Raw genomic sequence first — 137,644 nt, 5'->3', positions numbered from 1 at the left:
TTTATAATTTTATTTTATTTTTAATTAAAATAAAACAAATATAATTATAAACAATTTTAATAATAAAAATAAATTTTATATTATTTTTAAATATATTAAAAATAAAATAAATTAAAAATAAAAATAAATATAATTATTTTATTTTTTTGTTAAATAAATACAGTTAAAATTATTATTATGAATCGTAATAAAATTTATTATTCCTTTTATTTTTTCAAAACAATTTTTTTTTGAAAAATAAAATTTAATAGAATATAAGCTAATAAGTAAAAAAGGTGAAGGAACGTTTTCTGAAGTTTTAAAAGCAGAATCTTTAAAAACAGGTAGAAACGTTGCTATAAAATGTATGAAAAACAACTATTAAAATATAGAATAAGTAATAATTAATTTTTTTTAAACTATCAAATTAATAATTAATTATTTAAAACGAATATATAAAAGGTTAACAAGTTAAGAGAAATAAAAGCTTTAAAAAAGCTTTAAGGTCATGAAAATATCATTAAATTATTAGAAATTTTATAGTAATATAAAAAAACTAAAATAAAATTATTAATTATATATTTTCATTTATTTTAAAAATAAAAGTGATTAATCTACAGGAAGATTAGCTTTAGTTTTTGAATTAATGGATTGTAATTTATATGAACATATAAAAGGTTTTTTTAAAATAAAGCAATAAATAATTTTTTTATTTTGTAACAACTTTAATTTTTTTTTTATAAAATGAAAGGAAGATAAAATTATTTAAACCAATAAAAAATTAAATAATATATGTATTAATTGCTTAAGGCTATTGATTTTATGCATTAAAATGGTATTTTTCATAGAGACATAAAACCGTATATTAAAATAAAATAAAAATAAGCTTAATTAAAAAAAGTGAAAACATACTACTTTTAGGTGATCATATTAAATTGGCTGATTTTGGAAGTTGTAAAGGTATGTATGCTGAGCATCCTTATACTGAGTATATATCTACTCGTTGGTATAGAGCTCCTGAATGTTTATTAACAGATGGATATTATGATTATAAGGTAGATTTTTAATTTCTAAATTTATTATATATACATTATTTTAGACTGATGTTTGGGGCGTTGGATGTGTTATGTTTGAAATAATAGGACTTTTTCCTTTATTCCCAGGAAAAAATGAATTAGACCAAGTTCATAGAATACATAATGTATTTAAAAATAAATAATTAATATAAAATTAATATATAGATTTTAGGATCTCCTAATTAAAAAGTTCTTGATAGATTTTAAAAAAAAGCTACTCATATGGATTTTAATTTTCCTTATTAATAAGGAACTGGTATTGATAAATTATTACCTAATATATAAAAAGAATGTATTGATTTAATTAAATAAATGCTTATTTATGACCCTGAAGAGAGAATTACTGCTAGTTAGGTTTTATTTATATATTTTTAAAATATTTCTATTTATTCATATTTTTTTATTTAAAGGCCTTAAAACATGAATATTTTAAAGATTTTTTTTTGATTGATTAATAATAACCTTAACCTATATATAGTACTATTATGAATTAGAAAATTTTAAATTTAAAAAATAATAATAATACCGAAAACAAAGATAAGTAATACAAATTTTTAATTTATACAGATTTAATTGTAATCTTTTAAATAAAAAGATTATTAAAAGATAATAATGATTAAATTGCTAAAAGTACAATTGAGAATATAAAATAAATTGTTAGTGTTAATAAATAATTAAGCGTTCTTTAAAATTATTAATTATTAAAAAAATAAACTATTTCTAACTATAATAAAAAAAACAGTATTTTTATTAAACATATTTTTTTTTATTATAATTTTTATAATAAAAAAAAGCTGATAGCTTTTATAAAAACACAAATTAACTTTAAGATTATCCATATTAAGATGAAAATTCAAAAGTTAATTTTATTTTTAAATAATATTAAATTAATATACATATAAAGTTTATGTTTCCTCCTATAAAAAATCCTATTTCTTTAACTGAAAATATAAATTTTTAAACACAAAAAAATAATTATAATTTTAAAAAATTGTATGGATAAGGATTAAAAACAAATATTTCAAATTAATATTTAAGTAAAAAATTTTATTTGATAAAAATAATTAAATATTTAATTTAGAAAAAAACAAGAAAACATATATAGCTTATTAAGGAGATTATGTTTTATATAATAAAAAAAATTAAATTTAAAACTAAAATTAATATAAGATTAAAAATTAATTTAATATGTAAATAAATATATAAAAATTTATTTATTTTAAATTTTTTTTTTAAAAAAAAAGTTGAAATAAAAAAGATATTTGTTTAAAAATGTAAAATAATTAAGATATTAAAAAATAATAAATTTCTAATTCAATATTTATTATTGTAAGTATGTGTATTATTTTTACGTTTTTTAAATATAAAAAAAATATTAAAATTAAAGTATAATTCTTTTTTAAAAAAAATACAATTTTTTTTAAAAAATAATAATTAAAAATATAGATATATAAATATTCATAAATAATAAATTTCTTCATTTACAAATAAATTTTATTTCATTAAAAACATAAAAAACATGATATAAACATAATTTTAAATTCACCAATAAATATTGAATTCAGTCCAACAAATAGAGGATTAGATTTAAATATTACACAGAACACAATTCCAAAACGAAAAAGAAAACGAAGAAAGATAAAACAATTTACAATAAATGCGCAAAAGACTAGAATAAAAAAAATTACAAAACGAGGATTTAGTTTAATTATTAAGTGAATTTAAATAAAATAATTCCATATTAAAAGAATAAATAGACAAAACAGAAAAAGAAAAATAGGCTAATATATAGAAAATCTAAATATTGAATATGAAAATATAAAAAATGTAATAAATAAAGGAAACGCTAGAAGCTAAAAGTGCAAATCACTCAAATTCAGTATAAAAAACAATGATTGTGGAAGAAAACAACGAAAGTTTTACTTTTTAAATGGAATAAAATTAATAAAAAATTAATTAATTGGAATCAGAGATTGAATTTTAGTAAGAAAAGTTGAATAATTTGTTAAAGAAATATTAGTAATTATAAAATAACGAAAAAAATAATAAAGAAATATAAATTTGTTTGCAGAAAGAAGAAAAAGAATTTGAATAGACGTTTGAATTGGTAGAAAATTTAAATAAATAATTAAAAAAAGAAAATGAAGAATTAGAATATACAAATAATATGTTAAAAGAAGAAAAAAAAAGAAAAAAATAATTTCACTTTAACTCAAATTATTCAAATTTTGTCACCTTAATCTGAAAAAAAAGAAAGAAATAAAAAATAAACAAAAACTTACCATGAATTTAAATTTAATGGAATAACATAACATGAAGATAATTTTTTATCTAATGATAACAATATTTATTAAAAAAATGAAATTTTAGATTACTAATAAAATATTAATAATAATATTATAGATAAATAAGAAAAATAAAAAGATAATATAAGTAAGCAATAAAAAGTAAATGATATTAAATGTTAAATAAAAAACTAAGAAAAATCAGGAGAAAACAAATAAATAATAAAATTAAATTAAAATGCATAAAAAATTTTAAACTAAGAATAATAATAATAATAATAATAATAATAATAGTAAAATAATAATAATTATAATAATAACAATAACAATAATAACATTTTTAACATTAATAACATTCATAATAATTTTTTATAAAATAGTTAAAAATATTATAAGAATAAAAATTTAATTATTTTTCAAAAACTGTTCTTATTGGAGGATTGGTGGCAGTTGGAGTTTTTTTATATGCTAAGACTAAAAGAATATGATTTAATTTATTAATTATATGTTATTTATAATGTGTTATTTTTTTTTTGTAACTAAAAATTAACAATTATATAATTATTTTGTTTAATATATATATATATATATATATATATATAAATATATATATATTTAAATTTGAGAATTTGTATTCTAGTTTATTGTGTTAAATATATTTTACTCAATTGTATCTTTGTCTTAATCTGTGCAATTTTTGTGAAAATATTCTTACTATAAATAAATTTTCAACGTTTTCAAAATAAATGTAATAATACATTTAAATAACATTATCTATAATTAAAAAATATATTAAATCTTAATTAAATTTATGTTTTTATTGAATAAAAAAAATTAATTAATATTTAATTCAAAATATAACTTAACTAAAAAAAAAATTAACTTTAAAAAACTTTTAAAAAAAATCAATTAAAAAAAAAACACAAATGAGCCAAATACATAATAAAGAATAATATTCCAGTCCTTCCTAATAATATTCTCCTTCTAATTAAGAAATTCCTCCTTCTAATTACTAAAACCCTCTTTCTAATTACTAAAGCACTCCTTCTAATTACTAAAACCTTCCTTCTAATTTCTAAAATCAACCTTTGCTTGTAATAAATAATTAATCTTCCGATTCTCACCCTGTTTAATAATCAGCCTTTTTCCCTTAAGCTTAATATATTAATTAAAGCTATTCTTAAGCCAAAATATAGCATGCAATACCTAGAAAGTATTTCATAGTTCTTAACCTACAATAGTAACAGTTTAATAATAATTAAGATAATAATATTAATAAATGCCTGTTTAAAAAAATTTGAAGAGATAAACAATTAAAGGCGAATCAAGGGTAGAGTATGTTCCTTATGAAAAATCTGTTTTAGAATATTAAGCTATTTAAAGAACTAAACTTGTTCCAAAATAAAAAAGGGTAACTGATTATTATGCAATCGAGTATTAGACTGATTATATTCCGAATGTTTATTAAGATAAGTTTATTGAATATATTCCTTAAGAAAGATTTTAAGAAAGAGTACAATATTAAGCTGTTGAAAAAAAAATTATGCACCAACCTGTCTAATAAGAATAAAAAATACAAATAGGTTAATAACCAGCCTAAGTAATATAATAACCAGTTTAATTAGCATAATAATAAGCCTAAATTATATAAAAGCCAGTCTAAGATGTAATAAAAGCTGTTTAATATTATGTATAACCTGCTTAGTAGGTTGTTTAAAAACGTTCTTAAGTTATTAATTAATATTAAGTTAAAGGTGTACAATAAAGAGTTGTTAGTAATTCTTTTTAAAGAACAGTCCCTATAACTTATAGAGGTGCTTAATTGAATAATTATAATAACTTTAAAGGAATTAGAAATGTAAGTGCAATTAAAGATATAAAAAATGGGAAAAAAGTTAAAAAAGGATTTTTTGAAAAAATGTTTGGATGAAATATGAGATTAAGCATTTTAAAAATTTATAAATATAATATTTTTTATGTGAATGTTAAAAGAATTTTTTTTTTATAAATAAAATATATAATTTTCTAATTAAATTTTAACTGTTTTTATATATATAAAAATGAAAATAAAAAAACGTTAATTATAATAAGAATCAAATAAAATAATTAAATTAAAAATTTAAATAGCATATTCTTTTAAAGTTCATTATTATTATAAAAATTAATTATTTTAAATAATAAATAATATATTTGTATTTTTTTGTTTCCTTATTCAATTCTTAATACATTTATTTATTTTAATTTTTTTCTTTAAATTAATTATTATTGTAAAATTAAAAATATTTAAATAAAATATTTGATTTGTTTTGTAAAAAAAAATATTTAAAATTTAGATGTTAAATAGTTTTTATAAAATAAATAGAAATTATTATTTAAAAAAAAAATGAATCAAAATATTTATGATGATTCTTTTATTATTGAATATTTAGAAAGAATATAAGACTAATTAGTTCTTCCTTTTATAGAAAGAAGAGTGAATTAAGGTGAAACATGTGAAAATATGCATGAAGAAATATTATAATTAATACATTTTATAAATGAAAACGAAGAATAAATGAAAATTTTAGTTAGATTAACCTGTAATCTATATACATAAATAAAATAAAAAAATAAAAATAAAAATAGATTTTTAAATTCAGAAAATCGAAGAAATATATTAAAAACATGAAATTGATATAAATAATTTGAATTAAATTATTTTAAATTTAGAATAAGAAATATAATATTAGAAATAAGTAATTTAAGATATGCAGGTTTACAATATATATAAAGCATTTTAACTATTAAAAAAATATTAATATTAATAGAAATAAAACTAAGATAATAATCAAAAATTAATTAATATGCAATAAATTATTGTAAATCTTGAAAACGATTATTAATTACTTTAGGAATAAAATGATAAAAAAATATTTGAATTAGAATAATATTAAAATAATGTATTTTATATATATTTTATTTTAAATTTTATTTTATTTTTTATTCATTTTTTTTAATTTTGAAAAAAATAAGTAATAAACAGATATAGATAAAATATCTTAAATAAAAGAAAATTATTAAACATAAATTGAAGAAATAACAAATAAGTAAAATATATATAAATAAGAGTTACTTTAGATTAAAAACGAATTAATAAATCATTAATAGATAATTTAAAATAACGAATAAACTATAAAAAAATTATAATATGAAAATTAAAGTAAAATTTTAATATATGTATTTTATTTTATTTATTTTTTGTTAAAAAAAGATTAAGTTAATTTGTACAATAATAGCTAAAATAAAATTAAAAACTTAAATTTATAAATTTGTTAACTTTAAGATCATATTTAAACTCTTTAGTATGAAAACGATGAATTAAAAACTTATTTGAACTAAAATTAAAATAAAAAGTCATATAATTTTATTAAAAATTCTTCTTAAAAAAATATTATTGAAATAGCTAACACTCCAGAAAATTTAACTCCTAAATCAAAAGAGATTCTTTTTAAAGAATAAGAATAATAACAGTAAGAAGAATATGAATAATAATATAAATCAAGTAAAAAATTTAAATTTATAATATATTATTAAGTTAATCTTTATTTTATTTTATTTTATTTTATTTTATTTTAGATAATTTAAAGAATTAAATATAAAATGAAGTTATGGAAATATATTTAGATTCTCGTATAAATAATTTGTATACGGAATTAAAAGATCATGTTAAAAAAGAAGATATGCATGAAAATGTGTCTAATTTTCTTACTTTTTCTTCTGAATAAAAACAATAATCTATTACAATAAATACAAAGAAAACTAATTCGAATAAAAAAACATTAAAAGCTAATATTTAAAGAGATCCTTATTAAGTAGAGATTCATATATTTGTTTTTTAATAATTTTTTTTTTATATTTTAAAGGATTTTTTTAATTTAACCTCTTAATCTGTAAAGCTTAACTCACCATATATTGATGATATCATAACATACGAAACTAATTGTTATTTTAAATAAGTTTTATAAGAGCATATACCATTTAACCAAGTAATTTATAATTAAAATAATAAATTATTTTTATTAAAATAAAATAGTGGTATAATTGGTTATATGAAAAATTGCATAATTTAAGAGAAACATAAATACAATCATAAAAAGTATGAAGTATAAATATTTCAAGATATATTAAAATAAATATAATAAATTATATATTTAAATACATTATAAATAAAATTTTAATTAATAAAACATTTAAATATTCTTAATTTTCATTTGTAAAATATACTATAAAAAAAAATATTTATAAAAGATAACTTATTTATTAATATTGGTTAAGTTAAAATAATTTTATATTAATAGAATCTATGAATATTTTATTGTAGTTAAAATTAAAATAATATAATTAATATCTATTTATATCAAAATATATTTATAATTATAAAAAAATAAATGAAAAAAGATTTATATTAATAACAATAAATAAATAAAAATCTTAAAAGTTTTTGATAAATAAAATTAATGTATTTTTGTATTAATAATTTCAATAATTTCATGAATATGAATATGTAAATTTATGCTTAGTTTATTTTATTATTTAAAAAGAAATCAAGAAATTTAATCTAAAAAAATGAAACAATAAAATAGTATAAATAAAAGTTAAAGTTATATATAATTATTTTTAAAATTAATAACTTTTAATTAAATAATTTATATCAATAAACATTATTAAATTGTTAATTTTAAAATAAATTTATATATTTTATTTCTTAATAATATTTATAAATGAAAGAAAATTAATTTATTTAAATAGTAGTTAAAGTTAAAATACATAAAAAAAATATATTAAAAATAAAAATTCTTAAATTAATTTAGCAAATATTTAAAAATTAATTTTAATAAGTTTCTAATTATTTAATATTTAAAATTATAATATAAATACATGAATTTTATAAAAAAAATATTATATTAATATATATACACTTAATTTAAATATAATTAAAAATAATATTTTTTTTTTAATAAAAATTTAATATATATTATTTATATATGTAATTTTTATTAAATATATTTCATTAAAAAAAATAAAATTAATTATAAAATAAATATAGTTCAAGTAATAATTTGAAAACATAATTATATTTAAATTTAATAATAATTAAATTTAAAATAATATATATTTAATTAATTTATTTTTTAAAATTAATATTAAAAGTTTAAAATTTAAAATACAATTTTAATAATGAAAAAAATAAAAAAAATAAAAAATATAATAATAATAATGTTTATTATTTAAGATTTTCAAGATAGATTTATTTATAATAATATCATAATTATTAATAAAAAATAATAATCAATATAAGTTTTAAATTTTAAGATAATTAATTTATATATAAATTATTTATTTACTTTTATTTTAATTTAAATTTATGTCAATTTGTATTATTGATTTTAAAAATTTATTAATTTATTTAATTATTGCTTAATATAATATCTTAATTTAAAAATATATTTATATTTATTATAAAATACTTAATTTTTTTAATAAATAAAAAAAAAAAAATATTAATTTTTTTAAAAAATAACTTTTATAAATAAATATTTAAATTATTTTTATTTAAATCAATATATTAGAATAACTTTTTAAAAATATATATAAAATTAAATCCTTTTTACTATAGTTTCATATAATATATATAATTTTTTCTACTGATAGTCTAAAAAATCATATCATATAATAATTATTAAATTAAATATAATATTGTATTTTTTAAAAAAATTGATTATAATTATTTATAAATAAATACATAAAATCTATTAATGAAAATAATAAAATTTAAAAAAACATATTTTGTAGTAAAAATTTAAAAAAAAAAAAAAAATTAATTATTATAAAAAAAGGAAATTTATTGCAAAATATTATAGTATTTTATTATAAAAGTTTTAAACTAAAAAAAATATTTAAAATGAATGATAAATTAATATTTTTTTTAAAATAAAAAAAAAATTCAAAATAAATTTTTTTAGTATTAAAAAAAAAAAATTTTAATAAAATTACCTAAAAAGAGATAAAAGGAAATAATCTTTTTCTATCAATAAATTTTTAAAAGTGAGTTTATTAATATAATTATTTCAAATAAATATAAATATAAATATAAATATAAATATAAATATAATATAATATAATATAAAATATATTTTACTTTTTTTTAATTATATATATTTAATTATTTATTTTTATAATTAAATTTTATATTATATTAATAAAACAATAATGTATTTAGAATTGTATTTAATAAAATATTTTATTAACTCATAAAAACTATAATAATTATTTTATATTTATTTTTATATAATTTTTTTTATTTTCAATTATAATTATTATTTAAAAATTTTTAAAAAAAATTATATTATATAATTTTATATAATATTTAATATATTTATATAAAAATATTAATTTTTTAATTATATTAATTTATTTTTATTTAATATTTTTTTTTTTTTTATATAAAAATATATATATATATAATTAGTTTATAATTATATTATTAAATATTTATATTAATAAATTTTAATTACTATAATAAATATTTTTATAATAAATTTATATTATTATAATCTATTTATTATAATTATTATATATTAAATTGTTTAATTTTAGTTTTATTTTTATATATTTGAAATTCTTTATATTATTCTTATAAAATTATTTAGTTTTATTAATATATATATTACCTTTAATAAATTTTCCTATATATTTTTTTAATGTTTTTTTTTTTTATTTCAAAAGTTTTCATTCTGAATTATCACTATAATCCTAAAAATAATTATAATATAAACATTTTTTTTTATTAGTGTTTCTTAAATTAAAATATTTATCAAATAAATTTTAATAATAGACTGCTTATTTAAATTTTTAAAAATAAATATAATAAATTTAATTATATTTATTTTAATTTTAAATTAAATATATAAATTATAATTAATTGATACATAATTATTATTATTAAAGCATTGAAAGTGATCATTTTACTGTAAATAAATAGATTTATTATAAACTTTATGTAATATAATAAATTGACTTAATATTCATTCTTAATTAATAAAGTAATGATTAAAAAAAAATATATATATTATTAATTTTATTATTATACATAAAATAAATATGTGAATAAAATTATATTTAAAAGAAAATATAATATAATTTTATATTTAATAAATAAAAAATAAATAAATGAATTACATGGCTTTAGACGAGAACGCTGTATTAGAAGGAGTGAAAAAGTTAAAAAATAAAATAAAACAAAAATAAAATAAAAAATAAAAAATAAAAAATAAAGTTTCGGCGTCGCTCCAGGTGCCCGAAAAATGATAGATTAAGAAATGATGCATGCAATGGAAGCAATAGAATCATTATAATACGTAAAAAAAAAAAAAAACTAAAATAAATAAAAAATAGATAACATATTGGAATGAATAAAAAAAAAGTGAATGTGGTCGAATAGGCTCAACTTCAAAATGTTTTTGTGGCCATTTTTTAAATTAACACAATAATTAATATTTTGGTAAAAAATTTAACAGTTCCTGTAAAGATTGCCCTTGTAAATAATATAAATTTATACCCACAAGACCAGAAGAATGTGGGATGTATTGGCTACCTCGTAGAAAAGATTTTAATGTACATAAATGGAGAGCTCCTTGCAAGTGTTTTTTTATATCTAAAAAAATAAAAAATACTAATTATTTATATATTTAAATATACATATTTTAATCTTTAAAAGATGTAATCATAACCACGAAGAGCATATGCCTAATTATCCTTTGAGATGTACAAAATGTACTAATTGCTAAAGCTTTAGAGCCTATTTTGCGTTTTTTTTTTTAATATATATATATATATTTTTTTAAAATTAGATGTATTTCATGTGATGGAGCATGGGAAGATCATGAAGTTTTGTATGAAACTGAAATGGAAAGATAGAAGGCAGGTAAAAAGATTAGAGAGTAATATAAACCATTATCTACTCATTAAGAAATATAACATGAAGTATTTATTAATAAAAATAAATCTGTTGATCCTGCTCTTGTTAGACCGAGGCCGAAACCCGGATAAGTTGACAGAGTACCTTTCTTACCTTATATTAGAATTAAACCTGCTCAAAGAGAAGTTTAATAAGATGGAACTGTTAAGTTTACTGCTCCTTAATCTGTTATTAGTTTTAAACCTTAGGAAGACAATATGAATAATTATAAATAAAATGTTATTAAAAGTCATGATAAGTTAGATTATATGGACTCTAATGTTTAAAGTAACCTATAAAAAGGATAAGTTTAGAAAATAGGAACAGGTTATAAAAACATTAATTAAAAATAAGTAGCTTTATAAAAAAATATAACTAAGAAATGAGTTTATTATTGCTATAATTTTAAATACATATTAATTTTTTTTTCATAATAAATATTTTATGTAGTTTTTTTATATATATATAAAATAAAAAATTATATTAAGTAATAAAAAAATATAATTAAACTTTAAATTTAGTATATATTATATATAAAAAAATTAAAATTTAAAACTATATATTTTTATTTGATATATATAAAGATATTAATTTAATAAATAAACATATCATACATATTTTATTTATTCAATAAAATAATACATTAAGTTCTTTTAATAACAAACAATTAAAAAAAAGGAAAAAATTAAATTTATTATTTTGTTGTTTTTTTATTCAGATAAAAATAAAAACATATTTTTTTTAAAAATAGAAATATTCTAAAAAAGAGGAAAAATATCATAAATTATATAAGGTGAATATTCCAAAAAATATAAATACAATTCCTCCAAAAATAGTAAGTAATTTTTCTGATACAAAAGAAGAAATATACCTACCTCCAGTTACTGCTGTTGCTGAACATAAAGCATGTGCAATTACTGAACCTACGAAGACTCTAATAGGATCATAAGAAGCACTCATAGCAATTGTAGTAATTTAGGATTTATCTCCCCATTCCCCTAAAAAAATTTAAAGAAAAGTTTAAGAAGCGACTATATATCCTTCAACTACGAAAACTTAATTTTTTACTTTTTAGTTAGAAGTTTAAATTTCTTCTATATCTTTTGTTTTTTACGTCAATTTTTAGTTTAGTTCTTCCATTTCTTTCTCTATTTCTTCATTATCATCTTCTTCTTGTTTTTTAATTAAAACATCATATAATGATTTTCCTCCGAAAATGAAAAAAAGTATTGCAGCCCCGAATTTCATATATTATTCAGGCAATATATATAATATAAATTAACCCAAAAAACAAGAAACAAAAGTCATGAAAAACATAGCACCATAACTTCCTAAAAATACCCAATATCGGCTATATTTCATTGCTAAAATTGCCGCAATTATAAATGTTTTGTCTCCAAATTCAGAAAATATTGTGGCTAAAAATGAACCTAAAAATGGGCCATATGTTATTAATAAAGATAGTTCTTCTTAAAGAGTTTCTTCTTAATGAGTTTCGCTTTAGGTATATATTATATTAATTATTAAGAATATCAAAAAAAAGACATTTTATAATTTATTTATTTTTAATATCAAATAATTTTATAAAAAATAAAATTTTACATGCGTTTAAATCGTCTTTTTTTAATTTTTTTACGAATTATTTAAATATGAAATGTAAACAAATTTTATTGAATTAAAATAAAAAAGAGATTATAAAAAAAATGAAAGAAAAAAAACTGAATTTTAGAAAAAAAAAGAAAATTATATATTATTTATCAGAATTTTTTTAAAAATTTTAAAAAGGTATATTTTTTTGTTTTTTTTTATTATTTTTTATTTATTTAATTTTTTTTAAAAAATGTATTTATATACAAAATTATAAAATATTTTTATAATTTTAAAAATAAATAATTTAATTTTAAATAAAGATTTATTTTATAAATATTCTATAATAATTTTTTAAAAAATTAATAAATAATATTAATAATAAAAAATAAGAAGTATTTTTCATATTTATAATAATTTTTAAATCGTAACATATATTTATATTTAATTTTTGTCAATAAATTTTAAAATATTTAAGGAAGAATATATTTGTTTTATTTTTTAATAATCATAAATTTATTATAAGTTTATTAATTTTTATAAAAAATAAAAATTTGTGCTTTAATTCATATAAATAATTTAATAGGTAATATCAATAATTAATAATATTTTTTTTAATATTTTTTATTTGTAAATAAAATTGTGGTTTGATATAATATTAATATTGTGTTAATAAAAAATTATTGAATAATTTTTTATATAAGAAATATATATAATAAAAATAACAAAGAAATTTAATTTCGGCCCATAACTTTTTATCGTACAAAAAAAGCGGAAAAAATATCTCTCTAAATATATAATAAAATAATTATAATATTTTTAATATATTATTAATTAAATTAAAAAAAAAAAAAAAAAAAATAATATTTTTTTAGAAAAAAAAAAAAAAAAAAAAAAAAAAAAAATTAATAAATGTCTTCCTCAGGTTACGTAGAAAATTACAATAATTTCAACCAAAAAAACAACTAAAATTAAAACAAATTCAATAATAAAAATATGAAACCTTATGTAAATTTGAAAAAAACAAGACTTTGTCAAAATTTTTTGGTAAGAAAGTTATAAACAAAAATAAAACTATCAATATTTTTTTATAAAAAAAAAAGAATGGAACATGTACTAAAGGTGATAAATGCCATTTTGCACATAGCGAAAGTGAATTAAAGTAAAAACCTGATTTGAATAAAACAAAATTATGTTAACCATATTAAACAAACGGCTTTTGCCCAAATTAAGATTCCTGCTAATATGCTCATGGAGTTGGGGAATTAAGACATACTGATGATTTTTATAAAACATCTTTATGCTTTAATTTCAGTAAAGGTTATCTTTTTTTTATATATATATATACAAAGTTATATTATTTATATAAATTTAGGCAAATGTTTAAATGGCGACAAATGCAGATATGCACATAATGAAGAAGAATTAAAATCTAGGTATTTTTAATTATATTTTTTTTTCTTTTTTTTTTCAAAAACTTTATTTATTAATATATTTAACTCTCTTTTTTTTAGATTTAATAATAATAATAACAATAACAAAAAAAGATATAACAATCACAATAACAATGTTTAGAATAACAACAATAATAATAAGTAAATTTTTATTTTTTAATTAAATAATTTTTTTATTTTTATTCATTAGCAGAAATAACAAATATAATGATCTTATGATGGCTATGCCTGTATAGAATATTTCTTAATAGGTAAATATAAATTGATATTTTTAATTAATATTTTTTTAAAAAAATATTCAAGTAAATGGCAATGCTTATGTAATATTATATGCCTTAGAATATGCAATATGGATAATGATGAATATTTAAAATAAATAGAAAAGAAGATATATATATATATATATACATTTATATATTTATATATATATTAATATAACAATAAAAAATTGAAAAAAAATTTATAATTAATAAAATAGTTTTTTTATGTAAAAAAATTTTTATAAATTTAAATAAAAACATAAAAAAATAAGAGAACAAAATTAAAAATATAAAAAATGAAAAAACTATATACAAAATTTATCGAAAGCATTCCAAAAAAAACATTTGTAAGCTAACTTTAAATTTAAAAGCAATAAAAATTAGGAAAATTGTTAACTTGGATAGAATAAAACTACGAAAAATTTAATTAAGCAAGTGATAAAAATATCAAATACTTTAATGTATATTAATTTTTAGAAAATGAAAATATTCTTAACTTTGAATAAAAAAATTAGTAAAAAAAATAGTCTAAAATTGTATATAGGAATTAAAAATGAATAAAATTTTAAACTAAAATGAAATTTTATTTATTTCTTATATTTTACATCATTATCCTTAATAAGATGTTGATTTTTATATGAGTTTTTTGCATAATTTTTAGAATAATTATTTGTTTTATAAGCCTTTAAATATATCTAAAATAATGTTAAATTTAATCCAAATTATGAGGAGGGAAAAGTCAATAAAAAAAGAGGAAAATCGTCAAATAATACTAACTCGCATTAATGAAATTTTCAATTAAAAAGATTTCTTATAATTCTTATTTAAGAGTTTAATTAAGAATAAAAATGATTTATTATATTTAAATGTAGCCATATCTTTATCTTACTACCAAACTTCTGAAGTTTAAAAGAAAAACTCTGAAACTTTAATATAATTATGGGGCTTAATAATTACTTATATATAAGAAAATTACCAATAAATGAACGATTTTACTCTAAAAGGATTCATTGGAGCCCTTTCATCTTGCTAAATGGGTGATTATAATTTTTATTTGAAACTTTTTGATGATTTTTTAATCCGAGTAAGTGAAAGAAGGGCTCATTAGGACTATTTTTGTACCTGTATAAAGGCTTTTTATAATAATAGGGGTGGATTTTACATAAATGATAAATCTTAAATAAGGAGTTTTATAAAAGAAAACATAAACAAATTTAGTGTATCGAATAAATTGACTTTAATAGTAACTTTCGCAGTGCATTCTTAAAAAGATTATATATTTGAATTTTTAGTTTAAAATTTAAATGAGAAAGAATTTTTGGCGTTGAATTTAAAGGGTAAATTACTTATTTCTTGGAGTTATAGTCTATATGGGATTTTTTCAGAAGTTTTTACGCATTAAGTGCTTTAGGAATGCTTTAAGGAAGGAATTTAATTTTTTTTTAGAACGAAAGAATGCTAAATTAAGTAACATATATTATGTTTTTTATGAAGGTGAAATAAAATGAGTTGTGGAAAAAATACTAAGATTTATACGAAGAGTAGTTTAGGATATTTTAGAGAGCTAATTTAGAAAAAATAGTCACTATTAATGCTTAAACTAATAATTATAATTAAAATTTTAGGAATCTTTAGACTGATAAATACTTTGATGTAGTCAAGTGGTTCCTTGCTATGGGATTTAATGTTAAGTTTGAATGTCTACTTGAAGGATTTATACTTGTGGATTTTGTAGTGAAAGATTTCGAGGAGAAAATATAAAAATTAGAAGGTTAAAAAGATTTTATTGTGTAAAAAATTTAAAAAGGAGATATATAAAATGAAGCTTAGCAGTTTGATTTTAAGAAAGATTATGTTTGTAAAAAATAAGATGTTATTTTAGAAATTGATGGGTATTCACATTTTGTGTATGCGTTTAGAAGAAGGAAACAAAATATTAATAAAACTGAAATTTTAAAAGATTTGGGATATAAATTAATTACTTTTGATGTTTATTCTATTAGAGAAATCTCTCATAAAGGGTTTGGTGAGTAATTTGATTTTGTTTTAGAAAATTTAAAAAAAAATTTATGATTTTTATTTATTTTTATGTATTTATTTTTTTCTATATCTTTTTTTATTTTTAAATTAAACTAATTTCCTTTATATTAAATTAAGAAAAAAATATTAATTTTATATATATTATTTATTATATTTAGAGAAATAAAATAATAATACAAAAAAAATATATACATATTATTAATTAGCGAAGAAAATAAAATAAAAATATGGGTTACGAAAAAAAAATACCACCACCACCAACAAGAGAATAAGAACTTGAAATAATAAGAAAAACAGAAGAAAATTTTTTAAAATAACCTTTTTATAAATATTATATGAACGAAGCACATAGAACAATTAAAATGGAATTTGCAGAAAAACTCAACGAAAACAGATTACATTTTTGGAGGAATTTCTTCGTTGGATTACTTGTTACAGGTCCAATTTTTGTTATTCCTTATGGTTTGATATTTAAGAGAATGTCAACAGGCGTTCCATTTTATTTTGTGTATATTTTGAATATAATTATAATTATATATAGGATTTTTTATTTTTTAAAATAATTAATTAATATTTTTAAAATATATAATAGACCTAAATATGTTTTTGCTCCTAAATAAGCTTATGATGGAGGCAGAAGTTGGCATGTATTAAAAACTTAAGTTCCTTTATGGATTTTCTTAGGAACTGCTTATGCTTATTGGTTTACAGAAAATACTGTTTTAGCTGATGAATGGTTAGAAGGAGGAAAGATTAAATATCCTTTTTGAATATAAATTAAAAGAAAAAGGAGAAAAAAAATGAAGCATTTTATTTTTTTTATTTTTTTTGTTAAGAAATAAAAATAATAAATATAAATTATAGTTAGATCTTTTTTTTTAAAGAATACTTTAGTTTAAAATAAAAAAATAATATTTATATAAAATTATTTAATTATTATTTTATTATATAATTATAATAAAAACAAAAATAATATTTATATATTTAGTAAACAAAAATGTAAACTTTAGCTTTATTTTAGTTCTAAAATTTTTTATGTTTATAATACAGTAGAAAAAACATATAAGAAAACTAATAAAATATAAACCTTAATAATAAATTTAAGAAAAATTAATATAATAAAAAGAATAAGTAGAATAAAAACTGGGAGAATTTAAATTAAAAAAATCTAAAAAAAATAAGAAATAAAAATTGAAAAAAAAAAGAAATTAAAATAATTTTCTTAATTTATTCGAGATAAAGAATGAGATAATAATTAAAAAAATAAGTCGAAACTTAAAAAAGAAACATGAATAAAATATATATTTAAATAAAAATTCCTTTAGATTATATTAATAATTTTATAACAACAGGATGTAAAAGGAAATTATTATATAGAAGATGTAATAAAATATATTTAAATTTAATTTTAAAAATATAAATAAATAATGTTAAATTTATACATTAAAATTTTATGTTTGGAAATTATAATTAATTAAATAAATATTCAAAATTAAAATAAAGTTCTAAAAAGTTTAAATTTTAATCAGAAAGAATCATAATTAAATATACATATTAATGTTTTTTTTTTATTTCGTTCAAATAAATAAAATAAGATTTTTATGTATAAATATAATAATTTTGAAACAGTAAATTATAGGAATAATATTAAATTTTAATAAAAGTATTGAAATTCACCTAAAATAAACTTCGGTTGATGTGAAAGTAACATATATCATTAGTTTTAGAAATACTTTCTTTGATTGTTTAAAATGGTAAATAATTATTTAATTTATTAATTTTTTAAAAATAAAATTTACATTAAATATATTTCATTTTAATAAAAAGTAAAATAAAATATATATATTACAATATGATAAAACAAAAGTAATAAGAAAATCAAATAAAAATTTTAATATATTTAAAAACATATAAATATGTTCATAATTTTAATAATTTTAATTTTTCCTTCGCTTTCTTATGCAAAAAATAATAATGAATTTTTATAAACTTAAGGAGCATTTTTAAGTTCTTTTTTTGGTATATTATTTTCCGAAATTGGTGATAAAACATTTATTTTAGCTGCTATTTTGGCAACTAAAAATTCTCAAAAATACGTTTTTCTTGGAAATTTAGCAGCGATGATTATTATGAATTTTATTTCTTGCTTTTTAGGCGGTTTTTTTGTATTTTTAATTCCTTAATATATTACTAGAATTTGCTCTGGAATACTTTTTTTGTTTTTCGGAATAAAATGCTTTCTTAAAAAAAATGCAGATAAAGACTCATCTGATGATTCTGAAGAAATAGAAATAGAAACAAAAAAATTCGATAAAAAAATTAAAAATAAAAACTAAAAAGTTACAAATTATTAAATTTTTATTTAAACTTTTATTTAAGTTATTTGTGGAGAATGGGGAGATAAATCTTAACTTGCTACAATTGCTATGAGTAGCTCTTATTCTCCTATTATTGTTTTTGGAGGGTCTTTATTAGGATAGGCTTTTTGTGCGCTTCTAGCTGTTATTGGAGGTAGATATTTAGGATAAATTATTCCTGGATGGGTTTTGAAGTTGATATAAGGTAGTCTTTTTGTGATTTTTGGTATTGCTTGCTTTGTTTGAAGTTTTAAATTATAATTTTATTCAAAAAAAAAAAAAAAAACGAATGCATAAAAATTAAATATTTTTTTTTTAAAAAAAAAAATTAATAAAGAAATATTAAAAATAAACAATATGTAAAATTTATGTATATAAAAAATTATTATTACAATTTTAATATATAAATATAATCTATACAAAAAATAATATAAAAATTATTAATTATTTAATATATTCATATTTATTTTGCAATTTTTAAGCTTAATTTAATAAAAATAACAAATTATCTAATTTAATATTATTATTAGATAATAATTCTTCTTTTTAAAAGAAGATTTATTTGTAATTAAAGCATATATATAATTATTATTTATCAGATTCAGATTTTTATAATTTTTTAAAAAAATATATTTCAGGCATTCTTTTTGTATATTTTTTTAAAGTTTATTTCAAATTAAAAGTGTTTGAGTGATTTAATAAAAAATTTGAGATTTTAGAATGTTTTAATTTATAAAAAGAAAGGATTTAAGCATGTAATGCATTTATTTTACATACTATTTAATAAAGTGAAAATTAGGAATATTTTTAGGTCAAAAAAATTAGAGATTATAATCAAAAATTTAAGTAGTAACAAAATTTTTATTTAATTAAATGCATTAGACTTAATTTTTTATTAAATAGTATTTTAAATTATTTAAGCAAATAAATATTATTTTAAGTGATTTTTTTTTTAAAAAAAAAATACAAATGCAGTTTATATTATATTATATTTTATTAGATAAGTTATTCTTATTTCTACTTCTTTTCTAAATATTACTAAATCTGAAATTAAAGCAATCACTTAATATTTAAAAAAATTCTAATATTTTTATATTAATTAATTATTTTTACAATTAAATGTTTATAAATCAAACTTAAAATTTAAAACCATTTAGCATTTTCAAAAAAAATATGTTTGCTGTCAATTTGTTTGAGCATATTATTAAAGACTTACAATTAAAAATAAGACGTCTAAGTTAAATGATTTATGAATATTTTTTATTTTTTTGTACTTTATTTAATATTATGTGTGTTTATATTTATAATTCGAGTCTTTTGGGATTTTTATGCTGAAAAAAAGCAAAAGCAAAAGAATATGTGGAAAAGTCATTTATTTTCAATTTAAGAAATTAAACGAAAATTTGATTTAATTTTGTTTCATTTTTATTTTAAAACTTTTCCTTAAATTAATTAAATAAATTTTTCAGAAATTTAAATTAATAAAGGTTTTAATCATATTTTTTATACTTTATTTTTGAAAAAAAAAATATTTAATATATTATATAATTAAATGTTTTAGCGCTTATTATACATAATTTATAAGTTATAGGGGAGGGGAGGGGAGGGGAGGGGAGGGGAGGGGAAGGGTATTGTGTATTCTAATATTAATATATTTTTTAATTTAAATTTCTAAAGTATAAATTCATTTATTTATGAAGATATTTTTTTTGCTCATGATAAGGTTTGTAAATTGAAATATGTTAAAATTTCTTTTTAAATTTTATCAAAAAGATGAAATCAAAAATATTTGAAATAAATTTTTACATTGAATTAGATTGACATACAAACAATATTATATATTTCACGCTTTTTTCAAATGTATAGACTTTAGAAAACTATAAACATAAATAGACAGATGTATATGTTAAGTTGGAACTCAATAAGATATTAAGTATTTTACTTTAAGAGAAAAAATAAGAACAAATATTGAATAGAAGCTTTTGAAGTTAAAATTTGGTAAAAACGGATATAAAAATTAATTTATAAGTATGTATATGCATAATTTGCACGATAATATTATTAGAGAAGAATTTAACGAATTATTAATATATATATAAGGTAAATAAGGAGTTTGTGTAGTAGTTATTGTTAAAAAATAAATATTAAGTGTAAAATTAAATAAAAAATGTAATTTGTGTTAGTAGACATAAAAAAATTTTTAGTAAAAAAGTTATGTTTACAAATTGTATTGTAAAAATTAAATTAAATAAAAAAATTAGTTTATTCAGAATTTTTAAATAAAGAAAGCCTAAAAAAACAAAGAACAATAAAACCAAATTATGAAAACTTTTAGCATCTCAGATAATATATTAATATAGAAAAAAATAGATAATCATTTTTAAATTAATCAAAAAATAAAATAAATTATAAAAAAAAAGTTAATATAAAAATAATAAATATTAAATTATACTATTAAAGAAATATATAATAAAAAATTATATGAAAAAAAATATATATCAAATTAAAAATACTATATAAAATATTTAAAACATCGTTAAAAAAAATAATTATATAAATTAAAAAAATATTTTATGATAGTATATATTAAATAATGAAAAAATAAAAAAAAAATTAAAGTAATTTAAAAAAATAAATATAAATTTAAAGAAAAAAAACATTTAGTATATTAAATAATATTATTTTTTTTAATAAGAAAAGATTAAAAATATTAAAATATAATAAAAAATAAAAATAAAATTATATGATAAAAAAAAAAGTTTATATTAATAAATAAATTAAAAAAATAATTTTATATTTAATATATATATTTATATAAATATTTATATAAATAAAAAAATAAATATTAAATATATATATATATATATTATATATATAATTATATTTATAATATTTATTTTTTTATTATTTATTATTTGTATAAATCTTTTTTTAATTTTATTTTTACAATTAGCTTAAAATTTTAAATATTTTTATATCATTATTAATATTATTATATTATTTTTTTATTTTTCTTTTTAAAATACTTTTACAAAAGATATTTTATTTTTTTCTTTGAAAATAATTTTTTTATTTTTTTACGTTTTTTAGAATAATTATAATTATATTTTTTTTTTTTTTGAATCACTACATTTTATATATTGTTTAGTTTATTTATATTTTTTTTTTTTCTCGAATGATTTTTAATTATTTATTTATTTTTTCTTAAAGATATTAATTAAATCTATTATTTTTAAATAATTTATATAATAATGTAATATGATTAAATTTTGAATAATTATAAAATATATTTATTTGTAAATTAATATATTTTTAATTTTTATAAAATTTAATAATTAATATATATATTTTATAATATTATTTAACCTGAATACTTTATTAATATTTTTAGTTAAACTTTTTAAATTTATTTTTTGTTGTGTTTTTTTAAATTTTAATTTGATTAAAACTTTTAGAATTCATAAATTTGATTAATTAAAATTATTTAATGTTTTTTATATTTTAGCATAATTTTTTTTCTTTTTATTTATAATTAATATTTAAAAAAAAAATTTAAACAAATAATTTTTTTTATCATATTTTAGTTGCCAAAAAAAATAAATAAAAAATCAAAACAATATTAATTAAATAAAAATTAAAATAAAAAAAAAAATATAAAAAAAAATGCAAGAGAACTAATGCAAACAAGAACTAAGTAAAAAATAAATACATATAACTTGTAAATTATATATTTTTAATACTTAATATATAAAAATAATATAAAATATATTTGATTTATATAAAAAATAACTTAACTATTTTATAATTTGTAATTTTTTTAATAAAAAATAAAAAATAAAATTTAATCATAGTTGACAATTAAAAGAGAAAAAGTGGCAGAAGAAAAGCTCCTAATCAATTTTACAAATAGGAAATGTTTGATATGAGAGAAGTAATTATATATAAAATAAGAAATTTATTTAAATAAACATTATTATTAATTAAGGGATTAATAAATACTAAAGCTAAGAAAAAAAAGCAAAGGCTAAATCTGAGAATGAAATTTCTTTGTAATAATAATAAACTATGGAAACAGAAGAAAATATTATATAGATTCCAAATTTTTAACCGATTAGAAAAGGCAGTGTTTTAACATAATAAAGTAATATATATATTATTAAAAATATAATTATTATTAATTATTTTATTAATTTTTTTTTTAATATTTATTAAAATATATATTATTTATTTATATATATATTTTTTTATATATTAAACTTATTTGTTTTTTTTTTTTTTTAAGATAAAAAAAATAAACGCAAAAAAATAAAGTAAAATTGAATAAAAATTTAAAAAAGAAATTTTATTATTATTATTAATAAAGAATATAAAAGTTAATAGTGTTTATAAAAAAATTAAATTAAATGATGACAATGGAAATCAATTTAAAATTATTACAAAAAAATAAAGTAATTATATATTTATTTGTATTAATATTTTTAAAAATATATAATCTTCTTAAATATTAATATTTTTAAAAAAAGAATATAAATAAAAATTCCTAAATAAAAAAATGAAGATCCTTATGTATGATTCTATATATATATATATATATATATAAATAAATTATATTATATTTAAAGTAAGGATTGGGTATTTTAGATTTGTTTCTTTAATAAGCAATGGAAATTTAATAAAAAGTATAAATAATTTTTTTTCCAAATAACATATATTAAAATATACATATACATAGAATTAATAAAATGCTTAAAATGAAGAAGATGTATTACAAATTTAAGAAAACGACTAATCTATGAAAAAGAAATATAAATAATATAAAAGCAATTATTAAAAAAAAATTAAATTAAATGATAAAATTCAAAACGAAGAGAAAACATAAGAAACTTTAATTTTGAGTAATAATTCTAATGTCGAAATAAATTAAAAGCAAGAAATTTCAACCTAAAACACTTTGTATTAAAACCCTCATATTGATGAAAAAAAGATTATATTTTAAAAGTTGAAAAATTATAAGATTAATGTATAATTCGTCATTCTACTTTTGATTAAGGTAAATAAATATATTTTAAAAAATGGATTAAAAAGTATATTTTTTAAAAAAGTACCTTTTTAACTTTATATAAATGAAAAAAGAAAAAATATGAACAAAAATATGTTTTTAGTAGAAAAATTCAAGAATATTATAATCAATAAAATTGATTATATAGATCAATTAAAAAAAAATTTGCAAAAAATATAATAAGAATTAAATAATTAATAAATTATTTGAACAAATTAATACTGAGATAAAAATTTTTATTTATTTATTTTTATTTTTTTAATAAATATAGGATTTATTTTATATAATATATATAATAATAATTTTTTAATTATTTTCACTTTGCCTTTTGATTTTATAAAAATATAATTATATTTATTTTTGGATACTAACAATATATAAATTATACTGTTTATATTTTTATTTTAAATATTTTTTAATTTATTTTTTATTAATTTTTTTTTTTCAAGAAAATAAACAATATATTTGTAAGTTATTTTAATTATTTATTATTAATTTTAAATAAAATACATTTATTCTATTTAAATATAATAACGTTTAATGCATAAATTTTTATAAATAAATAATATTTTAAAATTAATTTTTAGAAATTTCAATAACATTTTATAATAAATATTATTTAATTTTTTATATTTATAAACTATATGAAATAAAATAAATTTAAATTAAATAGGAAAAAAATCTAAAAAATATATAAAAAAGTAAAAGGAGAAAAATAAAAATATTTAAACTTAAATAAAAATGAATTCAAAATTATTCATATTAACAATTTTTATAATAATATTTTTAAAAACAACAAACTAAAAATACGTAAGTCTTTAAATCCCAATCAACAAAGTTAGAAATAGCTAGTATTTTTTTTACATCACCAAATTCGCAGTTGATATAGGTACAGCAACCTATAAAATTCGCGCTAAATTTAACAAACCTCTATTAAAAACAGGAGAAGAAAATTTTTTAATAAACTTAGCGATGATAATTGATAAAGAATGGTAACTTATAAAAAAAGATGACACTTGTGAAAGTAAATAGCTAAAGTCATTTAATAGTGTATTAAATTTACCAACATAAGGAAATGTTTGGAGTGAATATATCTCTGAGACTTTAACTTCTACAGTAAAGAGAAGATTTTGGTATTTTAATTTATAAGACTGTTAAAGAGAATTAGAAAAATTAAGTCCTGCCGGTTTAAAGATTATAATTGAGATAGAAATTATAAATGCAGACGACACTTAATTTTCAAGCGAAGAAAACGGGATTTTGTTTTATATAATTATATTTTGGATTATTTGTGTTGTTTTATTATCAATAAATTTAAAAAAAGCAATAAAATTATACAATAAAGAAGAAGAGTTGGATTGGGCGTTTTTTTTAAATAATATAGTTCTTTTTTTACAAACAGGAAATCTTTTTTAGAAAGTGTTCATTTAATATGCTATTCATATGATGGATAAGGAATATTCGTGATATAATTATTGGGATAGATTTCAGGAATTTTAGCATAGTTTTTAATGGCGATTATTTTTATACTTATTTCTTGGGGATGGACTATTAATTATATGGAATTAGAAAGTTTAGATATATATGTCCCATTAGCAGTATTATGATTAATTTATATATTTATATATTTATATATTTATATATTTATATATTTATATATATATTTATATATTTATATATTTATATATTTATTTTTATTTTAAAATAGTTTCTTATTGGAATTATTCATATGATTATTGTTGGTTTAAGTAGAATTAATGATGATTCATCACATAAATTTCATCATTTTGATGGATGGGTAGGATGGGTTATTGTGTTATTAAGATTTGGATTGTTTTTTATTTCTTTTATGGTCTTAAAGATACTTATTCATCAGCTAGAATGTAAGCGTAACCTTTTATTAAATAATTTGGATTTTTCGGAAGTATTTATTTTTTGAGTTTTCCTATTGTCTTGTTTATTTCTTAGTTTATTGAACCTTATGTTTAACACAAATTTATCACTATTACATTTTTTTCTTGTAAACACTATGTATTGGTATTATGAGTATTATGTTTACTTCTAATTATGGAGATTATTATAAGGTTTCTTTAAAGTCAAAACCTTTATTGCCTGATTTGAAGATGGATTGAATTTTTTTTCTTTAAAAAATTTTATTTTATTTATTTTTATTATAAATTTTTTTAATATATATATATAAATAAATAAATATATATATATATATCTATATATAAATAAATATATATATATATATATTTTATATATATATTGCTTTTTATTTATTAATTTATTTAAAAAAAAATATTAACTCATTCATCTTTTCCAGCAAATGATTTATTTTTATTCATATATTCTTCATATTCTTATTCAGATTTAGATTTTGGTTATTGTTATTATTATTATTTATTAAATTATTATTATTATTATATATCTTTTTATTATTATTGCATTTATTCTAAATTTTCTTTATATTCTTAATAGTTTATTTTTGCTTCATTTAAATCTTTTGTTGTCAGAATAATATGAGGGCCTTAATTATTACCTAATTTAGATTTATCTTTTAACTAGCTAGCAGCAAATGCACTTAAACTAATAGTTGCTATTATACCTCCTGCAAAAAGCTGAAATCCCCAATTTTTTTGTTCATTTGTAGGAGTTTAACCGAAACTGGCAGTGAACATAATTCTTTTTATAAATCCCATTTAAGGATTATGTTTTTAATGATAGTTTTTCAATGCTTATTCGTAGTTCTTTTGTAATTTATAGGATTCAAGTTTACTATAAAAAGATTATTGATTAGATTGTTCTATTTTCTATTTTTGTGTGGTATAAGCTTCTTCTATTTCCTCAAGAGTAGCATCTGGGGATATATTAAGATTTTAATAGCAGGATCTTTTGAAAAATATGTTCTATTTAGGTATATGGGTAAATTAAATTAATTGCTTTTGGAATATTTTTTTGAACATTTATTTTGGTTTTATAATTTTTTGTTTTTTTTGTTTTTTTTTTTTTGAAAAATTTATTCATATATATTTAATATGAATTTTTATTATTTTTTTTCTATGAGAAATTTCTCAATAAAAATATATTTTAGATTATATATCTTCGTTTTGAAAATTATTAAGATCAAAAGTATTATAAAGAACACTATTTTAATTTTATTAGTATATAATTGATTCAGAATTTATTTATTCTAAAAAGTTTATTTCTGATTATGTTAATTTATTATTGAGTTCTTTTTCTTCATTTTTATAAGTAATTTGTTCAGATATATCTTCTATATAACTCTTTTTTTTATTTTTATTTATATTTTTTTGTTTATTTTTAAATATGTTTATTTAATGTTAGTATTTATAGTTTATAGATTTTTTATATAATCAGTATAAATATATTTTAAATTTCTTTCATTTTTTTCTATTTCAATTAGTTGTTTAACTGAAATTTATTTTATACTAGAAAATGATTCAATGTTTTTTCAAAAAGAAAATTAATTATGTTTTCGCTTACTTTTTTTAATTGTTAATTTAATTATATTTCAAAACAATATTTATAATCTGTGAAACATTTTTAATAATTATTTATTAAATTATATATATTTGGATTATTTTTATTCTTTTATATTGTATATATATTTATATAAATTTATAATTTTTTTTATTACTTCTTCTATTTCTTTTAATGAATTTAATAATTAATTTGAATATATTTAAATATCATTTAATTGCTTTTATTAAGGATTAAATATAGTTTATATTATCTTTTCTAATTCTAATTCGTTTTCTGTTTACAAACTAGTTATTTGTATATTTAATAATTATATTTCACTTTCTATTATTTCTTTTATTTGTCTGTAATTAATTATTTATTTTAATATTTATAAATATTAATTTTTATAATGTACATTTTTTATTATTAACTATTAATTATTTAAAATTATTTTATTATTTTATGAAAATCATTTATTGTGTTTTATTATATTTTTTATTTCTAATTCTTTAAATTTATATATTTTGTAATAAATGTCCTCTTTTTATCACAATATTATTTTAAATGGCATATTTATGACTTTTTTTATTTAAAAATATTTTATAATGTATTCTATTAAAAGGTAATTTTCATTATACATCAATAAATATGTATATATATTAAATTTTTTTATAATTTTTTATTATTTTTTACATTTGTTTCTTCTTTTATTTATTCTTTCTATACGTTCATTTTTATATTTTTATCGATTTTAATTTTTAAATATTTGTTTAAAAAATAATATTAGAATAAATAATATTAATAAAATAAATGATATATATATATATATATATATTATATATATTATATTTTTTTGATATAAACAAATATATATATTCTAATAAAACAATTTAATTTTTTTTGATTTAACAAATATATATATTCTAATAAAACAATTTAATATTTAATTTGATTTAAAGATAATAATAACTTTATGTAAAATTAACTAAATTTTAAGGCAAAATTATAAAATTACATATTTTTTTATTTTTTAATTTTATATTTACGAAATTAAAAAAATTTAAATAAAAAAAAATTAAAAATATGAATTATTTAAAAATACATTTCAAACACTTTCCCATATAATTTGTGCATCTTAACTATCAACTAGTCTTATAAAACCTCCTTAAAGATCTTATTTAGCCACATTAAGCCAGAAACTATTAAAACTTTCATTATTTTTATCCATAAAGTTTCCCCAATAGTCTTTATAATTAACAATTTCATTATTTGCTTTTATTTTTCTTAATCTAAACAAAAAATATAATAAAATAACATATAAATTAAAATTAAAATTAAAAAATATTAAAAAATTAACCATTATCATTTAATTCTTCATATAACTCTTCCACAATAGCTATAGAATCCCATTAACTTAACTATTATGAATAATAACAATCTGAGAGTATATTGTCACCAAAAAAGAGTATTTTTTTATCAATAGAAAAACCAAATTTACTATTAATATAATTTTCTAAAATCTAATAATTACCTTCTACGAATATTTTCTTTCCACTTTTTTCTATATCTATGACTTCTTTACCTATTAATAAAGGATTTTATTCATCATATTCGTACATAGTATTATTTTAATTTGTAAAAAATGCCGGTTTTTAAGCTTTTACGAATATTAAATCAAATAAATTTTACCAATCCTATATAAATATATTAATATTTTATTTATTTTAAAATTAAAAATAAATATATAATTATTATACATCTCCATATGAATAAGACATTGTAAAATTAATAAATTCAAAATGAGAATTAGTTACAATAAAGAGGAATTTGTTATTTTATTATTTTAAATTTTCTAGTATTTTTCTAAACTTGGCTTATTTATGAATTAATCCTTATGGATTATCACATATACTTTTAAAAAAAGTACCATATTACTATATTTTATATACTCTTTATTCATTATAATGCATATAATTTTATTTTACAGCAAAATCTATGTCATTAATTATATCTTTATAGTCATTTTCTTTTAAGACCTTTTCTTTTGTTTTGAAATCTACTATTTTGGCAAATATTACACCTTTAGAATTTTCAAAGTAAGTAGCCAAGACCATAAATTCTGGATTTCTGTTAATTAATAAAGGTTCAAAGGCTTCTATGATATAATCTTTTCCATATTCTTCTTCTATGTTAATTTATTTAAATCCTCTGTAACCTTTTAGTATAGTCTTATTTTTACCTATTTATAAAATTGTGCCTTTATTTATATCAATCAATGAATAATTTAAGCCTATTCCAATTTCTTTTTCGGTTAAATTTAACAAAGTTTCGGGATAGCCTTTTTCGTTTATTAATGTTTTCATGAGTGATTCATAGCATGCACGAGTAATTGATTTGATATGATAACGGATTAAACAATGGTCAACATCAAAACCTATATATTAATGATTTTTTAAGGATTTTAATTTTAAATAAGAATATTTGTCCATAATTTTTTACTTTAATTTTATATTTTTTAGGAAATTTATTTATTTTATTTTTTTAATAAAAATATTAAATATAATTTTGTTAATTATTATTAAATAAAAAATGATAATAATTTATTATTTAATTTGAATGAATATATAAAAAAAATAGTATTAATAGGATAGTTTTACTACTTAAATTTAAATAAAAATATAACAGTAATGAAAATTATATACATTTAGAACATAATGCAAAAAAATAAAAAAATAAATATATATATATGTTTTATATAAATTTAAAAAATATATATAAAATATTAAAATAATTATAAAAAAATAAATTTAACATTATTAATTATAATAGTATATTATTAGATTAATTTTATTTTTAATAAAAAAATATGTAATTGTTATTAGATTATATTAAATTAATAAATAAAAAAATTAATATATAATTAAAATATAATAATATATGTTTATAATTATTTAATAAAAAAAAATTATATTAAATAATTTATAAAATATTATATATATATATAAATATATATATATATATACACTTATATTATATATTTTTTTTAATTTTTATATTTAATATATTTCTTATTAATTAATTATATATTTTTATAATATAATTTTTTTTAAAAAAAAATATTAAATTAATATTATTTTCTCATTATAAAAAATAGCTATTTTAAATAATATATAGTATAAAAAGCAATTAAATAATATTGAAACCAAAAAAAAGCTGAATTTAATAAAAGATATTTTTTTATTAATAATAAATAAAAAATATTAAATATAAAAAACAATAAAATAATTATTAAATAAAATTAAACAAATTAAATTTTTTTAAATTATAATGACTACCACCATAGAAGTTGAAAAATTGGAATCACTCTTATTAAATATGAAAATAGACGAAACTTACTAACCTATAAATTGGGAAAATATCACAAAAAGCTAAAACGAGACTACAAAGGCCTTTGAAGCTTTAGCTCGTTAAGTATTTGCTTTAAAAGATAACTTATCAAAGAGTTTCGTCTGTTCACTAAAAGAATTAAAGGATTATGATTTAAAAGACTAAATCTAAAAGGTAACAGATAAAAAAATTAATCAATAAGGTCTTAAGAACCTTTCCTAATATGCAATATATGAAGGCGAAGATTTAAAAATAAATTATCCAGAATTAAATAAGGTAGTAAACGATAAATAGAATACTCTTTTAGACCAAAACCAAAAAGTATAAGCTAAGTTATTCGAAACTGCTTAATGGATAGAAGCTTTTTTGAGAGGTTTTAATGTATCAAAAGAATCAAATATTTAATAATAAGGTTAATAGGAATAAAAAGGAGATTAGCAATTATAGGCAAATTTTCTTATGTAATCTAATAAAACTTTTGATTTTCCTTAAGATAAGTTGAATGAGGTTGTTTCAAAAATCCAAGTTACTTATATTCCTGATACTAAAAAATATATCTCTATTTAAACTTATTAATAAATAGTTGAAAATTCTGCTGATATTGCCGAAGAAGAATTTACTAGATTAACATTTTAAAATAGAACTGGTATTTATATATATAATTATTTATTTTAATTTGTTTTTTATAAAATAAAAATATATATAGATAGAAGAAATATAATGCATTAAGATAAAAAAAATACATGAGTTTAATGTAAGAATCAATGAATGATATAGAAAATTTACTCATGAAAGCTTAGGAAGATATTTGTATAAAATTAGGTATTAGTTAAGATATTTTGGAAAAATCAGAAATGTGTTTAATGGAAAGAGGGTTAGGTTAACATATTTTTATGATGTAAGCTTCCGTCCGTTAAAAAATTAAAGAAAAATTACCAAAAAAAAAGATGTTTCGGCTGATTAAACTAAAGAAATTATCAGATTCTAGATAAAAATGTTAAATGAGAAATAAGATTATTTCATGCCCATTCTTAAAATGATGCCTAAAACTATGGAATCTTCATAATTAGTTCCTATTCTTTTAAATATGATGATAAATGATCTTGTTTTCGAATAATATTCACTAGAAGATGAAGATTATATGTAAAATCTTAATGATTAAAATGCATTTAATGACAAAGAAATTATGGATCTTCTTACTGGTATTGAAAAAGGTATTTATAACCTACTCACTACTTCAGAATTTATTCCTAAAGGATATGGATAACCTAATGGTTAAATGATGATGCCTCCTCCTATGGGATACTATTGAAGAGAAAAAATTATATTGAAATATATTTATCATATATATTTTTTTAAAATTATTTTATATTTATATAAAAAAATATTATTTTAATAAAAAATATATATTAATATTACATAAATATTTATATATATTTATTAAATAATATTTATAAATTTTAATTTCTTTAATATTAATTATTATATATATTTTTATATATAAATATTTAATATTTAATATGTATATAGTTTAATTTTTTTCAATACATTTATAATTATTTTACTTTTTTATATTATTCAAAATTATTGATATAATATTAAGCGTCTTCATCATATTTAAAATAATTCTATTTTTTAACTTATATTTTCAAAGAATTGAATATAAAATATTTAATTACAATGAAGGAATTACTAATAATAATTATTATAAAATAAGAATTATATCCATAAATAAGTTTTCATTTTTGCTTTAGAAGTTAAATAGAGAAAAAGAGTATTCAAAGTTAAGAAAATATAAAATAATTATTTTTAATAGGCCTGTTTCGTATTATTCGAAAACCAAATATTTTTAGAAAGATCATTGCCAAATTAATAAATAATCAAATTAAAAGAAGGGCTGAATATATAAATTCCGTAATGATAGGTGAAAAAATAAAAAAAATTATTCAATTAAGCCTTATAAAATAATTTTTTAAATATCAATCATTATTTAAACATATTTTTATAAACTTTCGGATTTTTTTTATTTTACATCTAAAATACGAAAAATTCTTCAAATTTAAATAATATACTTTATTAATATAAAAACATTTTGTTGAGTTTTTTTTTATACTTTAAATATTTTTTTTATATTTAAAGATTTAATAATTTGTTTATGTTATTTTACATTTCATTCTATAAAAATATTTTTATTAAGTAAAAAATTCTTAAAAAACAAAAAAAAATTTATATTGAAAAATAAGTTTTAAGAAAAAACTAAAAATGGAAAATATTAAATAATTAAAAATAAAAAAAATAAATTTGTATATCAGATTGATTAAGTTAAAAACTATAATATTAGTTTAAAAATTCATAAAAATAATAAATATAATATAAATATATTAATAATATTTTATTTGTTAATAATTAAATAAAAAAAAACATATTTTTTTTTTATTTAATAAATAAATAAATTTAAAGAAATTTAATAAAATATATATTTATGATAAAATAATTAATAAAAAAAATAATACTAAAAATATATAATTAATAAAAATATGATAATAAATATTTGTAATAAATAATAAACTATAATTAATTTAATATAAATAAATATTTTTTAAAAATAAATAAAAATAATAATAATATAAATATATATAATATATTTATATATTTATATATTTATATATTTATATATTTATATTTAATAAATAATTTATTTATAATTATTTTTTTTATATAAAATTTTTTTTTTTATTTTTAATTTTTAATGTTTAAAGCATTAATATCGCTATTCTATTAAAGCGTAAATAAAATATATTTTCTTTGATGTAAAATTTTATTTTTTAAATATAAAACATTTTTTTTATTTATTTTTTATTTATATTTATATTTATTATATTTTTAATACATTTTTATAAAGTTATTATTATATCATATTATATTTAGATTATTTCATAAAAATTAATTTTGTTCTTTTTTTATTTAATTTAATTAAAATTTAATTTAAAAAATAAAAATATTTATTTATTTTTTTTTAATATTTTTTACAAATTTTTATGATTTTATTAACTAAACTAATAAGATTGTTTAAAAATAATTTTTTTTGTCAAAATTTTCTTTAGATTCTTTTGAATGTTTTTCTTGTAATTTTTATATTTTTAGATAAAAAAATGCATTTTTAAAAAAAAAAATTTTTTTTTACGTAAATATTATTCTCTTCAGAATAATTTATTTTTTTAAAATACGGCTTTATTATTATTTAATGTAAGGTTAAAATATAGAAAGACATTTTTTATTTCAATTTTATTATTTAAAAATATATAATTAATTTATTTTATTTTAGATTATCTTATTTTCATACAAATGTTATTTTTTTTATTTGTATTATGATTATTTTATCTTTTAGGGTTTAAAACACGATATTTTATTTGAAAGTTTTTTGAGTCTTTTTTTATTAAAGGACGATCGTTTGTGAAATAATTGCAATTTTGAATAAAATATGAGCTTAGTTATTTATTTTTTAAATAAAAAGTTTAAAAAACAGTTGTATTATTTATTGATTTCTTGATGTTTAAAAACAGATTTTCATATAAAAAATCTTTTATTTAATTATTTTTTTATTTTTATAGTTATTTTTAATTAAAAATAATAATTATTTTTTTTTTTTTTCAAAAAAAAAATATTATTAAAAATGTCATAATAATATAATGTTTTTTAAAATGCTGGTCTGGATAGCCTTTTTTGGAATGATAATTACCAAAATAAATAATAAAAATAAGAGATTTTTAATTAAAAGTTGCATCAATATAATCAGAATATTTAACAAAAAACATAAGAAATTTAATAGAAATAATAAAATTTAAATAATTTAGATAAAGCAAATAAATTAAACCTTAAAGTTAATTAAAATAATATTATTAATAATAAAGTATATTCATCTTCTTAACTAAATTAGTAATAAAATCAATAAAACTAACATTATTCTGTAAATAATTCTTAAATTTAAACTCCGTAGTATTAAGAAAATTAAAGAGAATTTCCACAAAACAGAGACGAAAATTATTAATTTTTTCCGCCATAAAATCATTAATAAGAAAATTTAGGATAATATTTGAACATTAATCAATATAAAAATAATAATATATAAGAAAATAATAGCCAAGTTCCCTAAAATAGATGGAATTTATCAGAAAACCAATTATATCCACCTCCATATAGAATACCTACGCTTCCGAACAATAATATAAATAATTATAAAAGCAAATAATTTTATGATAACTAATATATAAATAATTAAAACATGGAATATTAATAAATAATATAAAAATAAATTTTAGAAAAAGAATAATAATAAGAAAAAAGCCTAAAAAAAATGCAAAAAAAACTCGAAAAAGAAAAAATAAAAAATATTTAAATGCAAATTGAAATAGAAAATTTCAAAAAACTTCAATAAAAAAACGAAAAATCTTCCTCTCAAAAATACAAACCAGACTAACTAATTTAACTAAAAGCCACTTTCGAAAATTCTATAGATTAACTAACTTCTGAATTTAAATAATAATTAGAACTCCAAAAAGAATAACATATATAAGCATTTTAAAGTTATCAAAGCAAAACATAATAGACTTAATAATAATTTTTAATGTTTTTCTTTACTTAGTTTCTTCAATAATAATAACAATAATAATAGTAATAATAAATATAAACAATAATAAACCCTTTAGAAATAAAAAAAGTTCGATAAAATGAATAATCATTAGAAGAAGCAATTAAATAATTATTAATTTTAAAAGGAGGGCAACTTCCTAATAATCAAAACAGCCCAAATAATAAAAATAATTCAGACTCTGATTCTTCAGATAGTTATGATTCAGTAGACTCAGAAGAATAAGAATAATAAGAAGAATAAGAAGAAGAAGAAGAAGAGGAAGAGGAAGAAAAAAAAGATAAAGATAAAGATAAAGCCGAAGGTGCAAACAAAATTCAAGAAGAGAAACGTAAACAAGAAGTAAGAAAAATAGCCTTAAAAAAACTAAAAAAATGTATGAAATTCCACTTCGCATATTTCTGTATTCTCCTTCCCAAAAGAAAGAAAGAATTCTCCAAAAAATCCGCTTTAAATGATAATGTAATTTAAAATTTTAAATAAGTTCTTCCTTTAGCAGTTTAATGGTTATTAAAAAGTTGCGAAAAAGCCTTCTAAATAATAATTGCTAAACCCAAAGAAGACTTAGATATTTTAACAAAAGATAAAATCAAAGAATCTGTACTTAATTAAAGAATGGAACGAATAATAGCCTTAACATAATTAGTGGTTAATGTTTATTATAAAATGTTTAAAATATTCCATAATAATTAATCGATTTCCTTGTTTTGTATTTTTCTGAAGGTAGTTATTTACCTAAAAATTTCATTTCTTAATTCGAAGTTGATAGGCTTAATTTTAATTAGAATTATGGGTATATTTAGAATTTAAATTTAATTCAGAAATCGATGCTTGTAGGTATTTTTGTTATTGTAAAAATTCTCGTTTTGGTAGTTTTATGCACACCATCTTCTTTTAGAAAGAAAAATAGAAAATTAATCAAGATTTAATTGCAAATAAGAAATTAAAGTTGATTGCTTCCATTATTTTTAATCTTTTTTTGAATAAATTAAATTTACATTAAAACCGATTCCAAATAATATTTCTAAACTTTCAGAAAATATTAAACCAGTGACTTAATAGGCAACTTCAGTTTATGTTATTGGAGACTAAAAGGATATTATTGTACCGGAAAAAAACACGAGGCATTTTCTGGTTAAAGGATTGTTTGATTATACGTAGTTGAATGGGGTTTGGGTAAAGTTTAGTAAAGAAAAAGATTTAATGGTGTAAAATATGTTTGATTTTCTAGAAAAAATTATTGTTCTAGTGGATAAATAGGCAGATGAATAAAATGCTTTTGAAAAAGAAGAATAAAGAAATATAGCTTAAAAATATTTATAAGATATTTAACTTATTTTAAAATGAAATAATTTTATATTTTTTATTTGTTTAATATTTTTATATTTTTTTATTGTTACTATATATTTTTATATAAATTTAATTAAATACATAAAATATTTATTTTTATTATTTTTTAAATATTATTATTAATCTTTTTTTATAATCATTTTTTTCAATTTTTTTTTATTTTAATAAATTAATATATTTATTTTTTATATATAAATTAATTAATTTTTTTTTTTTAATAAATTAATATTTTTTTCTTTTTTTATATATTTATTAATAAAAGAAATTTTATTTAAATAAAAATATTAACTTTGTTTTATTATTTAAATTTAAATTTTAATATTTTTACTATTTGTCTATACTTAATTTAAATTATTTATTTTTAAATTATCTAAAAATTTCTATAAATTTCTATTTTACATTTAATATAATGAGTTAATTTTATTAATTTATTTAATTTTATTAAAATAGAAATATAGTAAAGAATACATTTTATTTTAATGCAAAAATTTTATCTCAAGAATTTAAAAATTTAAATAAAAAATAAATTACCTTTCCATATCTATATTAGTTAATAATATACAAAAAATATTAATATATTTTAATTGTTTTTAAAAAAGAAAGCATATTTATCGTATTAAAATTTATAATATATAGAAAATATATATTATAGATGTTTAATTAAATAAGTAATTAAATTATGCAAAAAAATACATTGATGAATTATAGATTTTATTTGAATTATAATAAAAATTATTCAATTCTTTAAAAAATATTGTTTCTTTATAATTTAAATTTAATATTTTAATATTTGCTTTAATTTAATCATCATAAATAAATTTTTTTATTTTTTAATAATATCTGTTTATTTTTTAAATAATTTTACATGATATAATTTTTTATATTAAATTTTCATAATAAAATTAACAAAAAAATCATCAAAAAAATATTAAAAAAATCTGAAAAAATAAATAACAAAAAATATAATTATGAAACAAAATTATAGTATGAGTAAATTTTATTATGAAATTTATTTTCGGACAAGAGAAATATTTTTTTAAAGTAAAAACATATTTAAAGGAAAAATAAACATATAATTTAAAATACTTGCCTAAGATACGTCTTATAAAATATTAAAATACGAACAAAACAAATTATTGATAGTATTTATATTACTTTACTAAATATCTTCTATATTAACAGTAATATTTTATTTTAATTTTCACTTTTGGTTTCTAATACTACTATTCTTAATCTAAATATTAACCTCAATAATATTATTTTTTCTCAAAAATAATAATTATTAGTAAATAATGTTTATCTAAACTACTATATACGATATTATTTTTGTCCTAATTATTAGAAACTTATCAGAATAAAATAATTAAATATATTAGTATTGGTTTTATATATACTAAATATTTCAAATTCCTTTATTTTACTCCTATTATTTTAGAGCAATTAAAATTATAACTCCTTTGACAGTATATATGTGTTATTTTGTGAATGATTTTAATTGGTTTTTTTAAATTTCCTATTTTTTTCAATTATTTTTTATAATAATACTCTCTTTTGTAATTGAAAAAAATGATAAAATTTTATTTCACAAAAGTTATATCAAAAATTAAAAGCTTTAAGATTTTAAGAAAGTTATTTAAGAATATTCTCTTTCAGATGAATTAATTATTTCCAAAGAATTCCAAAATAAAAAAATAAATTAATGCAAAAATAAACTCTAACAATCAAAAGTTTCATCAACTTTTAAAGAAGAAATAAATACTCCGATAAACGACGAAAATCTCCAAATATTATTTATTAGTAAAAAATATATCCAAAATCATAAAGAAACTGACGTAATATCATCCTTAAAAACCATCTAAATGCCTAAATAAGTTTCTAACCTCCACACAATTATTCTAAAGCTTCTAAATTCACCTTTAGAAATTTCTGAAAATCTACAATTATATTAAATAGATCCACTAACTTTTTAATTTACGGAATGCTTTGATGATAGAAGCTAAAAATATTTGGATATAAAGATCACATAAATCTTCTTTAAAAAAAAGCGTTCAATTCTATTATGTCTGAATGATATAAGCACAGGAATAGTAAACTAAAGAATCAATAACACCCAAATATAAATCGAAAAAACATTTGAAAAAGTAGTCCAAGATATACGAACTCCATTAAATTTTATTTACGAAGCATCGAAAAATTGCATGTAATTTTTCCGAAAAAACCTGTTGAAAAATATATATACAAATTCAATATTTTTAATGAACATTTTAAATAATATTATGGATTCTTAATAAATAAAATAAAATAAATTTAATCTAGTTTTGGCCTTTTTTGAACTTAATGCTTTAATTTTTGATTTAAAAAACATTTTTTTGATTTCTTTAGAAGAAAAAAATATTGATTTTTAAATTATAATACCTCAAAATATTATTTTATATTCTGATTAAATTAGAATTAAGTAGATTTTAATAAATATGATTTCTAATTCGATTAAATTTACATAAAAAAATGGGATAATTAATCTTACGATTTCTGTTTTTAAAAATAATCTGCTTTTCTTTTAAATTAAAGATAATGGATGTGGTATTCCATAAAACTTATAAAATTAAATTTTTTAAGAATATAGAACTGAAAATAATAAACTAAGTAAAAAAATTAATATATAAATATTTTTTTTTTAAATTATAATATAAAGGTGCAGGACTTGGTCTTTCATTAAGTTAAAAATTAATACATTAATTAGGACCTTAAATAAATATTTAGTTAAATTCAGATGGATAAACTGGTACTGAATTTTCTTTTTATTTATTCCAAAATTTAGAATATTAAAAAAACGAAGAAAACTTATAATAAGATGAGATTTAAATAGAAAGTATTTCACATTCAATATAATTACACTAGTTAAAAACTAACTTATCTATGAATAATTTAAGAAAAAATAGCGTAAAAAGCGCGTATTATAATAGATCAAATACTATATATTTTTAAGAAAAGATAATTAAAAAATTGAACAATAACTTATGTCTAAAAAATTTTAAAAAGTTTTAATTATTGATGATAATATTTTTAATTAAATTTTACTTAGGAAAATATTTTAATAATTTGAAGGAAACGTTTTATGTGCAAATGATGGATAATAGGGTTTTTAATTATATTAATAAAATTTATTTGAACTTATTTTTATGGATGATTAAATGCCGGAAATGAACGGTTTCGAAAGTACTAAACTAATAAGAGATTTTGAAGAAAAAAACTAATGTAAAAAATCTATTATTATTATTACAACTACTTAGGAAGGATAAGAAGTTTTCGAATAAGCCTTTAAATCTGGTGCTAACGAAATTATATAGAAACCATTTGATTTTCAATAACTATATAAAAAAATTCAAAAACATATAAAATGAAATTTAATATTTTATTGCTAATACTATTATTATTTTGATAATTTATATTTTTGTTTTATAATTAATTTATTTTATATATTTAATATAAAATTCTTTTCCTTTATAAGGGAAATTAAAATTTTTCTATTTTATAGACAATTAATTATTATAATAATATTTTTCTATTTTTTGTTAATATATATATTTTTTAAACTAATAAAATACAATATTCAAAATTTTATTTATAATAATATGTATAAATAAAAAAAAACTTTAAAATATATTATAAAAAAAGATTATGGTTAATAAAACGTATATAATTTTATTTAATTATTATATTGATTAATAGTTAAACCATAAATTACTACCAAAAATTAATATATAAAAAGAAATTGCAAATATAATCAAAAATTGAATTTAATTTTATATTATATAAAGGAAAATTATTAAATAAAAAATATATAAATAAAAATTTTAAAAAAATATATTAAAAAAAAGAAAAAAACTAAATTAAATAAAAATATGTAATAATAATAACCCTAATACTATCCTGCATTTTAATAACAACAACCAAATTAACAATATCCAACTAATTATTAATAAAATTAACAAGGTGCTTATTAAATGCCCCAAAATTTAGGGATGCAAAATTAAAATATGCAACCACCTTAAGGATTACCAATAGTATAAGGAATGCCAGTAGCGCAAGTAATGCCATAAAATTAAGGAATGTAAATATAATAAGGAATGCCAATAAATCTTGTAGCAAATCCAAATATTGTATTAAAAAAAAAAAAAAAAAAAATTATATAAAAAATAGTAATTACCAAGAACAGCAGACAACGTAGGATACCCAGCTTTAATAGTGTGCCCAGGATGTAATAATTAAGTAACTACTATAACAAACGCATAAGTAGGAGACCATACATGGATTTGTTGTATAATATTATGTCTTACAGTAGGTTGTTGCTGTATTCCATTTTGTGTTGATGATTGTTAAGATAAAATACATACATGTCCTTCTTGTGGAGCTTATGTAGGAAAAAAAGAATATAAAATATGTTGAATTTTTATAATTTAATAAAAAAGATTTAAATAATGAAAATAATAATATTATAATATATATTAATTTTCTATAAATTAAAAATAAAAAATCAATATAAAATAAAAAAAAATATATATTAAATATTATATATTATATATTATATATTATATATTATATAATATATTCTTTTTATATTATATTTTATATTATAAATTTTAATTTCTTTATTATTTTTCTATTTTTTTTTTTAATATCTTTTTATATTCATAATAATAATTAATATTACATTTTTTTTTTTAATTTTAATTAATTTTTTTTTATTATTATTTAAACATATGGATTTAATTTCATATATTTTTTATATAAATTTATTTTAAAATAAAATTTAGATTTTTTTTTTGAAAAATATTATATTATTTAAATTAAATATATTATTTTAATTTAAAAAAATCAATACATATTTTTTTTTTTTTATTTATTTATTTATTTAATTAAATATAAAATATATAAATTTTTTCATTTACTAACTTAATTTTTTTCTCTGATATATATTTAACAACAGTATATATTTTAATATAATTTTTTTTTTATCATTTTTTTTAATTTTATTTATAATGTATATTTTTAATTTTATTCATATTTTAACAGTTTATTTTAAAAAAACATTTTTTTCTTTAAACTTTAAACTTAAAATTATTAAATTAAAATTTATTCATTATTTATATGATTTTTAATTTTATAATCTTTTCTTTTAAAATTAATAGCTTCTATTATTTTTATTTATTATATTTTTATATATTTATTTATTTATAATATATATAAAATCCTATAAATAAAAATTACATAAATATATTATAAACTTTTTATCAAATTTATTTCTAATTTTTTTTATTTGTCATTTATTTATCCAATAAACAATTCTTAATTTAAATCAAATTATTCATTTTAAATTTTTTAATATTATTTTGTATATTTCTTATATTATAATAAAAGTAAATTATACTCTCAATTTAATTATTATTTTATTTGTCTCCTTATAATTTTATATTTATTGAAAAAATAATTTAATTATATTAGATTTATTAATTTTTTTGAAAAATAAAATATATAAATATATGAATATATAATATTATAAACTTTTTAAAATAATTTTTTATGTGAAAATATTTTTTCTTATAAAATACTTATTTTAAATATTTATAAATAAACTATTTATATTTTCTATTATTTTTTATATATATATAATTTTTTTTATTAACAAAAAAATATATAAAAAATAATTATTTTTAAAAATAATTTATAATAATAATAAAAAATAGTAATAAAATAAATAAAAATATTTCATTTTTTCCCAGATTTTTTAGGTTTATCAAGTTCTTATAATTTCTCATTTAATTCATTTTATCTATCTTCCAATTACTTTAGTAAAAGCGCCTCAGTCTCTTAAATTTTCTAATTAATAATTTATAAAGCAACTTCATCAAGAGGCTCTTCATCTTCCTCTATTTCCTATCTATTATTATTTGCATCAATAATTTTATTATCATCCAAGCGACTAAAATTTTCCTAATCTTCGTCTAAATTTTTTAATGCAGGAATTTCATTCGCCTATTCAAGCGATTGAATATCTTAAGGAAAATCAATATAGACAATTTGAAATGAATCTTTAACTTATTGTTTATTTCTTTTAATAAAATCAATTAGATTAAAATGTGCAAAATAACTATTATTTGCATATAATACAATTTCTTTTAATAATTTTAAATCAAAAAATTTCGAGTTTTCCCCTTAAGAATGCATTTGGAGTAATTTTTTGAAAAATATGAAATCTTTTTCCTTATTTTTTATGTTATTTTTTTTCTTAAAACATCTTCTAAAAACACTTCTTTTTCTTTTTCTTCTAAATTTTCATCTATTTAAACTTTTTCGAATTTCAAATCATCTTATATATATACTTAAAACATAATATTAATGAATATTTTAGCCTATTAATCACTCATATTTACTGTATGCTTTGCAAATAATAAATTATATAAGTTAAATTCAATTAGACTTTTCCAATCTATTTCTCGGAAATTCTAATTTATACCAATTTCATTAAAATAATGATTTTCTAAATATTCTCTAGTGAATTTTCGAATATCTTCACATGTTTATGAACATTCTTTGATGTAATAATCTGTAAAAATACATTATAGTCCTGTTTCTAATTACCTTATTCCATATTTTTTTCTATCTTCTTCTTTTTATAGGCGTTCTTCTTCTTCGCGCTTTTATTATTCTTCTAATAAACGTTATGCTTCTAATTCTAATTCTTTTTTATTTTTTGGTGGCATTTGTAAAAAAAGGAAACGCTTTTTTATTTAATATATAAATATATATATATATATTTATAAATAATTTTTTTTATTAAATTAAATTAAATAAAAATAAATTAATTATTTATTTTTTTAGGTTAAAATTATTTTTTTTTTTTTTTTTTAAGGAACCCATAATTGTTAAAAATTGAAAATATTATATAAAGAAATATAGGTTTTGCTTTTCAAAAAAAACTTTTAACATCAGTAGGTAATCCTTACCTATAAATTTTCAATGATGATGGAGATGGCCATATCCCTTAACTGGGATTGATTATTTTATGAAAAACTGGCTACTCATATCGCTGATAAATAAAATTTAATTAAGGATTACAATATTTAAAATGAATAATTATTATAATAAAATTTTTCATATCCTTATATAATTAATACATATATATTAATATATCTTATTTTATATAAAAAAATATATATGAATTATTTTTTATTTCTAATATTATTTATTATTAACTTTATGTTTAAAAAAAAAAATTAAATAGAAAGGGTTTAGAATAATTTCTATTTATTTTTAAATAAAGAAATTTCATTTTTTTTTTTTTTTTTTTGATATTTATTGCAAGATTCATATTTATTTTTTTAATTAAAAAAAAAATTTTAAAAATAAATAAAAAATAATCTAAATAATTGATTCTTTATAATATTCCAAACTTTATTTAATAAAAAGAATATTTTTTTTATTTTATTTTTTTGAATATCTTATCATTAAATAATATATTTGAAAATAAATATTAATATCATATAATCAAATAAAAATAATAAAATGGATCAGCAATAACTTGAATATTTTTCAAAATTAATAGATTCTTGTATTTAAATAAACGAAGAATAAGCATATTATTTGTTAAATAATAGAAAAACACGCTAATTAGTATTAAAGTTAGGTGTAATAAAAAAATAAATAAAAAATTAACATTATTATAATTATTCTCATTTAAAAAATAAAACAAATAAAGCATTGTTTTTCTTAGTAAGATATATAAGACAAAAGAACATGTATATAAAATATAGTTCTTGGCAATATATGCAAAAATTAATCATTAGAAATAAGAGACTGTTTTAAATAAAATAGAAACGATAAGCAAATAAAATGTTTTAAACAAAGGTAGGATTTCCTTCAATGTATAGATTAATTACAATTAGTTAGTCATTAAAATTTAAAAACGTTTTGATTAAAAATAAAGATTCTAAATTATTTTAAATAAGTTTTATTTATATTAGAAGCTATTTCTAATAATACTCTTAATATAATAATATATATAAAAAATCAAACAATAATAATTTCATATGTATTTAAATTCAATAATAAGCTAATTATCTTTTATATTATTTTAAGCCAAATAATAAATATTTATTATGAATAAAACATTTAATTTAAATATATAAATAAAAAACAATAAATATATAAATAAAATATTTTATTAAGTTCTTTAATTAAGATATTAATGATATAAAATGGTTAATTTTTGGTTCTATCTATTATTAAAATACATATTTAATATAATTATGATAAAATTTATTAGATTTTCTAAACAAATCTTTAAATACAATATATAAATGCAGTGTAGTAATATATTTAATTTAATATTTCCTCAATTAAAAAAACATATTTATATATAAATTACGGTATAATAATTATTTTTATTAAAATAATATATTTCAAGTATTTTAATAGGATTTATATTCTAGTTATATTTGGTGTTAAACTTAAAATAATAATATATTTAATTTACCATTTATTTAGAAGAAAAAAGTCGTAATAATTAATTGTTTAACTTTTATACATTTACGAATTACTTTTTAAAATAAATATATTTCATTAAATAAGCTAATTTTCAATCAATTGATTATTTAAGACTTTGAGTTTAAGTAAGAAATAGAAGGAAAGTTTATGAAAAAAAAAAAAAAAATTAGAAAAAGAATAAAAAATAATTCAATTTAAGAAATGAAAATAAATTAATTAATATATTGTATCGTCTCTTCTTTAAATATTATTATAAAATTAAAATTATACTAGATTTTTAAACGAACAGTAGAATAGAGTATTTTAAAACAATAGCTATAAATATAGTTACTAAACTTAATAACGTGTATATAACGAGTATCTTAAGATCTCTTATTTTAACTTTTAATATAATTATAATAAAAATATTTATATTCCTAATTATTAATAATTTAGCTTTAAAGTTAAAATAAACAACTATACATATTTGTATAATATTAACAATAATAAAATTACATTCATTAGTGACTCTGCTATACAAAAATGGATAAACAATATTTAATGATTAAAAAAAATGTTAAAAATGTAAAATTTATTTAGATATAAAAAAATTGATACAATTTAATGCTTATTACCTGTTATTTCTTAAAAATAAATTCAATTATATAATAATATTATTAATAGATTAAAATTAACAAATAACACATATATATGGTATAAAGGCTGATAAATAATATAATATATATATAATTTTACTTTTATATAAAAAATTATAAAATAAATATATTATTAAAAAGTGTTGAATATACTTAAAAATTTATTTTTTTATTAATTTAAATATAATTTAAAATTATTAATTATTATTTTTTATCATAATAAACTTAATAATATAATAATAATTGATATTATTATTTTTTATATAATTTTTATTATTAATGATATTATATATTTTTTAAAAATATTTTTAAAATAATCATTTTTCTTAAAATAATATTTATTAAATTAATTATATTATTATTATTATTCTACACTTGAAGGCGCTAGATGTAGTGAATAAGAAAATTTTCAACTTCATAACAGTGAAAAAAAATCTTCTTAAATTATCACAGTGAACACATTAGATAGTGATAAAAATTAAGAAGATGGCATCAGAAGGGGCTAGAAGAAGTGAATAAGTAGGTTGTCAACGTAAGACCAGTGAACAAAAAATCATCTTAAATTATCACACTGAGCATATTAGATGCATGTAAAATTTAAGAGTATGACAACAGAAGGTTTTAGATAAGGTGAATAAGAAGATTGTCAACGATAGATTAGTAAAAAAAAATATTCTTAAATTCTAACACTTGACATATTTAATAAATATAAAATTTAAGGAGATAAAACGAGAAAGTAATAGATAGTAAAAAAATAAATTGTCAACGCGTATTTAATTTTAAATGATAGAAATAAAAAAAAAGTATAAAAAAATAATGGTTATAGTAGAAAAAGCAATTATAATGAGTTAATTAATAACAAAAAAAATTAATTATATATATAAAAAAAAATTAATGAAAAAAATGTTTAATGTGAAAATATATATTAAAAAAAATAAAAAAAATAAAAATAAATGAAAATAATTAATAATAATAATAATAATAATAATAATAATATAATAATAATAATAATTGATATTAATTATAATTAATTCTTATTATTTTTTAATATTGGAATAATATTTAATATTAAATTTTTAATAAAAATTAATATATAATTGATATTTATTATATTATATTTTTTATGCTAAAACAAATAATCAATATTTATTTATTTTTTTATATTTAAAAATTAATAATTATTCTTTCTTTTATTTTTAATTTTATTTATGATGTTCTTTTTATTTTTATTTCATATATATATTGTTATTTATTGCAATTTTTTTAAGAGATTATAACTTATAATTCAAATTTACTTTTTTTTTTAAATATTTTTCTAATATAATCTAAATATTTAATACTATCTTATTAACAATGAATATAATTAGTATTTCATTTTTAAAACATTTTTATAAGTTAAAAAAAATTAATGATAATAAAGAATTTAATTTAATTTTTTTAATATAATAAGATAATATGTAAATGATATCAAATCAAAGTAAATATAATACCGAAATTTTTTTTAATATGTTTTTATATATTAAGTATATTTAACTGTAATAAATAAATATTATCTAGAATATTAAGATTAAAAGTTTTAAATCTTTTTAGTCTTAGTTTTTGAATTATTATTAAGTTTCACATTTCATATTATAAAAATTTATCCTATTTTATGAAAATATATTTATATTATTTATATTATAATATTTTTAGTTTATTTTATTTAATAAATTAATATTTATTTTAATATTTTTATTTAAAATAATATTTTATTTAATGACAATTATTTAATTTATGAATTTTTTTGTTTCTTTAATAATTTTTTTTTATTTTTTTATATTTTTTTGTATTTAAATATATTTTTTATTTTTAAATTAATTTTTATATTTATTTTTGAATTTGTTATTATTTTTAATTTTTTTATTGAGGAATTTTAAAAATTTTATTTTTATAAAATAAATTTTAATGTAATAAATATTTTAATGTATAATAATATATTTATATTAAAAATAAATTATTTAATTATAATTAATTTTATATATACTTATATTGAAAATAAATTTTTATTTTACTTTAAAAATAAAAATTAAAATATAAAATTATTTATAAATCTTCGTTTTTCTTAAAAAATCTGAATATTTTAGTATTATTTTCTATATCTTTATCTATTATTTTTATATATATTGTTTAATAAACAAAAATTAAGATTGGGAATAAGGATTATAATATGTAGATCTGTTAATTATATAAAAACTTTTGTACGGAATAATTATATTACATTTTATATAAAATTGAAATTTTATGATAAAATTTAATAGGAAATATATTTAAATTTAAAGTGTTAAGTTTTATATTATTATTTTTATATAGTTTAGTTTTAGCTTTATTTTTATTAATTTTAACTATAATTACTAATTATAAAATTTTTGAAGAAATTCAAGTTATGATTTTTATATATTTTTTGGAATATTTTTGAAATTATTTTGATTCTGATTTGTGCTATTTATTCTAATATGTTATGTTTTAAGATATAAGTTAAATTTTATTATATTAACAATTTTAAGATACATGATTAATTTAAATTTATTTATATAATGTTTATGTATATATGTATTTATTTTTATATTTTTTTTTTTCAAATTAATATTTTTTTTAAAAAAGTTTTTTTATTAAAGTTAAATAATTTTATAAATAAAAATGAATATTTTAGATTTCAAAAATAATCCTGGGATTAGTTTTTTTATTTAAAATTATTTCAGAAATAATCAGTAGTTTACATAAAATCTACTTCTTTTAGGAATCGGACTTTTTAAAGAAACGATTTTAAATTATGTAGAAAATCCGATTGAAAGTCTATAAAAAAAAGCATGTAAAAAATATTAAACAATAAATTTTTAAATTTAAAAATATAATAAAATAAGAAAATATCTAAAATTAACTAAACTTTGAATTGAAAGCTTTCCAAAATACTCAAATAATTAAATAGACAAAAATAAAAATAGATAAGAAATAACTCCTAAAGTAATTAATTTATTTTATGATTTTTATAAAAAAATAAAATAAATAAGATAACTTAAAGTCCTCCTCCTTAATTAAAAAACAGTTATTTTTCTCCTACAAGTAATCATCATTTAAATGATTCAAAAATAAAAGAATGTTTTAATTAATTTTAAAATAATCAAAACTTGAAAGAAAAACATCTGTTTCATTCATAAGCATCTTTTTAATCAAAAGAAATGTTTTCAACATTAAGAAATTAATCCCCAATGACAACTAAAAATAAAAAAAGTTAAAAAAAAAAAAGTAAAAAAGAATCTTCTTAAAATTAGTAGTAGGTTCCAGCATATTTAAAAAATGTACAAAGCAAAATTAAAAGTAAAATTTAAAATGATAGGTAGTAATTTGGAGGAAAAAAAGAATTAATAGAAAAAGAAACAAAAAAAAAAAAAGAATAATTTAATAAAAATAATAATAATGATAATAATGATAATAATGAAATTAATGAAAATAATGATAATAATAATAATAATAATAATAATAATAATAATAATAATATTAATAATAATTATACTAATACTAATACTTTTACTAATACTAATTCTAAAGAAATTGTTAATGAAAACGGAGTTATATACTTAAAAGAACAAAGAGAGAAGTACTATGAAAAAAATGATAAATAGTAAGAAATTAATACAAAAAAAATAATTCAATTAATATTCTTGAAATTGCAAATACTTTCTTGTCTTCTCCTCTTGCACATAAACTTTAATCTTAATAAGATAACTAAAATAATATTAAAAATCATCCTACAAAGTAAAAGTTTTATCCTTAAAAATAATTTTTAAATGATATGTAAGGTTAAATAACAAAGCAATATTTTTATAATTATAAATAATTATCTTCATTGAATAATTAGAGTTATTAAAAATCTAATTTTTAACCTAATAAAGTATAAAATAATTACTTTTAATAGAGTCTTTTAAATGTTTATGATAATTCTTAGGATTAATAAGAATAATAGGTTTAATTTTAAACTGGAAAATTTTAATATATGTAAGAATTCGATGCTTTTTATAGAAATAAGAAATAAAAATGAAAAAAAAAAAAATTTAAAAAAAATTATTTGAATATTTTGATGTATATAAATAATATTTATTTATTTTTATTTATTTTTTTATAAAATTTTATATTAAATTTAAACGATTTATTTACTTTGATATTTATTAATAAATAAAATAAAATATATTTATGACTTCTTTATTTAATTAAATTATTAATTTTAATTTAAATTCTCATTTTAAAGATTTAAAAGAAAGATTATAGGGATATTAAATAACATCCTAATGTTTTTATTTTTTTATTTTAACTTTTTAAATAATAATTAATAAAAAATAAAAAGAATAATTAAATAATGAGAAGATTGTTTTTTTTGCTAATAAAAATGGATAAAAATATAAAATAAAAAAACAATTATTTGATATTTTCGATTATTAATTAATTAAAAGATATAAAGTTTTATACGATTTATTTTAAATGAATATATTATTACTTGAGGATGTCTTCCTTTTTATTGAAAATGAAGGTTTTTATTTTTATTATTTCAATTAAAATAAAAAATTAATAAAGAAACATATATTTATTATATTAAAAATTATTAAAATAATGATTTTTAAAAATTAATATATCTATTAAATAATCCTAATTTTAACTTACAAATGAAAATGAATATATTTGAATAACTTCTACTTTCAATTTAAAAAATTCATTCTTTAGGTTATTATATAATATAGTATATGTAATTATTATTTTTTTATAAAAAAAGGTGAAGGATATTTAAATATTAATAAAGATAGTATATTAATAAGTAATATTTAGTAATAATTAATTTTGAAACCTTTAAAATTAAATAAAAATAATATTTTTAATAAAATAATTAATAAAAACTAATAAGTATCCTATATAGGACCCGAAAACATTAATTCAATTCAACTTAACTGTAAATAAATAAAAAAAGTAATAAATACATTTTACATTAAAATATAAAAAGGGAATTTAAATAAGATATTTGGAGTTTAGGATGTTTATTTTATGAGCTTTTTATAAATTCTAATAGACCAATTTTCGAAGATATGATTAATATTTTAAAGTAAAATAAAGAAACTTAAACAATTTAAATATAAGAAATAATTAGATAAAGTTTAGAATAAACAGATAATTTATTTAAATAATAAATTTTAATAAATACTTTGTAAATTTAACTTAAAAATAGAATGAATATAAATTAATTCTTTGAATAGTATATATTATTTTGTTAAAAAGAACAAGATGAAGATTAGATTTAAAAAAAAGATTAATAATTAAAATATCAAGGAGATTATCAAATTATGTTTGAATTAGAAAATATTAATTAATTCGAATTTTAAATCATAAAATAAAATTAAAAAGATTTTTTTTTAATTGCTGAAATTATATTTTATTATGAAAAATAAATGTTTACTTTCAGAAAAGAGATGAAAAATTGCTTTTATTTTTAACATACTTTATAGTTTAATACAGAAAAATAAGTTGAAAAATTTATTTAAAAACCCATTTTAGTTAAATTTTATTATTTAAATAATTAATGTATTTATTTTATAAAAAAATATAATTATAATAGTATATTATGTTAAATTTATAAAAAAATAAAAAAAAGAGAAACTATAAGAATATGGTTAAATTTTAATACAAATAAATTTAAAATATAAAACTTAGTGTTAAACAGTAGTAATTTTTAATAAAAATAGTTATAATTAAAATTTAGGAAAAGCAAGAGTAAAAAAATAATAAAAATTAATTTTATTAATACATTTTGATTTTAGATAAATTGGAATTATATTATTCAATAAAAAAAATAATAAAAAAATGATCAATATGCACAAATATAAAATAATTTATTTTAAATAAACAGAGGCTTATACAGATTAAAAAGCGAGAGAACGCTTACATCAGAAGAATAAATAAAAAATGTAAATGTTTTTGAAAAATAAGGAGATGGAAATGATGAAAAATTACAATAATTTAATTAAAGTAAATAAAATAAAATTAAAAATTATTAAAATAAAAAAAGTATTATAAGAATTAGATTTTAATTTATAATAAAGTATTAAAAAGTAAAAATGATTATTTAATTAAAAATAAAAATATATATATATAAATAAATATATATATATATATATATTTATATATCTATATATTTATATATATTTTTTTCTATATTTTTATATTTTTATTTAACATTTTTCAAGAAAACTAATCTTTATTAAAGAAAATTATTTTATATATATATATATATAAAATTATGTATATATTTATTTAAAATTTCAATCTGAGAATAAACTATTAATTTCTTTTTAAAATTCAGATAATTAATTATTTTATAAAGGTGAGTTTTTTTTAATGAAATTATTAAAATTTTAATCATTTTCATCACTTTCTCCCTTTTAAATTATTATATAATCTTTTTAAATACATTTTTAAATTTTTTAATATAAAAAAAAAATACATCAAAGACATCTGCAACTTCACATAGTAAACTTAAATATTTTGTTTATTTTGAAGAAATACATATTTATTAATTTACCAAATTAAACTCTTTTTAAAAAGCTTCTTTAAAACTTTCGAAATTTTTATAATTATTAACTATATCATATAAATTAATAGCATATCTCCTCGAATAAACTTACTGGAAAATTTCATTTTTCTAATAATAAAAAATAAAAATAAATAAAAAAAATCTAAAATAAGAATAAAAAATAAATAAATAAAAGTAAAAAAATAGAAAATTAGTGAAAAGAAAAACATAAAATAAATATAAAAAATTACATCCCAACAAGAATGTTTATAGCAAAAAATTTAAAAAGTAGCTTCATTTTGAGCATTAAAATTATTTATTTACACCTTAAATTGTATACCGAAAAAATATGCACAATGTAGGTGAAAAAAAGTCTAACAATTTTCACATTTAATTTTATTTCCTTCATTCTTATTACATACACAGCAAATATTTTCATCTTAATCTCTTTTTTATTATTATTCTTCGTTATTTTTTAATACTATTTTTCCATTTTTTAACATTATTTTTTTATTTAAAATCAAACAAGAAACATGGGCAAATTCATTATTTAAGCAAACCATTGGAAAGCCACTTTTAGAACAATATATGCATTTTTTTTTGGAAAAAGAAAACTCTTTTTGTGACTTTAAATTACATAAAACACAATAAAAATCTCCTTCTGGTATATTTTTAATCCCATAGCAGTATTAATGAAAAGAATTGGAACATTTAGAGCAATAAACAACAGGATTAGAATCAGAAATGGAGTTATTGAAGCATATTTTACAATCTATTTCGAAAAAAAAAGGTGATTATTTGATTTAAATATTATTATTATCAATTATATATTTTTTTTTTTCGGAAAATCCTTTTTGGATATATTTAAGAATAGTATTCCATTTAATAATATCGTAAATTTTTATAGATTCTTTATTTAAATCAGTTTTATTTTTGGAATTTTCAAGTTGAATTTTTTAGACAATTTTCGATTTTATTTTATCGTTTTTTTCTCTAAGATTTTTTTGGTGTTCTTCTAAAAATTTAATTTCATCTAAAATTCCCCTTTTTTTTATTTTTTGAATGTTATCTAGAATTTCTTGTGTGTTTTATTCTTATATTTCATTTATATTTAAATTTATAGAATTTTTTATTAATTATTAGATTTTTTAATGGTTATTTTTTTCAATTATTATATTATTTCTTTCCAATAATGATATTTGGCAATATTTTAAATATTAAAATGTATTTGTTTCTATATTTAATTATTATTGGTTAATATTATTTTATTCTGAAACGATTTCTTTTGGGAAATATTCATATTTTATAAAATATGAATTCTATTATGGACATAAATAAATGACATTTAATGTATCTTTGTCATTTTAAAAAGATGAAGATGATTATATTGGAGAAGACGGTTATATGGGAGAAAATTGTTATTATTTAAAAGTTTATATGGGTGGATTGTTCAAAATATATAGATCTTTTGAATCTGGAAACTTGAAAAATTATTCGTTGATAATTTTCCACCAATTTTTAATTTAGGAGACTCTATTTGAATCATTTGTGGTTGGAAATTGGGGTATTTTTTAATTTGTGGGTTATTTTTTTTATATATTTGAGTTTTATGTTTCTTATAAATTTTCTGTTTGCTCATCTTCGCTTTCTATTTTAATTTTTCTTTTTTAAATACAGCCCATTTTTACTTAATAATGTTCAAATTTTTCCCATGTAATAATATATTTTTATACTTTTTTTTTTTTTTTTTTTATAAATAATTATTTTACATTTTTCTTCATTTTTATGTTCGTGACATAATATTTTAAACATATTCATTTCACTTTTTCGATTTCTCATTTTTAAAATTGTAAGCTTTTATTAATAGATACAATTGAAATGAAAATATTTGTAACATGTCCTTTATATATAAAAAAAAGAATATAATAATTGATATAATATATATATAAATAAATATATATATTTATATACATATATAAATATTTAAATAAAAAATATTACTTTTAAGCGCATTTAATCATTTATATTATTTATTAAGATTTTTCACAAATTTAACATTCTAAAATGTCTTATTCTGATGTATTATAATATAATTATTTTGATTTTATATATTAGTTTTTTTATTTGTAAATCTTCAAATTATCAAAATGGAAAAGGGCGCATATAAAATGAACATGAAATTCTTGTTTTGAATATTTTTGCTTTTTATATGGAATCATTTTATATTATTTATATAGGTTATTTGGACAAAATTCGCATATATTCATTTTTTTTTTTTTTTTTTTATTCTATATAAATATATTTATATATTTATATATATTATTTCTATATTAATTTAAATTTATTATTGAAAAAAAATAAAAAATCTTTTTTTTAAAAAAAATAAATATAAATAATATATATATATATATATATATATATAAATATATATATATATATATATATATATATATATATATATATATCATTTTTTCAATCTGAAATATGTCTTTTCAAAGTATTGTTTTCTTATTAATCATTTATTTTTGGAGTATTTTTGATAATATAATTATTAGAATAAATATTATTTATTTTATCTCCAATATGTTCATTATTTTTCTTTTCATTTTCGATATTAATATTTGTACAACTATATTATTAATTATTATTTTATTAGAACTTAGTCTTCTTTTTGTCTTATTTAATTTTTCTAATTTCAGTTTTCCTATTAATAATAGAAGTTGCCAATTAACTATTTTCCTTTAAAAAGTTTTTCTTATTTTCTTATACTTCTTATGCTTATTTTTCTTTATGTTATTTATTTAATCTTTAATTTTCAGTCAAAAATTCATTTTTATCAGTTACTATTTATATATTTTTTGAATATTAGATATCTTCATAATCTATACCATATATTTATTCCCTTTCCTTTTTTTTTTTTTTATAAACTATTGTATATATTTTTATTTAAATTTTACTTTTAAAACATTAATAAATTATTCTAATCGGCTAGTATCTACTTAACCTTTTCCATAATAAGGACACATAATCAGTTCTATTTCTTCCACAACTTTTTTTATTTTTTAGTTTTCCATTTTATATTTCAAAGTTTCTACTTCTTTTATTTTATCCTATAATTGATTTAATGCCAAACTACTTTTACTTATTGCTAATCCACAATCACTATAAGGAAGGTTTTTAGTATGTCCTAAATAATGTTTTAGACCTAAAGCTTCTGCCTCTTATTTATTTACGATTCCCTTTTTTTATGTTAGGAAACCTTATTTATCTTTTAGAATTATTTAGGTTATTTTTGGTAATGCGAATTATTTTTATTCCTTTTATTTTATTTTATTTATTTGATTTTTTTTTTTTTGATTTTTTTTTTATTACATTTTAACTTTATGTTAAGTTGAATATTTTATTGGGATTTTTATTTTTGGTTTCAAAGTATTTTGGATCTGTTTGGTATTATAAAATATAATTTCTTTCAAAATCTTCTTTTTCATTATCAAAATTTTCAAGCTTTTTAAAGAACTTATCTGTAAATAATTATCTTTCTTTTAGTTAAGTACCACCAACTATTTTTATTTTAATTCAAATATATATATATATTTTTTTTAAATATATTTATTATTACGTATAAATCCTTAAGAATTAGAAAGTTTTTCGATTTCTGCTTATATTTGTTCTGTTGTTATTTATTAAAGATTAGGTTATTATAAATAATTTGCTCTTATATTATCTATTTTATTATACATACATTCACAATATTAACAAACTCTAACCCTTTTATAGAAATTATCAAATCTAAAATGTTTAAATTATTTACTGTTTGCTAATTAACTAATAGAATAAACTAAAAAAATAAAAAAAAAACTTATTTAATTATTTTTATTTGATACATTTTCTTGTTTTAAATAATAATTATTCAGTAATCTTAACTTGAGGATTTAGCCTTTAAATTATTTATTTTGTTTTAAATCTTTCTATTATATCTAAATATATTGATTTGTATTAAATATATCTGGATTAATATTATTTATTTTTATTTTTCATAACCTTTTTAAATAAAAAATAATATTAATTTTATATCTAATATAGAAAAAAAAAAAAATATTACATATAAAGAAAAAGCCTCATCATTTTCATCATAAAACGTATTATTAGACTAAGAATCACAATTACAATAAATACCTTCGCATTTGGTAAAGTCTTTTAAACCAGGCTTTTTATATTTTTTTATTTAATATATATTAAATTAAAGGTTTATATTGTTTTTTTAATTTCAAAATAAAATAAAAAAAGAAGTACTTTAAAAGCTTCCATATTATTTTTATCATAATTAAAATCAGCTTCTCCTTCCTAATTATTAAAACAGATTCTTTCTGCCCCTGAAAAATATATTTAATCACTATCATTAAGGAAAAATTCTAATGAAATTTCGGCAATTGTTTTATGAAATTTCGATTCTAAAAAATGGACAATACTCATTATAAAATTGTTACATCTTTCATTTATTTTAGAGGCTAATGACCGGAACATTTTTTGTTAAAATTAATACGTTTTTTTTATTGGCCTTCTTTTTTTATAAATTCGTCATATCTTTTTTATTTTTAAATAAAAATAATTTCTCTCTTTTTTATTTTACTCCAATTATATATGCTAGACTGTTTTTCTATATATAGTTGTACTTTTTTTCTTACCATTATATTGTACTTAATATAGAGAACATCCTTTATATGAATTTATTGGATAATATCCTATTATTTTCGTTAAATAGTTTAAAAACTCTTAATAATCTTAGGGCTTTGATAAAAGTTCTTCTATAACTGATTATGAAGCAGGTCTAATAACCTTTTTTATAAAAACATATATTGATATAATTATTAAATTGGTTTCTTTGTTTTTTAAATATATTTTAATATTTACAACTGAATCTCTGACCTTTTAATAAAAATAAAATAGAAATTTATCTTGCAAATCGATTTTTAAAGAAGGTGTTTTTTCCGAAAAATTAAGATAAACCGTATCACTTTAATTTTCGATTTCAGCCAAATCTTACTTTCTTATTTTTGGATTTTTGAAATATTCTTTTATTACATTCAATTTAAGCCATTCTTCATCTTTTGTTTCTATAATTCCCTTTTTTTTTGAGGTTTTTTTTTTTTTTTAGATTTTATTATTTATCTATTTTTTTAAATATACTTTTAATTGCATACTTTTTCATTTGTAAAAAACCAGTTTTTAGGCTCTCCTTATTTCATTATTATTACATTGTTTATTGTAAACTTTATTTTATGGATTGTATGAAAATCGATTGGAGACTATTTTTGTTTTTATTTAATTTAATTTTTTATTTTATTTTATTTTTACTTCTTTTAAAACATTTAAAAGCCATAAAAAATCATCATCATTAGTTGTCATTTTTATTTTATTTTTGGTATTTTTAATTTTGTTTTATAAAAACTTTAAAATAACTAACTTAATAATTTATTTAATATTATATTTTTTCTTTTTTTAGTTTCATAAATATTATATATTATAAAGTAGAAAACATTTATATAAATTCAAAAAATAAAATAAAACCTAAATGAAATTATAAATTATTATTTATTTATTTTTTCAACGAGGAAGTAATAACAACTAAAGAAGTAAATGAGATATGAACTTAGAATATACATAAGCAATAATTCGAAAAAAAAATATCATAACATTAAATCTATAGTAGTTTATATTAAAAATTATTATTATTATTTTGTATTTTATTTAAAAATAATAATATATATTATTTACTCATCAATATAACTTAAAATAATCTCTAAAGCTAATCCAAACATAGCCGCAACTGAAAAAAATCTAATTATATTTATAGATTTTTTTAAAACCGTAAGAAAACCAAATATATAATAAACAAAAATGTAAATCATATTTAAAATATATAATCCAAGAAAAATATTATAAAGTATATTTTTATCTAAGTTTCCATAAATATTTTCTAGCTTTTTTTTTTTTTTAATTTTTTTTTTTTTTTTTAATTATAAATATATTATTAATAATAAAATAAACATCTTAAATCGTTTTATCTTTATATCTAAAAGTCAACATTTCGAAAACGATTTCAATAATAAACTAAATAGTTAAAAAAATACTAAAAGAAACGTTGTGTTTTTAATACATATCAATTATTTCATCTACAAAAATTGGTAAAGCAATGTAATTTATAAAAAAAGGTTAGTTTGGACCCGAAAATAAAGGTAAAAGAACTTAATTTGCGGGTATTGTTAATAAACTTGATGATGATGATAAAATCATATTTTCATTTTAATTATCTTATGGTACATATATTTGCTTTTATTTATAATCATTTTGATCTATTTTCTTTACTATTTTAATTATTATTTATTTATAATAATTCCAATTTTTTTGTACTTAATTAATATGTCCCATCAGGATTTAATATTATTCCACCTGTTGATTATGATAAAACTGATAATGATTGCTTTTCTGAATTTTAAATCGAATCTCTTTACTAATAATCTTAACTTTGCTATTCTTCATATTATTAATACATTTTTATTTCGATTTTTTAAATATTTTAATGGCTATTTTTTTTTTTTTTTAATGATTATTTTAATAATTTTTTTTCTTTATTTTGTATATATATTTTAATAATATTTTTTTTTTATTTATCTTGATAAAAAATACATACAAAAAACAATTTTTTTACTTTTTTTTACTTTTTTTTTCTCAAGAAATAATTTGTAATTAAATTTTTAGTTTATTTTTCTTAATTATAACTAAGTCTGTTTATTTAATATGATTAAAAATAGTTTATTTTAAATAAAAATGCTATTTGTTTTAAAATTAAGAAAATTAAATTAGAATTTTAATAAATATTTTTTTTTACTTAATATGATTATTTGATTCTTTAAATGAATTAAAAATTTGTTTTTTATTATAATATTTTAATATAAAACAGCTTTTATTTCAATTATATTTAAAATTAAATCTATTTTTAATAATTAAAATAAAAAATAATATGTCAAAAAGTATCATTTATGCTGTAAAAATAAAAAACATATAAAACTTTAATTTAATTAAAATATAGATTATAGGAGGAGGTCCTGCTGGCTTTTATACTGCAAAAAAAATATTTTAAGATAATCCTTTAGCCCATATCCATATATTCGAGAAAACTCCTTTTCCTTATGGATTAGTAAGATACGGAGTAGCCCCAGACCATTAATCAATAAAAAAAGTTACAAAATAACTTAGCGAAGTAGGTACATATGCTAATTTTCGTTTTTTTGGAAACGTAGAAATTGTAATGAGAATTATTTTTTATGAAAAATAACTTTTTTTTTTTAATAGGGTAAAGATTTATTAATATAGGATTTAAAAAAACATTATTCTGCAATAATATATTCATATGGTGCTTAAAGTATTTATTTAAATTTTTGGGTTAATAAAATAACTTTTTATTTTTAAATTTAATAATAAAAAAAAAAATAGATGATAAAAAATTAGGAATTCCAGGTGAAGATTTGAAAAATGTTTTTTCGGGAAGATAATTGGTTAATTGGTATAATGGACATCCTGATTATATAGATTTAAATATTGATTTTAGTAAAATAAAGAATGTTGTAATTATAGGGTATTTAAACAAAAAAATAAAATAATAATAATAATAAAAAAAAAAGCAATGGAAATGTGGCTTTAGATGTTTCAAGAACTTTAATAAAAGCAAAAAACAACACATTGGATGAAACAGATATATATACACCAGCTCTTAAAAATATAAAGGGAAATAATATAGAAAATGTAACAATAAATAAATAATAATATATTTTTTAATTATAAATAAAAAAGATACATATAGTTGGAAGAAGAGGTTTAATATAATCATAATTTTCTGCAAAAGAATTTAGGTATATTAAATAAACTAAACAGATATATATATAAATATAAATAAATATATATATATATATATATATATATATTTATATTTACTTTATTATATATATATATTTTAAATCATTATATGTTTTATAAAAATAGGGATTTTATTCAAAATAAAAGTGCAAATTTTTATATTTTAAAAGACGAATATGAAAAAAGTTTTAATAAAACATCCTAAACAGAATTTAACGACTAAATGTTTTCTAAAACAATAATAGCTCGTACAAATTATCGTAAATAAAAAATATTGAATAATATACCTGTAATTGATACAATCAAGGATATAAAGAAGTTAAATGAGAATTAAATAAACATCTTTTTGAGAGTTTTATTAAGCCCATATCGTGTAAATTAATAAAATGGGTAAATTAAATCTGTTGATTTTTATAAGAATACGCTCTAAGGTGAACCTTTTTAATAAATATGCATTTAAGATAAATCTTAAAGTGTAAATATTCAATGTGATTTACTTTTAAGGTGTATTGGATATGAAAGTTATAATATAGATCCTAAATATACTCCTTGGAATAATTAAAATAATACCATCGAAAATAGTAATGGATGTGTACTTTCTATGGAAGATAAATAAAAAGTTTAACTTGGAGTCTATACTAGTGGATGGGTAAAAACTGGTCCAATTGGTATTCTAGATTAAACTATGATTGGTTGTATCGTAATTTTTATTTTAATTTTTTTTATTTAATATTATTAAGGAAACAACAAATAATATATATAATCATTTCAGAAATGAAGTTTTGGAAAGAAAAGATAATAAATGTGAACATTATATTAATTAGATATTATAAGAGAAAAAGATTAGGGTAGTTAGCTTTTAAGATTGGTTAAAAATTGATTAATATGAATTATAAAAAGGTTAATCTAAAAATAAAATAAGAGAAAAAATATGTACTATGTAGGAAATACTAAAAGTATTAGAATGATATATACTTATTATTTATAAAATAAAAAATATTTAATGGAAAAGGTAAAAAAAAATATTACAAAACTTTTCTTAAAATAAAAATAAATATTTAATTATAGTAAAATTTAATCTGTTGTTAATTATTTTATTTAAAGTAAAGATATTTATTTTATTTTTACAAAATATAAAATCTATAACAAAAATCATAAAGTTCAACAATTATATATTTATTTGAATAATTAAGGACAATAACTATATTTTTGTGTTTTCCTGCCTCCAAAAAATTATTCGATATAAATAGAAATTTTTATTTTAATTTTTTATTTTCCAAGCAATTCAATTTCAACTAAAAATTTTTTTTTTTATTATTTATCATTATATTATCTAAATTTATATCAACGAACCCAAATAAATACGAAATAAAAGTATGCTCCAGTAATACTATATTATTATTAATATCTTTTTATTTGATTAAAATAATTTAATAGGCTTTTATTTTCATTTAAAAATTATCACGTATAGTTTAGCATCATATTTTAATTAAAAATATAGTCTATATATAAATTAATTTACATTATTAATTAATCTTGGCTTAAATAATCGTTTTATTTGCCTTTATTAATCTTCATAGAATTATTATGCTTTTGAAATATAATATAATAATAGAGGCTATTATTTACTATTATAACCATGTTTTTTATTCGGGGGAATCGCCCCTTTTAATAAAACTGAACTATTTAAAGAAAAAAAGTTTGGTTGAATTGATTTATCAAGATTTTCTTAAAGATTTTATTTAAAACACTTTTTTAACAATTTTATTTATATATTGAACTTAATTTTCATTCTAGTTTATTTACTGGTATATATTTTTTAATTTTATTTAATCGCCTTATGCTTCTTAATTTTTTTTTATATTTTATTAAAATTATAATCTTAATTTATATTTATATTTTTTAGACTGTTTAGTTTTCCGATTATAATATTTATATTTTTAATTTAATTGACGTTTATGTTTTGTTTATTTTTATAATAAAAATATAATTATATATATTAAATGAAAATTAATATATATTTTAATCTTTTTTAATTATGAAACATATATTAAAAATGACTAAAGAGCATATATCTAATAAATATATATAGTGTTTAAAAATTTCAATTAATTACATTGAAATATCTTTGTTATATCAAATGACATTTTAGTTTATATTTTAATAATTGAATTTTCGAATTAAATTTATTATTATTGTATATTTCTTTTACACTAAAAATCTAAGATAATAATTTTAATAGATTTTTCGGATTATAAAATTATACATATAATGATGCTAATATTTTTTTTATTTTATATATATCAATATACATATGTTTTAAAGTATAAATTCATAATTTTAAAAATATTTTTTATAATTTTTTTTTTTTAAATTTATAAATTAAATATTATAAAATATATATATTATTCAAATTTTTTTATAAATATATTTTATTGTATAAATTAACAATTTTTTTTATTTTCTTAATAAATTAGTATAAATTTTACAAAATAATATGTATTTGAAAAATATAATGATTTTGTATTATTTAATAATCTTTAAATTCATTAAATAAATAATAAAATAATATATTATATATATTGTTTTTTATTATAAATTTATGTAATTTTTTTTTTATATAATATTATAGCTTATAAGCAAAGTGAGTTTAATCAATATATATTTTTTAATAAATTATTTATAAATAAAATTTAAATTATATATATTTTTTTAATTTTTATGAATAAGTTATTTATTTTAAGAATAAATATTTTTTTATTTTGACAAAAAAAATAAGTTCCATATTTCAAAAAAAAAATTGCTTTTAAATAATAAAATATATATATAAAAAAATCATATAATACTATATAGTTAATTAGTTTATTTGTGTAATTAAAAATAAAATTAATTAAATATAAAAATAAAAAAGTATATATTTATATAATATATTTAATCATTTCTACTTAAAAATTTAATTTTTTTAAAATATAATTATTAAAAAAGCATTTTATTAATGAAAATACATAACATTAATTTTAAAAAAATATGTATATTTAAAAAAAAAACAAAAAAACAAACAAACTATAAATTTATTAAAAAAAAAAAAAAAAATGTCTAATAAATGTTCTATTTTATCTTAAAACTAAAGTCATTTATATTACGTAAATTCAAATTCCAATTCAATTCCATTCAAATAGCAAGGCTAAGACGAATATAGAAAAATATCCGACCCCGTACATTAACTAATAGAACTCCCAGCATAAATATGGCGAATAATAGATACTCCATAATTCTAACGTTTACGTAATATTAAGTAATTAGGGATAACATCTTTCGTATTTAACGGTGCAAACCACACCCGATTTGAGCATAGCTTGGGAGTAGCGTATTTAGCCTAACAATATATGACACAAATATTACTAAATCACCACAATAATTATAAAGAGTTGAACTTTGAAGATGAAAAAGGATTTTATAAAGCCCAATTATTAGTCACTATTGCTGGTTTATGCCATGATTTAGGACATGGTCCATTTTCTCATATGTTTGATAATTTATTAATGCCTCTTTTAGGGGAAAAGCATTGGAGTCATGAATAGGGAAGTTGCGATATGTTGAAATTTTTGTTAGAAGAAAATGGATTTAATTAATAGGAGAACCTTATTTACTTTAAAGGAGTTAATTTTGATCCGAATAAAGGGGATTTGGATGTTATTTTAGATATGATAATAGGGATAAATAATGAATAGAGATTACAGAAATATAAAGGGAAATATCCTATGTGGATTTTCGATATTGTTAATAATAAAAATACTACTATAGATGTGGATAAGTTTGATTATTTATCAAGAGATCCTTTATGTTTGGGAATAAGACATTAATTTCAGTGCGATTTTTTATTTAAAGAAAGTCGTATTATTGATGATAATATATGCTATAACTCGAAAATTCACTGCGAAATATATGAATTATTCCAAACAAGGTATAAAATGTTCAAAAATGCATATTTACATAGAGTTGCTTAGGGAATAGAGTATATGCTTTGTGATGCATTGGAAAAAGCAAATTCGGTTTATAATTTTAGGAATATAGTTAAAGATATGAAGTAGTATTAGAAATTAACTGATAGAATTTTAGAAGATATAGTTTTTTCAGAAAATTAAGAGTTGAAGGAAAGTCGGGAAATCCTAGAAAGGATTTTTAAGAGAAATTTATATAAATTCGTCTGTGAATTTGTTTGCGGGATAGATGAAAAAATCACAAAAGAGGAAGTTTTTGAAGGCTTATAAAAATATTTAAATTAAAAAGATAGTTAATTAGAGAAATTTATTAGAGTAAGTATTTCTCGTGTGTCTTATTGTATGAATAATCTAGATCCAGTTAGAAAAGTGATGTTTTTTGCGCCTTCAAAGATTTAAAAATGTGGATTTTTAGATCCGGATACTGTTTCATTGTTAACTCCAAAGAGTTTCGGTGAAAAAATTGTTAGGATTTATGTTGTTAATAATAAGGATGTGGGATTTATTTAAGATATAAGAGAAGCTTTTTGTAAATATGTTAAGATTGAGAAAAAAAAAGAAATAGGTAATTATATTAAAAAAAATTAAGACTAAGATTTAATTAATAATTCGCCATATAAAAAATTATGTATTTGAGAAAAAAAAATAAAAAAATTATATTTTCTATTTATATATTTTATACTTATAAATAAAATAGATTTTTGCTTTTTTTTTAATTTCATAATTTTTTTATATTTTCAAGAAAACATTTTTTAATAAACTTTAATGTTTTTTAAGTCTTCATTTTTTTCTTTTATATTCAAAATCTTTATTTATTTTTCTATTTAATCCTTTAAATTAGGATTTAAACTTAAACACTTATTAAAATCGTTTCTCGCTTTTTAATATTCGTTCAATTCTACATATGCTAAACCCCTCCTAAAATAAGCTTTTTCGGAAGAAGCTTTAACTTCCAAAGCCTTACTTGTCCTATATATACATTTATCCCAATTTTTATTAAATAAATCTATTTAAGACATATTTAAAAAAGCTGAACATTTCAAATCTATCACTTAAACAGTTTATTATTAATTTATGCGAGTTTCTGCATTTCCATATTGATAAAGTTCACTATTTTCATCTACTAAACCGTTTACATATAATATTATTTTATTATAGGCCTAAAGAGCTTTTTTATAGTCTTTTTCTTTAAAATATTTATTTCCTTCTTCTTTTAATTATTAAGCATATTCTATTTTTTCTTAAACTGTATTTAAATTTAAATTTTACATTGAAATAAAAAAAAATATAATATAAATATAAAATATCTTAAAGAAAAAAAAAAAACTTATTTTTTTAAATATATAGATATATAATATATATATATATATACATATATATTAATATTTTTTTTTTTATGTCAATATTTATACATTTATATTAATTTATAAATAGCATTAATATGCGATACCCCATCTTTTTTCTAAAACTAGTGCCAAATATACTCTTTTGAATATCCGAATTCTCCCAAAAACCCCAATACATTTTAATCAAACTCATTTAAATTTTTACACTATTCATTAGAAAAAAAAGCATTATTATCAATCCATCCCTATTCTAAAATCTAATCTAATGTAAATCTCTAATTTTCGTTTTTCATAAGTATCCCCTTAATCAATTATTAGCATTTTTCACTTAAGTGAGCAATTTAACTATCATCTATATCCTTATTTATTATACTGTTTTCCAAAATCAATAACTCATCTCCCTAAAATGGTATTTTTCCGACTAATAATGTATACAAAACCACCCCTAAGCTCCAAATATCACTCTTAGGTGGTAAATATCCTTTATTTATGATGATTTCGGGTGCCAAAAAGGCCGGAGTACCACATTTTTCATATATGATTTCATTAAAATTTCTTAAAATTAAAGAAATCCCAAAATCAATTATTTTGATGTTGTTTTTTTCGTCTATGAGTATATTATCAAGTTTTATATCTCTATGAACTATATTATTTTAATGCATAAATTTTATTCCTTAAATTATTTACAGAAATATATTCTTGACAAAATTTTCTTAAAAAAATTATTTATTTTTTTAATTTCTGAGCATTTTCATTAAATCCTGGCCTTCGAAATACTCACAAACAATAAATATATGTGATTTATTCTCAAAAACCTCTAATATTTATAATATATTGGGATGATTTTGTAGTTTTTTTAATATCTCAACTTCCTATAATACCCTATTTTAGGCTACTTTTGATGTTAAGGTGTTTTTAGATATTTATTTTAAGGCTACTGGGAGCCCAGTTATTATTTAGAGGGCTAAAAAGACTTTCGAAAAGGCTCCTTCACCTATTTATTTGATTATTTTATAGAATTAAAGATTTGTTTAAGGCGCTTTTCCTTTTTATTTGAATGTTTAGAAAATTTTACTTATTAGGTTTTCGCGAAGAAATTTTAATTCGTTTGTGTTTGGAAGAAAAGAATGTTTTTTTATATTAAATTGAAACTTTTTTTTTTTTTTTTTTAAAATAAAAAAAAGTTTTTTTTTTTTTTTACATATTTTTTACTCGAATAAAATGGTAATTATTTTTATTTAATTCTTTTTTCTAAAAATATGTTGTTTTTGTTTATTATTTATATTTTATTTTAATAAAAAATAATAAATACCTTCTATAGATTCACTTGTTCTAGCTAATTTAGTTTGATTGGAATATTATTTGATTGTTTATTTATTATTTATAGTATCGCTTTTAAATTTTAATAAAAGAGGAGAATTTTTTAGTCAGAAAATATTTTTTTCGAATGATCTATATATATATATATATATATATATCAATATATATATTATTCTTTTTTTTTATAAAAAAGTTGCTTATATAAAATTACACCGATTTAGTTTTTTGGAATAATTTTAATAAATCGATATTTGATTTTTTTATTGTTTTATCATTAAAATTTAATTTTTTTGATATATTTATATGAAAAGGCGACTTGCTTTAAGATCTTTTTTACAATTAATCAAAACTGTTTTATGATTTTACTTTTACTGAAAAGAAATTACTTTCAAATGAAGAATTGGAAAGACTATTTTTTTATAAAGACATAAAATATTTTTATATTTTATAATTTTTTTTTTTTTTTTTTGATAAATATGAATATAAAAATCATGAATTTTTTTATAAAATTTTATTTTTTATTAATAAAATAAAATATATATATATATATATATATATAAAATAAATAAATATAATATATTTTTTTTTTTTATTTTTTTTCAATAATAAGTATTTATGCTTTTTTTTTTAGGTGAATTTCTATTATTAAAATTAATATAATTATTGTTTTCGTTTTTTTTATAATCGGCGAAATTTTGACAATTAAAATGATTATTTCTTCCGAAATTATAAGAAGGAGGAGATTTATTATTATTATTTTATTTAACTGGATAGACCATATTTTTACATTTCAAAGGACTTTTTTCAACAAAAAAGTTTTATTCTTAAAAATGTGCCAATTTAGCAATCGAATTAATTTTATCTGAATTATTTTTCAAAATAAGGTTAAGTTCTTTACTTTTTTATTGTAAAAAAACCAAATTAAATTTCATATTATTTTGAATGTTATTTAAATTAAGCTATTATTATTTAATAAGCATTTTCGGACTTTAAACATTATTACTTTTTATAGAATGAGACCTAACTTAAATATTTTATATTTATTATATTTATTATATTTATTATATTTATTATGATTATTAATATTATTATTATTATTATTATTATTATTATTATTATTAATCATCTAATAATGCTCTTATCTTATTGGCTATTTTACTTACATTTATATCTTCATGGAAAGAAACATCTTATAAATTAGTAAAAACATCTGTTGTTTCTTTTTATGAGAGTAATAGTAAAAAAAAGCTATTATTTTTTTCGAAAATATTTATTTTTTGTAGATTTTCGCACATTTTTTTACTTTTAAAAAGTCTTTATTCTAATTTATTTTCTTTAAAAGTATAAATTTCGATTGGCTTTTATATACTTACGGCTATTAAAAATAGAAATTCTGGTTTTAACTCCTTCCATGATCTTATTTTTTAACAAATTTTATTTTTTTCTTATAGTGTATTGCCTAGTATTTGTTAAATAATTTCACCTTCATTATTTTCTATATATTCACACGTCAATTCTTTTATTAAAAAAACAAGACTTTCTAAAAATATCGGTTCATTTTAAACTGCAGAAATAAATGCTTTTTAAATTTTAATAAAACTATTGTTATTATTTAGGTATTAATGTATTATATTGGACATAATTTTGAGAAAAGAGGTGTACATAATGTCGTTTAAAAGTATTTTTTTATAATAAACTTTTTCAAAGATTTCAAAAAAAAAGGGAGAGTAATTTTTTTCATTTAAATCTTTGATTAGAATGAGAAAATAAGCAATTGAAATAATATTTAAAATATTTAAATTTAAAGGGATTTCTAAAAGAAGAAAATTTGAAAAAAAAAGGTTGTTACTTTTGGAGAAAAAGGGCATCATTTTTTTCCCAATGAATTTCTCGAAATTTTTTAGTTAAAAATAATTATTTTACAATTATATTTTTCTTGTATTTTCAACACTTTAGTAATTATTTGATAATATTTAATTCTTTAAATTAGATTAAGAAGAGTTAAAACTTTGACGATTATTTTCATTTTTTAAACCTAATATTTCACGTGTATGTGATCTGTTTTCTGATGTTTTTTTTATATTTTTATTTGTTGTTGATCCTTGGCATGTTTTAAACATATTTATTTCGAATTTATTATTATTATTTTTCCCTTAAAAAAAATTATTTGTTCGGGTATTATTTGTTGGTCCTGTGTTATTTGATGTTTATTGCTATACTATTTTTTCTTGTTCTTCGTTTATTTTTGATATAAACATAAATACTTAATGATAATCTATTGGTTAAGTAGTTATTAGTTGTTTGAAATTTTACCATTAGTCGTTTATTTGGGATTTATTTTAGTAATCATCTTCTCCTATTTACATAAATTTATTAATTAAATCAAAAAGTATTATTTAATTTTACATTTTTTTTATTTTTTTAATTATTTTTTTTTAAAAAAATAAAATAAAAATAATAATAATAATACTAACTAAAATATAAAATAAAAGAACAATTAAATATATAATTTTAAATTTTTTTTTTTTTAAATAATAAAAAGTATAGATAATATTGAAATTTTATTTTTTTTAACTAAAATAAAAAATATATATTATATAATTTTATTAATCAAAATTAATATTAAAATAATAAATTTTTAATAGATTCATTAACCAAAGCTTAATTTTTTTCCAATGCATATTTAATTGGTTCTTTTTCACCTAAACTATTTTTCCCTAATAGATCATTAACGGTTATAACAGTGTCACCTTTTCTTCCTTTGTTTTTAGCATTCTTCATTTTATTGCTCAAATCATTTAAACTATTAACAAAATATTCTTTATTAATAAATATAGCACTTTAAGTAATAGTATTAATCCAATATTTATTCCATAAAACCTCAATAATTTCAGAATCTAAATTAGTCTTAAAAAAACTCACCTCTAAAGCATAATATTTCTTATAATGAACACCCCAATCTTCTATTTTATCTAGAGGAATAACCTATTAATTTTATCCTTAATCTACTTATTTATTGAAATTTTCTGGATAAGTTCTAAAAGCACCAATTTCAATTTTACCTGACGCCATAGTTCTTATAGGATCAATTACTATGGCTAACATAGGATCTGCTTTTTATTATAAAGTTTATGTCTAAACATCTATACCTGAAAGCCAGCAACCATAAGAAGGGTGAGAATGATACCAACCTATAAAAAAATAATATAAATTATATAAATAATATCATATATAATATATTACATATTATAAATTATATATTCTATTATGTTATATATATATATAATTATATATATATATATATATATATATATATATTTATAATATATTATTATATAATTATGTTATAATATATGTATTATATTTATATTTTTATATAAAAATAGTATTTATAATTAATTTATATAAATAATTATCATATTTATATGAAATTTTAAATATTATTTTTTTGTATATACTCATATTTTTATTTTAATGTTATTATTTATATATATTTATATATAAATAATAATATTTTTGATTATTTTATTCATTTTTATTTTATTTTAGTTTATTAAAAATCATAAATAAATATTATTTTTTAAATTATAATTTTATATTATATAATATATATTATTATATTTTTTATTTTATAAAACCTCTCACATTTTCCATTTTTCCTGCTTTTTCTAAAAGTTCAACTTATTATATTATAAATTCATTACAATCAGATGATGCGTTTACTCTTGTTTCTGTTGCTTCGACTGGAAGGGCGAATGAATCCATTACTATTATCGTATCATTTTTAATTTTTCCTTAAAATAATCCCATTACTTCGTTATGTCCTCCCATTCGGGCATGAGTTAACATCTTTAATACTGCTAATAGTGATATTTTGCATTTTTTAAAATAATTAGGATCTTTTTTCCATTCTTGCTTTTCTAAAATATCGTCTTGTTCCTATTCATCCCATATATAGATGCTTTCATCATTATTTATATTATTTTATTCTTCAAATTATTGTATATCCATTTATTTATTCATTTTTTTTTTGGTTTTTAATTTTTTTATATTTTTTAAGTTTTTTTTTTAATTTAATATTAATATTTTTTTTTTAATTAGATTTTTTTTTTTTTAGAGAATAAGTTATTTATAAAATAAAAAGTATTAAAATTTGAGAAAAATTAAATATTATTATGTTTTTTGTTGATGAAAAGAAGTATATTTAATTTAAATTAATTTTTACTTATATAACGAATTTTTTTATAATAAAAATACAAAAAATGTTAACATTAAACTAAAATACAATAAAAAATTCTTTAAATTTTAAAAATGAAGATGACGACGATGATCTTTTAAGTCGAAAAGACGTTGAAAAACTAACAAATTAATGGAAAATAATGAAAGACGTAAAATAATAGTACAATTAAATATTTATATATAACAATAAAAAAAAATTAAAAGAATAAAAGAAATTAAAGAAAAGGTAAATTAAACCTTTCTTAATATTAAAAAAAAGACGATTATAAAAATATGTCTTTTGATTTTATTTAAAATAACGTTAAATATTAAACTTAAATATATAGAAAAAATAGTATAACGAGTTAAATAAACTAAAATGAATCTTAATTGTAAAAAAATAATGATGACATATAAATCTACTAAAATAAAATAAAATACCAAGATTAAAAATTAGATTAATATAATAAAAAGATATCATAATTAATATGTTAAAATTAAAAATTTTAATAATAACTAAAAGAAAAATAATATAAAATTTAGCAATATTCATAAAACTAAAAAGAAGTAAAATATATATATATATATATATATAAATATATATATATATATATAAATTAATAAAATTAAATATATAATTTTAGTTATTAGATTAATCGAAATATAATAGTAATTTCATATAATAAAATCTAGAATAAAAATAAATTGTATAAAATGAATAAAAAATGTCCTTAGATGATGCTAGAAATCAAATTAAACATTTATTGGAAACAAATAAATTAATTATGAATGAAAATTAAAAAATTATTAATTAATTATAATAATAAACTTTAGAAAATGAAAGATTAAAAAATAAAATTTCATAAGTAATTTTTTCGTTTTTTTTTTTTCCTAATAAAAATAAAAGGGTGAAAAATTCGTGAATGAAATAAATATTGATAAATAAGAAAAAGAAAATTTTTCAATAGAAATTAAATATTTAAAATCTGATATTGAAAGACTTCTACACTTATTAAAATAAACATAAGAAGTTATATATAATTTTATTTTAATTAAAAAAAAATAAAAATATATTATTACAAAATAAAGTTTAAAGATTTATCATAATTTGCCGAACAAGTTACATAAATAAGCTACTTAAAAAATAATTAAAATTTTTTAAAAAATTGTATGTTGGAATAAAAAACTTAAACTTAAACAATTAAACGTTGCTGTTAATAAAATTTAATTCCTGAAAAACTACTTTGGGCTCCTTAAGATTGTATTTAGTATGTATTTAATAAATATAATAATATTTTAAGTGAAGATCATATCGAATAACTTCTTTTTGGTTTAAATTAAATTTGGTAAAGTAAATATAATAGAATTGTGGAAAAAATAAAAAAATAAACTTAATAAGAAATAAAAGATTTGAAAATATAAATGAATAAGAATATTAATTTTGATTAAATTTAAGCTAAAAATAAAATTTTAAAATTAAAAACAAAACTCAGTAAAACTAAAAAAGAATAAGAATTTAATATTTCAAAGCAAATTTTGTAACAAAAACAAAAAAGGAAGTTTTTTTGTTATAAACAAAAAAATAAAATAAAAAAAAGTGGTACAAGAGGAAATAGTTAAAATAATTAAAAAGAAAAAATAATATATTTTAATGATGCAGTTAAATTATTTTAAGAATATGAAAGCGAAATAAGAATTTAGAAAGGAAAAATAGCCTCTTTATAGGAGAAAATTAAATAAATGTAACAAGAAACAGCCGAATGTGATAAATTGATTTATTTAGAAGGTTCGACTTAAGCTTTAGGATAAATTATTAATGAATTAAGTAAATGTAAGTCTAATATTTTTAATGAAATTTAGAAATTCTAAATAGATATAGAAAAATAATTAAATAATATTTAATAAAATAAATAAGAATTAAATGTAAATAATGTCATTAAGATGAGTTCTTATTTTATGTAAAATTAAGTTATTAATTTTAATTAAATTTATGATAAGTTTATTTAAATGAAAGAAATTACTTTAAGGATTATTTAAAATAAAACTAATAAAAATCAAGTATAAAATTTATAATATGATGGTTAAAATAGCGGCGAAACAAAAGAAAATGCTCATTTAAAATCTTTTATTGAAAAAGAAAATAATTCATAAGAAATATTAAACAATTCTTATGAAAAATATAAATCTATTAGTATTTTTAATTTTATTTTTATTTATATAAATTAATAATATTAGACTCTTTTCATTAATAAGTTAAACCTTTATAAAATTCAATTACTAATTATAATTAATCTAATAATAAAAGCTTTAATAGTGATAAATATAATGATTCATATGCATGTAGTATTTTTTATAATTAAAAATATTTTTTCTAATTTTGTTTTTTTATTTTAAAAAGAGTTTAAAAATAAAAAAGAATAATCATATAACAAAGAGAAATGAAAAAAGAAAAAAAGAAAAGATATTTAATTAAAAATTATATATTAAACTAAATTTTATATTTATTGTAAAAAGAAAAAAAAAAAAAAAACTTATTTTTATTAAGATAATTATTTTAAATTAAAACAATTTTTTTCAATATTTAGAAATATGATTTTTAATATTAATTTTTTTTTTTTTTTTTTTTTTTTAAATAGAAAAATATTAATAATAAATAATATTAAGTTTTTTTATTTTTTGAATATAAATTAAAATAATTGTTTTTCACAATTTTTATAATAAAAAATTAGGAAATTAATTAAATTATAATTAAATAAATATAATATAATATTAATAATTAGTTTTTTTAATTATGATTAATTAGTATATTTTATTTTATAAATATTATATAAATTTTTAATAAAAATGTTTAAAACATTAGTATTATAACATTTATTAAACATATTACGAATTTTAATATATAATAATTGATATTTTTTATAAAATTTAATATTAAAAAATGAATAAAAATCAATTTTTATAATCTTATTATATCCATTCTTATTATAATTACCATTTTTATTATTCCTTTTATTATCCAAATTCTTTCTATTCTTATTCTTATTCTTATTTATTTTTATTTTATTGTTTTCCTTAATCTAAATTATCAATTTAATTTTAAAAAAATCCCAAAACTTAAAAAAATCCCTATTTTAATTAATTAAAAAAAAAAAAAAAAAAAAATTATTTCTAAAAATCGTAAAAAAAAATAATAAAATTCTGTTTACTTATTTAATAGTTTTGTAATTTTTTATAATTGTTTCTTTACTTTTTTCTTTAAAATTATTGACATCCTATTAAAATTATTCATCTTTTAATTTTTCATTTCCTTTTTAATAAACATTTTTTGAAATTTCAGCAGTTTTTTCATAAACAGTTTTTCCAACTTCTGTAACTTTTGTCAAAGCACCTGTTAAGACGCTTTTTACTTAATCAAGAGTATCATCATTTTTATTATTATTACTTTAATGATTTTAAGATGTGATTCCTTTGTTTTAAGACATGTCATCTAATTTTATTTAATTTTACATTTTTTTTAAAAAAATAAAAAATATATATTACTCAAAAAATTTGGATTTTAAAATGAAATAATTTCCAATCCTTCTTCTAATGAAGGTTTATCAGGTGATTATTCGCCTTCTACAATACTTTTTAACTATTATTTTTATTTATTATTATTTAATATTTTGTTAAAGAAATTACCAATTCTCTATAATAAATTCCTGCTTTGGTTTTATATTTGAAATCTATAGGACTATCCTTTGGGATATTATAGCTTTCGAAAAAGTCCCAAAGCTTTTTATTTCCTCCTTAAAGCATTAAATTTAGTTACTTTTGAGTAAAATGATCCATATCTATAGATCTTATGAATGAAACATTTACTCCGAATCCCCTATGTACTCCAGAGCATGCTAAACATAAAAATATTCCATTATTTACTGATGCCCATTAAAAAGATGGGCTTCTGCATTCGAAACATTATCTGTTTTCAGGAATTGCAGTGAGCTTATCAAAAACTTCATTTTATAATTATTAGCTGGACATTTTTTTTATAATTTTTATTTAATATTTATATATGTAGTTTTGTTTTATATTTTTTATATATATATTTTTGCATATAAATATGTATTTTTACCTTTTTTATTTTTTTCTATTTTTATTTTTTTAAATTATTTTTGTTATCTAATTTTTCAAAAATAAATTAAATAAATGAGGTGTTAATTTTTCTAAATTAAAAAAATTATTTATATAATATATTTTTTTATTTTTTTTAAACGTTTAGTAAATATATAAATTTTTTTATATTTAAATTATTTTTGTATCTTTTATATTAAGAATTAAAAAAGTATTTATTAATCATATATATAAATTATTTATTTATATAATTCGATGGAATATATTTTTATATTATAAGCAAGTTTTGCTATATAATTTTAATTTCCTTCCCATCAATTTACTGGGGTGGGGGGTGGAAGGGCCCATATTGGAATAGGATTTTGTGTCCTGTCAATAGCCCGTTTAGATGTAAGGAGGAAAACGACTAAAACTTGACCTCTATTGTTCCGTGGCCTCATACTTCCTATAAGACAAAGCCTTTCAGGCCTAATATTATATTTTCAGTTGACCCCAGGATAGAACAAGGTCCTTCACTTTACAATTTATGGCTTTACTTTTTAAGGCAATTTAATTACGAATCACTTGTTAAAAGAAGGTTTAAAAATAATATTATTAAACTATTTTATTAAAATAAAAAAATATTAATAAAATAAGAATTTAAATTAATATATATTAATAATAAGAAAAAAAAAAAAGAATATTTAGAATATATATTTAAAAATATTAAAAATAAAATAATTCTGAAAAGAAATAATGCATACAAATATAATTTAATAAAACTCTATAAAAAAGAGTAAATTATTATTAATTTTATTTTATTTATTATATTTGAAAAAAATAATTTTTATTAAATAAATTTCTTATAAAAAAAAAAAAAAAAAAAAATATTTAAATGAATAAAACTTAAAATTAATTAAAATTTTGTGTTTAATGCAAACTCTTTTATTCAAGTCCTTTAAGTGATCCTCTTTGTACTTTATGTTATAGGTTTTCATAGATATATTTATTAATTTTAAAAACAAAATAATTTGTCTTTAAAAATATTATTTGAAAAAAAAAAAAAAAAAAAGCAAATAAAAGAAAAATATAAATTCTTAAATTAATGAAGAAAAATAAACATAATAGATAAAAATACCTAAAAAAGAAGAAAAAGAACTAAAAATAGATACAAATAGATGTAAAATGTGTACTAAAAAGCTTGGATTATAAGGAATTAAATGCAAATGTAATTTTACTTTTTGTGCTAAACATAGGATGCCTGAAGACCATAAATGTGCTTTTGATTATATTTCGGAAGGAAAAGCTATATTATAAAATGCTAATCCTGTAATAATAAAGGCTAAGTTAGAAAAGATCTGAATATAGATGATGGAGAAAAAAATAAATATTTAGAATACTTTTAAAATTTTATATAATAATAATTAAAATTTATTATTATTTTGTTTATAAAATTTAAATAAATATATATATATTTTTTTTAATTTTAGAAATATTTTATAAAAAAAAAAAATTATTGTTATTTATTTTTAAATAAATTTATTTTTATATTCTTTTATTAACTAAATATTATTATTTTTTTTATTTTTATTTTTTTTTTTAATAAAAATTAAATAAATTATGTTACATACTGTTTTCATTTTTATTAAATTTAATTTTATATTTTTTGCTAGTTATTTATTATTCTCTCTATTTGCATATGTGTTAATTAAAGTGTTTTATAAATAATTATATTAGTTTAATATAATAATAAAATAAGTATTTTAATAATTAATGAAAAAAAAAACTATACTTTTTTTAATATTTAATATTAACAAAATAAATTTTAAAAAATAAAATAAAAAAAAATATAAAATTTATTTTACGATTAAAATGATTTCGATTAAAAGAAAATATAAAACAAACATTTTATAATTTCGAAAAATAAAAAAAAACATATAAATAAAATAATATAAAATAGAAAAAAAATAAAAAATCAAATAAATTTAAAAAAATAAATAAAATTAAATAAAAAAATAAAAAAATATGGAAAATACATATAAAATAGAATGTGAATAATTAAAAAACATAATATTAGATGATAAAAACCCTTTATTGAATTCCGAAAAAATAATTTAGTTTATAGAAAAAACATCATTAACATCAGAAAACTATATATAGAATAAAGAATATAAATAAGCTTTTTTCTTATACAAAAACATAGAATAATTAATAATTTTTATTTTATAGTAAATGTAGCCTTATTGTAACTCAGAATTATATTATTTATAAGAAATATATTAGCTTTTTAGTGAAAATCAAGCTTTTGATTATGAAAATATAAAAATAATAATGAGAAGTTCATTAGAATTAGATTAAACAAAAATTTCTTAAAAATAATTTATTGTTCATGATTTTCTTTAAAAGATTTTAAATTAATTTTTCGTATTTGTAAATAATTAAGCAGTTATTTATATGCTAAGAGGAAAATTAGATATTTCTATAAATATGCTTTATAAAGCAATTAGAAGCAGATTAATTTATCAAAACTAATATTAAAATTTATTTTAATTGGCCATTATGTGTTTAAATGTTAGCTTTTGCCTTAAAAATGTTAAGAACTTTGATGATGCATCGAAAATTATAAACAAAGGTATAATAAATATTGAATATTTAGAAAAAATAACTAAAAATATCTATGAAAATTAACTTTTTAACAATTAAATGTTATGCTTAATTGAGTATTTCTATTTTTAAAATATTAATTTTGTTATAAATTTTATTTTATTTTAATTAAAAAAAAAGAATGCTTTATAATAAAAATAATTAAGATTATAATTTTTAAATAATAGACGATAAATAAAAAATTATTTATTTATTAAGTGTTTCTTATGATTATTATGGAGAAATATTATATTTTTAATAAAAGTATCATAAATATATATAAAATATTAAATTAATTTATACTTTATTGTCTTTAGAATTTAAGAATCTGAGTTTTGTAAATAACAATCAGCTTCTTTATTGAAATAATTAAAAAAATATTAAATTAAGATTGTGATTCTAAAAAAAGATATTAAAGTTAGAATAAAATTATAAATAGTTAAAACACTTCCTTTTAATCAGAAATTAATAATAAATCTTTAATGGTAGGGCAAGAATATATTTCTAAGGACAATATTATATTTTAAAAATATATGTAAATAAATAATTTTAAAAATATTTAATTTTTTTTTTTATTAAAAAAAAAAAATAAGTAAAATTAATAATATGAGATATAAAATAATTATATTGACATTAAACTAATATAATTGTGTCTAAATTATTTTATATAATTAGCCTATTAATTTTATTAAAAAATAATTGTAGGATATTAATAGCTTATTGAATATGCTTAAAAATGTAAAATTCCTGCTTTTGAAGATTAAGATAAATTAAATGATTTTTTTAAAATGTATATTAATTTTTATTTTTATTTTTTATATAATCTAAATAGAATTTCAAAAGAAATATAAATCGAAAACTAAAATATAAAATTATAAAATATAAAAAACTTTAAAACTATTGATGAATACTAATAATTAAATAAAAAATGATTTAAAATTTAAATAATTTTATTATATTTATATAAAAATAAAAGGAATACTAAAATAATTTAAAACATCTAAATATTTTTATTTATAATATTAAAGAATATTTTTTATTTATTGTATTTTATTTTAAATAAATTAAAAATTTTATAAATGTTATTATTTTTATAATATTTCGTAAAACAAAATATATTTTAAATTTAAATTAATAATATATTTTTTTTTATAGATTATTTAGATAAATAAAATTAAATTTAAAATTAAAGTTTAATTTACAATAAAAAAATATTTATATTATATTAATTTTATTTATAAGAAAATTTAAAATAAAGAAAAATATATATGAATTTTGAAATAATAAATATATATCTAATTGTAATAAATTTAAATAATAATAATAATAATAATAATATTAATAATAATAAAAATAATAATAATAATAATAAAATATATAATATATAATATATAATATATAATATATAATATATAATATATAATATAATGTAAATTATAAAGAAAAAAATTATTTCAATAAATATATTTATCTATATATATTTAAAAAATAATAAAAATACTAAATATATCGATAAATTTAAAATAATCATATTAAAAATGTAATAAGAAAAGAAAAATATACAAATATAACCTGATACTTTAGTCAAAGATTAAATAAATTAAGAAAAAAAACGCTACAAAACGTCAGTTTAAATAGTCTACATTAAGATTAATAAAAAAAAATATAAACAATAAATTAAAGTTTCTGTCAACAAAACAGAATTATTTAAAAATAAATAAAAAGCTTTTAATAAATTCATTTTCAAATAACTTAACTAATTTAATTACATCGCCTAAATTGGATACATAATCATAAAAAAATTTACAAAATAATTTATAAATACATTAATAATAAATTCCTTAGTTAATAGACCATTACTCGCATTTAAAAAATATTAATAATATTAAATAATAAATAAACTCTAACAGTGCTAATAGTATTATAATCTAAAAAATTGATTAATTAAAGTAAATATCTATCAAAGACTTGTAAAAGATACATAATAATAATTAAAAATAAAATAATTAATAAAAAAGCTACTTAATCATAAACACTGTATAAAAAAGGGAAAAAAACTATGAAGAAAATGAAGAAAATAATGCTCAAAAAAATTAAAATTAATAATAAAATTTAATACTAAATAACTCATTAACATTTAAAAATAATAGTAATTTAAATAAATAATAATAAGAATAAAAAAATAAAAATTAGTTATAAATATAAAAAGCTTAATTTTCTAAAACTTTAAGTTTTAACTTTTAGTAATAAAAAATGCCAAAAGAAATAAATGAATATGTCCAAAAATTAAAACCTGCATTTTTTTAAACTAAAAATTAAAATAATAACCATCGAAAAGTAGTATCAATGACAAATAATTCACCTTTTTAAAAAAAGGAAAACTACTATATAGATTTTAACTCTAAATGCTTCAATATGATAAAACCTTTATCTAAAAATAAAAAGAATACACTTTTTTCGAAATCAAATAATAATATAAGCAACAAAATACAAAAAAGCAACAACAATAATAGTATAAATTATGAAGAAATGAATATTTGGATGGAAAATACAAGAGAAAAATTAGATAAAATATTAAAAAATGATATAAATGAAGAAAGCTATATATAAATAATGGAGGCATATAATTTATTAGTAGAAAAAAAGTCATTTTTTTAAGAAAATCTTTAAAAATTTAAAATTTGTATAGATTCTTATATTCATCATTTGAATTTTAAAAATTTAGACTTAAATCAATAATTAAAATCTTTTAAAAATATTAGAGAATAAGACGAGAATTAGAAATTGTAATTAAAAGAATGAATCCATAATCTTAAGGTTGAAAAAAAAAACTCTTTTCAAAATAATATTTCTACTACAAACTCTAATTCTTAGAAAAAAATTGTTAATAAATAAACGCAGACTAATTCTGATTTTGATATTTATTAGAAAGAAAATTTATAATTGTAATAAATTGTGCTTGAATAATAAAGGAAAATTTAATAATTTAAAAAAAAGAAGATATTCTTCTAAAAATTATAGAAAAGATGTAAAATAATGGATGTACTTTTAATAATACTAAAGATAATATTCTCAACTAAAATTAATTAAATCCAAATACTGAGTAAGATGAAGACGAAAATGAAGATGAGGATGAAGAAGAAAAAAATGTTTAAGACTAAAAAAATAATGAAAAAATGATTAATAATATTTTAAAAATAGAGAATAATCAAGAATCTAATTATGCTGATTCCTCAAGCAAAACAAAAAAAAAACAAAAAATTATTTATATTTTTTTTTTTTAAAAAAAATAAAAAAATAGTTGTGTTTGATTCTGATGAAAGTAGTTTTAATTATTACGGTAAAGATTAAAATTTAAATAGTTCTATTATAAGAGCTTGCTATGCAAAAAATTATGACAAATAATATGCTGTGTAACATTTTGATTTATAAATAAAAAAATAACTTTAAATTAATTTAAATAATTTGAATATTTGTGAATTTTAATAAAGTTAAGTTTTATAATAAAATAAAGCGAAAAGCTTATCTTAATGAATAAAATAAAAAAAATAATTTGATTGATATTATACAATAAATATTTTATTTTTTTAAAGTTAATTCTCTGATATATTTTATTTTCTATTATATTCATATATTAAATAGTTGTATATTATAATTTTTAATAATTTTTTTTTTTTTTAAATTAAATTTTTGAGAATTAATAATAAAATATAATATATTTTTTTTAAATTAATTCCATTTAAAAATATATATGTTTGTTTAAAAATAATATATCTAATATATATATAAAATAAATTAATTAAAAATAATATAAATCAAAATTTAATAATATAAATAAAAATAAGTTTAATTTTTAAAGATTAATATATTATATCTCATTTAATATTACGAAGCTTAACTCTTTGGCAAATTAAAAAGAAAATTTTAATGGAATAATCTTATTTTCCAAAAATACATTTATCTAAATTAAATCAATATACATTTTATATATATCAAATTTTGCTTCGTTTTATATTTATTAAATTAACATGGAAAAGTTAATACTAAATTAGATTGCAAAAAATAGAATTATTCATTAAAAATTACAAATAATTAAATCAAAAGTATGTAAATATTCATGTAAACCAGTATATAAAAATTTCTTATATATTTGTATGTTTTAATTTAACTCTACTTTTTCTCCAAAAACCCTTAATATAAAATTATAAATATATTCTTCTTTATAAAAAAATTTCTAATATATTTTTATTGTGAAAAATTCAACTAAAGCATCATTATTTAAAAATATATTTTTATCTTTCTTATTTTTAAGATGAGATTCCAAATAATTTTTGACTATCTAGCTAAATTTTTTTATATATAAGTCTTGGAATAATCTATAAAAATCTTATTTATTTAAAAAAAATCCTTAAACAATATCCTATATATGAGAAATATTAATTATTTTTTAAATTTCAATTATAAAAATATGACATTGTTTAATTATTTTTTAATAATTATATGTATATATATATATGCATCTATCTTGCACCTTATTTACTTATAATTTTTAAAAAAATTGTTAAAAAATGTATCCTTAATAATCTGATAATCTGTTTAAAAACATAATATTCATTTTATTTAGGTTATTAATATATCCATTTATCATTTTATTATAAATATTAGTATAAATTTCTTAAGTATTTAAAAGCCTTATATATTTTGTATTTCTATATTATTTCCTTTTAAATTTATATATTTTTTTTCATTATAATTATAATCTTTATTCATTAAAATATATTTCATAAATATTAAATAAATTCTTTAATTATTTTTTTTCAAATATAAGATCATGTTTTATTCTATAAAAAATATTGAAAGCTTATTTTTTTTCCTAATTTTTAGGATTGCAAATAAACAATAAAAAAGCCTTTAAAATATCTATTTAAGTTTAATTTTAAAAGTAACGGAAAAATTATTATAAAAATAAATATTTATTCTCACAAAAAAATAGTAATATAGTTTAACTTAAAAAAATGTACTCTTTTTAAACTATTATTTAAAATTTATTATAACTAAGAATTTTCAACTATGATTAACTATTTATTATAATTAATATACTTAATTTTCTTCTATAGATATATTTTTTATTTTAGTATATTCATATATTTCATAAAATATTTCTATTACAATATATAAGTTTTATAAATATTATTTGGTTAAACTTATTATTAAAAAAAAAGTATTTTTTTATATATATATAATGTATTTATATTGAGTAAAAATTATAAAAATAATAGAGTATATTAAAATATATAATATTGAAATTTGCTTTTCTTAATAATAATTTATATTTAAGTATAGAATAAGTTCTTAACATATAATATAAATTCTTTTAAGTAAAAAATAATATATTTTAATTTTTTTATATATTCACATATGTCTAAAAATATTATTAAAAATTAAATTTAATTAAAAATGGATTTTATATAATAGAAAAAGATCAAAACAAATATTAAAAATCAAATTAAATATATTTTATTAAAAAATAAAAATATATTTAAAATCTTAAATAAATAAAAATAAAATCAAAATAGTTAAAATTAAAATTATAGAATTTTTACGGTAAAAATAAAATATATAAAACCTAAAATTATATATATTTTAAATATAAACTTGATAATAAATATCCTCATAATGTTTTTTCCATTCTACCACCTGTAACAGGAGGTTTAGCAGTTTTAATAATAGCCCCATGTTCTTCACTACAAATAAGAACAGCAAACAAATTAACTTATTCAATTTCATTAGCACTACTTAAAGCATAATCAAATCTTCCTCTCAAATCAGTATACCCATCTCTATAGAAAATTTCTTCGCCATTTTTTTACTTAGCAAAACATTTTACATATACTTTAGAAAGGGGTTTATTATTTTCATCAAGGACTTTTACTTATCCATATTTTTCAATAAGATTTACTTTTAAAGAAGATGAGAAATAACTAGTATCTATGACTTTATTAGATGTAATTAATTAAACATGAAGATGTTTCTTAACTAAATGATCAGGTATTGGAATAGTCAATGCTTCCCTATTATTTGTCTTTTCAAATTATACCCTTTATGAAAATGTGGGTTTTATGAATGTAAATTCTTCCCTACTACGATTTTCTTAAATAAAGGGTTAAGTAGAAAATAATATTTCAAGATCAATTTCATAGAAATTTAATTCAGCTTATTCAGCATTTTAATATTCAATTAAAATTTATTTATTTTATATTTAAATATTAATATCTTAATCTTTATCACTATTATTTAAATTCTATTTTTTTTTTTTTTAAATATTATATTTAATAAATATATGTTACTCTTCCTAATTATCCTTATTCAGCTTCTTCTTGTTCGATTTCCATTTAACCTCCATCATATTCTATAAGTTATTTGTTAATTTCCTAAAATAGATTTTTCCAAGAAATGATTGGATAATTAACATATTATTAACTAATTTCTCTTGCTTTTTTAAAGTCGGGGAATCCTGTATAGATATCTAAATAAGCATTAAAGTAATCATATTAAATCCTGGCTGTTTAATTAGTTTAAATTTTATTAAAGTCTATTCTATTGAAAACACTTATAGCTTCCTCCACTCTTTCTTAAAGAATCAAATAATAGCATAAAGTCAAATAATGAACTTCATTTAAAACAGGAATATGAGCCAAATATTTTAAAAAATTGTCATAAGTACTTTTAAATTGCTTATTTTGGATTTTACTCTTGGATTAGTTCATGAAATTATGTACTCTCGAATTTAATAGAGGATGATATTCAAATTAATTAAATTAGTCAATTTTTATTTAAGTTGAATTTAAATAATAGATTGTATTAAAGGGTTATTTTAAGGATTTTATAAATTACTGGTTTTTAAAAAGTTCTATGACACCTTCCAAATATTAATGATGGAAACTTAAATTCCAAACTTATTCAATAAATAGCTATTAGCTTTTCAAAATATTTATTATTTCCAAAAAGAAATTCTATTAAAAAAATATATTATTATATTATTATAAATAGATTTATTTTTACTTTGTCTTATTTGATTATATGCATAATTTTAGAAATATTAAATTCTTCTTTATTATATAAATTAGATTTTTAAGCAAATGATAGAATATCTTTTTTTGATCCATTATTTAAAATATCTGAAAGATTTTCCATTTTTTAAACACTTCTTTTTTTCTTCACATCAAAATTATTAATAACATTAGCTTAGGCTAAAATAACTCCATTTCTAGAAGCATTACTTGGATAAATACCAAAAACACCCACCTCAGGGAAATAGAAGAAAAACTCAAGTTTTTTAGTTTAATAAGATTCTAATTAAACATCTTAAGTTTTTATATATTCAAAAGCATTTATTGGTAAAGCTCCTTCCGGAATTTCATACAAAACAGATAAATTTAATGCTGTAATAGAAATATTACTAATAATAAGCTAACATCCATAAACTTTATTGATAATATACTCATCGACGTCTTTTTCTACTTTAACTGATGGATCTTCTTTCATTATTCCAAATCTATCTTAAGGATCAAAGAATCTTTAAATAATGTTGACTGATCCTTTATTTATTTCGGCGCTTTCAGTAATTTATTTTTAGAAAACGACAATATTATTATTTGCCTAAATTTGGATTTTCCTTCCTGGTTAAATATTCAAGTTATATATATTGGAATCTTTATGCGAAAAATCAACTAAAGAGACTACTGCTAATAATTCAACATGATTCTAAACTGCATAAATAAAAGATTCAGAAACGAAATTTTAAACACTCTTTTTTTAGAAAATATAGGAAGCAAAATCGACCCAAAATTAATTTATTTGAACTAAATTTTTATATTAGTCAATATTTTTGTCATCATAATAATGTCTTTCGATATATTCAATTGTCTTCTCGAGTTTCTAATACCCTACTTTGTATTATTTTCGTTATTATATTAATTTTGATTAATAATATTCATCACCATCACCATCACCATCATCATAATCATCATAATCCTCATAATCATTGGAATCAGAAAGACATTATCCTTCTTATTCTTCCTATTCCATATGCATATCCGATTTCATTTACATTTTTTATTAAATACCCATATTCATACTCATCATATCACTCGCTTTTAATGGTTCCATTTATTTATTTTAAGTTTTTTACGAATAATTAATCATTTTTTCATTAGCTATAGCAAAGCAATTTTATTAACTGGAAAATAATTATACTTTTTAATAATCTTATTCGAGGTTTTAATTTTATTATTGGCATTAGATAATTGTTAAATAAAGTTTTTTTTATAATTCAGTGTTTTTTTATGTTAAAGATTTTGATTAGAATTTGTTTTTGAGAGAAATTAAGAGTATTTATGCACTTTAAATATGATTATTTTACACTAAAGATAATAATAATAAACACTATTCAAGAATATTTAATTCCTATGTTTTTTCTGGAGAAGAGTATTTGAAAATTTCATTAAGGTCATTTAATAAAAAGTAGTCAAGGAATGTTTTTTACATTTTATTAATTAAAAATGGTTAAACTACTTTTTAGAAAAATTCATTGTCCTTAAAATAAAGGAATAAATTTAACTCATGACATGAAAATTCATTGTATTTTTACAATTTTTGATTTGAGTTTAATTAATGCCAATCTTTTACGAAAGACCAAAAGCCATATTCTCTTCCATTATAAGAATCAGTGTTTCGTGTTGCTTTTGATAATTATTTCTACAATTCGAATAATTCGCCTAATGTACTTACTATTACACTCTAACTATCAGCTGATATTATCAATTATTCTCCTTTATTTAGATTTTTAGCATTAAAGGTTTCTACATAGAACTGTTTATATATATATATATATATATATATATATATATTTATTGTTTTTTTTTGTTATACTTTATCTTTTTTTGATTATTATTAGTGTTTTAAATCTTAGAAGGGAGTAAGTTCTTGCTGTATAGGGAAAATATCACTTATAGCAACGTTTAAATTAGAAACAATAACCTGTATAGTTGAATAATTTTTCCATTAGAAATCGCTTAAAATAACACTACCATCTTCATTAATCTTTTTTGTTTTATAAAAAAATAAATTTAATTTTAAAAATAATAAATACTTCTAAATTTGTAGCAAAGAAAGAAGGGACAGAAAGGAAATTAAAAAAGTTATCGATTTCACCATATTAGATTTATTTTTTTATTGCACAACAATTTTCAATTTGATATTGATTCATACCATTAAAATTTTTTTAACAACATTATTACCTCATACATTACATACCACCACTTTAAGCTGAAAATAGTGGTGGATTACACTGATAATCTTCACCTTAATTAAGTTCTTCTTTTTCGAAAACAGTTTCTTAATTAAATGTTTTTTTTAATAAAATACAAGGTTTTTCTAATGTATTTCCAATTAATTTTTTCTCATTTTAACGATTAATAACATAACAGATTTCATCTCCGATTTATTTATTATTGAAAAAAACAGATTTTTATTATTTTAAATATGTATGATTTAAGTTTTTAAAAGATCTCTATCTTAAATTATTGACATAATCTTAAGGTTTATGAGGCATAAAATTATAAGCTAAAACTTATACTTTCAATTGTTCTTTTTAATACTATTTCAATTATTTAGGAATATTTAAACTAATCATAATATCTGACAATTATTCAGTTTTAGGAACTAAGAGTACTTCATTTATACTTACACAATAATCTGAATATTTTTAAATCTGTATAAAAAATATATTAATAAATAAATACAAATATATGTATAAATACTTATTAAAATGATCCTTCTGAAATAATAAAATTAGAATTTTTATCCCAATATTTTCCTTTAATAACTTAAATGAGAATAGTTTATGAATATTCGAGAATCTTCAAGATATAATTACCTTCCTTAAGTTAATTAATTTCTAGGAAATTATTTTTAACATTTAAGCAATCATACATATCTTAATATACGATTTCCGGATAAGTATTTAATTCTCCAGAATAAAAACAGAAATTCTACTTATTCAATTAAATATTAGAAACAGGTAATTAAATAGTTTCACCTTCAATAACAATAATAGTTTATGGGAACTCTAATCTAATACCATTAGTGCATAAATTCCATTTCATTTCTAATTAAATATTATCTTGATCCGAAAAACATAAGCTTTTAATTTACAAAGATTATATATTATCCAAAAGCCCTAAAACAATGTTTCCATTATCATCTGTTTATAAGATTTATTTAAAATCTTAATTATTAATTCTTTGATGTTAAAGTGAAACTTCGATAGGTAATTAAGGAATTCCTTATCCAGATTTACCCAAAATTTAAACTATATAGCCTTGTTTTTCTGTATTTTTTAAATATGAATTAAATAGTTAATTTTCAGGATCTTAGTGTAATTCGAAAGTGATTTCTTTAGAATTTTAAACTTTTTATTTTTTTTAATCCATTTTTGTAATGATTCCCTCACATTCGATTTTTACACTTTTCAATATTGATTATACAGGGAAACTTATTTCTAATTATTTCTTATGGTCAAATTTTATGTCTTTGAATTCGAATGTATTTGGGATATTTTAATAATTTAAAACATGTACTTTTACGATTTATTCTTCGATTATTTCAGGATTGCATACCACGTTATTTATTTCTAAGACTGGTTAAATTGATATTATAGCTTTATTTCCTTGTAAAAACTATTCTTGGTTATACATATAGGTACATTTAAATGCATATTCCTCACTTTAAATATAGAAATTTTAAATTAATTCAGCATAATCTTCATGAACTAGAATTAATTGACATGATTAAGCTTATGATTTATAAGGAATCATTACTTATCCATTTTCGTTTGCTTCATGGAATCTATCTCCATACCATAATCCTGTTCTTTTGTTTTATTAAGGTTTACATATATTTTAATTTTCATCAATTAAAGTTAATTTTTTTCCAGCAATTGTATTATTTTCAAGATAACTTAAAAATCCTAATTTTAAAAAAATATTTTTTAAAAATATTTTTTTAAAAAATATATACCTTTATTAATAACAGCACGTGAAGAAATAGAATTTCCAATAAATTCAACTATAAAAATACCTCTTTTAGCCTATTATAATTTCTCGAAGTTAAAAGTTCTTAAAATTTTTAAATGAGGTTAATCTTTATAATTATATTATTATTAATCTAAAGGAATTAATCCATCTAAAGATATTAAATTATCAAAAGCAGCTTTTTTTTTAATATAGTAATTTTCTGTTCGTATTTCAAATAATTTAACATTTAAATTTTAAATGTTTTTCGTTTCTACAAATAACTCAACCTTCTCATTTTAAGAAAAATAATAATTTTTATTTCTTATAAAAATTGAGCGTTCGTTAATTAGATTTTAAATGCGATCTTCGCCTAATAGATCTTTAGCTTTTTAAATATAATCTGTTTCTCCATTTTATATTTTCACAGTGTAGAAAATTTCGTTTAGGGTAGATTCAGCTATATATTTTTCATAGTCTTTGGCATTTTTAGCATTTTTAAAGTAAAATCTTAAATATTCGGTTATTAATTTTATTTAAGAAGGCCATTTACTTATATTTAAGCAATGTATATCTTAAAAAGAACGATAATCATATTTTCTATTATCATATAATTTCTATTATTGATTTGTGCAAGGACTATTTAAATTATTTAAATAAAAAAAAATATATATATTTATATAAAATTATTTTACTATTTAATTTATGGAGGATTTTATAAGAATTCAATAAAAAGTTATTAATTATAATCTTATAAATCACAACTTAAAACAAGAATTTCATATAAAATTTAATCTTTAAATGAACTCATATATAAAGGAAGGTTTTTTTTACACCAATCATAAGCTTTAGAAAGTACATCTTTTTTTTCTTTTTTTATTTCAAGTCTAAATCTTAAAAATTATCAAGCTTCTATGTATGTATTGAGAATAATTTCTTATATTAAGAAGAGTAAAACTCAGTTTAATTAAGAACTACATCTTTCATTTATTTACCTATTTCTTCTAATTATTATAAACTTAATTTATCATAATTAAGTATATAAGGAGTATCCTTTTTATTTTGATTTTCGATAATTGCTTTGTAAATTTGGACTATGTTATTAATTTGGTGAAGACAGGGAATATTTTCTAAATAATATTTAAGTATTTATACATATTCTTCATTTTTTTAGGAATTATTAAGTAGCTTTTATACATCTAACCGTAATAGGAAATTAGGCTTTATTTTTTATAAATTATTAAGATTTCCGTAACAAGTTTCTAGAAAATTATTAAAGTTAATTATTCTGTTATCAAAAACACTTTCATACTATTGTTTGCTTAAAGAATCGTTTTCGTTCATTTTATTTACTTAATTAGGATTTAATTCATAATTCTAATCTTCCTCGATTTCTAAATATAGTTAAAGTTGTTTTAAAGCCTATATTTTTTGGTCTTAGGTAGTTTAAGGTGAGTCTAATATTCTTAATTAATTTATAAATTCTAACTTGTGAAGTTTAGTGCTTTCTTTTACTCCTTCTTAGTATTTCTATTTAATCTTTTCAATCAATTATTAGTCATTGCTATCGAGTAGTTATTTAGTATTTAAAGAATGCATTATTCGGAAGTATAAATCTTCGTAGGTATCAGGGATTAAGGATTTGAGAAATTCTTGTTTGTTTTCAGAAAGTAAATATTATTCAAATTATTGAGTTTATAAAGACATTTTATTTTATTTTTTTAAGTATTTTGTTTTTTATTATTATTATAATTTTTATTTGGATATTATTAATTGATATTTATATAATATGAGTCTATTATAATTTTATTTTAGTTTATTTATTATAAATATAAAAATTATTATATTTGTTTGTATATTAGATTTTTATTTTTAATTTATGATATTTAATTATATCTTATATAAAAAAAAGATATATACGATAAGATTTAATAAAAAATAAATTATAAATAATATTATTTCATTAAATGTGAATATAGATTTTTTTAATAATATAAAATTATATAAAATATTAATATGTATTATAAAATTAAATAAATAATAAAATAATTTCTATTTAACTTTATATTTATTGTAAAAATTATTTATTTGTGTTTGTTTTTAGAATTATTTGTATTATTATCTAAATTATTTAAAAAAAATAAAAATATATACTTTCAAATATTTTATAAATTATCCAAATAAAAATATTATTAAATGAAAATTTAATTAAACAAAAATTTAATTAAATAAAATGTTAATTATATAATTATATATTTCTAATTTAATGTTTAATTTTATATATAATATGAAAAAAAAAAAATTATTTATAACCTTAAAATATAGCATTTGTAACAATCATATAATTAATAAATATAAATAATATAATTTTAATAATAATTATTTATCTTTAAAAAATAATTCTAAATATCAATTATTATTTATATAATTTTATTTTCTTTTATATTATATAATTTAATAAATATTAAAATTTTTAAATTATTTATATTTAAAAAAATATAATATTAACTAAGTTCAAATATTTAAGAAAAAAATAATATTTCTAACATGAATAATTAAGAAAGCTATAAATAAACATATCAAACATCTATTTATTTAATTTATTAAATTTTAATCCTACTTTATTTTTTTAATCTTAAATTAATTTAATAAACAGATTTAAGAAATGTAGACATATAAAATATAAACTATAATTTTATATTTAATAAAAAATTATTTAATTATTTTTTTAATTCATAAATAATTTTATACATTTAACATATATTTAATAAAAAAAATTGAATAAATATGAATAATAATAATAATTAAAAAGTAATTAAATAGTACTTTTTATAATTAATTATATTTATTTAAAATTATTATATATGATAAAGTTTTTATTATTTATTTTATTTTTAAATTAAAGAATAAGATAATTTAGTTAATTGGATTTTAAATAATGGAGGTTAATTTAATGGTCTAAAAATAATTCAGTTTGAAAAAAATAATAAAGGCATAATTTCAATATAATAATTTAAAAAAGATTCAATAATAATATAAGTTCCTTTAAAAACAATTATAACATCTGATTTAGCAAAAGAAAAATTTTAAATAACTTAAGAAACTAATTTATTATCTCCATAACATACTTACTTATCAATATTTTTGTTAAAAGAAAAACAATTGAAAAATGATTCTTTTTGGTTTCCATATATAGACCTATTGCCTGAAAATTTGGAAAACTTTCCAATATTTTTTAAAGAAAAAGAATTAGAATTATTAAAAGGATCTCCTTTATTAAACTAAATAAACGAAAGAATATAAGATATATAACACGACTATGAAAAAATAAAAGATTTAATACCATAATTTACTTTAGAGGATTTTACTAAAGCCAGAGTTATTGTATCATCTAGAGTATTTGATATAAAAATAGATTTTTAAAAAAACATATCTTTGATTCCATTAGCTGATATGATGAACCATAAAAATAATTAACAACAAACTGAATGGGAATATGATTAAAAAAACGAATTTTTTACCATAAAGGCACTAATGGATATACAAGAAAACGAATAAATATATTTTTCATATGGTAATAAATGCAATTCTAGGTTCTTTTTGAATTATGGGTTTCTAAATTTAGATAATGCATTATATAATAAAATACCTATATGTATTTAATATAATATTAATGAAAACGAGAGAAAAAAAAATGCTAGGCTAAAATTTCCCGTCTTAAATAATACAAAGAATTACTATTAATTAAGATAGTGATATAAATTTAGAATTTATGGGTTTGATTAGATTTTTAATTTTAGAAGACTCCAAATTATTAGATTTATTATGGAATATTCATTAAAAAATCTAACCTTAATAGGAATTTTATTTGCCTAAAAAAACTCCTCCTTTGAATATTTAGAATGAAATTTTAATGTGGGAAAAAATTAGCTAAATATGCGTCAATACTATTTTTTAGTATAATTGTTCTTCTTTAAAAGATAAATAATTATTAGATAGTGATTAGCTAGATTATAATGAAAGAAATTGTATTTATTTTCGATTTGAAGAAAAGTTAATTTTGGAATTTTATATAGAAATGTCATATTAAATAATAGAAATTTTATAAAATATTAAAAATATTATTAAGTATTTAGATGACAATAAGAATAAAAAATATGAGAAATATATTCATGAGATTATCTTAAAAAAGTTAATTTAAAAATGAAGATTTTTATTTGATTTGTTTATATATTATAAAAACTATTTTGTTTAAATTTAATTTTACTTAATTTTTGTATTGTTTAAAAATATTTAATTTTTTTTTTGTATACTTATATATATAAAATATAATAAATTTTATTAAATTACAATAATGAGAAAAGTTAGATCTTTACATAATAATGATAATAATAGTGAATAAAATATTATTGGATTTGATTAAAACTAATCTTTAAATAATAATAAATTTAAAGAAATTTCATAATTAAAAACTTCACGTATTTTATCAAAGGTTTCATTACCATCAATATAAAAATAAGAAGAAAAAAAACTTAAAAAATATTATAAGTTATATAATTAATAATTAGTTAAAATAAATTAAAAAAACAAAAAAAAAAGATCTAGAAATGTATAAGATTTTCTTGGAAAAAATACAAATTTACTTGAATTACAAAAAATAGATACAGACGTCTTTTTTTAAAAAAATAAATAAAAAATAAATAAAAATAATTTTAGTAATTGGATTTAAACAGAATCACTAAATGTTTAAAATAATTAAGAAAATAAATAGATTATTTAAAAATAAAATGTTAAGAATAATAATAAAATATCGAATTTATATAAGTTTATTATCTCATAATATATTCATTAATTTATTTGTTTATTTTTTTAAAAAGAAATAAAATTAGTAATTGAGTATTAAAGAAAACTTAATGCATAATCAATTATCAAATTTATATTAAGTTTTTTTTACTTTTGATTATTGGATTATTATAAAAATATTAATATATTTTTTAAATATAGGTTTAGCAAAATTTAAATATTTAATTAGAATAAGTATAATAAAAATAAAATGAAAGCGAATAACTTAAAAAGTCATATTTACATATAATATAAAGAATGAAAGTATCCATATATGTTATTTTAATCTTCAATTTTTTTTAATAAAAAAAAGGGCGATATATAAATATATTTACATAAGAGTTAAAATAAATAATAAAAAAAATTAGTATAAAATTAATAATTATTATAATTCCTTTAATAAAACGATTTTAAAAATAAACAAGAATAAGAATAGTCTAAGTTAGCGATAAAAAATATATAAAAAGTAAAAAAAATAATATAAAATGATATATTCTTTATTTCTTTTTAAATAAAAGTCTGTTAAAAATCAATAATAATAAAGAAAAAATGATTAAGATATACTTGAAAAAGAACAAGTTAAATTTATTAATTAATAAAAAAATCAGTAAATAATTTTTGTTATTTATTTATTAATTTATTATAAAATAAATAGTGAATAAAGATAAATTAGATAAATTTAACTTGCAGAACAAACATAAGACGAAATAAATAAAATGACTATTGTATTTTTAATTTTTATATATTATACAATATTTCTTTTTTAAGAATAAAATTAGATAAATATATTTTGTAAATAAGTTTCTTAAAGCATGTCTAAAATAAAAAATAAAATAACTGATGATTTAGTATCAAAAATATTAGTATTCTTATCAATAAATTAAGTCTTCTACAGTATAATAATTCAATTATAATTAAATTATCCATTTTATTTTATTTTTATAAAGGGAATTAATGATATTGATGATATTTCAAATAAATATTTAAATAAAGAAAATAATTATTAATCTATAATTTATTTAATATAAAATAATGAATAAAAAATACAATAATTAAAAGAAGAAAACAATAAATTATAAATTTAATTTTAATAACTAAAAAATATTGAAAATGAATTGCATAATCATAAAAAGCAAAACACAATAGATACCTGTTTTTCTAATAAATATTAATTAATTAAATAAAAAGCTGATTAAGCAATTCTTAAATAAAAACAATCTTATATTTGGGGAATTAATATTTTATCAAAAATAGAATTGGTTGTTTTTTGTTTTACTTTAATTAAAATAAATATAAATAAAGGTTTTAGGAATTAATAAAGGTAACATTTAAGAATATAAAAAAATTTATTAAGAAAATAATATACTTGGATTATTAAATTAAATTTTTATATATTTAAGAGAAAATATTTTAAATAAAACTTTAAAAGTAATTTTTTTTTTTTTCCAAATAAAAAATTAAATTTGACTATTATAATTTATAAAAATTAAAGGAATAAAAATAAATGGTTGAATCTTATGTTAAAATTAAATAAAATAAAATTAATTTAGTAGGATTTAATAATAAAAATACAATAGATAAAAAATCAAATACTTTTCAAAAAAATCAAGAAGAATAAAATGAAAGTAATGATTGTTAATGAAAAATTATAAGAATATAAAAAAAACTAACAATAAGATATAAATATATATTTATTTTATTATAAATAATTAAATGAAAATTATTAAATTTTTTCTATTATTAAAAATAAAAAAGAATTTATAATATTTATTATAATATATAATTTTAAAGATAATTATTTTATATATATATATATTATTATTTATAAAAAAATTAAATAATATAAACATAAGAATAAAAAAAGCAATTAATTTTTTTTATAGAAAAAATATTAAATAATAAATATTTTTAATTTAGAGCTTCAATTAAAATTATTTTTTTATTAAAACTAAAATAAATATGAATTCTAAAAAATCTATTATTATAATAGGAGGAAGTGGAAATTTAGGTATTTAATTTTTTGCTTTTTTTAAATAAAAAAAATAAAACTTATAAAATTACAAAGGAAGGGGACTAATAAATGTCTTAAATGAAAATTATCAAACAATAAATATTTCGTTTACAGAAAATGCATAAGCATAATAAAATATAATTTTAGACCATTAGCAATATAATAATAATGAACATTTATTAAAATTAAAATAATAAATTAATTAAATAATTGGAGATAATAAAGTTTAATCTATTATATGTGTAGCAGGTGCTTGGGATGGAACCTCAATTAAAAATGAGAATATATTATAAATTTATGAAAAAATGAATTTCGCAAGTACTTTACCGTCAATACTTGGTATTTATTTCTTTAATGTATTTTCGAAAAAAAAAAAAAAAAAGCTGCTTATTTATCAACTTATTTTATTGATACAAATGGTATAATTTTATTTACTAGTGCTTTTTCTTCAATTTAAAATAACTATGATATTAATAATATTGCTTATTTACTTTGTAAAAATAGTGTTAATTTAATAGCTAAAAGTTTAGTATTTACAATTATTTTTAAAAGAAACAACTATTATTATTATTTTTAAAAAAAGGCTAATTGTAAAGAATTACCTGAAAATAGTAAAGTTATTACTTTGCTTCCGTATAATATATATTATTATTTATTTTTTTATATAATAAAATATAAAAAATAAAGTAAAATTATTGACACACCAGAAACAGATAAGCCATGCCTAATTCTAATTTTAAAGAATGGGCAAAAATAGACCAAATTTCAGAGTTAATTAAAAGTTGGATTCAGGGATAAAATTAAGTAAAAAATGGTGATTTTATTATATTAAATGTTATAAACGAATAAATTTAAATTGAAATTTAATGAAAAAAAAATGTTTTTTTCTATATATATTATTTATTTTATATTTCAAAAGTAATATATTTTGTATTATTTATCAAAATAAAACAACAAATAAGTTTTTATAAAAATTAACCATACATATCTAAGTAAAATATTAAAAATAAAAAGTAAATTTAATACTTATTAATAACAATAATAAAATAAATAAATTATTAATAATAATAATTAAAAAAATGAATCAAAATAATATTTTTGTTGCAGTAAGAAAAAGACCATTAAATTAAAAAGAAGAAGAATAAGCTTAATTTGCATAAATAGTAGAAATATAAAATAATACATAAATAAATTTACTTGACCCAGAATAAATAAGTCAAAAATACAATTTAAATGCTAATAATATAAGTAAGAATAAATTTAAAGAAAATCATTTTACATTTGATATTGTATTTGATGAAAATATATCTACTAAAGAAGTTTACAAACAAACCATTTTTTAATAAATAAATGATATTTTAGACGGCATAAATACTACTATTTTTGCATATGGCGCAACTGGAGCAGGCAAAACATATACGTAAGTATATATATTTATATATATATATATTTATATTAAAAAAATTAGAATGATTGGATAAAAAGATGAATAAGGAATAATTAATTTACTATTAAATGATCTGTTTTAATAGATATAAAATAAATAACTAACACATAATGTAGAAATAAAATTAGCTTATATGGAAATCTATAATGAAAATTTAAGAGATTTATTATCTACAGAAGGAAAAAATTTAGACTTAAGAGAAGACCCTAAAATCGATTAAATATAAATACATGTATATATATCAAAAAAAAATATATGTGTTTTTTATGAAAATAAAATAGGGATTAACAGAAATAAATATAAATAGTATTAATGATTTAAATGAATATTTGAAAATAGGTGCCAAAAATAGGACAAAAGATTAAAGTTTTTAAAATGAATTTTCGAGTAGATCCCATGGAATAATATAAGTATATATAGAATGCCAAGATAAAGCTGAAGGAATCAAAACAGAAATAATTTGTTCAAAATTAAGCTTAGTAGACTTAGCTGGATCTGAAAAAGCTTGGGCTAATAAAAGTAAAAATACAAAAATTGAAGGAGTTAAAATTAACCAAAGTCTTTTAACTTTGGGAAATTGTATATAGGCTTTAAGTGAAAATTCTAAAGGGGGTTTTATTCCTTATAGAGGTTCTAAATTGACTAGACTTTTAAAAGCATTTTTTATATAAATATATATTTTTTAATTTTTTTTTTTTTTTTTAAAAAAAAAATATAATAAAAGGACTCTTTAGGTGGAAATTGTAGAACTTTTATGATAGCAAATATTAGTGGAAGCATATTGTGTTATGAAGATACTTATAATACTCTTTTATTTGCTAATAGAGCAAAAAATGTAAAAGTTTGTGTATAGAAAAATATTATTGAAAAAAATAATCATGTATCTAATTATGCATTTATTATTGAAAAACTAAATAAAGAAAATGAAAATTTAAAATAAGTTCTAAATGAAAAGAAGTTTGAACTTTTATATTTTAATTATTATATGATTTTTTTTATAAATAAAAAGAGTAACTTCAATTCCAGAATAATATATAGAATTAGAAAATTTGATAAAAACTCATTTTTAAGATGAACAAAAATGTTTAAAATAAATGGAAAATAATTCAGATAATGAAGAAATTTTGGATGACTTAAAAGCCAGGTATTATGCATTAGCCGATTTTAGAAAAAGTATAGTCTAAAAGATTAAAAACAGTAATTTAAATTAAAAAAATATGCTCAGTTTGAATAATTTATTAAATTTTAATGAAATAAATTCTATTAATTTAGAAAAAAAAATATTGTGTAAAAATCTCGAAAAAATAAATTAATAATAAGATAGATAAATATATCTTCTTGCAGATAAACTTTTATAAAAAGAAGGGAGAATTGATAGTAGTATTGTATAAAAATAAAAATATTTTAAAGATGCTAAAGTTATACTTTAATCTTTTCAAAATTTGGAGACTTTTGAAAGTAGATTAGTTTAATTTGTAAAAAATAAAAACAATTAAAATCATAAAAGCTTAACTAATTTCGATAATAGTTCAGACTAATCTTAATAAAATTCAAATTATTAAACTTAGGATATGTTTAGTAATAATATTAGTCATAATATTAATAATGATAATGATAAATTACCTAAAATATAAATTAGAAGAAATCAAATTATATCTAGTTGTTAAATTGAAACAAACGCAGATTAAAGAAAAGCTATACTTTAAAATCTTAATTAAAAATTGTAAAAAAATTTGTAGTTTTATATGAATTAATGATTTTTTTTTTAATATATATATATATATATATATAAATTTTAATTAATATATAAAAAATAATTATTTATTTATTTATTTAATATAAGAAAAAATATATAATTTATTTTTAAAACTTATTATATTTTATATATATATTTTTTAATTTTATATTTTTTTTTAAATAATTTTAAAAATATATATATTATTATTTATAATTAAGAATAATTAGATATATTAAAATAAAAATTATATTTTAAAAATTAGTTAAAATTTCAATTTTTTATTTATTTATCTATTTATTTTTTTGTTCTTATTTTATTCATATATTATAAAATAATATGTAATTAATTTCGCATTCTATTATGTTTTTATTTATTATTTATTTTATAATTAAATTTATTATTATTTCTATAATTATTTGTTTTCTTAATATTTTTATATTATTTTTTTTCTAAATTAATTATCTTTAATTTGTCTTTCTAATTTTATCACTTCTAAAATTTAATATTTTTGATATTATTTATTATTAAAGATTTTTTTATAATTAATATTTATATTTTTATTTCCTATAAATAATTTATATCCTTAATATATTTTTCATAATTATTATTATTTCAAAGAAAAGTATTTTTAAAATATATCACTTAATGATTATTTTTTGTTATAAATAAAAAAAAATCTTTTTCATATACTTACTTTTTTTAAAAACATAAAATTTTACTTTGTTTTAATTCTTTTATTATTTTCCAATAAATTTTTTAATATCAAAATAATTTCAAATATAATTCACTGAAATTATTAATATAGCATGATTATATCAATATTTTATGATTAATCTAATTTTTAATATAAAAATTAATTATAAATATCATTTTTTTATAAATTATATTAAATATTAATTTAATTTAATAATTAATAACATTTATTAAACTTTTTTTTAAATTCATTTAATTATTTATAATATTCATTTTTTTATTAATAACTAATTTTTTATAAATATAAAATTAAAAATATAAATATTATATATTTTTATTTGAATATTTTATAAATGATACTAATTCTAATTTATGATTTTTCTATTTGAAGAGAAAAAAATTAAATAAAACAAAAATTAAATTTTTAATTTCTGTAAACAAAATTATATAATTAATAATTATCTTAAAGTAAATATATTTCTATTTATATAAATAATTTATATTTATGTTAAACTCTTAAACACTTTCTTTGGTTGAACCTATTCTTTCGCTAATAGATAAATGAATTATTTATATTTATGAATATACAAAATTATTAAAAAATTATATTAATAAAGTATAATTAAAATGTGATTAATAAAAGCAAATATAAGATATTTTTAAAATGTAAAAAATTTAAATGCAAGATCATTAATGAAATAAAAAAATAATATCAAAAAAAATATATATAAAATAAAAATTATAATAAAAAAACAAATTTATTAATAAAAATAAATAATAAATAAAAATAAAATTTTATTTTTAAATAAAAATATATTTAAAATAAATAAAAAATTTAATGTAAAACAAAAAAAACATATGATTTTTATAAATATTGAAAAAAAAAAAGTATTAAAAATTTTAAATCTAGAATGTATAAAAAAAATATTTATATGATTATAAATAAATATAGATATAAGATAAAATGAAAAATGTGTATATAAAATTGGATATATGAATATTTATAAATATATATATGTATATATGTATATATTTATATATATATATATTATATTATATTAAATTATATAGATATTTATTTATTTTAAATATTATAATATAAATTTATTTTTAATTTATTTATATTTCTTTTTTTTTTTATTTTAATATTCACTTTTTATATTTAAAAAATATTTTATTATTATATTCTATATATAATTTTATATTATCTTTATTTTTTTTTAGCAATTTTTTTCTTTTTATTTATTTTTTTTATTTAATTTATTATAGATTATATTACATTAATAAAATTGTTTAACTAATCTAATAAACTATTTATTATTCATATATCTTTTTCATTTTATTATGTATTTAATTTTGTAAAATATTGACTTTGTTCTTAAATTATTTTATTTTTGATACTAATTTTAATATTTTTTTTATGCCATTCTAATAATATATTTTAATTTCCTTATATCCTTAAATTTTTTTTATTTCTTTTTATAGAATTATATATTTTTTTTTTTCTGGCTTATTTTTTTTATATTATGTAATAAAAAATTAGTTGTTTGTTTTGTTTTTTTTATTTTTGATTTTTTTTTTATAAAACTTATACTATAAAAAAAATAACTTTATTTTTTTTAATTATTTTTTTATTTAAAAAAATAATTTATTATTATAAATTATTTATTTATTTATTACAAAATATTAAGAAATGTCCGATTTACCAAAAATTAAAAAAGATATAAAAAAAGAACCCCCAAAGCAAAAGAGATTTTACATAGGTTCATTAAACACAACTTTAGGACAAGAATTAGTAGAAAAATTAAGAAATTATAATATAAATGATGAAAATCCACATATTATAGTAGGATCATTATCTAAAGCATAAACTGATAATCCCGTACCAAAAGGAGTATTTAGAGTTATAGATGTAATATAAATGAAGCCAAATTATATATTTTATTTTTTTATTTATACAAAAAGACTAAAAAAGTAGATTTTTTATCTAAAGTTTTACTTGATTCTGATATTATTATATATGATTTAAATACATGTGATTTAGAAGAAGCAGAATTCGCAATAAAAAGTATATTCATACAAATACATTTATTATTTATTTATATTTATTTTTTAAAAAAGTATTTAAAATGGGAGAATATAAAGATGAGAAAATTTTAATTTTTATTTCTAGTATAATGGTTTGGTCTAATACTCCCTTAAAAGAAAAAGTATATGTTTTTTAAAAAAAGTATATATAATAAACAAATAAATATAACAAATAAGAAAGAAGGAGATGATGCAAATGAAGAATAAGAAGAAGGTTTAGAAGAGCCTTAAAGTGAAGAAGATGAAAATGCACCTCCTCCATAATAAGAAGAAGAAGAAATATAAAAAGTATTAATTAAAATATATTTAAATACATATATATATATACTTAAAAAAAAAAAAAGAAAACTTATATAAGATATACTGAAAAAGATTATACTTAAAGAAATCCATTACCCAAATATGAAATTTTAAAATCTTTAGAAACATTGTGTATATCAGCTGGAAATACAAAACCAAATTTGAAAACATATGTATTATGTGCTGGTATATAATATGGTAATGGCGAAGATGTTTTATATGAACGTTATTTTAAGGTATTTTTTTTTTAATAAAATAAAAAAATTTTAAAATAAAATAAAAAGTAAGCTTGGCTTTAAAATCCTAAAGAATTATTAATATTCGGAGAAGGAAAAAATAGAATTCCGAGTATTCATGTTAAAGATTTAGCAACTTTTGCATAAAAACTAACCGAAAAACAACCTAATTAAAGCTATATTTTTGCCATAGATCATAATTAAAAACCTACCTAATTAAGTTTAGTAAAAGCCATAAGTAAAGGTTTAGGTACTGGTCTAGTTAAAAATATTGGATATGAAGAGGCTCTTTAATATGAGAATTTTGATGTTTTTACAGTTGATGTGAGAATACGACCAACTAAAGCATTTGATTAGTTCCTAAGTTAAGAAGATGAAGAAGAGGAAAATAATGAAGAAGAAGAAGGGGTTGAGAAGAAAGAAAAATTCAAATTCGAATGGCATTGTAAAGAAGGATTGCCTGCAAATATTTAAAAATTAAATAAATAATTTAATGACTATAGATTCTTAAAACCTAATAAGATTTTAATTTGTGGACCTCCTGCTAGTGGAAAGAGTTATTTTGGAGAACAGTAAATACATATTTTTAAATATATAAACATATATACATATATACATATATATATATATATATATATATTTAAATATATATATATGTCATATATACTATTTTAGATTATCTTAATATTATAATATACCACATATAAAAATTCAACAAGTAATAGAGGAAATAAAAAATGCATAAAATGAATTGTCTGAAGAAATAAAATAATACTGCGAAGAATAAAAAGAAGCTTTAATAGAAAAAGCTTAATACGAATTCGAAATTGAAAAAAAAAAAAAAAAAGGAAAAAAAGTTGATCCTGAATAATTAGTTTTTGATCCTTCTAATATTATTGTTAGATTAACTGATGAATAATTATAGAAAATTTACAGATGGAGACTTTCCTAAACTGATTGTTTAAATAGAGGATATGTATTAGATGGATATCCTAAAACTTTTGTACAGGCTAGAGCAATATTTTTAAGTAAATATATATATTTATTATATAAAATTTTTATTTTATTTTTAAGAAAATAAGCCTAATGGTGAAGACGATAATTAAGATGATGAAAATGCTGAAAAAATTGTAGATGAAAATATTATGCCACAAAGCGTAGTTTTTTTTGATGGAAGTGATATTTTTCTTAAATAGAGGATTAAAGAATTACCTGAAGAGGAATTATAAAATACTCATTATAATGAAGAGGGTATGAATAGAAGATTAGGCTAGTTTAGGAAAGATAATTTATAATATACTGGGAATCCGATTCTTATTGATTTTTTTAAGGAAAATAATGTTGATGTTTAATAAGTTAATGTTTTTAATAAAACCAATTAAATTTTTGATAATTTAAGAAGTTACATTGAAAGAGTAATTTTTTTTTAAAAAAAAATACTTATATTATATTTTTTTGTATATTTTTATATAGAATGGTGCTTTTAATAATTATATGATACATTAAACATATGAAGAAAAATAAAGGGTAAAAGAATTAGAAGAATAATTAAAATTGTAAAAAGAAAAGGAATAAGAAGAAGAAAGAATAAGAAATTAAAAAGAAGAAGAATCTAGGAAATTATAAGAAGAAGAATATAATATAAAGATGGAAAAAATTAAAAATACTGAAAAAGATAAATTAAATGAAAAATCTTACTATTTAAGGTTATATTTAATTTTTTTTATTTTTTTAAATAGTTTTTTATTTATTTTTTATTTAAAAACAGATAGTATTTAGCTGATAATGTTGTACCATTCTTAACTGAAGGATTAATTTAATTATGTAAAGATCATCCATAAGACCCAGTTGATACTTTGGTATATATATAAATATATATATATTAAATATAAAATATATATATATATATATATATATATTTATATATATATTTATATATATATTTATTATTTTTAAAGATATATTTATTTATTAACAAATAAAAAAAAAAAAAAAAAGGCTTAATATCTATTTAAAAGAAGTTTATAAGTAAAATTTCCTAATCCTTAATAATATAACTAATATTGAAAATATTTTTCTTATAAAAAAATAAAATATTAATTTATGTTTAATATTTTTTTATAAAATGTTTTTATATTATAAATAGTAATAGAATATAAATTAAATACGCAATAAATAATTTATTATATATATAATTAATATTTTTTTAAAAAAAATATAAAGTATAAAAATATATAATATAAGAAAAAATTAAGTAAAAATAAATAAATTTAATAATATATAAATTATTCAAAATATACAAATTTATTAAATATTTTTTATTTTTTCTTTTATATCTTTTAATAAATAATTAAATGAAAAAAACTTTATATTTAATTATATTATACTATTTTTCTTTTTATTAACAAAACAAAATGTTTTTTAAACAATATTTATTATTTAAACAAAAAAAATACTTTAAAAATCTATATTCGAATATAAAATATTAATCATTTATTAAATTAACATAATATATTAATTTATTTATTATATATTGTTTTTATAATTTTAATAAAAAATTAAAGATTTAAATTTATAATACGCGTGTAAAAATTACTATAATAAAAAAGATATTATGCAATAACATGAATTATTAGAATAATTATATATAATATGCTTTTATAAGAATATAAAATGTTTAATAAATAGTAAATTTATAATTAAAAAAATATAGAATATTAAAAGCTGCTACAAGGAAGAAAAGAAAAAATTATAAATTAAATGGGAAGATCTAAAATAATAAATAGGAAATGCGAAAAAAATAAATAGAGGAATAAATAAAAAAAGAAAATATTTAGTATTTATAAAAAAAAAAGTCATAATAATGACAATATATTACATATTTGTAATTATCAAATAAACTATTATTTTTTTTATTAAAATTAACAATTTTATAATCTATTTATTATTATTATATCGAAAATTTATTTTTATTCTTAACGTATTTCATATAATTTATGAAATAGCTAATATTATTTTTTTTTTTAAATATTAATAACAAAGCAATAAACTTTTTTTTTAAAAAAAGATGAATATATATAAGCACAAAAATAATTTAATGAATTATTTTCGTAATAAAATATTATAATAATTTTTTTAAAACTAATACTTTTTAATTTCAAGAAAAATATATTTATATTGCAATCATTTAATTATGAGTTATACATAAAAAATATATTTATTAAAAAAGGACAGATAAAGACTTTTATTAATATTTAAATTAGAAAGATAATGTCAGAAAAAAAATATTAAGCGAAATAATGTTTAACAAATAAAAAATGAATTAGAACTCATAAATTAATAATTTTAAGTTTATATAAATTAAAAATATCTTAATAATTTTAAGTTTATATAAATTAAAAATATCTTAAAGAATTTTTAAATACTCAATGTTTTAATTAAATGATTTAAAGTTTAAAAATAAATAATTTAATATTTTTAAACAAAAACAAATAAAAAATTCCAAGAATAAATTTAAAATTATCAAATATTAATTAAAACTTTTTATCTTAAATAAAAATTATAAATAATTAAGAAAAAAACTCCAAATAAACTGAAATCTAAAATTATATATAGGATAAAATTTCAGTTTAAAAAGTTTTCTAATTTTATGATTGGTTTTATTTTAAATACCATTTTAGATATAAATTTAATTTATTTAATTAAATTCTAATTTCTTTGAATTCCCAAAAACTATATTATGATAGAACTTATTTATGATTATTTAAAATTTACAGTAGCTCCTGGGTCTGGTTATAAAAATTTATGTAAAAAATTAGGGTGCAAAAATATTTCTATATTGGAAATATTGATTAATAGTAACTTATTGAAAAGCTTGTAGAAAGAAAATTATATTTTATAATTTAAAGTTTACATTAGTTAAAATAAATTAATTTTTAAAGATGCTTATGGAAGTTTTTATTAATTAAACAGTTAATACTAATTAAATTAAGAGGAAAATTAATATTTTGAGTTTAGTTTAAATGAATTTCTGCCGTTAATAATGTTTTAATTAATAAAGTTGTTTGTAATTTTGTGAATATTATTTTATAATAGAATTTATATATTAATTTTTAATTTTTTTTTTATTTTACATATATATTTAATTTTAATATGAATTTTTTTTAATTTTAAAGAAAAAATTCATTAAGTTTTGTCTTATTAATTACTTTCTTTTAAACAGCTTTTAATTATATTAATTTATTTTTTTAATCCTTTAATAACTATAATTTAATCTTCCTTTATTTTTTATTTGTTTATTTTAACATTTTTATTATTTTTACGTATTTTTTATTTTTTACAATTTTATTTAAGTTTATTTCTGATTATTAATTTAAAAATTTTTCTCTTGTTTTGAATTTTTAAAGTTATTCACAGTCTATTTTTTATTCATCTTTTTTCTATTATTATTTATATCAAACAATAAATATTTTTAATATAAATTCCTTTTTTATAAATTAATTACTTTCTTTATATAATCTTCTAAATGTAAATGCAATTCTTTGCTTATATTTTTTTTTAATTTTCAGTATTTTTCAATTTTACTTTTTCCCATGCTTCCTTTCTTTATATTTTATTTATTTTCTCCGTTATTAATATTTATTATACCTAGAATTATATATTCTAAATGCTAAATTTTACATTCCTTTACCTTCCAAACCGCTTAATGCTTTATTTAATTCAATAGTTTTTACTTTTTATTTAAAAAAAATTAAATATTTATTTATAATAATGTAATACATTCATAAATTTATTCTTTTATATTCATTTGTATTTTTTTTATTTGAAATATTAATAAAATTGATTATTTAGATATTTATTAAATATTATTATTTTTTTTTTAAAAAAAAAAAAATAGTAAAATTATTAAAAATCAATTTCTTATTAAAAAAAAAAAAAAATCACTAAAAGATTTAATGTTATTTTATTAAAAATCAGTTTCAATAATTTTATTTAAAATTTCTTTTTAAATATATATAGATAAAAATAGTTTAAAAAAAAAAAGAACAAATAAAAGGAACATAAAAAAAAATGCACAACTATAATGTAGATAGTAAATATTAATATACTTGTAGAATAGGTAATTGGAGTGAAGAATAAGAATTAGATGAATATAAGTAAAATATAAATATAAATATAAATAAATAAATATAAAATAAAAAATAAATAAAATAGAATGAAAGAATATTTAAGAAAAAAAGAAAGATAAAACCTTGTAAGCACTTAATAAGAAGAGAAATTATACACAAGCTTAAATGATGTTTTAAAAAATAAATTATAAAAAAAATATTAATTTAAATATATAAATGAATATTAGGCTGCATTAACTTATTCTTAAGATGGATTAATAAGATTTGGAGATAGAATAATGCTTTAAAGTTTAAGTGCGCAAGGATTTGTAGGTTGATTAAAAAACATATATTTATTTTATTCTTAACAAAATAATAGCATGTGATATTTATGATAAAATAGTTGGTTAAAATGAAGCTTATGCTATAAGTGTAACCTAAAACCTTAAACCATAAGTTAGATCAGTATTTGAATTATAAAGGTAATTTTTTTTTTTTAAATAAAAATTAAAAATATATACATAAATATATATATAAAAATATATTATTTTTTTAATAACGAAATTAAGATATGATAAAGAATAAGATTTTTATTAAGATGATATAATACATTATGGATAATAATTTAGAATATAAATAAACAAAAGATTATTTGACAAAGATGTAATAAAAAATGCAAATATTAATAAAAATATGAAAATATAAATATATAAATATATAAAAAAAAATAATAATATAAATAAATGAAAAAATTATATATATATATATACATATATATATATATATATATATATTTATATATAAAACATTACTTTTATTTTAACTTAAGCTTTTTATTTCCAGTTGCCACATAACTCCTTAAAAATCTGCCAAATTTTCTGCTAAATAAGAAGTATGTGCTATTAACCAAGATACAATTAGTACAGTTTGGGTATTTGAATATTCAGATCCTAAACTAAGATTCGAAATGAAAGGATAACCAGTAAACGCACATGAACCTGTTTTAATAAAACATGTAATAACTAATTAATGGTTAGCATGTAATGATTAAATAATTTATGATAATTAATATGGGTTAGAATACGAAATATATTGCCATTCTTATTTAACACATAATAAGACTTAAAATTTAATAGCTGAAAAAAGTGGGAGAAAAACCATTGAAACCCCAATGAAAAATTAACATCTTTTTAATCATTTTAAAGTCTTTACAAGTTTTTAACCTGAATCGAATTTCGATGATACTTTTGTTAGATAAAAAAATGCTCCTACATCGGAAGATTTACTTGTGAAATTAAAAAGATAATTAAGAATAAGAGGTCCTTATGGATTTAGCTCTTTTGCTCATGTTTTTTATGGATTAGATAAATAAAATTTAAAAGTTCTTCCTAATAATCTTTTTATTTAAGCTTTTAAAATTTTTGGACTTAGTATTTAAGATTAAGTAATTTTTTATATTTTTTTATTTCTTGATTTATTAATTCTTTTTTAGGATATATAATAATTAGTTTTATAATATTAAAATTAAAATAGAAGTATTAATTATTAAGTGTTTTTGAATTAATTAAGAGGATAATTAGATTAAAATAGACTTGATTTAATTGAAAAAGCTTATTTGATAATTAAAGAAAAGTTAGGAAAAATAACACTATTTGGATTAATTGAATTATTCAAAAAATAAAAACATCCTGATGTTCTTAAAAAATATAATACTGAAAAAGAAGTTTTGAATGATTTTATAATTAATTGGGGTAATATTGATTAATATAGTGAAATTAATTAAGAAGTCTTTTAGAATTATTATCATGTTTTTAATTTTTTTAATTCTGTTTTATTTTATTTTAATTTTTTTTTAGAATTTTAGTATTTCAGTTGATAAAGATGATTATTTTGAAGCTGTTATGAAAAACGTATGGGATTTAGAATGAATAATTTTAAAAGTATACATTAAAAAAGTAATAATATATAAAGAATTCTAATTTTTATTAATAAATATATATATATATATATATATATATTATTTTTTTATTCTATTTATTAATTATTTTATTAATTAAAGTAAAAATATTTTATTTGATGATATTAATATATATATTATTATATTAAAAATATATATTATAAATTAAATAAAATAAAAATTATTTAAACTAAAAAAATAAAATTTAAAAGACATAAAACTTTTGTTAATAATAAAAGTAAAGTTAAAATCATTTAATGTTTGTTCTATTAAATAAATCTGCAATAGATTACTTTTTTTAAACTCTATAAATTGTTTCTGCCAAAATAGGAGCTTTTTTTAAAAAAATATATATATAATAAAAAAAAAATCTTACCCACAGAAAGTCTTGTAATTTTATCAATTTCTTCCTCTCCTGGTTTTTTCGGTGTTGTATTAGTAACAATAATTTTCTCTAATTTAGAATTTTTAATATTATTTAAAGCATTTCCTGAAAACAATCCGTGAGTAGCAAAACAACTAACACTTTTAGCTCCAAATTCTTTGAGAGTTTTAGCCGCTTCACAAAGTGTTCCCTAAAAAAAAAAAAAAAAAAAAAAAAAAAAATTTTAATAGAATAAATAAATTATAAATATAATTATTTATTTTAAAATAAAATACAGCAGTATCAATCATGTCATCTATAATAATTGCATTCTTTCCTTCTACAGATCCTACAAGATTCATTTAAGCGATTTTTCCTGGAGCTTCTCTTTATTTAATAATCATAGCAAGTGTACATTCATTATTGGCCTTTTTATTTAATATTTCTTAAAATTTTTTTGCTCTGGCCACACCACCTGCATCAGGACTAACAACCACTATATTATTTAAGGTTAAATCAGTTTATTAAACAAAATAATTAAGTGCTACTAAATTTGCCTTTTTTATTTTTATTATTATTATTTTTTTTAATTTTATTTTTATATTAGTTTATTTACTTCTAAGTTATCTACAGGTACTCTGGGTCCGAAAAATCCTTATATTTATCCACAATGTAAGTCTATACTTATTACTCTATCTACTCCTACAATTTCTAATAATCTAGCTACATCAGCTGCACTAATTGGAACTCTAGCAGATGTTTTTCTATCCTTTTTTTATAATATTTTTTTATTATTATTTTTTTATTTTTATTTTATTAACTTAACGAGAATAACCGTAATATGGAACTAAAACATTAATTCTTCTGGCTGATGCTCTTCTTAAAGTTGCAACTAAAAGGAGTAATTCCATTAAATTTTCATTTACAGGGGCACATGTAGGCTTTTTATTAATTAAATATTATTATTATTTTTTTAATTTTTTTACTTAAATTAAATAAACATCTTTACCTCTCACACTTTCATTTATCTTTTTTTTATTTTTATATAAATAATTTTTTTTATTATATGTATTTTCTTTTACTTGAATATTAACTTCTCCGTCAGTAAATCTTCCAACTGTGCATGCACCAAGTTAAATTCCAAGTATTTTAGCAATTTCTTTTTAAAATATATAATAAATTAGTTTATTAACTATTTCATTAATTTATTTTTTGTATATACCTTAAGAAAGTTCAGGATTTGCATTTCCTGTAAAAAGAATAACATTATCACTTTTAAAAGTATTTATTTTTTTAAAATAAAATTAAATATTTATTTTATTTTTACAAAAAGTTATCTAATTCTGGTATTTTTCTTTTGAATTATTCTTAAAGTTTTGAATCAAATCTATCTGAGTTTTCAGCATGTACTATATTCCAATTTTTATATTATTAGTTAAATTAATATAATAATCCTAAAGCTATTATTTTGGGTGTATTTGAAGATTTGAAATTATTAAAGAATTTTTATGAAAATAAAAAAAATCTTTTCATTTTTATAATAATATTTTATTTTATATTATTATATATTATTTTATATTTTATATATTTAATATAATAAATATATTTAATTTATTTTATATATTATCTATATTTTTTTTTAATATTATAATATTAATTTTTTTTTTTATTGTTTATCAATTTTATAAATAATTTTTTTTTAATTATTTTATTTATTTATTAGTTATTATTTATTTTATTTTTTTAATATTTTTTAGATATTAAATATATTAAATTTGAGTAATTTCAGAAAATAATAGATTAAAAATAAAATATAATTATTAAAATAAATTATATTTTTTAATAATGATTTTGCAAAATTTATGTTTATACTATAAAAATAAATTTAAATATTTATTTTATAATAAATAAAACTTAATTTTATTTACTAAATTTATACATTAATTTATAAATTTTATTTAGATTTTTTTTTTAAATATTATAATAAATAATATATTTTTATATTTTTTAATATATTATAATTGAATTTTATTTAAAAATAAAATTATTTTTTAATACACAAAAATATATATATATATATAAATACTCTCTAAATAAAAAAATACTATAATTTTAAAAGTTATAAAAAATACATATTTTTATTATAAAATATAATAAAATGATTATAATTTATATAATATTTTAATTAATCTTATTATAAATTATTCATATATTTATTATAATTGTACTTTTCTTATTATATAAATTTATTTGAAAATATTTCTTTTTAATAAAAATTATTATAAATCATTTTACAAATTAATTTATAACATTCAAATAACAATAAAATATAAATATTTAGATTTCAATATATAGAAAATAAATAATTATTAATTTAAATATATATATAATAAAATAATACTATATGCTTATTAATAAAATTGCGTTTACATAATATTTGTTAAATAAAAATTTAAACTTAAATATATTTAAAAATTAAAAAAATGAATATATTAAATCTTATATACAAAAATAAATAAAAAAATTTTTAATAAAAAAAATTAATAAAAGAAAAAAAATTCAAAATAATAAATAAATTTAAAATGGAAGACTAATTAAACATACCATTAAAAGAATCAGAAATGTAACAAATTAAATTTTAAAATAATTAAAACGAAGTATAAGATGAAGAAAATGATAGTGAAGATGAAGGAATAGAAGACTATAATATAGGAGGGTTTATAAAATTATATTTTTTTAATTTTTTAAAGAATATAAAAAGATATCATCCAGTTCATGTAGGAGAAGTTATTTAAAAAAGATATGTGATAATTTAAAAATTAGGATGGGGACACTTTTCAACAGTATGGCTTTCCAAAGATTTTAAATATAATACATATGTAGCATTAAAAATATAGAAAAGTGCGCCACATTATTTAGAAGCCGCATATGATGAAGTCGAAATATTATAAAAAGTTGCAAAATAAGCAAGTAATCCGGAATGGATAAAAAGTTTAAAAGAATATTATAAAAATGTAATTAAATAACATATATAATAAAAAAAATAATATATATTTATATATATATATATTTATATATACATATAAAAATATTTATATACTTATTTATATATTTATTAGTTTATATATAATTTTATATTAATTATTATATTTTAAAAGGATCTTAAGAAAAAATCTTTTACAAGAGATGATTGTTAAATTATTTAATTATTAAACTCTTTTCTTTATTAAGGACCTTATGGTAATCATTTTTGTATGGTCTTTGAAATTATGAGTGTTAATTTATTAGAAATTATTAAAAGATATAATTATAAAGGAATTCCAATTCATTTAGCTAGAATAATTGCAAAATAAGTACTTATAGGGTTAGATTTTTTACATAGGTTTTGTTAAGTTATTCATACGGATTTAAAACCTGAAAATGTTTTAGTGTGTTTGACATAGGATGAAATAGTATATATATGTTTTTTTTTTATTATTATCTTTTTTTATTACTTATTTTAAATTAACAATATTTTTTATTAAATATAAAGAAATAAATTGTTGAAAAAGGATAACTTGAAAATTGCAAAAAAATGTCAGAAAGAATTAAATAATATTAAATTTAACATAAAATTTATATAGAAGACAATTTCAAAAACAATGAAACTGATTTAAATTTATTTTAAGATTAAATTTCTGAAAATAATAATAATTCTGATAATAATAATTTATCTGAAAATAAGGAAAAAAATTAAGATTAATAAAATTAAAATAATGAAGAAAAATAAGCTCTAACAAAATAGTAGAAAAAATATTAACGAAAAAAAGCTGCTTAAAAACGCAAAAAATAAAAATTGAAAGAAGAAAAGTAAATCAGTGAGTAATAAAATTGTAAAGATAATAATAATAAATAAATAAATGGAGTGTAGAATAAAAGTAAAATATAAAAAAATATAAAATCATAATAATAATAATAATAATAATAATAATAATAATAATAATAATAATAATAATAGTAATAATAATAATAATAATAATAAGATGAAGAAATTTCATAAAAATTAGATGATGTTCCTGATGAAATAAAATATAAATTTGATAAGTAAAATAAAAAATAATTTAATTATATATTTTTTCTTTAAAATAAAAATAGTTATTGTGGAAGAGGAGAAAGAATTGATGAAAATATAAAAGTTAAAATTGCAGACTTAGGAAACGCATGCTGGACTTATCATCATTTTGCAACAAAAATATAAACAAGATAATATAGAAGTCCTGAAGTATATTTATAATATTTTTATACATTTTTATTTAATTATTAAAATAAAAAAGTCTATTATAGGTATTCATTATGATACAAGTACTGATATTTGGTCTTTTGCTTGTATGATGTTTGAAATGATAACCGGAGATTTTTTATTTTAGCCAAGAAGAAATCCAAATTTTAGTAAAAATGAAGACCATTTAGCACAAGTAATTTTAGTTTTTTATAATAAAATATGAAAATAATAATAAAATATATATAGATTGAAGAATTAATAAAAAAATTTCCTAAGAGGTTTTCTATGGCAAGTTAAAAATCTAAATAAATATTTGATAATTAAGGAAATTTAAGAAAAATACCTGTTTTACATTATTGGCCTTTAAGAAATGTTTTGATAGAAAAGTTAATAAATTAAATAAAAAAATTATTAAAAATTATTTATTTTTAATTTTAGATATTTATTTAAATAAGATGAAGCTAGTTTATTAAATTAATTTTTAATGGTAATGTTAAAAAGTGAACCATTGAAAAGGGCTTCTGCTCAATAAGTTTTATTAGAATCTGGTTGGTTAAAAGCAAAGGCAAATTATTTGTTTAAATATACAGATTAAGAATTTCAAAGATATATGGCCAAAAAATAACTTCTTAGTTATGATGAAGTTTAATTAAGCTCTAATGAGGCGCAAGATTCAGACATTTACGATGCAGATAATTCAGTAAATAGTGAATAAAGTGCTGACGATGATGCTTTTTACGGAGAATGTAAATAAAAATTTGATTATAAATTAGTAGATAGATCATTTACTAATTTGGGTTATATTGGATATGGGGATGGTATTTAATTAGAAGAATTAGATTAAAATTCAAATTGGTAATTTGAAAATTTTTAAAAATAAAAATGAAAAATGAAATAATAAAATTTTACTTTTTTTTTTTTTTTTTTTTTATTAATATTTCATAAATTTTTATAAAATTCTTTTCCGTTTTTGGATAATTGTTTTAAATTATAGTTTTTTTTAAATGTAATGTCTTATATTATATCTTCATATTATTTTATTTTAATATTATTTATTAGTTTTTTATTAGTTTATTTTTTTTAATTTTATTTTAAAATTTCCTTATTAATTCCTTTATTTTCATTAACTTTTTATTTTATTTATTTAAGTAAAACATATATATATATATATATATATATATATATATATATATATATATACATATATATATTTATATACAATATGCATATTTTTCGAAATCTAATTTATTGTAAATATAATCTTTTTCTTTTCCATCATTCTAAAGTTTTTCTAATTCTTAATTATAAATATTGTTTCCTTTAATCTTTATTTGAATTATTATTATTTTTTTATAAAAATAAATATATTTATTAATACGATTAATTAATCAATATTTTCTTTATTAACAAAAACTATTTGATTTTCAAGTTTTTCTTTGTTTTAATTAATTTATTGAGCTAATAATTATAAAGCTTTATTTTCTTTAAATAATTTTTTTTATTTTTTTTAATAAGTTTATTCTTAAATACTTTGTTATATTATTTCTATTGGTTAATAAAATTATTAATTTTCTTACATAGAATATATATTTATTAGAGATTATTTTTATAAAAAGTTAGCCCTTTTATTTATTTTTTCCTAAGAACGAAATTCTTTTTCATCTTTATTTATCAATTTATACCATAAATAATTACCATGTTTATTTTCTTATAAGCTTTCACAAGCAATTTGCATTTCTTTTTTTTTTCTGAATATTTTGGAAGAATTATACATTAAACTTTCAGAAAAAAGTCTTTTTTATTAAGAAGAAATTGCCTATATTTTTTTTCCACAAAAATCAACATAATTTTAATGTTTTTCAATTATTCTTTTATCTTTAGTAAATAAATTATATTATTAAAAATTTAGAGTATCTTTTTAATATGAAATTCTATTTTTTGTAGCTTCCATTTAATATAATAAGTTATTTTTACTTATTTAAGTAAATTCAGAATAGTTTTTTTTTTATGTTTTTTGTTTAAATTCTATCCTGTATTATTTGAGTAACTTTTAAAAGGCAAAAATTAGTTTTTTGTAGTATTAGTTTTTATTTCTGAAAAATTATTTTCTTTTTTTATTATTTTATTTATTTTCAATATATATTTTTTAAAAAAATAAAAACTACATTTTTATTCTTAAAAACTTACAATTTCTTCAGTATTATTTAGTTTCGAAATTTTTGTTTAGTCTTTATCCAAAATTTTTTTCATATTTTCAAATTTTTTTAATTATTTACAGAAAATTCTGGGAGAACCAACTATAGAATAAGGAAATAATTTTCCTTAGAAAAATTTAGGTCCTGTATTTAATTCTATATATTAATTTTAAATTTTTTTGGTTTTTTCAGTAAATATATTCCTTTAAGATTCTATATTTTCATTATGTGATTTTTAGAATAAAACTTGGTTTTCTGGGAGTTTCTATATTTTAATAAATTTATGTTTTTAATATTCAGAACTTTTATTATTCAAAAATTCTTTTTTTTATAAAAAATCATATTAATTTAATCCTTCAATTTAAGTAAAAATTTAATTTTATAAAGGAAAATTATTTTTTTATTATTTCATTTTTTTTTTTATTTATATAAAAAAATAATTTTTTATACTTATTTATAAAAATATAAAAAGTAAAAAACATAAAGAAATTTTCAATTTTTATGAAAAATATTATCTTTGATTTCTTATAATTCTTCTTTTTTTTATTAATATTTTCTTAAAATTTCTTAAGCTTTATTATCGAAATCTAAAATTTTCAAATTCTTAATTGCCTCTTAAACCCTATCATTACTATCGCAAATATTTCTAATAAAAAAAATAGACCATTCTCTTTACAGAGGATTATTCTCATCCATTTAAGTAAAACTTAAACACAAAGTTAAATAATCATTATCTAAAATATAATCTTGTGCAAATTTATTTATATGAACTGCATTAGTTAAAAACCTCAAAATAGTTGTAAATAAATCCTAAAAACTATCTACAGAAAAAAATTTTAAACAACAATTTTTTTTCAAAATCAAAGGAAGATTTGGATCATAATTTTATGAGTTTAATTTTCCCATATATTAAAAGAATTTTAAAACTTCTTCTAATATAGAATTTTATTCTTAATATTTTTACAATTATGAATTATATCCTCCTAAAAAAGAAATGCTTGAAAAAAGTCTTATTTTATCATGTAAATTATTCAATATACAAGAAAAAACTAACTTTTCATTTTCTTATATATTTATTTCTTCATATTTTATATTAAAAACATTTTTTTACATCAAAAGATTTAATAAAGTTTAGTTTGTGCTTTTAAATTAAGAATAAATAAAGTCTAAATCCTTTATTGTTATTTAAAATTAATAATCTATTTTATTCAAATAAAGAATACGAATATCCATATTTGTGGGTTCTAAGTTTTTTACAAAAGAACAATTTATTTTGTCATCAATAAATTTTTACGAAATATGAAAAATAAATAAATCTAGCTTTTCTATATTTTTATTTGAATTTATTTTTATTATTTGATTTTCTGAGTAATTTTAGAAATTTATTTTTTCAATGATTTCATTTTCTAGTAATAGTAATTAATATAAGTATTCTAAAAAAGAAAATTCATCAAAAAAATAATTAAATAGTTTAGAAAATAATAATAAAAACCATTAATTTAATTCTTTTATTTGTATATTCTCTTCTATTTCTTTTTAAGAAGTATTTAAAAAAGTTAATAATAATTATCTGAATATTAATTAAAACTATATTTTTTTATTTGATTTTAATATTTTATTTAAAAAAAATACTTTTTTAAGATTTTTACTGTTTATGTGAATAATAATTAATTCTAAATTTAGTTTTTTTTTATACCAATTATTAAATTGTAAAGAAAAATCGCAGAAAACTTTTAAAGCTTTACATTTTAAAATGATTATTCATACATTTATTTAACTAAATCAAATTTATTTTTGCTTACGAATAAATTTTATATTACATAATCCTTTAAAATAGTTTTTTTTGTTAATATATTTAACCATTTTTTTTATAAATTTACTCTGTTTTATTCATTTTTAGTAATCAAATTTGCAATAAATTAAAAAAAAAAACTATCAATATTGTTTTTGTTAAAAACATTTATTTTAAGAATTTATATAATTTATTTTTATATCTTTTCTGAATTTTATTACAATAGATTAATCATTTTATTCTTTTAGATATATAAAAAGGTATTTTTTTTCAATATAAATAACTTAAAATATTATTTTACTTATTCATTTTATTAAGTTATTAATGATCTGCTATTTTTAAGAACATTTGATAAATTCTATATATCTTCTTCTGTATTTTCAATTTTTATGTTCAAAAATATATTTAGTTATTCTTCCATTTTATTATTAATAATGTGTATAAAAATAAATTATTTAATTATATATTTAGTTTTAAATTATTAATAAAAATGCTATAAGTTTTATTATTAATACTTATATAAAATAAGATACATAAAAAATTATTTTATTATTTTTCAATAAAATATTATTATTATTTTTTCAAAAAAATAGAAAAAAAGAAATACAATTGTTTATATATCTTATTTAAAAGCAAATAAATAAAATATTATTAAGTAAATTAAATAAAAAGAATAATATATTTATTATTTACTTAATATTAAAAAAAAAAAAAATCTTATAAAAATACAATGATAAACTCATAAGTTGATATTTCAAGTTTTGATTGGTCTTGTGACATAATAGTAAATTCGACAAATATGCAAGTAAAATTTGAAAAAAAGTATAAATATTTAAAATAAAGAATTCTAAAATATATATAAAAAAAAAAAAAAATAATAAAAGGAAAAGAAAATACACGAAGATAAAATAAACTAATTTCTTTTAAATTGGAAAAACATGCCTTTATTATTTTAATTAATATAATAAACAAATTCAGACAACACAATATTTGTCTTTTGCGAACTTCTTTAAAAAATACTTATGAATGAAAATTAAAATTTGATAAATTCTTATGACAGCTATAATTTGACATTTGCTTATATGAGCTTATCTTAATATTAGGTTCAATAAGAAAATCAACAACCAGAAATAATCGCTCATGATGAATTATTTAAATTTTTTATTAACTTTTTAGTTTAGAATAATAGATAGTTAAAAAAATATACACAGAAATCAATTTGTTATTTAGTTTCAGTCGCTGTAAAAGTATTATGGGGAGAACAGTTAAATAGTTAAATTTATCATTCTAATATGATAGAAATAATATAAAATTTAGTTGAATTAGTAATATAAATAAAAAATAAAAGAATATATAAATTTATATATATATATATATATATAAAAATATATATTTATAAATATTTTTAATTTATTTTTATTCTTTATTTAAATAAAAAGAATCCTTCTAAAGAATTATTAGGAATATAAATTTTTGATTATATAATTTAAAATATTTCCAATTATGCTGTAAGTGTGGGATATATTATGTATAGAAGAATTATGTTAAGCTTCTAATCTTCAGGACTATCACCTATAGCTTTATTTGCTTATTAAAAGTTACATATAATTATGCAATAAATATAAAATAAGCAAAATATTACTAATGATTAATTTAATTTATTTAAAGAATACATAAATCTTTTTTATTCTATTTTATCTTTCAATTACAATATTTCATATTATGATTTTGAAACAGATTAAGATTATTAAGATAATTAATTGATTACAGTAAAATATAATATTTTTATTTTTATATTTTTAAATATTAGTTTCCAGAATAAATAGTAAAAATTATAGTTGATTTTAAATTTCTAGAATCATTTTATGTTTTAACAAATCAATTCATTTAAAATAATTCAGAAATAAGTGTCAATGTAAAAATATATAAATATATAAATATATATATAAAAAATTATATATATATATATATATATATATATTTTATATATTTTTATATTTATGTATTAATATTTATATATATTAATATTTGTATATATATATAATTTTATATCATTAAATAGATGCTTAAATGTTTATGTAAAATAATTTCTTGCAGAATTACTCATGCTGAATTCGAAAATAAAGAAGTTAAATACGCTTTTATTAATTATGGATGCTAAGGGATGTCTGAAATTATTAAATCAATTAAAAGTTTTAATGAAGAATATAATATTTTAATAATAGATTATTGCAATAGAATGATGGTTATTTATATTATTATTAAATTAATAACATATTTAACTAAATATATTTTATTTAGAATAATTTTGGTTTAAAAAAACTAAGAAAAGTTGAAAATTAAGGACTTTAATGGATTAATATTTTAGGATTGTTTTCCATTTATATTTTGAATCAATAGAAATTTAATGTTTACTATTATTTTTTTTAATTTAATTATATAATATATTTATAAAGATTAATGAAGAAATCATACCTAAAATACTTAGCTTATGGAAAAAAATTATTAAGATATCCTAAAATGTGAAAGTACCTAAAAGCTTTATAGATGAAATTACTAAATTTATTCCTAATGTTTATAAAATATATAAAAAAATATTAAAAATAATAAAAATAGTTGGTTTAATGTTTTGTTGAAAGAAGTATTATTTCTTGCAATGAGTTTTTCGAAGATACATAATTTTTAAGTTAATTATAATTAAAATATATTTGTTATATATTAAATTTATATATATATATATTAGGTTTCAAAAAGTTAAGAAAAGCCTTGAAAATATTTTTCGAATAAATATTTTATATAGCCGAAAATTCAATTGAACCTTGTTTACAAATAATAAGTAATGCAATTTAAAATTGCTTTGATATTTATTATAATTTATTGAGTTAATAATAACCAATAGATTAATTTTAGATGAAAACAATTAACAGTATTTTTATATATTTAAAATAATTAAATATAATTTTTTTATTATGTAAAAATAATATAGATAAATTATGTATATGTATTGGATTAAGTACTTAGTTTGTTTTAGTCTCTGGTTTAGGTTAAGATAGATCAAATAAATATGGATAGAATGAAAATTAAATATATAATTATATGGGTAAAATTTTAGGTTTATATTTCAAAGTTATTTAAACATAAATAAACCATCCTTTAAACTTAGTAATTAATATATATTTTCTTTTTTAAACAAAAAAATTGATTTGTATTTATTCTTTGAAAAAAAAAAAATTATATTATATAAAAGATAAGTAATATAGTAAATGAAAATACAGAAATTTCGTTTCTTTATTTTATGGAAGAATACATAATAAAAACTTTAGGAAGTATATTTTTTTAACAAAAATTATTAATACTATAAATTTTTTTTTAAAAAAAAAAGATTTAGATTCTGATGATATAAAGAATTTCGATACAACCCCAATGACAACAAAAGTAAAATTTAATATTTATTATTTTATTTTTAATCTTTAAAAGTATTTCATAACAGTTGCTAGCTTTTTAAATATTAATAGTTTCTAATAATTAATTGATTCTATGTTAGCTAAACTTTAATTTGATCTACAAACTAATAATAAAAAGGTTTTAGAATATTCTCTTCATGTTATTAATTTTATTATCGTTAAGTAATAATAAAAAATAATATTTTATATTATTATTATTCTTAAATAAAATAAATTATAATATATTAAAAAAGATTAAAACATAATGTAAGTAGAAGTACATTCAAACAAATGCCTTTGATATAATAATTATCTAACCTTTTACTTCAAGGAAATAAAGGATAATTATAAAAAAAAGAGTTCTATAAGCTCAGAACTAAAGTTTATTAATTAATTGCTTTTGTTTACATGGATGATTAATTCGATAATTATGTTAGAAGTATAGATTAGATACTGCAATAAATTACTTTTAATTAACAAAATTGTTAAAAGGTTTTTTTTTTTTTTTTTTAAAAAAAAAAAAAAATAAATAAATATTAAATTAAGAATGAAAAAAAAAAATTAAATAGGATGAAATGATTAAATTTTTTTATGATGCATCTGGACTAGCTTAAAATATAGATGTAGGCAATATTTATAGAGTCTTTTTAAAGAAAACGTAAAAACATATTTTATTTTTTTATAAAAAATTTATTTTATATTATTTATTAAAAATTAAAAGCTATAACTTATACAAATTTATATATTCAGAAAATTTATTAAGATTTGGTTTAGATTAAGAATTAATGATTCCTGGTTTAAAATTATTAACAAATTTAATTGATAACAAAACATAAAGAATAACAATTTTAAATAATTAAAATTATGGGTATTTAATGTTTAGAGATTTTTCAGTTTTTCTAAATAAATACGGTAGTTTTTTATTGGAATAGTTTTCGAAAGAATTAGTGAATAATAATAACATAAAATTAGTTTTGTTATATTGGAGAATTTTAAATAAATTTATTACAAGCAAATTGATAAAATTTTCTGTTTTTTAATTATTTGGAGATTCTTCATTTATTAATTATTTATAAATAAATTTAGATTTGAAATTTAGTTTATTTAATTATGTATTTTAATATCCAAAATTAGCTCAAGTTTTTTTATCAAACTTACTTTTGATTTCTGAATAATTTTTGGAAACAGTTTTTTCGTTTATGAATTAATCTTATACTATTAATATTTTTGCAATTTGTAAAGAGTTCTTGCTAAAAATTACTTAAGAAAATTTCAAATATGGAAGCTTAAGTATGTTCTAAGATGATACATTGATTACCAATACTTCTCAAATTATTTAAAACTTATGTGTTTTTTGTGTTGAGGAGATTAATATTAAATTATGTGATGATATAGATAAAAATGTCTAATAAGTATATGCTTAAGGTCAACCTCTTTTTAAAGAATATATTTAGGTTTTGCTCGAACTTTCATTTAAAGTTGCTAATAATAATTTATTAATTAGCAAAATTGCTTAATGTTTGTTTTCTTTTATTGTTTTTTGCCCTAAAGTATATTATATTTTATTTTTTTAGTTTATTTTTATTTTAATAGATTTTTGAAGAGGTTTAAAATTAATTCCTTGTTTAAAATCCAAATGTACCAAATAAATGTTTCTAAGTTTTACTAAAAGATTGTCAGTTGAAAATAGATGGAATGAATATTGATAAGTTTTTAGTCAATTTAAAAGATTTTGTAAAAGTTTTAAATTTTAGTTGAATTTTTTTTTAACTTTATTTAAATAAAACATTAATAAATACAAAATAAAAAAATTAATGTTAAGAATAAATATATTTATTTACAATTATTTTTATATATGAATTTTTTAATTAATCAAAAAATTATCTATCATTTTATTATAAATATATAATTTATTTTTATTTATACTTATTTATAAATTAACATTTTTATTAATATCTTATATATTTTTTTATTATATATATTAAAAATACTTTAATATAATAAATTGTAGTCATCATTAACTTAATTAATTTTATAAAAAAAAAATTATTTAATTTTTTAAAAAACTTTGCTTTAGAATTATATTGATAAATTTATTTTCGTATTTATTATAAACCTTTAAGCAATTAAATTTTATGAATAATTGTAATTATAGTTATAATTATTTTAATTTTTATTATATTACATTAATATTTATATGTTATTTAAATATATTACAAAATAAAAAATATGCATATATTTATTTATTAATATATATATATTTTTTTATTAATAATTAAATTTACTTTTATTTAGTTTTATAATTTTTTTTAGCATAATAATTAAAATTACTTATTTTTAAAGTATTCTAATAATTTTTTATTTTAATAGCTTTATGAATTTATTATATATACCCCCCCTCCCGCTCCATAAATCTTTATTTTTTTTCTTAAGTATTTTTTTATCTTTACAATAAAAAATTATTAAGTTTACAACTTTTTCTATTTTTAAAAATCTTATTTTATACATCCATTTAATTTTGCCCTTATTATTTTTATTTTTTTTACTTTAATAAAAAACAAATTTAATAAATACTCGTTGTTTGATTCAAAGGAAAAATCTTAATTTTAAACTTAAATATAGCTTCTATATTTTGTTTGATTTTAAACCATTTTTAGAAAGGATATCTGTGTAATTACTATTTTCTTTAGTGAAATTTATTTTTTTTATTATTATTTTTGTCTTCCCGATTATTATTATTGTTAAATGAAGAATTTATTAAAATATAAAGAATTTTCATTAAAATATTATTCTTATTAATAGTATAATTATTTTTGATTGTTTAGATTTTACAGAATTTACTTTTTATGTGTTTGATTAATCTTTTTAAAAGAAATTATTATTATAATATTTTGTTTATTTTATTTAAATTGAAACTCAAATTTTATTTTTTATTATTAGAAATTATAAGTTTATTATATATTAATTTTAATAAAAATAAAGTTTTAGTGTACATATCTAAAAAAAAAATATATTAACAATAAATAATGTAAATAAATAATCAAAATGAATAGATTTTAAATTAATTTAAAAAAAAAAAATAACTTCTTCTTAAAAGAAAAAACATAATGAATAAATATATTAGGCTAGAATTCTTTAATCATATAAAGATGTAATATTTTTTTTTTTTATATATATTTAATACAAAAAAAAAAAGCATTTCAAAAATAAATAAAATTTCTTATAAAATCATATAATTTCATCGTTTTAATACTCATAAACAGTTGATTGGGTTTTAAAAATATGTATATTATTTAAACTTAAAGACCAGACATTTTTTCGAACAATAAACATAATGAATATGTATTTTTTTAAATGTATAAATTCACAAAAAACATCAGATTTGGAAATATTAGCTATTTCTTGTTTAAATATAAGTTAAAAACTTGAAGAAGAATAAATTATTAGTTTATATGATATATAATAATAAATTGCTTCAAATAGTTATTCTACAGATTAAATAAATATGAAAGAATTAGAAACTTTAATTTTGATATAATTTGAAATTTTAGAAGTAACATTTTTTGATATTTTATCTTATTATATATACTCGTTCAAAGATAAAGTTTAGTTTTATAATTTTATGTAATAATTATGTGTTTTTTTAGCTAAAATATGTTGCTTAGATTATTTTGTATGTTAAAAATATGATATTTTTTATATTTGCTAATGTATTATGAACATAGTTATTTAAATAATGTAATAATTTGAAGACAATAATAACTTTATTAAGTAAGGACACTATATTTATTTTAATAGTGATAAAAATTTTTAAAAATTATGTAATTATATTCATTATTTAGCTATGAATTTTTAGTATATTTATCAAAATTTGAATTCTATTAATTTTTTAATACCTAATTTTTAGTGAAAATACAATAATTTTTTCAAAATAATATTAAAAAAATATAATAAAAAATTAATAACTTATAAGTTATAAATAATTATAAATCAAATATTCTTATAAGGTTAAGTTATTTATTATAATAATTATGTTAGAAAATTTTAATAAATATATAAATATGATAAAATAAATAAAATATATTATTTTAATTTAATAAAGAAATTATATAAATAAATTTATATTTTAAAAAATATTAAATAAAATATATTTTGTTATTTAGTATTTATAAGTGTAATTTTATTATAATATTTATTTTATCACAAATAAATTATTTTTTTATCTATTATATATTTTTAAAAAAATTTATTATTAACTTCAATTTTTTAATTATAGATAATTAACAAAAAATTAAATAAATAATCTATCACAAATATTAAAATAAAATATATTAGATATATTTCATTAAAAAAAAAATATTTATATAAAAATAAAAATTGATAAATGAATTAAAAAAAAGAAAATAAATAAGATTAAATTGTAATTTAAATATAAATATATATATATTTATATATATATATTTTATTTTTTATTTATACATTAATATATATATGAATTTATATATTTTTTTAAATTATTTATAAAATAAGTTAATTAAATAATCACTTATTGAATATGTAACTGATTAGAAATACACTATTAAAATATCTTTTTTTATTGATTAAAATTGCTTAGTATTTTTATCTGAACATTCGAACGATTCTTAAAAATAAATAGTTTATTAATAATACAAGGAATTACTTTAAAATGAACTAAAATATATTTAAAAAGAATATTAATTAAACTAAGATTAAATATTAGATGAAATTTAAAATATAATGTAATAAAAAGAAGAGAAAATTCATTTCAAGACTTTCTAATATTATTTTAATTATGTTGATTTTGAATAAATGATGATCTAAAGAAATTAGAAATTATTGAAAGTTATAAATAGAAAAATTGATTAAAACGATATAGTTTAACTTTCTATTTAAGAAGAAAAAGAAAGAATGGAAAAAGTTTAAAAATTAAAAGAATAAGAAGATTATGAATATGAAATGGCTATTATAGAGAGTTTAAAATGGTATCAAGAATATTTAAAAAGACTAGAAAGAGAAGAAGAAGAATTAAAACTTGCAATTAAGCTTTCTTTGGAATATTTAAGGCAGAATGGAATGGAGGAAAGCGAGGTAGATAAAAAAGAAAGAAATTTATAAGAAGAAAAAATTAGAAGAGAAAAATAAAGAGCTCTTTCAGAATTTAAAAGATTAGAAGAGGAAAATTAAAGAATTTAATTTGAAAAATAATAAAAGTTAAATTCTGAAGAAATAATTAAAAAATAATAATAAAATATTGAATTTTAGGATAAAAAAGGAATTTTTTACATTTAAGATGAAATCAATTATTAAAATGTATATGGAAATGATAATAATATACCTCTTTCAGACTAATAATAATAATATTTATTAGATTTTTAAGAAAAATAATAAAATTAATTATAAGATAAGAATTAAAAAGAAGAAAATAATTAGGAAGACGATTTAATAAATAAATAAAAATCAAAAGAAAATTAATAAAAAAAATACAATTAAAAAAATTAATATGAAGCTTAAGATTTAAATTTTAGTTTTGATGATGATTAGAAATAACAAAATAATAGTGAATTTGAATCTAAAAAAAAATAAAATAAAAAATAATTAAATAATATCCCTAATTAAAATTAATAAGTTAATTTTGATTTTGATTATAGTGATAATGATGATTTAAAATAATAAACATATTTAAATGAAAAAAATAATTAAAACGATGATATTTATTTTTAAACTGATTAATTATGTAATGAATTAAAAGACTTGGAAATTTTTAAAATTTAAAGTAAAATTAAATAAGATAATTTGTAGAAATAAAAAATAGAAACAAATAATTCTAAATAATAAAATTAAAATTTAGAATAAATAACTAATATATAAATTTAATAGAACTAAGATAATTTATAAAAAATGGAAATCACTTATAAATAGAATTAGACTAATAATTTAACTTTAATAAAAAAAACTAAAATTATTTAATAATAAGACGATATAAATAGTAGATTTAAATGTTTAGAAAAATCCTGTTAAATTTGCTGTAATATATTTATATTTATAAAATATTTAATATTAATTAATTTTTTATTATTAGAATATAGGAATGGCAACCATAAATAATACAAAATTTTATTGAAAAAGAATTTAGTAAATTAAAAAATATAATTAAATGAAATTAATTTAAAAAAAAATTAAATATATTATTTATTTTAAATGTGAGATTTGTAAATTTAAATATTTTTAAAATATTATTAAATATATCCTATATTTTTATTATTTAATTAAAAAACTATATATTTATAAATATATATATATATATATATATATATATATATATATTTTTTTTTTTTTTTTTTAAATGATTCATATATAAATGTATATATATATATATATATTTTATATGTTTTTTTTGAAATAATAATTATAAATTAAAAATTCATTTATTTTTCTTTTTAATTTTCAATCTAAAAATTCTCCTGATTAATTAATAACCTTTATTCTTTATTCTTAAAGTTTATTTTTACGAATATTAGCACAAGAATTTAATGCTTTATTATTTATTCTTTTATTTATTTCAACTATAATATTTTATAATTTTTAGAATAATAAATAAATATATATATATATATATATATATATATATATATATATATATATATATATATATATATATAAATATTAATTTTTACATATAATATTTTTTATCAATATATCGTCAATTATTGCATATTAATTAATACTTAATTCTTTCTAAAATTGTTTTATTGCGTTTTCTAGATATATATCAAATAAACCATTTTCTTAAATACTTTAATTAGGCATTAAATATTTTAAACTTTTTTAAATTAAATATATTAATTCTTATTTTTCATTAACAATTTAATCATCTTTTGTTATACCTTATTTTAATTATTATAACTTTTTTTATTTAATATTTAAACATTTTTTTTTTTTTTTTTTTAATTTTTTTACTTATAAAGATTTAATCAAATTTTAAATATCTTATAAACTTTTCATTTAACTTTTATTTTTGCAACAGGAAATTTGATTTGAATTTTTAGGTGAAACGATCCCTTATTCAATCCAATTGTAAAATTTAGTATTATTATTATCATCATTTTTTTTAAATTATTATTATTATTAAAATTTTTCTTCTTCATTTGATTAATTAAGTTCAGTTCCATTATTATCGTTAGTATTTTAATGTAATTATTCATTTTTTAATACATTAAGTATATTTGTTTCATTTTTTTTATCATTTACTTCATTATTAATGTTATTTTTGAATTAATTTTTAAAAGGAATATTTAAATTTCCTGTACATTAAGGGCGAGGTGGAGATTAATTTTTATTTGAATTTATTTTATTTTGTATAATATTTTTTTCATTAGAATTAGTATTATTGTTATTATTAATTTTTTATTTTTTTTCATGAATATTCATTGCTTATAATGAATTTCTTTAAAAAGAATTCTATTAATTCCTATTATATAAAGAAAACTATTATTATTTTTAAGGTTTTTGTTATTATTATTAGCTAATGTAATGTTATTATTGATATTAGTAATATTAATTAGATTACTAATATTGGATATTTTTAAATTATTACTAATTAAAAGATATTTAATTATCATTATTATTAATTTGATTTTTTTTATACAAATTTGAAAATTAAAATTGAATTAAGGCATTTCTTTAATAATTTTAATTATAGCTTTGATATTTTTCGTGTAAAGTTTGCTCGTTTTCTGTTGTTTTTAAAACATTATTTGGGTTTTAATTAGATTAATATTATTAATTAAAAAAGTTAAAATTATCCTTGCTTTATTAGTAATTATATATTGATTAATGAATAGGTTATCTTTGTAAATGAGATTATTATGAACTACAAGAACGGAAAAAAGGTTTTTTTTAAACCATTTAAGGATTATGTTTTTATGTTTTTTATTAAAGAGGCTCCTCTTAGAATTACTTATAATCAATTTCTGATTAAGTGTTTATAGCAGCAGAAGATGTCTAATGAATTTAATTCATAAAATTAGATTATTATTAACTTTATTCTTTTGTTTATTATGATTATATTTATTATTGTTAATTGTATTATTATTATGTAGCCGTTTAATTTGGTTAATTATTTATTTATTAATTTAATACTTAATTATTTAATTAAAATTAACTTTAAGAGTTCTATTAATTTTAATTTTATAAATTTGTTGTTTAAGGCGATAATTATTGTTATAATTATTATTAAGACTATTATTGTTATTATATTTAAGTTTATTACTATTATTAAATTTAAGTTTACTACTATTATTATATTTATTATGTTTATTATTGAGTTTATTACTATTGCTAATTTTATGGTATGCATTGTATTAGTTATGGTAATGACGAATTAACATTCTATGTAAAGTTTTATTAAAGAGCATGATTCGGAGATATTTATATTGATAATTATTAGGAATTTATTTACATTTATTGATTTTATTATTGTGCTTGTAATTACTATTAATTTTATGCTAATGGAAAATTATTTTATAAATTTAGTTGTTAATTATTATTATTTTTTTATTAGTAGTTTTCGTTAAAACTTATTTAAGATGGTGTTGAATTGTTTTACTATTATTAAAATTAAGAATTTGTTTAAGTTTAATTATTTTGTTATTAAAGCTATTACTACTATTAATATTATTATTAGAAAGTTTAGTTTTATTACTATTATTATTAAGAAATGTTGTTTTATAACTATTATTAAAAATGCGTTAATAAAGGTAATTATTATAATAGTTATGATTATAAATAACTTGCTTGTGTATTATTATGTTATTATAAATAAGAAAACGGTTAATAATGTTATTGTTAACTTTACTATTAATTTTAAATATTACTTTATATTTACTATATAAATGATGATTAAGTTTATTATTAGTGTTATGGCGGTTATTGATTTTATTATTAGTAAGGCTATTGCTATAGAGTCTATTATTATTAAGGTTATTGTTAAGGCTATTATTATAATTATTGTTAAGATAATTAATTAGCTTGTTATTGTAATATTTAATAAGTTAAAAGTTATTATATTTATTATTATGGGGAGAACTATCCCTATTACTATTAAGTTTAATTTTATTATTGAAGAGGCAAAACTACTTACTATTATTGTGAATTATTTTATTATATAGGTATTTAGATATTTAATTACTATGGTTACTATTATTATTGTTAAGGCAAAACCGTTAATGATTATTGCAATTATAGTTATTAATTTTATACTAAATTATTAGATAAAGAAAATGAATGCTATGATTATTATAAGAATTATTATTAAGATTATGATTATTAGTATTGTTGTTGTTATTAAGGTTATTGTTATTAGTTTTATACTGGAGCTTACGTTTATTATTATTAAATATTAGCAATTTAGTTTATTTAACTTTATTATAGATTACATTAATTTTATTAAATATTAATTTATTGTATATTATACATTTACTATTGTGTTTATTCTTTATTTTTTTAAGGTTCTTGAATCTATTAAGAATTTTAATTTCCTTATTTTTATATATTATCTTATTAGTCTTTTTATTATTAAAATTATTATATTTATTGCATTTATTATTGTAATTAGAATTGTTTTAAATATTCTAGTTATTATTATTATTATAATTAATATAATTATTACTATGTATTTTGTTTATTATTTACTTAGTTTAATTCTTACTTTTAATCGTTTAAGTTTTATTATATATTTTATTATTAAGACTATAATATATTGGCATTTTATTTATCTGAATTACAATTAATCAATAAATTTTATTATTAACATTAGTAACTTTATATATTAGTTTATTTCGAAATTTATTATACCTCTTATTTTTAATTATTGTTTAATATATACATATTAAAGTCTTAATCAATATACTACATATTATTATTCACAGTATATTCAATTTATTAATTATTTTAATAATCACCATTTGCAGATTAAACCATAAAAGGAGGAGTATTTTACTATTATTTTTATCTGGATTAAATTTTTTATAATTCACATTTTACAGGAATTCATTTATTAATTTTATTATTGTGCTTTATTTTAAATTTATAAATTGTTTTATTATATTATTTAATTATTATTAATTAAATTAGACTAAACAGATGTTTACAATTTAACAATTTGTAATTAAGAATTTGATAATTAGATTTAGTTTTTGCTTTCGTTTTTTTTCTTTAAGATTTAAAAAATTTATTTTCATGAATAAAATTAATAGAATTTTATGTTGGAGTTTATTATTAAAGACCATTAAATTTATTTTAAATCTTTTAAATTTAAATAAAATTATTCTATAAATTATTATTAGAATTAGAATTAATATTATTATTATTATTATTATTATTATTATTATTATTATTATTATTTTTAATACTATTTATGTTATTGTTTGTATTTACCATATTATATTAAATATTATTTATTTAGTTATTTATATTTTATTCTATATTTTAGGGAGAAGTTATAAATTCAGGCTACACAATATTATTAATTGCAAACATACCGTTATTTAAAATAAGATTTAATTCACTATCCATACTATGAAATTATTAGCTATTTTAATTAGCATCATATATATCATTTACATTTGATATTTAAGAAATATTTATAAGCGAATTATCATTACCATTTGCATGACAAATATTATTTATATTATTATTTTCTTTATAAAAAAGACTATTTAATATTTAATTTTATAAATTGCTTTATTATTATTATTATTATTATTCATAATTTGGTAATTATTGTATTTTTTAGGTTAGTAACATATCTTTCTGTACTAAATGTAGTCGCATTAGTTCTAATATTTCCCTTTATTATCTTGCCTCTAAAACTTATTGACTTTCACTTTAAAAATATTCTATATTTGAATCCTTTTTTATAATTAAATACATAAAAAAAGCTTTTTAAAATTAATTTTTGTTTATAATTATAAATAAATATATATGTATATATATTTTTACCATATATAATCTATAATAATATATAAAAGAATCTATAGGATTTAATACTAATTATTAAATAGGTTAAGAATATGTTAATTATAATAATATTTATTACTAATTTTAGTTACTTAGGTTATTTATTAAAGTTTATTAAAGCTTTTCTTATTATTAAAATTATTATTATTAATAAATCTAATATTATTATTATTATGATGATTACTATTATTATTGCTATTATTATATACTTATTTATTATTAGTATTATTATTGTTATTATTAGTTTTATTATTAAATCTTTTTTTATATTTTTTTAATTTAATACTAAAATATATAAATAGTTACCTTTTAACTAAATTAATAATTAAAATTAATATTGTTTCTACTACTTTGGTTACATATTTATGAATTTACACTATAATTAGTATAATGACTCTAATGTGTGTAACTTTATCCCTATGCTTATATTTCATTTAATTATTTTTACTCTTTTTATTGAATATTGTTATTTTCTTATTCTTTATTTATTTATTCATTTTTATTTTTAGAATCTTATTATTAAATTTTCAAATTTATATTTATATCTTCAACTTCTGTTTCTTATTCTTGTTTTTGAGTTTATTTTATTTATTAATCTTTTAATTTTTCTTTCTTTTTTTAATAATCAACAACTTTTTATAATATATTTAATATTTTTATTCTTTAATAAAATTTTACTTTTTTTATAAGCTAATTCAGCAACTTAATTTTATAATAAATCATTTTCAAAAAATTTAATATATTATAAAGTTTTTGTTATAGATATAATAAATTGCTATCTATCTTAATTAGTTATATATAAAAGGCTTTCTTAATCTAAATCAAACGAATATATAACATCTAATTATTTAAAAGAAATAATTATATAAATATAAACAAAAATAAAATTTTAAAAATAATAATATATTATTTAAAAAAATAAATATTTTAAAATATACTTTCTGGTTACATTTGAAGTATAATTTTAATATTTTTATCATGACCAATTTCTTCATAAAATAAGGAAAATCTAATATCACTATTATCTTAATTTCTTTCTTAAAGTAATTCTTAATTATTTTAAATTCCAATGATCTATTATTCATTGTTAGTACTAAATTCTGTATTAGTCTAAATTGGAATATTAGAATGCCCAGAAATATCTTTTGTATGTTTACTATTTTCAAAAATTTCAATTTTATATTAAGAATGAGGATTACAATTTTAACTAAAAAAATTATCTGTGAAATTATTTAAGGATTAATTGTTTATATTATTATGTGCAGGCGTTTATTTTGTATTTTTTTTATTTTCAGAAATATTTATATCATATTCTTCTTTCAAATTAATTTTAAGAAGATCCTCTTTATTATCGTTTTCAGGAATTTAATTAATTTCAGAAGGAATATAAATGAGTAAATTTTTACCTTTTGATTAAGTAGTAGTCTAATTTTAAATATTTTCTTAAATATTATTATTATTATTATTATTATTATTATTATTATTATTATTAGTGTTTGTATTATTATTATTATTAGTGTTTGTATTATTATTATTAGTATTAGTATTATTGTTATTAGTATTAGTATTATTACTTGTTGTATTTTTTAATTAGTTTAATTCATTTTCGTTCTTTAATAATACTGCATTATTGTATGATGATAAAAAATTATTGTTTGAATTTTAATTTGTATTATGTGTAAATTCAGTTAGTTTTACAGGATATTTATCTTCTTCTTAGTCTTAGCTACATAAATATGAATCATTTAGCAATTCTTCGGCTGTTGGTCTATCTGAATAATGATTTAAACACTTTAGTATTAACTATTTTAATTTTTCATTTTATATATCATCAATTTATGAAGGAAGAACTCCTTAAGAAACCTTATATATTATAATGAATTATTTTGGATTTTTAATTTTTTTACTTTTCTATAAATTTAAGCAGCTGATGTACATTCTTTATATGGTTTTTATAAAGTAGCCATTTCTAAAACACACATTCCAAACGAATAAATATCTACCGGAGTTCCATATTTTTCTTCATAAATTTCAGGTGCCATAAACTCTGGAGTTCCTATAACACTACTTGTATGTGAAGAGTTTTTTAAAGAAATAGCTAGTCCTAAATCTCCTATTCTAATTTCATTATTTGTGGTATTAATGAATATATTTTCACATTTAATATCCCTATGTATTATTGAATATGGCTTTTGTTAATGTAAATAAACTAATCCACTAAGAATTTATCTACACCAATTTTTTATTATTTTTAATTTTGGTTTACCAATTTTTTTCAAGTGTCTTTTTTTAATAATATTTTTTAGTGTTTTTTTTTTTTTTTTTTTTGTAATAAAAAAATAAAATAAAATAAATTATTTTACTATTTTAAAGATCCACCTGATAAGCATTCTGTTATAAAAACTATCTCATTTTTCCCTTTATTTATCCAAGCATTCACAAAACTTATTATATTTGGATGATGTAAATTTTTTAATAATGTAATTTCCTCCAATATTCTTTTTCTTTCATCTATTTATATTTTTTATTATTATTTTTTAAAATATTCTATTTTTTTTTTTTTTTTTAAATAAATATTTAAATACTTGGAGGTAATCTCTATAACTTTAATACATTCCATGCTACTTCACATCCAGAATCTCTATCATATCCTCTATATACTGTTTTATATGCTCCAAATCCTAATTCTTCATTAAACTTATTTTTTTTTTATTTTTTTAGTATATAATTATATCAATATTTATGTTTATTTTTTTCTTTTATAAATGCTTTTTTTTAGCATTCATTTATTTATTTGTTTTTATATTTGCTATTTTTTTATTGTTAATATTATATTTTTTTCAAACCCTTAAAAATCTTTCTTTTGGACTTTATTCTACTACTCTATCTTTATCATTATTATCTTCATCTTCTTAATTATCGTAATCTGAAGAATTATTCTTTTTTTGTTTTTATTTAAAGTTAACAATTTTTGTAATATTTTTAAATAATATAAATAATTTTTTTATATCTGTTTTAATTTACATTTTTTTCATTTTACGATTCTTCCATTTGTGTTTTGTTTTTTTTTTTTTTTGCAATATTAATTATTTAAAGAAATTATAATTATATTAATATAATTTTTTTTTTTTTTCAATACAAAATAAACATTTTAAATTGTATTAAAATCCAAAAAATTGAAAAAAAAAGAAAAAAAATAATTAAAAAAAAAGATTAAACACGAATAAAAATACATATATTAATTTTTTATATATTTATATAATAATTCATCATTATGCTAAAAAAAAAAATTAAAATAAAATTTATCAGTTATAATAGCAAATTAAATATTATTTATAAAAAATTTTAGCTTTCATTTATAAAATTAATTTTATTTTTAAAATTTCAAACTTTGTTTTTGATTATTATATCTAATTTTATTTAAATTTAATATATATTTTAAAGATTAAAAATATAGGAAATATGAGAAAAATAAAAAAAAATATAAAAAAAATTATAATAAGTTTATATAAGTATTTTTTATAATAAATAAATAATTTATTTTTTATTCTAATAATAAATTTTAAAAAAATTATTTTGGCAGATAGAAATATAAAAAAAAAGTATTTTACATAATAAAAATTATAATTTTTTTTTTTTTAATTTTTCTATTGCTATAAATAATATTATAAATTTATAAAAATATAAAATAAATTATAAGTAAAAAAATTAATAAAGGGTAAAATAGATTTTTATTTTGATAAAATAAAAATAATACTTAATTTTGTTATAAATAAAAAAAAAAAAATATAAAAATCATTATATTGGTCTACTAATAATATATTCAATATTTCTTGCAATTTAAGGTTCCCATTTATCACCATTTTCAAGTAATTTATATTTATCATAAAACAATTCTTCATGTTAATATTAACTGAATTCATAATTAGGTCCCTTTAAAATTAAAAATAAACAAAAAAATTAATACTTAAAAAAAAAAATACTTCGACAATAGCATCAACAGGACAAGCTTCTTAACAAAATCCACAATAAATGCATTTTGTCATGTCAATATCATATCTAACTGTACGTCTAAATATTATTAATTTTTTAATTAAAAAAGTAGTTATTAATATTAAAAAAAATAAACCTAGAATAATCTGGTCTAGGTTCAGTTTCGATAGTAATTGCTCTTGCAGGACATGCACTTTGGCATAATTTACAAGCAATACATCTTTAATATTTATTTTTTGTTTAAACAAAAAAAATACTTATTTTGAAATAATAAAAAAAAAAAACCTTTCTTCTCCTGTAGGATATCTTCTTAATGCATGTTCTCCTCTAAACAATGGAGAAAGAGGTCCTTTTTCAAAAGGATAGTTAATTGTCCATTCCGGTTCAAATGAATATACAATACCACAAAACCAAAAATGATAGAAATATTCCGGACAAAACACATTTTAATAAGAATGCTCCCAACAATCTGCAAAGTCAATTTCATCTGGTTATTATCTATTAAATAAAGTAATATCATATTAATATTCTTAATTAAAATCGAGATTTTCATTGTTAAAACTTTTGTTATAATGCGGTGATTGGGGATCCGAATTTGGAGGTTCTTCTCTAATGTTTGATCTTTGGATGTAACCTTTTTTATTTATTTAAGTTTTAGATTGAAAAATTTATAATTTATATTTAATTATTTTTTAAGATATGTTTTTTATTTACTAAATTTTTTCTTTATCAAACTATTTAATAATGCTCTGTTCTATGTTGCTAATTTGAACATTTGATTTTTTACTTCTTTTTTATTTT

The 137,644-nt window shown here is 15.9% G+C and overlaps 30 protein-coding genes across 30 annotated transcripts, besides 267 other annotated features; 18 read left to right on the top strand and 12 right to left on the bottom strand. All coding sequences in view use genetic code 6, as the record gives it.

Moving 5' to 3' along the window:
• Positions 1-88: 88 nt before the first annotated feature.
• Positions 89-129: a microsatellite.
• Positions 130-346: 217 nt separating this feature from the next.
• IMG5_202170 (long flagella protein, putative) lies at positions 347-1,502 on the top strand (the record flags this gene model as incomplete). Its single annotated transcript, XM_004023935.1, has 7 exons — positions 347-376; positions 442-521; positions 586-656; positions 731-839; positions 881-1,034; positions 1,079-1,180; positions 1,221-1,502. 7 exons carry the CDS (start codon positions 347-349, stop codon positions 1,500-1,502), a joined length of 828 nt encoding a protein of 275 aa, XP_004023984.1.
• Positions 1,503-2,443: 941 nt separating this feature from the next.
• Positions 2,444-2,491: a microsatellite.
• Positions 2,446-2,488: a microsatellite.
• Positions 2,492-3,602: 1,111 nt separating the features above from the next.
• Positions 3,603-3,675: a microsatellite.
• A 238-nt stretch (positions 3,676-3,913) lies between these two features.
• Positions 3,914-3,955: a microsatellite.
• A 363-nt stretch (positions 3,956-4,318) lies between these two features.
• Positions 4,319-4,421: a microsatellite.
• Positions 4,422-4,619: 198 nt separating this feature from the next.
• IMG5_202160 (hypothetical protein) lies at positions 4,620-5,270 on the top strand (the record flags this gene model as incomplete). The annotated part of the gene is made up of 1 exon (XM_004023934.1): positions 4,620-5,270. One exon carries the CDS (start codon positions 4,620-4,622, stop codon positions 5,268-5,270), a length of 651 nt encoding a protein of 216 aa, XP_004023983.1.
• A 1,650-nt stretch (positions 5,271-6,920) lies between these two features.
• Positions 6,921-6,954: a microsatellite.
• A 544-nt stretch (positions 6,955-7,498) lies between these two features.
• Positions 7,499-7,550: a microsatellite.
• Positions 7,551-7,745: 195 nt separating this feature from the next.
• Positions 7,746-7,808: a microsatellite.
• A 640-nt stretch (positions 7,809-8,448) lies between these two features.
• Positions 8,449-8,483: a microsatellite.
• Positions 8,458-8,500: a microsatellite.
• Positions 8,501-8,894: 394 nt separating this feature from the next.
• Positions 8,895-8,975: a microsatellite.
• Positions 8,976-9,451: 476 nt separating this feature from the next.
• Positions 9,452-9,512: a microsatellite.
• Positions 9,513-9,521: 9 nt separating this feature from the next.
• Positions 9,522-9,555: a microsatellite.
• Positions 9,522-9,580: a microsatellite.
• A 142-nt stretch (positions 9,581-9,722) lies between these two features.
• Positions 9,723-9,808: a microsatellite.
• A 24-nt stretch (positions 9,809-9,832) lies between these two features.
• Positions 9,833-9,928: a microsatellite.
• Positions 9,865-9,934: a microsatellite.
• Positions 9,903-9,942: a microsatellite.
• Positions 9,943-10,219: 277 nt separating this feature from the next.
• Positions 10,220-10,300: a microsatellite.
• Positions 10,301-10,601: 301 nt separating this feature from the next.
• Positions 10,602-10,654: a microsatellite.
• Positions 10,603-10,650: a microsatellite.
• Positions 10,605-10,654: a microsatellite.
• Positions 10,655-10,780: 126 nt separating this feature from the next.
• On the top strand, positions 10,781-11,780 carry IMG5_202150 (hypothetical protein). The gene is made up of 3 exons (XM_004023933.1): positions 10,781-11,021; positions 11,097-11,143; positions 11,230-11,780. The coding sequence occupies exons 1-3, from the start codon at positions 10,788-10,790 to the stop codon at positions 11,720-11,722; spliced, it is 774 nt and encodes a 257-aa protein (XP_004023982.1). The 5' UTR covers positions 10,781-10,787; the 3' UTR covers positions 11,723-11,780.
• Positions 11,781-11,805: 25 nt separating this feature from the next.
• Positions 11,806-11,844: a microsatellite.
• A 258-nt stretch (positions 11,845-12,102) lies between these two features.
• Positions 12,103-12,765, bottom strand: IMG5_202140 (protein family UPF0016, putative). The gene has a single exon (XM_004023932.1). The coding sequence runs from the start codon at positions 12,696-12,698 to the stop codon at positions 12,114-12,116; it is 585 nt and encodes a 194-aa protein (XP_004023981.1). The 5' UTR covers positions 12,699-12,765; the 3' UTR covers positions 12,103-12,113.
• Positions 12,766-12,800: 35 nt separating this feature from the next.
• Positions 12,801-12,833: a microsatellite.
• A 379-nt stretch (positions 12,834-13,212) lies between these two features.
• Positions 13,213-13,262: a microsatellite.
• Positions 13,263-13,798: 536 nt separating this feature from the next.
• Positions 13,799-13,828: a microsatellite.
• A 7-nt stretch (positions 13,829-13,835) lies between these two features.
• IMG5_202130 (zinc finger ccch type domain protein) lies at positions 13,836-16,564 on the top strand (the record flags this gene model as incomplete). The annotated part of the gene is made up of 6 exons (XM_004023931.1): positions 13,836-13,970; positions 14,027-14,243; positions 14,299-14,359; positions 14,471-14,518; positions 14,568-14,628; positions 16,106-16,564. 6 exons carry the CDS (start codon positions 13,836-13,838, stop codon positions 16,127-16,129), a joined length of 546 nt encoding a protein of 181 aa, XP_004023980.1. The 3' UTR covers positions 16,130-16,564.
• Positions 14,766-14,807: a microsatellite.
• Positions 14,766-14,814: a microsatellite.
• A 148-nt stretch (positions 16,565-16,712) lies between the features above and the next one.
• Positions 16,713-16,762: a microsatellite.
• Positions 16,763-16,904: 142 nt separating this feature from the next.
• On the top strand, positions 16,905-17,574 carry IMG5_202120 (hypothetical protein; the record flags this gene model as incomplete). Its single annotated transcript, XM_004023930.1, has 2 exons — positions 16,905-17,185; positions 17,270-17,574. 2 exons carry the CDS (start codon positions 16,905-16,907, stop codon positions 17,445-17,447), a joined length of 459 nt encoding a protein of 152 aa, XP_004023979.1. The 3' UTR covers positions 17,448-17,574.
• A 258-nt stretch (positions 17,575-17,832) lies between these two features.
• Positions 17,833-17,896: a microsatellite.
• Positions 17,840-17,892: a microsatellite.
• A 2,727-nt stretch (positions 17,897-20,623) lies between the features above and the next one.
• Positions 20,624-20,659: a microsatellite.
• Positions 20,660-21,416: 757 nt separating this feature from the next.
• Positions 21,417-21,469: a microsatellite.
• Positions 21,427-21,469: a microsatellite.
• Positions 21,438-21,533: a microsatellite.
• Positions 21,522-21,557: a microsatellite.
• A 188-nt stretch (positions 21,558-21,745) lies between these two features.
• Positions 21,746-21,792: a microsatellite.
• Positions 21,793-21,834: 42 nt separating this feature from the next.
• Positions 21,835-21,927: a microsatellite.
• Positions 21,885-21,923: a microsatellite.
• Positions 21,887-21,956: a microsatellite.
• A 741-nt stretch (positions 21,957-22,697) lies between these two features.
• Positions 22,698-23,830, top strand: IMG5_202110 (hypothetical protein; the record flags this gene model as incomplete). Its single annotated transcript, XM_004023929.1, has 6 exons — positions 22,698-22,728; positions 22,886-22,965; positions 23,398-23,482; positions 23,558-23,600; positions 23,657-23,713; positions 23,767-23,830. 6 exons carry the CDS (start codon positions 22,698-22,700, stop codon positions 23,828-23,830), a joined length of 360 nt encoding a protein of 119 aa, XP_004023978.1.
• Positions 23,206-23,246: a microsatellite.
• Positions 23,237-23,286: a microsatellite.
• Positions 23,249-23,288: a microsatellite.
• Positions 23,502-23,554: a microsatellite.
• Positions 23,610-23,650: a microsatellite.
• Positions 23,831-24,345: 515 nt separating the features above from the next.
• Positions 24,346-24,386: a microsatellite.
• Positions 24,387-24,504: 118 nt separating this feature from the next.
• Positions 24,505-24,538: a microsatellite.
• A 1,066-nt stretch (positions 24,539-25,604) lies between these two features.
• IMG5_202100 (hypothetical protein) lies at positions 25,605-26,032 on the top strand (the record flags this gene model as incomplete). The annotated part of the gene is made up of 2 exons (XM_004023928.1): positions 25,605-25,691; positions 25,802-26,032. 2 exons carry the CDS (start codon positions 25,605-25,607, stop codon positions 26,030-26,032), a joined length of 318 nt encoding a protein of 105 aa, XP_004023977.1.
• Positions 25,704-25,785: a microsatellite.
• Positions 25,715-25,785: a microsatellite.
• Positions 26,033-26,279: 247 nt separating the features above from the next.
• Positions 26,280-26,347: a microsatellite.
• Positions 26,280-26,362: a microsatellite.
• Positions 26,339-26,363: a microsatellite.
• A 39-nt stretch (positions 26,364-26,402) lies between these two features.
• IMG5_202090 (hypothetical protein) lies at positions 26,403-26,955 on the bottom strand (the record flags this gene model as incomplete). Its single annotated transcript, XM_004023927.1, has 1 exon — positions 26,403-26,955. Exon 1 carries the CDS (start codon positions 26,793-26,795, stop codon positions 26,403-26,405), a length of 393 nt encoding a protein of 130 aa, XP_004023976.1. The 5' UTR covers positions 26,796-26,955.
• Positions 26,478-26,539: a microsatellite.
• A 121-nt stretch (positions 26,956-27,076) lies between the features above and the next one.
• Positions 27,077-27,105: a microsatellite.
• A 1,287-nt stretch (positions 27,106-28,392) lies between these two features.
• Positions 28,393-28,428: a microsatellite.
• An 11-nt stretch (positions 28,429-28,439) lies between these two features.
• Positions 28,440-28,514: a microsatellite.
• Positions 28,450-28,522: a microsatellite.
• A 162-nt stretch (positions 28,523-28,684) lies between these two features.
• Positions 28,685-30,068, bottom strand: IMG5_202080 (hypothetical protein; the record flags this gene model as incomplete). The annotated part of the gene is made up of 3 exons (XM_004023926.1): positions 28,685-28,824; positions 28,937-29,273; positions 29,337-30,068. 3 exons carry the CDS (start codon positions 30,066-30,068, stop codon positions 28,685-28,687), a joined length of 1,209 nt encoding a protein of 402 aa, XP_004023975.1.
• A 262-nt stretch (positions 30,069-30,330) lies between these two features.
• Positions 30,331-30,380: a microsatellite.
• An 89-nt stretch (positions 30,381-30,469) lies between these two features.
• Positions 30,470-30,513: a microsatellite.
• A 32-nt stretch (positions 30,514-30,545) lies between these two features.
• Positions 30,546-30,600: a microsatellite.
• Positions 30,560-30,601: a microsatellite.
• Positions 30,566-30,601: a microsatellite.
• A 3-nt stretch (positions 30,602-30,604) lies between these two features.
• Positions 30,605-30,656: a microsatellite.
• Positions 30,639-30,681: a microsatellite.
• A 225-nt stretch (positions 30,682-30,906) lies between these two features.
• Positions 30,907-31,905, top strand: IMG5_202070 (hypothetical protein; the record flags this gene model as incomplete). Its single annotated transcript, XM_004023925.1, has 2 exons — positions 30,907-31,612; positions 31,673-31,905. The coding sequence occupies 2 exons, from the start codon at positions 30,907-30,909 to the stop codon at positions 31,711-31,713; spliced, it is 747 nt and encodes a 248-aa protein (XP_004023974.1). The 3' UTR covers positions 31,714-31,905.
• A 55-nt stretch (positions 31,906-31,960) lies between these two features.
• Positions 31,961-32,278, top strand: IMG5_202060 (hypothetical protein; the record flags this gene model as incomplete). The annotated part of the gene is made up of 1 exon (XM_004023924.1): positions 31,961-32,278. One exon carries the CDS (start codon positions 31,961-31,963, stop codon positions 32,276-32,278), a length of 318 nt encoding a protein of 105 aa, XP_004023973.1.
• Positions 32,279-32,323: 45 nt separating this feature from the next.
• Positions 32,324-32,374: a microsatellite.
• Positions 32,346-32,381: a microsatellite.
• Positions 32,369-32,422: a microsatellite.
• A 645-nt stretch (positions 32,423-33,067) lies between these two features.
• Positions 33,068-33,109: a microsatellite.
• A 344-nt stretch (positions 33,110-33,453) lies between these two features.
• Positions 33,454-33,502: a microsatellite.
• Positions 33,469-33,613: a microsatellite.
• Positions 33,487-33,604: a microsatellite.
• Positions 33,591-33,649: a microsatellite.
• Positions 33,606-33,649: a microsatellite.
• Positions 33,650-33,660: 11 nt separating this feature from the next.
• Positions 33,661-33,714: a microsatellite.
• A 93-nt stretch (positions 33,715-33,807) lies between these two features.
• Positions 33,808-33,843: a microsatellite.
• A 259-nt stretch (positions 33,844-34,102) lies between these two features.
• Positions 34,103-34,140: a microsatellite.
• A 1,689-nt stretch (positions 34,141-35,829) lies between these two features.
• Positions 35,830-35,887: a microsatellite.
• A 1,074-nt stretch (positions 35,888-36,961) lies between these two features.
• Positions 36,962-37,029: a microsatellite.
• Positions 37,030-37,048: 19 nt separating this feature from the next.
• Positions 37,049-37,095: a microsatellite.
• A 17-nt stretch (positions 37,096-37,112) lies between these two features.
• Positions 37,113-37,208: a microsatellite.
• A 654-nt stretch (positions 37,209-37,862) lies between these two features.
• Positions 37,863-37,912: a microsatellite.
• Positions 37,871-37,903: a microsatellite.
• A 2,252-nt stretch (positions 37,913-40,164) lies between the features above and the next one.
• On the top strand, positions 40,165-41,410 carry IMG5_202050 (LPS-induced TNF-alpha factor, putative; the record flags this gene model as incomplete). The annotated part of the gene is made up of 4 exons (XM_004023923.1): positions 40,165-40,219; positions 40,640-40,656; positions 40,843-41,124; positions 41,165-41,410. The coding sequence occupies 4 exons, from the start codon at positions 40,165-40,167 to the stop codon at positions 41,408-41,410; spliced, it is 600 nt and encodes a 199-aa protein (XP_004023972.1).
• Positions 40,772-40,818: a microsatellite.
• Positions 40,774-40,836: a microsatellite.
• Positions 40,784-40,841: a microsatellite.
• Positions 40,797-40,865: a microsatellite.
• A 68-nt stretch (positions 41,411-41,478) lies between the features above and the next one.
• Positions 41,479-41,532: a microsatellite.
• Positions 41,520-41,600: a microsatellite.
• A 65-nt stretch (positions 41,601-41,665) lies between these two features.
• Positions 41,666-41,715: a microsatellite.
• Positions 41,679-41,720: a microsatellite.
• Positions 41,721-41,798: 78 nt separating this feature from the next.
• Positions 41,799-41,835: a microsatellite.
• Positions 41,836-41,971: 136 nt separating this feature from the next.
• Positions 41,972-42,033: a microsatellite.
• Positions 42,034-42,159: 126 nt separating this feature from the next.
• Positions 42,160-42,194: a microsatellite.
• A 687-nt stretch (positions 42,195-42,881) lies between these two features.
• IMG5_202040 (hypothetical protein) lies at positions 42,882-43,725 on the bottom strand (the record flags this gene model as incomplete). The annotated part of the gene is made up of 2 exons (XM_004023922.1): positions 42,882-42,902; positions 43,258-43,725. The coding sequence occupies 2 exons, from the start codon at positions 43,723-43,725 to the stop codon at positions 42,882-42,884; spliced, it is 489 nt and encodes a 162-aa protein (XP_004023971.1).
• A 1,932-nt stretch (positions 43,726-45,657) lies between these two features.
• Positions 45,658-45,698: a microsatellite.
• A 734-nt stretch (positions 45,699-46,432) lies between these two features.
• Positions 46,433-46,490: a microsatellite.
• A 75-nt stretch (positions 46,491-46,565) lies between these two features.
• Positions 46,566-46,826: a microsatellite.
• Positions 46,827-47,069: 243 nt separating this feature from the next.
• Positions 47,070-47,103: a microsatellite.
• Positions 47,102-47,155: a microsatellite.
• Positions 47,103-47,176: a microsatellite.
• Positions 47,177-47,799: 623 nt separating this feature from the next.
• Positions 47,800-47,878: a microsatellite.
• Positions 47,802-47,848: a microsatellite.
• A 35-nt stretch (positions 47,879-47,913) lies between the features above and the next one.
• Positions 47,914-47,974: a microsatellite.
• Positions 47,922-47,974: a microsatellite.
• Positions 47,941-47,974: a microsatellite.
• Positions 47,944-48,047: a microsatellite.
• Positions 47,945-48,012: a microsatellite.
• Positions 47,983-48,042: a microsatellite.
• Positions 48,048-48,075: 28 nt separating the features above from the next.
• Positions 48,076-48,138: a microsatellite.
• Positions 48,077-48,122: a microsatellite.
• Positions 48,139-49,102: 964 nt separating the features above from the next.
• Positions 49,103-49,135: a microsatellite.
• Positions 49,136-49,396: 261 nt separating this feature from the next.
• Positions 49,397-49,433: a microsatellite.
• Positions 49,434-49,579: 146 nt separating this feature from the next.
• Positions 49,580-49,704: a microsatellite.
• Positions 49,705-52,293: 2,589 nt separating this feature from the next.
• Positions 52,294-52,354: a microsatellite.
• Positions 52,302-52,365: a microsatellite.
• A 70-nt stretch (positions 52,366-52,435) lies between these two features.
• Positions 52,436-52,481: a microsatellite.
• Positions 52,482-52,860: 379 nt separating this feature from the next.
• Positions 52,861-52,927: a microsatellite.
• Positions 52,864-52,936: a microsatellite.
• Positions 52,867-52,922: a microsatellite.
• Positions 52,867-52,938: a microsatellite.
• A 264-nt stretch (positions 52,939-53,202) lies between these two features.
• Positions 53,203-53,242: a microsatellite.
• An 864-nt stretch (positions 53,243-54,106) lies between these two features.
• Positions 54,107-54,145: a microsatellite.
• Positions 54,146-54,355: 210 nt separating this feature from the next.
• Positions 54,356-54,918, bottom strand: IMG5_202030 (hypothetical protein). The gene is made up of 2 exons (XM_004023921.1): positions 54,734-54,918; positions 54,356-54,632 (listed from the first exon to the last, which is right to left on the bottom strand). The coding sequence occupies exons 1-2, from the start codon at positions 54,751-54,753 to the stop codon at positions 54,431-54,433; spliced, it is 222 nt and encodes a 73-aa protein (XP_004023970.1). The 5' UTR covers positions 54,754-54,918; the 3' UTR covers positions 54,356-54,430.
• Positions 54,665-54,715: a microsatellite.
• Positions 54,919-55,118: 200 nt separating the features above from the next.
• Positions 55,119-55,197: a microsatellite.
• Positions 55,198-55,551: 354 nt separating this feature from the next.
• Positions 55,552-58,101, bottom strand: IMG5_202020 (hypothetical protein; the record flags this gene model as incomplete). The annotated part of the gene is made up of 8 exons (XM_004023920.1): positions 55,552-56,111; positions 56,250-56,570; positions 56,617-56,773; positions 56,835-56,939; positions 57,026-57,105; positions 57,406-57,568; positions 57,644-57,856; positions 57,934-58,101. The coding sequence occupies 8 exons, from the start codon at positions 58,099-58,101 to the stop codon at positions 55,552-55,554; spliced, it is 1,767 nt and encodes a 588-aa protein (XP_004023969.1).
• Positions 56,051-56,099: a microsatellite.
• Positions 56,070-56,099: a microsatellite.
• Positions 58,041-58,083: a microsatellite.
• Positions 58,048-58,085: a microsatellite.
• Positions 58,102-58,714: 613 nt separating the features above from the next.
• Positions 58,715-58,751: a microsatellite.
• A 566-nt stretch (positions 58,752-59,317) lies between these two features.
• Positions 59,318-59,402: a microsatellite.
• A 30-nt stretch (positions 59,403-59,432) lies between these two features.
• Positions 59,433-59,459: a microsatellite.
• A 294-nt stretch (positions 59,460-59,753) lies between these two features.
• On the top strand, positions 59,754-61,614 carry IMG5_202010 (NADPH adrenodoxin oxidoreductase, putative; the record flags this gene model as incomplete). Its single annotated transcript, XM_004023919.1, has 7 exons — positions 59,754-60,038; positions 60,086-60,155; positions 60,227-60,368; positions 60,415-60,535; positions 60,584-60,642; positions 60,773-61,346; positions 61,387-61,614. 7 exons carry the CDS (start codon positions 59,754-59,756, stop codon positions 61,612-61,614), a joined length of 1,479 nt encoding a protein of 492 aa, XP_004023968.1.
• Positions 60,665-60,742: a microsatellite.
• A 1,014-nt stretch (positions 61,615-62,628) lies between the features above and the next one.
• Positions 62,629-62,668: a microsatellite.
• Positions 62,669-63,216: 548 nt separating this feature from the next.
• Positions 63,217-63,277: a microsatellite.
• A 240-nt stretch (positions 63,278-63,517) lies between these two features.
• Positions 63,518-63,548: a microsatellite.
• A 190-nt stretch (positions 63,549-63,738) lies between these two features.
• IMG5_202000 (SAM domain and HD domain 1) lies at positions 63,739-65,283 on the top strand (the record flags this gene model as incomplete). The annotated part of the gene is made up of 1 exon (XM_004023918.1): positions 63,739-65,283. One exon carries the CDS (start codon positions 63,739-63,741, stop codon positions 65,281-65,283), a length of 1,545 nt encoding a protein of 514 aa, XP_004023967.1.
• A 703-nt stretch (positions 65,284-65,986) lies between these two features.
• Positions 65,987-66,027: a microsatellite.
• Positions 66,028-67,123: 1,096 nt separating this feature from the next.
• Positions 67,124-67,192: a microsatellite.
• Positions 67,193-67,446: 254 nt separating this feature from the next.
• Positions 67,447-67,483: a microsatellite.
• A 364-nt stretch (positions 67,484-67,847) lies between these two features.
• Positions 67,848-67,893: a microsatellite.
• A 449-nt stretch (positions 67,894-68,342) lies between these two features.
• Positions 68,343-68,432: a microsatellite.
• Positions 68,354-68,434: a microsatellite.
• A 1,271-nt stretch (positions 68,435-69,705) lies between these two features.
• Positions 69,706-69,752: a microsatellite.
• Positions 69,753-69,804: a microsatellite.
• An 8-nt stretch (positions 69,805-69,812) lies between these two features.
• Positions 69,813-69,921: a microsatellite.
• A 2-nt stretch (positions 69,922-69,923) lies between these two features.
• Positions 69,924-71,324, bottom strand: IMG5_201990 (hypothetical protein; the record flags this gene model as incomplete). Its single annotated transcript, XM_004023917.1, has 2 exons — positions 69,924-70,504; positions 70,952-71,324. The coding sequence occupies 2 exons, from the start codon at positions 71,322-71,324 to the stop codon at positions 69,924-69,926; spliced, it is 954 nt and encodes a 317-aa protein (XP_004023966.1).
• Positions 70,518-70,573: a microsatellite.
• Positions 70,526-70,683: a microsatellite.
• Positions 70,888-70,940: a microsatellite.
• Positions 71,325-71,336: 12 nt separating the features above from the next.
• Positions 71,337-71,382: a microsatellite.
• Positions 71,383-71,397: 15 nt separating this feature from the next.
• Positions 71,398-71,431: a microsatellite.
• Positions 71,432-72,103: 672 nt separating this feature from the next.
• Positions 72,104-72,146: a microsatellite.
• A 2,214-nt stretch (positions 72,147-74,360) lies between these two features.
• On the bottom strand, positions 74,361-75,554 carry IMG5_201980 (hypothetical protein; the record flags this gene model as incomplete). The annotated part of the gene is made up of 4 exons (XM_004023916.1): positions 74,361-74,657; positions 74,738-75,018; positions 75,072-75,165; positions 75,213-75,554. 4 exons carry the CDS (start codon positions 75,552-75,554, stop codon positions 74,481-74,483), a joined length of 894 nt encoding a protein of 297 aa, XP_004023965.1. The 3' UTR covers positions 74,361-74,480.
• Positions 74,494-74,547: a microsatellite.
• Positions 75,555-75,795: 241 nt separating the features above from the next.
• Positions 75,796-75,828: a microsatellite.
• A 1,307-nt stretch (positions 75,829-77,135) lies between these two features.
• Positions 77,136-77,213: a microsatellite.
• Positions 77,191-77,221: a microsatellite.
• A 321-nt stretch (positions 77,222-77,542) lies between these two features.
• Positions 77,543-77,649: a microsatellite.
• Positions 77,561-77,644: a microsatellite.
• Positions 77,650-79,579: 1,930 nt separating the features above from the next.
• Positions 79,580-79,695: a microsatellite.
• Positions 79,581-79,695: a microsatellite.
• Positions 79,696-82,025: 2,330 nt separating this feature from the next.
• Positions 82,026-82,102: a microsatellite.
• Positions 82,071-82,108: a microsatellite.
• A 1,727-nt stretch (positions 82,109-83,835) lies between these two features.
• Positions 83,836-91,002, bottom strand: IMG5_201970 (hypothetical protein). Its single transcript, XM_004023915.1, has 8 exons — positions 90,034-91,002; positions 89,346-89,977; positions 88,015-89,295; positions 87,418-87,965; positions 87,198-87,368; positions 85,329-87,137; positions 84,614-85,279; positions 83,836-84,567 (listed from the first exon to the last, which is right to left on the bottom strand). Exons 1-8 carry the CDS (start codon positions 90,147-90,149, stop codon positions 83,938-83,940), a joined length of 5,853 nt encoding a protein of 1,950 aa, XP_004023964.1. The 5' UTR covers positions 90,150-91,002; the 3' UTR covers positions 83,836-83,937.
• Positions 86,273-86,311: a microsatellite.
• Positions 86,280-86,311: a microsatellite.
• Positions 87,143-87,175: a microsatellite.
• Positions 89,300-89,337: a microsatellite.
• Positions 89,300-89,341: a microsatellite.
• Positions 89,300-89,343: a microsatellite.
• Positions 89,929-89,962: a microsatellite.
• Positions 91,003-91,516: 514 nt separating the features above from the next.
• Positions 91,517-91,586: a microsatellite.
• Positions 91,521-91,581: a microsatellite.
• A 2,432-nt stretch (positions 91,587-94,018) lies between the features above and the next one.
• Positions 94,019-94,045: a microsatellite.
• Positions 94,046-95,029: 984 nt separating this feature from the next.
• Positions 95,030-95,071: a microsatellite.
• A 2,118-nt stretch (positions 95,072-97,189) lies between these two features.
• Positions 97,190-97,268: a microsatellite.
• Positions 97,259-98,713, top strand: IMG5_201960 (kinesin motor domain protein; the record flags this gene model as incomplete). The annotated part of the gene is made up of 5 exons (XM_004023914.1): positions 97,259-97,611; positions 97,660-97,870; positions 97,920-98,294; positions 98,363-98,518; positions 98,648-98,713. The coding sequence occupies exons 1-5, from the start codon at positions 97,271-97,273 to the stop codon at positions 98,711-98,713; spliced, it is 1,149 nt and encodes a 382-aa protein (XP_004023963.1). The 5' UTR covers positions 97,259-97,270.
• Positions 98,714-99,432: 719 nt separating this feature from the next.
• Positions 99,433-99,501: a microsatellite.
• A 243-nt stretch (positions 99,502-99,744) lies between these two features.
• Positions 99,745-99,791: a microsatellite.
• Positions 99,792-100,182: 391 nt separating this feature from the next.
• Positions 100,183-100,220: a microsatellite.
• Positions 100,221-100,315: 95 nt separating this feature from the next.
• Positions 100,316-100,356: a microsatellite.
• A 182-nt stretch (positions 100,357-100,538) lies between these two features.
• Positions 100,539-100,576: a microsatellite.
• Positions 100,577-100,765: 189 nt separating this feature from the next.
• Positions 100,766-100,859: a microsatellite.
• Positions 100,766-100,863: a microsatellite.
• Positions 100,770-100,822: a microsatellite.
• Positions 100,770-100,863: a microsatellite.
• Positions 100,784-100,907: a microsatellite.
• Positions 100,787-100,896: a microsatellite.
• Positions 100,799-100,840: a microsatellite.
• A 159-nt stretch (positions 100,908-101,066) lies between the features above and the next one.
• Positions 101,067-101,128: a microsatellite.
• Positions 101,067-101,152: a microsatellite.
• Positions 101,067-101,170: a microsatellite.
• Positions 101,067-101,196: a microsatellite.
• Positions 101,103-101,194: a microsatellite.
• A 99-nt stretch (positions 101,197-101,295) lies between the features above and the next one.
• Positions 101,296-101,334: a microsatellite.
• A 333-nt stretch (positions 101,335-101,667) lies between these two features.
• Positions 101,668-101,745: a microsatellite.
• A 17-nt stretch (positions 101,746-101,762) lies between these two features.
• On the top strand, positions 101,763-104,760 carry IMG5_201950 (hypothetical protein; the record flags this gene model as incomplete). Its single annotated transcript, XM_004023913.1, has 10 exons — positions 101,763-101,981; positions 102,035-102,137; positions 102,191-102,279; positions 102,335-102,445; positions 102,502-103,265; positions 103,369-103,721; positions 103,768-104,108; positions 104,167-104,399; positions 104,462-104,552; positions 104,692-104,760. The coding sequence occupies 10 exons, from the start codon at positions 101,763-101,765 to the stop codon at positions 104,758-104,760; spliced, it is 2,373 nt and encodes a 790-aa protein (XP_004023962.1).
• Positions 102,701-102,740: a microsatellite.
• Positions 103,284-103,359: a microsatellite.
• Positions 104,254-104,328: a microsatellite.
• Positions 104,404-104,454: a microsatellite.
• Positions 104,554-104,636: a microsatellite.
• A 142-nt stretch (positions 104,761-104,902) lies between the features above and the next one.
• Positions 104,903-104,960: a microsatellite.
• A 490-nt stretch (positions 104,961-105,450) lies between these two features.
• Positions 105,451-105,501: a microsatellite.
• A 528-nt stretch (positions 105,502-106,029) lies between these two features.
• Positions 106,030-106,103: a microsatellite.
• Positions 106,104-106,981: 878 nt separating this feature from the next.
• Positions 106,982-107,030: a microsatellite.
• Positions 106,992-107,042: a microsatellite.
• A 469-nt stretch (positions 107,043-107,511) lies between these two features.
• Positions 107,512-107,567: a microsatellite.
• A 196-nt stretch (positions 107,568-107,763) lies between these two features.
• On the top strand, positions 107,764-109,729 carry IMG5_201940 (hypothetical protein; the record flags this gene model as incomplete). Its single annotated transcript, XM_004023912.1, has 8 exons — positions 107,764-107,849; positions 107,908-107,992; positions 108,050-108,134; positions 108,181-108,283; positions 108,371-108,464; positions 108,631-109,245; positions 109,294-109,608; positions 109,658-109,729. 8 exons carry the CDS (start codon positions 107,764-107,766, stop codon positions 109,727-109,729), a joined length of 1,455 nt encoding a protein of 484 aa, XP_004023961.1.
• Positions 107,843-107,906: a microsatellite.
• Positions 107,853-107,897: a microsatellite.
• Positions 107,853-107,903: a microsatellite.
• Positions 107,857-107,919: a microsatellite.
• Positions 108,310-108,346: a microsatellite.
• Positions 108,466-108,509: a microsatellite.
• Positions 108,479-108,543: a microsatellite.
• Positions 108,487-108,568: a microsatellite.
• Positions 108,487-108,594: a microsatellite.
• Positions 108,555-108,604: a microsatellite.
• Positions 109,610-109,656: a microsatellite.
• Positions 109,730-109,793: 64 nt separating the features above from the next.
• Positions 109,794-109,819: a microsatellite.
• A 61-nt stretch (positions 109,820-109,880) lies between these two features.
• Positions 109,881-109,920: a microsatellite.
• Positions 109,915-109,962: a microsatellite.
• Positions 109,963-110,008: 46 nt separating this feature from the next.
• IMG5_201930 (phosphoribosylpyrophosphate synthetase, putative) lies at positions 110,009-111,655 on the bottom strand (the record flags this gene model as incomplete). Its single annotated transcript, XM_004023911.1, has 9 exons — positions 110,009-110,091; positions 110,135-110,333; positions 110,419-110,679; positions 110,739-110,891; positions 110,944-111,063; positions 111,109-111,150; positions 111,205-111,281; positions 111,345-111,394; positions 111,450-111,655. The coding sequence occupies 9 exons, from the start codon at positions 111,653-111,655 to the stop codon at positions 110,009-110,011; spliced, it is 1,191 nt and encodes a 396-aa protein (XP_004023960.1).
• Positions 110,336-110,364: a microsatellite.
• Positions 110,682-110,724: a microsatellite.
• Positions 110,683-110,736: a microsatellite.
• Positions 110,893-110,937: a microsatellite.
• Positions 111,656-111,758: a microsatellite.
• Positions 111,666-111,768: a microsatellite.
• Positions 111,671-111,711: a microsatellite.
• Positions 111,672-111,747: a microsatellite.
• Positions 111,672-111,758: a microsatellite.
• Positions 111,724-111,786: a microsatellite.
• A 31-nt stretch (positions 111,787-111,817) lies between these two features.
• Positions 111,818-111,884: a microsatellite.
• A 751-nt stretch (positions 111,885-112,635) lies between these two features.
• Positions 112,636-112,706: a microsatellite.
• IMG5_201920 (protein kinase domain protein) lies at positions 112,705-115,269 on the top strand (the record flags this gene model as incomplete). Its single annotated transcript, XM_004023910.1, has 7 exons — positions 112,705-112,838; positions 112,884-113,136; positions 113,281-113,574; positions 113,655-114,383; positions 114,436-114,576; positions 114,630-114,769; positions 114,822-115,269. The coding sequence occupies 7 exons, from the start codon at positions 112,705-112,707 to the stop codon at positions 115,267-115,269; spliced, it is 2,139 nt and encodes a 712-aa protein (XP_004023959.1).
• Positions 113,169-113,234: a microsatellite.
• Positions 113,169-113,251: a microsatellite.
• Positions 113,170-113,250: a microsatellite.
• Positions 113,170-113,276: a microsatellite.
• Positions 113,589-113,620: a microsatellite.
• Positions 113,798-113,845: a microsatellite.
• Positions 114,065-114,143: a microsatellite.
• Positions 115,270-115,538: 269 nt separating the features above from the next.
• Positions 115,539-115,601: a microsatellite.
• A 1,391-nt stretch (positions 115,602-116,992) lies between these two features.
• Positions 116,993-117,043: a microsatellite.
• A 1,864-nt stretch (positions 117,044-118,907) lies between these two features.
• Positions 118,908-118,962: a microsatellite.
• Positions 118,963-119,662: 700 nt separating this feature from the next.
• On the top strand, positions 119,663-120,896 carry IMG5_201910 (hypothetical protein; the record flags this gene model as incomplete). The annotated part of the gene is made up of 5 exons (XM_004023909.1): positions 119,663-119,695; positions 119,810-120,139; positions 120,181-120,285; positions 120,433-120,536; positions 120,827-120,896. 5 exons carry the CDS (start codon positions 119,663-119,665, stop codon positions 120,894-120,896), a joined length of 642 nt encoding a protein of 213 aa, XP_004023958.1.
• Positions 119,720-119,773: a microsatellite.
• Positions 120,292-120,413: a microsatellite.
• Positions 120,337-120,428: a microsatellite.
• Positions 120,897-122,104: 1,208 nt separating the features above from the next.
• On the top strand, positions 122,105-123,512 carry IMG5_201900 (hypothetical protein; the record flags this gene model as incomplete). The annotated part of the gene is made up of 4 exons (XM_004023908.1): positions 122,105-122,305; positions 122,383-122,471; positions 122,535-123,267; positions 123,504-123,512. 4 exons carry the CDS (start codon positions 122,105-122,107, stop codon positions 123,510-123,512), a joined length of 1,032 nt encoding a protein of 343 aa, XP_004023957.1.
• Positions 122,481-122,529: a microsatellite.
• Positions 123,513-123,968: 456 nt separating the features above from the next.
• Positions 123,969-124,019: a microsatellite.
• A 20-nt stretch (positions 124,020-124,039) lies between these two features.
• Positions 124,040-124,087: a microsatellite.
• Positions 124,088-124,561: 474 nt separating this feature from the next.
• Positions 124,562-124,600: a microsatellite.
• A 1,550-nt stretch (positions 124,601-126,150) lies between these two features.
• Positions 126,151-126,189: a microsatellite.
• Positions 126,190-126,234: 45 nt separating this feature from the next.
• Positions 126,235-126,319: a microsatellite.
• Positions 126,249-126,276: a microsatellite.
• Positions 126,320-126,932: 613 nt separating the features above from the next.
• Positions 126,933-126,973: a microsatellite.
• Positions 126,974-128,109: 1,136 nt separating this feature from the next.
• Positions 128,110-128,158: a microsatellite.
• A 274-nt stretch (positions 128,159-128,432) lies between these two features.
• Positions 128,433-128,498: a microsatellite.
• Positions 128,499-128,638: 140 nt separating this feature from the next.
• Positions 128,639-128,694: a microsatellite.
• A 29-nt stretch (positions 128,695-128,723) lies between these two features.
• Positions 128,724-128,768: a microsatellite.
• Positions 128,769-130,073: 1,305 nt separating this feature from the next.
• Positions 130,074-130,156: a microsatellite.
• Positions 130,082-130,141: a microsatellite.
• A 343-nt stretch (positions 130,157-130,499) lies between the features above and the next one.
• Positions 130,500-130,573: a microsatellite.
• Positions 130,574-130,769: 196 nt separating this feature from the next.
• Positions 130,770-130,848: a microsatellite.
• Positions 130,799-130,848: a microsatellite.
• A 555-nt stretch (positions 130,849-131,403) lies between these two features.
• Positions 131,404-131,500: a microsatellite.
• Positions 131,501-132,184: 684 nt separating this feature from the next.
• Positions 132,185-132,235: a microsatellite.
• Positions 132,236-132,713: 478 nt separating this feature from the next.
• IMG5_201890 (mitogen activated protein kinase family protein, putative) lies at positions 132,714-135,901 on the bottom strand (the record flags this gene model as incomplete). Its single annotated transcript, XM_004023907.1, has 8 exons — positions 132,714-132,742; positions 134,257-134,275; positions 134,549-134,713; positions 134,758-135,133; positions 135,214-135,361; positions 135,436-135,547; positions 135,697-135,789; positions 135,875-135,901. 8 exons carry the CDS (start codon positions 135,899-135,901, stop codon positions 132,714-132,716), a joined length of 969 nt encoding a protein of 322 aa, XP_004023956.1.
• Positions 132,962-133,021: a microsatellite.
• Positions 132,977-133,105: a microsatellite.
• Positions 133,694-133,777: a microsatellite.
• Positions 133,706-133,783: a microsatellite.
• Positions 133,728-133,783: a microsatellite.
• Positions 134,299-134,423: a microsatellite.
• Positions 135,902-136,020: 119 nt separating the features above from the next.
• Positions 136,021-136,068: a microsatellite.
• Position 136,069: 1 nt separating this feature from the next.
• On the bottom strand, positions 136,070-137,644 carry IMG5_201880 (NADH-ubiquinone oxidoreductase, putative). Its single transcript, XM_004023906.1, has 4 exons — positions 137,558-137,644; positions 137,129-137,477; positions 136,980-137,063; positions 136,070-136,921 (listed from the first exon to the last, which is right to left on the bottom strand). Exons 1-4 carry the CDS (start codon positions 137,616-137,618, stop codon positions 136,156-136,158), a joined length of 1,260 nt encoding a protein of 419 aa, XP_004023955.1. The 5' UTR covers positions 137,619-137,644; the 3' UTR covers positions 136,070-136,155.

This window comes from Ichthyophthirius multifiliis (genome assembly GCF_000220395.1).
Source record: "Ichthyophthirius multifiliis unplaced genomic scaffold scaff_1120509251427, whole genome shotgun sequence".
Lineage (NCBI taxonomy): Eukaryota > Ciliophora > Oligohymenophorea > Hymenostomatida > Ichthyophthirius > Ichthyophthirius multifiliis.
Note: the sequence above shows the minus strand (reverse complement) of the source record. Positions and strands in the feature narration are given on the sequence as shown.